This window comes from Xenopus tropicalis, chromosome 4, assembly GCF_000004195.4.
Source record: "Xenopus tropicalis strain Nigerian chromosome 4, UCB_Xtro_10.0, whole genome shotgun sequence".
NCBI lineage: Eukaryota > Metazoa > Chordata > Amphibia > Anura > Pipidae > Xenopus > Xenopus tropicalis.
Genome location: NC_030680.2, coordinates 34,649,072 through 34,793,250, shown reverse-complemented (window position 1 = coordinate 34,793,250; position 144,179 = coordinate 34,649,072). Strand labels below are relative to the sequence as shown.

The 144,179-nt window shown below is 41.8% G+C and overlaps 6 protein-coding genes and 1 pseudogene across 9 annotated transcripts; 3 read left to right on the top strand and 4 right to left on the bottom strand.

The window, feature by feature from the left end:
- Positions 1-47,484: 47,484 nt before the first annotated feature.
- Positions 47,485-54,169, top strand: prdx5 (peroxiredoxin 5). Its single transcript, NM_001113054.1, has 6 exons — positions 47,485-47,571; positions 50,117-50,251; positions 50,643-50,774; positions 52,219-52,257; positions 53,023-53,087; positions 53,950-54,169. Exons 1-6 carry the CDS (start codon positions 47,560-47,562, stop codon positions 54,053-54,055), a joined length of 489 nt encoding a protein of 162 aa, NP_001106525.1. The 5' UTR covers positions 47,485-47,559; the 3' UTR covers positions 54,056-54,169.
- Positions 54,170-59,683: 5,514 nt separating this feature from the next.
- Positions 59,684-96,526, top strand: ccdc88b (coiled-coil domain containing 88B). Its single transcript, XM_002938699.5, has 21 exons — positions 59,684-59,964; positions 67,657-67,778; positions 71,424-71,493; positions 71,579-71,648; positions 72,347-72,405; positions 73,200-73,283; positions 73,436-73,576; positions 74,179-74,345; positions 78,094-78,175; positions 80,376-80,525; positions 80,616-80,762; positions 83,777-83,984; positions 85,198-85,394; positions 86,286-90,064; positions 91,542-91,667; positions 91,781-91,967; positions 92,143-92,288; positions 92,764-92,859; positions 94,146-94,282; positions 94,840-95,046; positions 96,395-96,526. The coding sequence occupies exons 1-21, from the start codon at positions 59,905-59,907 to the stop codon at positions 96,409-96,411; spliced, it is 6,252 nt and encodes a 2,083-aa protein (XP_002938745.2). The 5' UTR covers positions 59,684-59,904; the 3' UTR covers positions 96,412-96,526.
- A 10,884-nt stretch (positions 96,527-107,410) lies between these two features.
- LOC100494823 (LRRN4 C-terminal-like protein) lies at positions 107,411-111,896 on the bottom strand. The gene is made up of 2 exons (XM_018093235.2): positions 110,757-111,896; positions 107,411-108,414 (listed from the first exon to the last, which is right to left on the bottom strand). The coding sequence occupies exon 2, from the start codon at positions 108,412-108,414 to the stop codon at positions 107,482-107,484; it is 933 nt and encodes a 310-aa protein (XP_017948724.2). The 5' UTR covers positions 110,757-111,896; the 3' UTR covers positions 107,411-107,481.
- A 2,128-nt stretch (positions 111,897-114,024) lies between these two features.
- lrrn4cl (LRRN4 C-terminal like) lies at positions 114,025-117,135 on the bottom strand. The gene is given in 2 exon segments (NM_001113133.1): positions 114,025-115,088; positions 117,018-117,135. A coding segment is annotated over 1 exon segment (897 nt). The 5' UTR covers positions 115,041-115,088; positions 117,018-117,135; the 3' UTR covers positions 114,025-114,143.
- A 3,969-nt stretch (positions 117,136-121,104) lies between these two features.
- Positions 121,105-134,321, bottom strand: bscl2 (Berardinelli-Seip congenital lipodystrophy 2 (seipin)). Of its 4 annotated transcripts, none has more exons than XM_031900640.1 (11): positions 134,184-134,321; positions 133,566-133,732; positions 131,114-131,873; positions 130,951-131,032; positions 130,154-130,297; positions 129,937-130,071; positions 129,406-129,503; positions 125,050-125,173; positions 124,642-124,708; positions 122,260-122,307; positions 121,105-121,507 (listed from the first exon to the last, which is right to left on the bottom strand). In XM_031900640.1, the coding sequence occupies exons 3-11, from the start codon at positions 131,323-131,325 to the stop codon at positions 121,383-121,385; spliced, it is 1,035 nt and encodes a 344-aa protein (XP_031756500.1). In that variant the 5' UTR covers positions 131,326-131,873; positions 133,566-133,732; positions 134,184-134,321; the 3' UTR covers positions 121,105-121,382. The 4 variants fall into 4 exon arrangements, with proteins under 4 accessions (XP_031756500.1, XP_031756501.1, XP_031756498.1 ...); XM_031900641.1 differs by having other exon boundaries at positions 134,188-134,321; XM_031900638.1 differs by lacking the exon at positions 133,566-133,732.
- A 2,527-nt stretch (positions 134,322-136,848) lies between these two features.
- LOC116410684 lies at positions 136,849-136,991 on the bottom strand (annotated as a pseudogene).
- A 1,461-nt stretch (positions 136,992-138,452) lies between these two features.
- On the top strand, positions 138,453-142,693 carry gng3 (guanine nucleotide binding protein (G protein), gamma 3). The gene is made up of 3 exons (NM_001171609.1): positions 138,453-138,506; positions 141,242-141,344; positions 142,259-142,693. The coding sequence occupies exons 2-3, from the start codon at positions 141,246-141,248 to the stop codon at positions 142,385-142,387; spliced, it is 228 nt and encodes a 75-aa protein (NP_001165080.1). The 5' UTR covers positions 138,453-138,506; positions 141,242-141,245; the 3' UTR covers positions 142,388-142,693.
- Positions 142,694-144,179: the final 1,486 nt, after the last annotated feature.

The window sequence follows — 144,179 nt, the reverse complement described above, 5'->3', positions numbered from 1 at the left end:
TGAGCTACACTCAATGAAACAGACACTAGTTAACTAACTGAACTCGAACACGTGAGCTACACTCAATGAACAAAGACCACTGAGATACACTCACTAACCAGAACACTGAGCTTACAATCACTGAACAAGAACACTGAGTCTACACTAAACTGAACCAAGAAACACTGAGCTACACTCACTGAACCAGAACTCTGAGCTACACTCTTGAACTAGAACAACTGAGCTACACTCACTGAACAAGACCAACTGAGTTACACTCATTGAACAAGTTACATAGTTATGTTACATAGTTACCATAGGGTTGAAACAAAAGACCAAGTGTCCCATCAAGTTCAAACCCATCCAAGTAAACCCAGCACACACAGTGAACCCACACCTACCAAATCTTATATACTCACATAACATAACTATATAGTACACCACTAATACTAACTGTAAGATATTAGTAATCAACAAATAGTGGAATTCTTTTTTTTTTTTTTACAAGACCCACTGAGTTACACTCATTGAACAAGAACAATGAGCTACACTCACTGAACAAGACCACTGAGTTACACTCACTGTAACTGAACACCTGAGGCTACACTCACTGAACCCAGAACAAGAGCTACACTCAACTGAACTTGACCACTGAGCTACACTCATTTGAACAAGACCACTGAGTCCACTCATTGACCAGAACACTGAGCTACACTCACTGAACAAGACCACAAGCTACACTCACTGAACGCAGATGCACTGAGTTTATACTCAATGAAACAAGACAACAGAGCATCACTCACTGAAACAGATCACAAGTTACACTCACTGAAAGAGATCACTGAGTTACACTCACTGAACAAGACCCACTGAAATTACACTCAATGAACAAGACCATGAGTTAACACTCACTGAGAACTCTCAACAACTGAGCTACACTGCACTGAACCAGAACAATAGCTACCACTCACTGAACTTGCCCACTGGCTACACTCATTGAACAAGACGCACAGAGTTACACTCATTGAACGAGAAACCTCGAGGCTACGACATCACCTGGAACAAGACCACCTAAGCTACACTCACTGAACCAGATCACTGAGTTATACTCAATGAACAAGACAACGAGCATCACTCACTGAAACAGATCACAAAGTTCACACTCACTGAAAGAGATCACTGAGTTACACTCACTGAACATGACCACTGAGCTACACTCAATGAACAGACCCATGAGTTTACACTCACTGAACTCAAACACTGAGCTAACACTCACTAAACCAGAACACTGGAGCTATCACTCACTGAACCAGAACAATGAGCTACACCTCACTGAACTTGACCACTGAATTACACTCCACTGAACTAGAACACTGAGTTACACTCACTGAACAAGAACACTGAGTTACACTACATGAACCCGAACACTGAGCTACACTCACTGAACCAGAACACTGAGCTAAACTCACTGAACCAGAAACTGAGCTAAACTCACAGAAAGAGAACACTGAGCTACACTCACTAAACAAGAACACTGAGCTACCACTCACTTAACTAGAACAATGAGCTATACTCACTGAACAAGACCACTGAGTTACACTCAGTGAACAAGAACACTGAGTTACACTCAATGAACAAGACCACTGAGATTACACTCATTGAACCAGAAACAATGAGCTACACTCACTGAACTTGAACCACTGAGTTACACTCACTGAACTCGAACACTGAGCTACACTCACTGAACCAGAACACTGAGCTACACTCACTGAACCAGAATAATGAGCTACACTCACTGAACTTGATAACCACTGAGATACACTCACTAAACAAGAACTCTGAGTTATACTCACTGAATTCGAACACTGAGCTACACTCACTGAACCAGAACACTGAGCTACACTCACTGAACAAACACTGAGCTACACTCACTGAACAAGAACAATGAGCAACACTCCACTGAACACGAACACTGAGCTAAACCATCATGACTAGAACAATGAGCTACACTCACTGAACAAGAAAACTGAGTTACACTCACTGAAAGACGATACCTCATGACAAGACCTGAGTTACACTCATTTAACAGAACATGAGCTACACTCACTGAACCCAGAACACTGAGCTAACACTCACTGGAACGCAGAACACTGAGCTACACTCACTGACACCGAGACAATGAGCTACACTCACTGAACAAGACCACTGAGCTTCACTCATTTGAACCAAAGCACACTGAGTTACACTCAATGACAAAGACCACTGAGTTACATCTCATTGAACCAGACAATGAGTAACACTCACTGAACAAGACCACTGAGCTTCACACATTGAACCAGAACAATGAGCTACACTCACTGAACAAGACCACTGAGTTACACTCATTGAACAAGACCACTGAGCTACACTCACTGAACCAGATCACTGAGTTACACTCACTGAAAGGAGATCACTGACGTTACACTCACTGAACAAGACCACTGAGCTACACTCAACTGAACCAGAACACTGACTCACTCACTGAATCAGAACACTGAGTTACACTCACTGAACTAGACCTGGCTACACTACTGAACAAGACCACTGAGTTACACTCACTGAACAAAGAACACCTGAGCTACATCAATGAACAGATCACTGAAGTTACACTCAATGAACCAGGTCACTGTGTTACACTCAATGAACAGGACAACGAGCATCACACACTGAACAAGACCACAGAGTTAAACTCACTGAACAAGACCACTGAGTACTACCTCAACACTGAACCAGATCACAAAGTTACACTCACTGAAAGAGATACAGTAGTTACACTCACTTGAACAAGACCACTGAGTTTACTCATTGAACCAGAATACTGAGCTACACTCATGAACTTAACCACTGAGTTAACTCACTGAACTCGAACACTGAGCTAAACTCAATGAACAAGACCACTGATTACACTCATTGAACCAGAACATCTGAGCTACTACTCATGAAAAAGACACTGAGTTACACTCATTGAACCAGAACAATGAGCTACACTCACTGAACAAGAACCACTGAGCTCACTAACTCATTGAACAAGATCACTGAGCTACACTCACTAACCCAGAAAATGAGCTACCTCACTGAACCAGAACATGAGCTAACACTCACTGAACTGACCACTGAGTTATACTCACTGAACTCGAACACCCTGAGCTACACTCACTGAACCAGAACACTGAGCTACACTCACTGACACAAGACCACTGAGTTACACTCACTGAACAAGACACTGAGCTACACTCATGAACCAGATCACTGAGTTACACTCAATGAACAAGTCAACGGAGCATCACACATTGAACAAGACCACTGAGTTATACTCACTGAACAAGATCACAAAGTTACACTCACTGAAAGAGACACTGAGCTTACACTCACTGAACAAGACCACTGAGCTACACTCAATGAAAAGACCACTGAGTTACACTCATTGACCAGAACAATGAGCTACACTCACTGAATTACCACTAAGTACACCTACTGAACTCGAACACTGAGCTACACTCAATGAACAAGACCACTGAGTTAACACTCATGAACAGAACAATGAAGCTACACTCACTGAACTAGATACACTGAGTCTACACTCACTGAACTAAAAGAACACTGAGCTACACTCACTGAACCAGAACACTGAGCTACACCTCACTGAACAAGACCACTGAGTTACACTCACTGAAAAGAAACTGAGCTACACTCAATGAACCAGATCACGAGTTACACTCAATGAACAAGTCAACGGAGCATCACACACTGAACAAGACCACTGAGTTATACTCACTGAACCAGATCACAAAGTTACACTCACTGAAAGAGATCACTGAGTTACACTCACTGAAAAAGACCTGAGCTACACTCAATGAACAAGACCACTGAGTTACACTCATTGAACCAGAACAATGAGCTACACTCACTGAACTTGACCACTGAGTTACACTCACTGAACTCGAACACTGAGCAACACTCAATGAACAAGACCACTGAGTTACACTCATTGAACCAGAACAATGAGCTACACTCACTGACAAGACCACTGAGCTTCACTCATGAACCAGACAATGAGCTAACCTCACTGAACAAGACCACACTGAGTTACACTCATTGAACAAGACCACTGAGTACAACTCAATGAAGCAAGACCATGAGTTACACTCATGAACTAGAACAATGAGCTACACTCACCATGAACAAGACCACTGAGCTTCACTCATGAACCAGAACAATGAGCTACACTCACTGAACAAGACCACTGAGCTTCAACTGCAATCAGAACACTGAGTTACACTCAATGAACAAGACCACTGAGTTACACTCACATTGAACAGAACAATGAGCTACACTCACTGAACAAGACACACTGAGCTCACACATTGAACCAGAAAATGAGCTACACCACTGAACAAACACTGAGCTTACACTCACTTGAACAGAGACACTGAGCTACACTCACTGAACCAGACACTGAGTTACACTCACTAAAAGAGATCACTGAGTTACACCCACTGAACAAGACCACTGAGCTACACTCACTGAACCAGAACACTGAGTACACTCACTGAATCAGAACACTGAGTTACACTCAACTGAACTAGAACACTGTGCTACACTCACTGAACAAGACCACTGAGTTACACTCACTGAACAAGAACACTGAGCTACACTCAATGAATCAGATCACTGAGTTACACTCAATGAACCAGGTCACTGTGTTACACTCAATGAACAGGACAACGGAGCATCACCACTGAAACAAGACCACAGAGTTAAACTCACTGAACAAGACCACTAGATATACTCACTGAACCAGATCACAAAGTTACCTCACTGAAAGAGATCACAGAGTTACACTCACTGAACAAGACCACTGAGTTACTCATTGAACCAGAACACTGAGCTACACTCACTGAACTTAACCACTGAGTTAAACTCACTGAACTCGAACACTGAGCTAAACTCCAATGAACAAGACCACTGAGTTACACTGCATTGAACCAAGAACACTGAGCTATACTCAATGAAAAAGACCACTGAGTTACACTCATTGACCAGAACAATGAGCTACCTCACTGAAAAGACACTGAGCTACACTCATTGAACAAGAACACTGAGCTACACTCACTAAACCAGAACAATGAGCTACACTCACTGAACCAGAACAATGAGCTACACTCACTGAACTTGACCACTGAGTTAAACTCACTGAACTCGAACACTGAGCTACACTCACTGAACCAGAACACTGAGCTACACTCACTGAACAAGACCACTGAGTTACACTCACTGAACAAGAACACTGAGCTACACTCAATGAACCAGATCACTGAGTTACACTCAATGAACAAGTCAACGGAGCATCACACACTGAACAAGACCACTGAGTTAACTCACTGAACAAGACACTGAGCTACACTCACTGAAAGATCACTGAGTTTACACTCACTGAACAGACCACTGAGGCTACACTCAATGAACAAGACCACTGAGTTCACTCATTGAACCAGAACAATGAGCTACACTCACTGAACTTGACCACTGAGTTACACTCACTGAACTCGAACACTGAGCTACACTCAATGAACAAGACCACTGAGTTACACTCATTGAACAAGAACAATGAGCTACACTCACTGAACCAGAACACTGAGCTTACACTCACTGAAAAAGAAACTGAGCTACACTCACTGAACCAGAACACTGAGCTACCCTCACTGAACAAGACCACTGAGTTACACTCACTGAACAAGAACACTGAGCTTACACTCAATGAACCAGATCACCGAGTTACACTCAATGAACAAGACAACGGAGCATCACACACTGAACAAGACAACTGAGTTATACTCACTGAACCAGATCACAAAGTTACACTCACTGAACAAGAGATCACTGAGTTACACTCACTGAACCAGACCTCTGAGCTAACAATCAATGAACAAGACCACTGAGTTACACTCACTGAACTCGAACATGAGCTACACTCACTGAACAAGACCACTGAGCTTCACTCATTGAACCAGAACAATGAGCTACACTCACTGACAAGACCACTGAGTTACACTCATTGAACAAGACCACTGAGCTACACTCACTGCACCAGATCACTGAGTTAACTACTCACTGAAAGAGATTCACTGAGTTACACTCACTGAACAAGACCACTGAGTTACACTCACTGAACCAGATAACAAAAGTTTACACTCACTGAAAGAGATCACTGAGTTACACTCACTGAACAACACACAGAGCTAACTCATTGAACAAGAACACTGAGCTACACTCACTAAACCATAACACTGAGCTACACTCACTGAACCAGAACAATAAGCTACACTCACTGAACTTGACCACTGAGATACACTCACTGAACTAGAACACTGAGCTACACTCACTGAACTCGAACATTGAGTTACACTCACTGAACTCGAACATTGAGTCACTCACTGAAACCCGAACCTGAGCTACACTCACTGAACAGAACACTGAGCTACACTCACTGAACAGAAACACTGAGCGTACACTCACTGAACCAGAACACTGAGCTACACTCACTGAACAGAACACTGACTACATGCACTGAACAGCTAGCACACCACTGAACCAGAAACTGAGCTACAACTCCTGAACCAGAACACTGAGCTACACTCACTGAACCAGAACACTGAGCTACACTCACTGAACCAGACACTGAGCTACACTCACTGAACTAGAACACTGAGTTACACACTGAACAAGACCACTGAGTTACACTCCACGAACCAGATCACAAAGTTACACTCACTGAAAGAGATCACTGAGTGACACTCACTGAACAAGACCACTGAGATACACTCAATGACACAAGACCACTGAGTTAAACTCACTGAACTCGAACACTGAGCTACACTCAATGAACAAGACCACTGAGTTACACTCATTGAAACAGAAAAATGTGCTACACTCACTGAACAAGACCACTGAGCTACACTCATTGAACAAGAACACTGAGCTACACTTACTGAACTCAAAACTGAGCTACACTCACTGAACCAGAACACTGAGCTACACTCACTGAACCAGAACAATGAGCCTACACTCACTGAACTTGACCACTGAGCTTACACTCATTGAACAGACCATTGAGTTACATCATTGAACCAGAACAATGAGCTATACTCAATGAACAGGAACACTGAGCGACACTCACTGAACCAGAACACTGAGCTACACTCACATGAACAAGACCACCAAGCTACACTCACTGAACCAGATCACTGAGTTATACTCAATGAACAAGACAACAGAGCATCACTCACTGAAAACAGATCACAAAGTTACACTCACTGAAAGAGATCACTGAGTTACACTCACTGAACAAAACCACTGAGCTACACTCAATGAACAAGACAACTGAGTTACACTCATTGAACAAGAACACTGAGCTACACTCACTAAACCAGAACACTGAGCTAAACTCACTGTACCAGAACAATGAGCTACACTCACTGAACTTGACCACTGAGATACACTCACTGAACTAGAACACTGAGTTACACTCATTGAACAAGACCACTGAGTTACACTCAGTGAACAGAAACACTGAGTTACACTCAATGAACAAGACCACTGAGATTACACTCATTGAGCCAGAACAATGAGCTACACTCACTGAACAAGACCACTGAGTTACACTCACTGAACTCGAAACTGAGCTACACTCACTGAACAGAACATGACACACTCACTGAACCAAACAATCAGCTACACTCACTGACTTGACCACTGAGATACACTCACTGAACTAGAACACTGAGCTACACTCACTGAACTCGAACATTGAGTTACACTCACTGACCAGAACACTGAGCTAACACTCACTGAACCAGAACACTGAGCTACACTCACTGTAACAACCTGAGCTACACTCACTGAACCAGAAACTGAGCTAACTCACTGAACCAAAACACTGAGCTACCACTCACTGAACCAGAACACTGAGCTACACTCACTGAACCAGACACATGAGCTACACTCACTGACAAGACCACTGAGTTACACTCATGAACAAAAACAGACCCACTGAAAGCTACACTCACTGAACCAGATCCTGGTTACACTAATGAACAAGACAACGAGCATCACTCACTGAACAAAGACACTGAGTTACACTCACTGAACAAGACCCCTGAGTTACACTCACTGAACCAGATAACAAAGTACACTCACAGAACCAGATCACACAGTTACACTCACTGAAGAGAGATCACTGAGTGACACTCACTGAACAAGACCACTGAGATACACTCAATGAACCAAGACCACTGAGTTAAACTCACTGAACTCGAACTGAGCTACACTCAATGAAACAGACCACTGAGGATACACTCACTAAACCAGAACACTGAGCTACACTCACTGAACAAGAACACTGAGCTAACACTAACTGAACAAGAACACTGAGCTAACACTCACTGAACCAGAACTCTGAGCTACACTCATTGAACTAGAACAATGAGCTACACTCACTGAACAAGACACTGAGTTACACTCATTGAACAATAGTTACATAGTTAGTTACATAGTTACATAGGGTTGAAAAAAGACCAGTGTCCTACAAGTTCAACCATCCAAGTAAACCCAGCAACACACAACCCACACCTACCAATCTATATACTCACATACATAAACTATATATACAACCACTAATACTAACTGTAGATATTAGTATCACAATAGCCTTGGATATTCTTTTTTTTTTTTTTTACAAGACCACTGAGTTTACACTCATTGAACAAGAACAATGAGCTACACTCACTGAACAACCACTGAGTTACACTCACTGAACTACACACTGAGCTACACCACTGAACCAGAACAATGAGCTACACTCACTGAACTTGACCACTGAGGCTACACTCATTGAACAAGACCACTGAGTTCCACTCATTGAACCAGAACACTGAGCTACACTCACTGAACAAAGACCACTAAGCTACACTCACTGATACCAGAATCACTGAGTAATACTCAATGAACAGACACAGAGCATCACTCACTTGAACAGATCACAAAGTTACACTCACTGAAAGAGATCACTGAGTTACACTCACTGAACAAGACCACTGAGCTACACTCAATGAACAAGACCACTGAGTTACACTCACTGAACTCAAAACACTGAGCTACACTCACTGAACCAGAACATGAGCTACACTCACTTGAACTTGACCACTGAGGCTATCACTCATTGAACAAGACCACAGAGTTACACTCATTGAACCAGAAACACTGAGCTACACTCCCTGAACAAGACCACTAAGCTACACCACTGAACCAGATCCTGAGTTATACTCAATGAACAAGACAACAGAGCATCACTCACTGAAACAGACACAAAGTTACACTCACTGAAGGAGATCACTGAGTTACACTCACTGAACAAGACCACTGAGCTACCACTCAATGAACAAGACCAGACTGAGTTAACTCACTGAAACTCGAACACTGAGCTACACTCACTATGAACAAGACCACTGAGATACACTCACTAAACCAGAACATACTTGAGCTTACACTCACTGAACAAGAACACTGAGCTACACTAACTGAACAGAACACTGAGCTAACATCACTGAACCAGAACTCTGAGCTACACTCATTGCTAGAACAATGAGCTACACTCACTGAAACAAGACCACTGAGTTTACACTCATTGAAAACAATAGTTACATGAGCATAGTTACATGTTGAACCAGTTCATCATCAACTCAAGAACCCACAACACGAACCACACCTAACCATCTATATACTCACATACATAAACTATATTACAACCACTAATAACCTAACTGAAGATATGTACACTAGCATGGATATCTTTTTACAGACACTGAGTTAACCTCACTGTGAACAAGAACAAATGAGACTAACCTCACTGAACAAGACCATCTGAGTTACACTACCACTGACTGAACACACTGAGCTACACTCACTGAACCAGAACAATGAGCTAACAACTCACTGACTTGACACTGAGCTACACTCATTGAAACCAAGACCACAGTAGTTACACTCATTGAACCAGAACACTGAGCTACATCACTGAACAAGACCAACTAAGCTACACTCACTGCACCAGATACACTTGGAGTTATACTCATGAACAAGACAACAGAGATCACTCACTGAAACAGATCACAAAGTTACACTCACTGAAAGAGATCACTGAGTTACACTCACTGAACATGACCACTGAGCTACACTCAATGAACAAGACCACTGAGTTACAACTCAACTGAACTCACAAACACACTGAGCTACACTCATTAAAACCAGAACACTGAGCTACACTCACTGAACCAGAACAATGAGCTACACTCACTGCAAACTTGACCACTGAGATACACTCACTGAACTAGAACACTGAGTTACACTCAACTGAACAAGAACACTGAGTTACACTCACTGAACACGAACACTGAGCTACACTCACTGAACCAGAACACTGAGCTAACTCACTGAACCAGAACACTGAGCAAACTCACAGAACAAAACTGAGCTACACTCACTAACAGAACACTGAGCTACACTCACTTAACTAGAACAATGAGCTATACTCACTGAACAAGACCACTGAGTTACACTCAGTGAACAAGAACACTGAGTTACACTCAGTGAACAAGACCACTGAGATTACACTCATTGAACCAGAACAATGAGCTACACTCACTGACTTGACCACTGAGTTACACTCACTGAACTCGAACATCATGAGCTACACTCACTGAACCAGAACACTGAGCTTACACTCACTGAACAGAATAATGAGCTACACTCACTGAACTTGACCACTGAGATACACTCACTAAACAAGAACTCTGAGTTATACTCACTGAATTCGAACACTGAGCTACACTCCACTGAACCAGAACACTGAGGCTACACTCACCTGAACAAAAACACTGACTACACTCACTGAACAAGACACTGAGCAACACTCACTGAACACGAACACTGAGCTACACTCACTGCAACTAGAACAATGAGCTTACACTGCACTGAGCAAGAAACTGAGTTACACTCATGAACAAGAACATCTGAGTTACACTCAATGAAACAAGACCACTGAGTTACACTCATTTAACCAGAACAATGAGCTACACTCACTGAACCAGAACACTGAGCTACACTCACTGAACCAGACACTGAGCTACACTCTCACTGAACCAGACAATGAGCTCACTCACTGAACAGACCACTGAGCTTCACTCATTGAACGCAGAACACTGAGTTAAACACTCAATGAACAAGACCACTGAAGTTACACTCATTGAACCAGAACAATGAGCTACACTCACTGAACAAGACCACTGAGCTTCACACATTGACAGAACAATGAGCTACACTCACTGAACAAGCCACTGAGTTACACTCATTTGAACAAGACCACTGAGCTACACTCACTGAACCAGATCACTGAGTTACACTCCTGAAAGAGATCACTGAGTTTACACTCATGAACAAAGACCACTGAGCTACACTCACTGAACCAGAACACTGAGCTACACTCACTGAATCAGAACACTGAGTTACACTCACTGAACTAGAACACTGTGCTACACTCACTGACAAGACCACTGAGTTACACTCACTGAACAAGACACTGGAGCTACACTCAATGAATCAGATCACTGAGTTACATCTCAATTGAACCAGGTCACTGTGTTCACACTCAATGAACAGGACAACGGAAGCATCACACACCTGAACAAGACCACAGAGTTAACTCACTGAACAAGACCACTGAGATATACTCACTGAACCAGATCCAAAGTTACACTCACTGAAAGAGATCCAGAGTTACACTCACTGAACACGACCACTGAGTTATCATTGAACCAGAATACTGAGCTACACTCACTGAACTTAACCACTGAGTTAAACTCACTGACCTCGACACTGAGTCTAAACTCAATGAACAAGACCCTGAGTTACACTCATTGAACCGAAACATGAAGCTATATCAATGAAAAAGACCACTGAGTTACACTCTTGAACAGAACCAATGAAGCTAAAACACTCACGTGAACAGACACTGAGCTAACACCATTGACAAGAACACTGAGCTACACTCACTAAACCAGACAATGAGCTACACTCACTGAACCAGAACAATGAGCTTACACTCAACTGACTTGACCACTGAGTTAAACCTCACTGAACTCGAACAAGCTGAGGCTAACACTCACTGATACCAGAACACTGAGCTACACCTCACTGACAAGACACCACGAGTTACACTTCACTGAACAAGAACACTGGAGCTACACTCAATGAAATCCGAGATACTGGTTACACTCATGACAAGTCAACGGAGCATCACAGCACTGAACAAGAACTGCACGAGTTATACTCACTGAACAAGATCACAAAGTTACAGCTCACTGAAAGAGATCACTGGGTTACACTCACTGAACAAGACCACTGAGCCTACACACTCAATGAACAAGACCACTGAGTTTACACTCATTGAACCAGAACAAATGAGCTACACTCACTGAACTTGAACCACTGAGTTACACTCATGAACTCGAACACGGAGCTACACTCAATGGACAGACCAGCTGAGTTACACTCATTGAACAAGAACAATGAGCTTAACACTCACTTGAAGCGCAGAACACTGAGCTACACTCACTGAAAAGAACACTGTAGCTACACTCACTGAACGCAGAACATGAGCTACCCTCACTGAACAAGACGCACTGAGTTTCACTACACTGAACAAGACACTGAGCTTACACTGCAATGAACCAGATCACTGAGTTACACTCAACTGACAAGACAACGGAGCATCACACACTGGAATCAAGACAACTGAGTTATACTCACTGAACCAGATCACAAAGTTCACACTCACTGAAAGAGATCACTGAGTTCACTCACTGAACAAGACCTCGGAGCTACACTCAATTGAACAAGACACTGAGTTACACTATTGAACAGAACAATGAGCTACACTCACTGAACTAGACCACTGAGTTACACCTCACTGAACTCGAAAGCACTGAGCAACACTCAATGAGACAAGACCATGAAGTTACACTCATTGAACCAGAACAATGAGCTACACTCACTGAACAAGACCACTGAGCTTCACTCATTGAACCAGAAATGGAGCTAAACTCACTGAACAGACCACTGGTTACACTCATTTGAAAAACCACTGAGCTAACACTCAATGAAGCAAGGACCACTGAGTTACACTCATTGCAAACAGAACATGAGCTACACTCACTGAACCAGAAAGCTGGAGCACACTCACTGAACCAGAACAATGAGCTACACTCACTTGAACAAGACACTGAGCTTATCATTGAACCAAGAACACTGAGTTACACTCAATGAACAAGACCAACTGAGGTTTACACTCATTGAAGCAGAAATGAGCTACAACTCACTGAACACGAACCACTGAGCTTCACAATTGAACCAAGAACATGAGCTACACATCACTGAACAAAGACACCTGGTTCACACTCATTGAACAAGACGCACTGAGCTACACTCACTGAACGCAGATCACTGAGTCACACTCACTAAAGAGAGATCGAGCTGAGTTTATCACTCATGAACAAGACCACTGAGGCTACACTCCTGAACCAGAACACTGAGCTACACTCACTGATCAGAACACTGAGTTTACACTCAACTGAAGCTGAACACTGTGGCTACAACCTCACTGAACTAAGACCACTGAGTTAACACTCCACTGACAAGAACACTGGAGCTACATCAATGAATCGAGATCACTGAGTTTACACTCAATGAACCAGGTCACTGTGTTTCAACTCAATGGAACAGGAAACGGAGCATCACACACTGAACAAGACCACAGAGGTTATAACTCACATGACAAGACCACTAAGCATATATGCCACTGAACCAGATCAACAAAGTTACGCCTGAAAGAGATCAGCAGAGTTTACACTCACTGACAGACACTGAGTTACTTTGAACAAGAAACACTGAGGCTACACTCACTGAACTTAAGCCAGACTGAGTTAAAACTCACTGAACTCGAACACTGAGCTAACTCAAATGAACAGACCACTCGAAGTTACACTCATATGAACAAACACTGAGCCTATACTCAATGAAAAAGCCACTGAGTTTACAGCTCATTGAAACCAGAACAATGAGCTACACTCACTGACAAGACCACTGAAGCTAGACACTCATTGAAGCAAGAACACTGAGCCTAGCACTCACTACAACCAGACAATGAGGCTACACCTCACTGAACAGAACACATGAGCTAACACTCACTGAAAACTTGAGCCACTGAGTTAAACTCCTGAACTCGAACACTGAGCTACACTCCACTGAACCAGAACACTGAGCTTAGATCACTCACTGACACTGAACAAGACACTGAGTTTACAACTCACTGAACAAGAACACTGAGCTACACTCAATGAACCGATCCTGAGTTACACTCAATGAACAGTAACGGAGCCATCACCACACTGAACAAAGAACGCACTGAGTTACACTACTGAACAAGACACTGAGCTTACACTCACTGAACAGATACTGAGTTTACACTCACTGAACAGACCACTGAGCTAACACTCAATGAACAAGAACCAACTGAGTTTAACACTCATTGAACCAGAACAATGAGCTACACTCACTGAACTTTTGACATGAGTACACTCACTGAACTCCGAAACTGAGCTAACTCAATGAACAATGACCAACTGAGTTACACTCATGACAAGAACAATTGAAGCTACACTATGAACCAGAACACCTGAGGCTACCTCACTGAAACAAGAACACTGAGCTACCACTCAATGAACCAGAAACTGAGCTACCTCCACTGAACAAGACCACTGAGTTCACTCACTGAAAAGAACAACTGAGTTCACTCAAATGAACCAGATCACCGAGTTACACTCAATGAAACAAGACATACCGTGAGCATCCACACACTGAACAAGACACACTGAGTTTATCTCACTGAAACCAGATCCAAAACAAAGTTACATCCTCACTGAAAGAGATCACTGGTTACACTCACTGAACAAGGACCTCTGACTAACCACTCAAGTGAACAAGACCACTGATTACCACTCCTGAACTCGAACATGAGCTAACTCTACTGACAAGACCGACTGAGCTTCACTCAATTGAACCACAGACAAATGAGCTACACTCACTGAACAAGACCCACTGAGTTACACTCATTGAAACAAGACCATGAGCTACACACTCACTGAACCAGATCACTGAGTTAAGCAACTCGCTGAGAAGCAGATCATGAGTTACAACTCCACTGACAAGACCACTGAGTTACACTCATGAACGCCAGATAACAAGTTTACACTCACTGAAGAGATCACTGAGTTACACTCATGAACAAGACCTACAGAGCTAAACTCATTGAACAAGACATTGAGCTACACTGCACTAAAACCATAGACACTGAGCTACAACTCAACTGAACCAGAAACAAAGCTAACTCACCTGAACTTGACCACTGAGATACCTCACACTGAACTAGAACCACTGGAGGTACACTCACTGAACTCTGAACATTTCGAGTTACACTCACTGAACATCGAACATTGAGTTACCCACTACACTGACTAACACCATGAACCAGAAACATGAGCTACACTCACTGAACAGAAGCACTGAGCTAACACTCACTGACCAGAACAGACCTGAGCCTACACCTCACTAACAGCACCTGAGTACACTATGACCAGAACCTGACTACTCACCTGAACTAGAACACTGAGTTACACTCACTGAACAAGACCACTGAGTTTACACTCAACTGAAACCAGATCACAAAGTTACACTCACTGAACAGAGATTCACTGGTGAACACTCACTGAACAAGACCACTGAGATTACACTCAATGAACAAGACCACTGAGCTTAAAACTCAGCTGAACTCGAACACTGAGCCTACACTCAATGAAGCAAGACCACTGAGTTACACTTCATTGAAAACCAGAACAAATGTGCTACAACTCACTGAAAGAAGCCCACTGAGCACACTCATTGAAGCAAGAACACGTGAGCTACACTTAACTGGAACTCAACACTGAGCTAGCACTCACTGAACCTAGGAACAACTGAGCTACACTCACTGAACGAGAACAATGAGCTACACTCACTGAACTTGAACCATGAGCTACACTCATTGAACATACTTGACCATTGAGTTAGCACAGTCATTGACCAGAACATATGAGCTATACTCATGACAGGAACACTGAGCCGACACTCACGAACCAGAACACTGAGCTACACTCACTGAACAAGACCTACCAAGTACACTCACATGAACCGAGATCACTGAGTTATACTCAATGAACAAGAACAACAGAGCATCAAACTGCACTGAAACAGATCACAAAGTTACACTCACTAAGAGTCACTGAGTTACACTAAACAACCACTGTAGCTACACTCCAATGAACAAGACCAACTGAGTTACACTCTTGAACTAAGAACACTGAGCTACCTCACTACAGAACACTAGCTAGACAACTCACTGTACCAGAACAATGAGCTACACTCACTGAACTTGACCAGCTGGAGATCCTCAGCTGACCTAGAACACTGAGTTACACTCATTGAACAAGACCACCTGAGTTACACCAGTGAACAAGAAACTGAGTTAGCACTCAACTCAATGAAAACAAGACCAACTGAGATTACACTCATTGAGCCAGAACATGAGTACAACTGTCACTGAACAATGACGCACACTGAGATTACACTCATGAACTGCGAACACTGAGCTTACACTCTCCATGAAAGCCAGAACTCTGATCTAACACTCACTGAACCAAAACAATCGCTTACATCACTGAACTTGGACCACTGGAGATACACTGCACATGAACTAGAACACTGAGCTAACACTCGACTGAACTCGAACAGTTGAGTTACACTCACTGACCAGAACACTGAAGCTAACACTCACTGAACCAGAACACTGAGCGCTACACTCACTGAACAAGAAGACATGAGCTTACAGCTCACTGAACAGAACACTGAGCTACACTCAGCTGAACCAAAACACTGGAGCTACACTCACTGAACCGGAACACGAGCTACAGCTCACTGAAACCGAACAATGAGCTACACTCCTGAAGCAAGACCAACTGAGTTACAACTCAATTGAACAAGACCACTGAGGCTACATCACTGACCAGATCACTCGGGTTAACACTCAATGTAACAAGACAACCGAGCATCAACTCAACTGAACAAGCACCACTGAAGTTTTACACTCACTGAACAAGACCCTGAGTTACACTCACTGAACCAGATACAAAGTTACACTCCAGAAACAGATCACGACCAGTTACACTCACTGAAAGATGATCACTGTAGTGACACCTCAACTGAACAAGACCACTGAGATACACTCAATGAACAAGAACCACTGAGTTCAAAACTCACTGAACTCGACACACTCGAGCTAACACTCAATGAACAAGACCACTGAGAGCTACACTCCGTTAAACCAGAACACTGAGCTACACTCACTGAACAAGAACAACTGAAGCTACACTAACTGGAACAAGAACACTGAGCTACACTCACTGAACCAGAACTCTGAGCTTACACTCATTGAACTAGAACAATGAGCTACACTCATCACTGAACAAGACGCATGAGTTACAGATCTCATGGAACAATAGTTACATAGTTGTTACATAGTTATACATAGGGTGAAAGAAAGACCAGTGTCCATCAAGTTCAACCATCCCAAGTAAACCCAGCACACACACCCAATACCTGCACATGCTATATACTCACATATCATAAACTTATATTACAACCACTAATACTAACTGTAGATATTAGTATCAATAAGCCGTTGGATATTCTTTTTTTTTTTTTTTACAAGACCACTGGTTACACTCATTGAACAAGACAATGAGCTACACTCACTGAACAGACCCAACTGAGTTACACTCCATGACTGAAACACTGAGCTAACTCAGCTGAACCAGAACAAATGAGCTACACTCACTGAACTTGACCACACCCCCTGAGTACACTCATTGAACAAGACACTTGAGTTTCCCTCATTGAACAGAACATACTGAGCTACACTGCACTGAAACAAGCCCACTAAGCTACACAACTGAACCAGATCACTGAGTTTATACTCAAATGAAGCAAGACAACGAGCCATCACTCACTGAAACAGATCACAAAAGTTACACTCACTGAAAGAGATCACTGAGGTTACACTCACGAACAAGACCCTTGAAGCTACACTCAATGACACAAGACCACCTGAGTTTACACTCACTGAAACTCCAAACACTGGCTACACTCCACTGAATCCAGAACAATGAGCTAACATCACTGAAACTTGACCACTGGCTACAGGCCATTGAAAAACCAACAAGAGTTACACTCATGAAACCAGAAACCACTGAGCTTAAGCACTCATGAACAAGAACACTAGTACACTCACTGAAACGCAGATCACTGAGTTATGACTCAATGAACAGACAACAGAGCTCACTCACTGAAACAGGATCACAAGTTTACACTCACACTGAAGAAGAGATCACTGGAGTTACACTCACTGAACAAGACCACTGAGCTAGTCAAACTCAATGAACAAGACCATGAGTTAAACTCACTGAACTCGAACACTGAGCTACAGACTCAATGAACAAGACGCACTGAGATACAACTCACTAAACCGAGAAAGACTGAGCTTACACTCACTGAACAAGAACACTGAGCCTACACTAACTGAACAAGACACTGAGCTACAACTGCACTGAACCAGAAACTCTGAGCTAAACATCATTGAACTAGAACAATGAGCTACACGCATCAGATGAACAGACTGAACAAGACCACTGAGTTCAACTCATTGAACAATAGTTACAATACGTTACGTTACAATAGTTACATAGGGTTGAAAAAAGACCAGTGTCCCCCTACTTCAAGTTATCAACCCATCCAAGTAAACCAAAGCCACGAGTTGCACAACACACACCTACCAATCTATATCTCCATACATAACTATAATTACACACTAATACTAACTGTAGATATTAGTATCACATAGCCTTGGATATTCTTTTTTTTTTTTTTAGCAAAGGACCATGAGTTACATACTCATTGAACAAGAACGAAATGAGCTAAAACTTCAATGAACAAGACCCACTAGATGTTACAGCTCACTGATGGAAACACCTCGAAGCTAAAGCTCACTGTAAGACCAGAAAACAATGAGCTCACACTCGACTGGAACTTGACCATAGCACAGCTAAATATTGAACAAGACGCACTGAGTTCCACTCTTAACCAGAACACTGAGCTACACTCACGTGAACAAGACATAAAGCTACAACCTCACTGAACCAAGATCACTGATGTTATAACTCCAATGAACAAGACAACAGAGCATCACTTCCACTGAAAATCAGATCACAAAGTTAACACTCAATGAGAAGAGACTCACGTGAGTTACACTCCACTGAACAAGACCACGAGCTACACACTCAATGAACAAGACAACTGAGTTTTGAACATCTCACTGAAACTCACAAAACCAACTGAGCTACACTGCACTGGCACGCAGAACAATGAGCTACATACACCTGAACTTTGACCACTGAGCTATCACTCATTGAACAAGACCACTAGAGGGTTACAACTCATGTGAATCCGAAGACACTGAGCTACACATCACTGAACAAGACGCACTATAAGCTACACCTCACTGAACCGATGCACTGAGTATATCATTGAACAAAGACAACAGAGCATCACTCACTGAAATCAGATCACAAAGTTCACTCACTGAAAGAGATCCTGAGTTACACCTCCCTGAACATTGACCCACTGAGCTGCACTCAATGAACAAGACCGACTGAGTTACACTCACTGAACTCAAACACGGACTACACTCTAGCTAAACCACCACGCTCACTCACTAACCAGAACAATGAGCTAGGCTCACTCACTGCCAGAACTATCCTGAACACCATGAGATACACTCACTGAACTAAAGAACACTGAGTTCAACTCACTGAAACAAGAACACTGTGTTACAATACATCATGAACACCGAACATGCGAGCTACATCTCACTGAGATCCAGAACAACTGAAGCTATAACTCACTGAATACCTCAGATCACTTGACATGGTCATCTCTGTATCATTCCTATATTAGCTTTCATTTACTAGATTAAGCTTTTACCCAGCAAGGAACATGGCGGATTCTTACGCATTAAAATAGAACCCAATAGGGCGTGTTCTGTGGCCCCAATAAGGGGTAATTACCCCTTATTTGGGGCAGAACAGCCCTAGGGATATGGTATTTAATGGTTTAGAAGATGATTCCGCTTTCTTCACATCTGTAACATAATAAAAAGCAGTACCTGTACTTATCCCCACTATAGATATAAATTACCCTAAGAACAGCCTTATTGGGCTGGAGGCACGAACACGATTCTTAACACTCACTTACTAGAACGTATGAGCTAATATCTCACTTAATGGACAATGACCACTGAAGGAGGACTACAAACTGCAGTGATCGCAAGAAACACCTGAGTTATACACTCGACACACACACACATACATCACATCAAACAGTAAAAAATATCACAAACAAATTACCCTCCACAAATCCAGACGAATCAACAACAATCCTTCTCTCGGAATCACTAACAAGCAACCACACGTCAAACCAATGAACAAGACCACTTGAGATTAACATACACCTCATTGACCAGAAACAATGACTACACTTCACTGACTGTGCCACTTGAGTTAACACTCACTGAACTCTGAACACTGAGCTACAAACTCACTGAAACCAGAACACAGTGAGCTAAACACTCACTGAACAACCTAGAATAATGAGCCCTTACACTACTGCTTTGACCATGATGATATCAACTCACTAACAGAACTCTGAGTTACACTCACTGATTTCGAACACATGAGCTAAACACTTCATGACCAGCACAACTGAGGCCTACACTCCACTGAACAACACTGAGCTATCAAACTTCACTGGAATGACAAGAAACTGAGCAAGCACTCACTGAACACGAACACTCGAGCTCACTCACTGACACTAGGAAACAATGAGCTAACAATAGACTCACTGAACAAGAAACCTCGGAGAGGTTACACTCACTGAACAAAGAAACACTGAGTTACACTCAATGACAAGAACCACTTGAGCTTCACTCATTGAACCAGAACCTACTGAGTTTACAACTCAATGAAACAAGACCTTTGAGGTTCCCATTGAAACCACAGAACAATGAGCTAATCACTCTTCACTGAACCAGAAAAACACTGAGGCTACACCTATCACTGAACAGAACACCTGAGCTACACCTCACTGAACCAGAACAATGGAGCTAGCACTCACTGAACAAGACCACTGAAGCCTTCACTTCATTGAAACCAGATACACTGAGTTACACTAATGAAAAAAACCACCTGAGTTCAATCTCATTGAACCAGAACATGAGTACAAACGTCACTGAACAGACCATCTGCTTCAGACACTTGAACCAGAACAACTGAGCTACACTCACTTGAACAGACCCACTGAGTTTACACTCATTGAACAAGAACATGACTACACTACTGAACAGATCACTGAGTTAACTCACTAAAGAGATCACTGAGTTACACTCACTGTGAAACAAGGACTGGAGCTACACTCACTGAACCAGAACACTGATGCTAGGCACTCACTGAATCAGAACGACACTGAGTTCAACTCACTGAAGTAGAACACTGTGCTAACTTCACTGAACAAGACACTGAGTTTACACACTCATGAACAAGAACACTGAGCTACACTTCAATGAATCAGATCACTGGAGTTACAACACTCAATGAACGAGGTCACTGTGTTTACAACTCAATGAAGCAGGACACGGGCAATCACATCACTGAAGCAAAAGACCACAAGTTAACTCCATGAACAAGAACCACTGAGATATACTCACCGAAGTCCAGAATCACAAAGTTACACTTCACTGAAAGAGATCAACAGAGTTACACTCATGAACAAGACCACTGAGTTATCTCATTGAACAGAATACTGAGACTACACTACTGAAACTTAACCACTTTGGAGTTAAACTCACTGAACTCGATAACACTGAGTCTAAACTCAATGGAACAAGACACTATGATTACACTCATTGAAACCCAAGAACACTGAGCTATACTCATGAAAAAGGACCACTGAGTTACACTCATTGAACGCGAGAAAATGGACTAGCACTCACTGAACAAGACCACTTGAGCTACAACTCATTGACAAGAAACTGAGTCTACACTCACTAACCAGAACAATGAGTCTAACACTTCACTGAACCATCAGAACAATGAGCTACACCTCACTGAACTTGACTCACTGAGTTAAACTCACGGAACTGCGAACACGTGATGCTATCACTCAACTAGAACCAGAACATGCACTGAGCTAACAAACTCCACTGAAAAGACCACTGAGTTACAAACTCAACTAAACAAGAACACTGAGCTACACTCATGAACCAGATCACTGAGAGTACAACAAACGCATACTCAATGGAAGACAGTCAACAAGCTACAACACTGAACATACGACCAACTGAGTTATACATCACTGAACAAGTCACAAAGATACAACTCACTGAAGAGATCACTGGTTACACTCACTGAAAAGACCACTAGGGACTGCACTCAATGAACAAGACCACTTGAGTTACACTCATTGAACCAGAACAATGAGCTACACTCACTGAAAACTTGACCTATGAGTTAACTCACTGCTGAACTCGAACACTGAGCTAACACTCAATGACATGACAACTGAGTTACACTCATTGAACAACAGAACAAATGGCTACACTCACTGACCAGAACATGAGCTACAACTCACTGAAAAGACAACTAGAGCTACACCTATCTGAACAGATACACTGGAGCCCTCACGTGGAACAAGAACCACTGAGTTACACTCACTGAACAAGAACACTGAGTCTACACTCAATGAACAGATCACCGAGTTACACAACTCAATGAACAATGACAACGGAGCACACACACTTGAACAAGATGACAATGAGTTATCTCTCACTGAACCAGATCACAAAGTTACACTCACTGAAAGAGAATCCACTGAGTTACAACCTCACTGAAGCAAGACCTCGGAGCTACCTCAATGAAGCAAGACCACTGAGTTACACTCATTGACCAGAACAATGAGCTACACTTCACTGAAAACTTGAGACCACTGAGTTAACACTCCTGAAACTCGAACACACATATCCTAATATGGTCGTAGAACCGGATCAGGAATGTGTTAGTCTACTTGGGTGCTAGTACAACTAGATTGAGCAACACTTCAATGAAACAGGACACTGAAGTTTCACTGCATATGAACACAGAAACAATGGAGCTACACACTGCCAGATCCGGCCAAGCAGACGCACACCACAACGTTACGCCCCAGCCCCCTCCGACTCACAAACTGAACAAGACCACTGAGCTTCACTCATTGGAACCATACAGAACAATGAGCTAACTCACTGAAGCAAGACCACTGAGTTACAACTCATTGAAAACAAACAAGAAGATAGACCACGTGAGCTTACAAACGCTCAATGAACAAGACCACTGCGATTTACAACTGCAATTGGGGGGGGTGGGGGGTGCGTGGGGTTTGGAGCCAGAACAAATGAGCTACACTCACTGAAAAACCAACAAGAAACACTGACTTATACACTCAACTGAACCAAAACAATGAAGGCTACAGCTGCACTGAACAAAGACCACTTGAGCTTCATCATACATTGAACCAGAAACACTGGAAAGGAAGTTACACTCCTCAAATGAACAAGACCACTGAGTTACACTCAAGAAATATATTCACGCAATATTGAACCAGAACATAATGAGCTACACTCACCTGAACAGAACCACTGAGCTTTCACACATGCGATCAGATGAATTGATACCAGAACATGAGCTTACCCCACTGAATCAAGACCACTGAGGTTAACAACTCCACTGAGTTATACTCACTGAACCAGATCACAAAGTTACACTCACTGAAAGAGATCACTGAGTTACACTCACTGAACAAGACCACTGAGCTACACTCAATGAACAAGACCACTGAGTTACACTCATTGAACCAGAACAATGAGCTACACTTACTGAACTTGACCACTGAGTTACACTCACTGAACTCGAACACTGAGTTACACTCATTGAACCAGAACAATGAGCTACACTCACTGAACAAGACCACTGAGCTTCACTCATTGAACCAGAACAATGAGCTACACTCACTGAACAAGACCACTGAGTTACACTCATTGAACAAGACCACTGAGCTACACTCACTGAACCAGATCACTGAGTTACACTCAATGAACAAGACAACCGAGCATCACTCACTGAACAAGACCACTGAGTTACACTCACTGAACAAGACCACTGAGTTACACTCACTGAACAAGACCACTGAGTTACACTCACTGAAAGAGATCACTGAGTTACACTCACTGAACAAGACCACTGAGCTAAACTCATTGAACAAGAACACTGAGCTACACTCACTAAACCATAACACTGAGCTACACTCACTGAACCAGAACAATAAGCTACACTCACTGAACTTGACCACTGAGATACACTCACTGAACTAGAACACTGAGCTACACTCACTGAACTCGAACATTGAGTTACACTCACTGAACTCGAACATTGAGTTACACTCACTGAACTCGAACATTGAGTTACACTCACTGAACCAGAACACTGAGCTACACTCACTGAACCAGAACACTGAGCTACACTCACTGAACCAGAACACTGAGCTACACTCACTGAACCAGAACACTGAGATACACTCACTGAAAGAGATCACTGAGTTACACTCACTGAACAAGACCACTGAGCTACACTCACTGAACCAGAACACTGAGTTACACTCACTGAACCAGAACACTGAGTTACACTCACTGAACTAGAACACTGTGCTACACTCACTGAACAAGACCACTGAGTTACACTCACTGAACAAGAACACTGAGCTACACTCAATGAATCAGATCACTGAGTTACACTCAATGAACCAGGTCACTGTGTTACACTCAATGAACAGGACAACGGAGCATCACGCACTGAACAAGACCACAGAGTTAAACTCACTGAACAAGACCACTGAGATATACTCACTGAACCAGATCACAAAGTTACACTCACTGAAAGAGATCACAGAGTTACACTCACTGAACAAGACCACTGAGTTACTCATTGAACCAGAACACTGAGCTACACTCACTGAACTTAACCACTGAGTTAAACTCACTGAACTCGAACACTGAGCTAAACTCAATGAACAAGACCACTGAGTTACACTGATTGAACCAGAACACTGAGCTATACTCAATGAAAAAGACCACTGAGTTACACTCATTGAACCAGAACAATGAGCTACACTCACTGAACAAGACCACTGAGCTACACTCATTGAACAAGAACACTGAGCTACACTCACTAAACCAGAACAATGAGCTACACTCACTGAACCAGAACAATGAGCTACACTCACTGAACTTGACCACTGAGTTAAACTCACTGAACTCGAACACTGAGCTACACTCACTGAACCAGAACACTGAGCTACACTCACTGAACAAGACCACTGAGTTACACTCACTGAACAAGAACACTGAGCTACACTCAATGAACCAGATCACTGAGTTACACTCAATGAACAAGTCAACGGAGCATCACACACTGAACAAGACCACTGAGTTATACTCACTGAACCAGATCACAAAGTTACACTCACTGAAAGAGATCACTGAGTTACACTCACTGAACAAGACCACTGAGCTACACTCAATGAACAAGACCACTGAGTTACACTCATTGAACCAGAACAATGAGCTACACTCACTGAACTTGACCACTGAGTTACACTCACTGAACTCGAACACTGAGCTACACTCAATGAACAAGACCACTGAGTTACACTCATTGAACAAGAACAATGAGCTACACTCACTGAACAAGACCACTGATCTTCACTCATTGAACAAGAACAATGAGCTACACTCACTGAACCAGAACACTGAGCTACACTCACTGAAAAAGAAAACTGAGCTACACTCACTGAACCAGAACACTGAGCTACCCTCACTGAACAAGACCACTGAGTTACACTCACTGAACAAGAACACTGAGCTACACTCAATGAACCAGATCACCGAGTTACACTCGATGAACAAGACAACGGAGCATCACACACTGAACAAAGCAACTGAGTTATACTCACTGAACCAGATCACAAAGTTACACTCACTGAACAAGACCACTGAGCTACACTCAATGAACAAGACCACTGAGTTACACTCATTGAACCAGAACAATGAGCTACACTCACTGAACTTGACCACTGAGTTACACTCACTAAACTCGAACACTGAGCTACACTCAATGAACAAGACCACTGAGTTACACTCATTGAACCAGAACAATGAGCTACACTCACTGAACAAGACCACTGAGCTTCACTCATTGAACCAGAACAATGAGCTACACTCACTGAACAAGACCACTGAGTTACACTCATTGAACAAGACCACTGAGCTACACTCACTGAACCAGATCACTGAGTTACACTCAATGAACAAGACAACCGAGCATCACTCACTGAACAAGACCACTGAGTTACACTCACTGAACAAGACCACTGAGTTACACTCACTGAACAAGACCACTGAGTTACACTCACTGAACCAGATAACAAAGTTACACTCACTGAAAGAGATCACTGAGTTACACTCACTGAACAAGACCACTGAGCTACACTCATTGAACAAGAACACTGAGCTACACTCACTAAACCATAACACTGAGCTACACTCACTGAACCAGAACAATAAGCTACACTCACTGAACTTGACCACTGAGATACACTCACTGAACTAGAACACTGAGCTACACTCACTGAACTCGAACATTGAGTTACACTCACTGAACTCGAACACTGAGCTACACTCACTGAACCAGAACACTGAGCTACACCCACTGAACCAGAACACTGAGCTACACTCACTGAACAAGAACACTGAGCTACACTCACTGAACCAGAACACTGAGCTACACTCACTGAACCAGAACACTGAGCTATGAACCAGAACACTGAGCTACACTCACTGAACCAGAACACTGAGCTACACTCACTGAACTAGAACACTGAGTTACACTCACTGAACAAGACCACTGAGTAACACTCACCGAACCAGATCACAAAGTTACACTCACTGAAAGAGATCACTGAGTGACACTCACTGAACAAGACCACTGAGATACACTCAATGAACAAGACCACTGAGTTAAACTCACTGAACTCGAACACTGAGCTACACTCAATGAACAAGACCACTGAGTTACACTCATTGAAACAGAAAAATGTGCTACACTCACTGAACAAGACCACTGAGCTACACTCATTGAACAAGAACACTGAGCTACACTTACTGAACTCAAACACTGAGCTACACTCACTGAACCAGAACACTGAGCTACACTCACTGAACCAGAACAATGAGCTACACTCACTGAACTTGACCACTGAGCTACACTCATTGAACAAGACCACTGAGTTACACTAATTGAACCAGAATAATGAGCTACACTCACTGAACTTGACAACTGAGTTACACTCACTGAAGTCGAACACTGAGCTATACTCAATGAACAGGAACACTGAGCGACACTCACTGAACCAGAACACTGAGCTACACTCACTGAACAAGACCACCAAGCTACACTCACTGAACCAGATCACTGAGTTATACTCAATGAACAAGACAACAGAGCATCACTCACTGAAACAGATCACAAAGTTACACTCACTGAAAGAGATCACTGAGTTACACTCACTGAACAAAACCACTGAGCTACACTCAATGAACAAGACCACTGTGTTACACTCATTGAACAAGAACACTGAGCTACACTCACTAAACCAGAACACTGAGCTAAACTCACTGTACCAGAACAATGAGCTACACTCACTGAACTTGACCACTGAGATACACTCACTGAACTAGAACACTGAGTTACACTCATTGAACAAGACCACTGAGTTACACTCAGTGAACAAGAACACTGAGTTACACTCAATGAACTAGACCACTGAGATTACACTCATTGAGCCAGAACAATGAGCTACACTCACTGAACAAGACCACTGAGTTACACTCACTGAACTCGAACACTGAGCTACACTCACTGAACCAGAACACTGAGCTACACTCACTGAACCAGAACAATCAGCTACACTCACTGAACTTGACCACTGAGATACACTCACTGAACTAGAACACTGAGCTACACTCACTGAACTCGAACATTGAGTTACACTCACTGAACCAGAACACTGAGCTACACTCACTGAACCAGAACACTGAGCTACACTCACTGAACAAGAACACTGAGCTACACTCACTGAACCAGAACACTGAGCTACACTCACTGAACCAGAACACTGAGCTACACTCACTGAACCAGAACAATGAGCTACACTCACTGAACCAGAACACTGAGCTACACTCACTGAACTAGAACACTGAGTTACACTCACAGAACCAGATCACAAAGTAACACTCACTGAAAGAGATCACTGAGTGACACTCACTGAACAAGACCACTGAGATACACTCAATGAACAAGACCACTGAGTTAAACTCACTGAACTCGAACACTGAGCTACACTCAATGAACAAGACCACTGAGATACACTCACTAAACTAGAACACTGAGCTACACTCACTGAACAAGAACACTGAGTTACACTCACTGAACAAGAACACTGAGCTACACTCACTGAACTCGAACACTGAGCTACACTCACTGAACCAGAACACTGAGCTACACTCACTGAACAAGAACACTGAGCTACACTAACTGAACAAGAACACTGAGCTACACTCACTGAACCAGAACTCTGAGCTACACTCACTGAACTAGAACAATGAGCTACACTCAATGAACAAGACCACTAAGTTAAACTCATTGAACAATAGTTACATAGTTACATAGGGTTGAAAAAAGACCAGTGTCCATCAAGTTAAACCCATCCAAGTAAACCCAGCACACACAACCCACACCTACCAATCTATATACTCACATACATAAACTATATATACAACCACTAATACTAACTGTAGATATTAGTATCACAATAGCCTTGGATATTCTATGTTTTTTTTTTTTTTTTTTTACAAGAACACTGAGCTACACTAACTGAACCAGAACACTGAGCTACACTAACTGAACTAGAACAATGAGCTACACTCACTGAACAAGACCACTGAGTTACACTCATTGAACAATAGTTACATAGTTAGTTACATAGTTACATAGGGTTGAAAAAAGACCAGTGTCCATCAAGTTCAACCCATCCAAGTAAACCCAAAACACACAACCCACACCTACCAACCAATCTATATACTCACATACATAAACTATATATACAACCACTAATACTAACTGTAGATATTAGTATCACAATAGCCTTGGATATTCTTTTTTTTTTTTTTTTTACAAGACCACTGAGTTACACTCATTGAACAAGAACAATGAGCTACACTCACTGAACAAGACCACTGAGTTACACTCACTGAACTCAAACACTGAGCTACACTCACTGAACCAGAACAATGAGCTACACTCACTGAACTTGACCACTGAGCTACACTCATTGAACAAGACCACTGAGTTACACTCATTGAACCAGAACACTGAGCTACACTCACTGAACAAGACCACTAAGCTACACTCACTGAACCAGATCACTGAGTTATACTCAATGAACAAGACAACAGAGCATCACTCACTGAAACAGATCACAAAGTTACACTCACTGAAAGAGATCACTGAGTTACACTCACTGAACAAGACCACTGAGCTACACTCAATGAACAAGACCACTGAGTTACACTTATTGAACAAGAACACTGAGCTACACTCACTAAACCAGAACACTGAGCTACACTCACTGAACCAGAACAATGAGCTACACTCACTGAACTTGACCAGTGAGATACACTCACTGAACTAGAACACTGAGTTACACTCACTGAACAAGAACACTGAGTTACACTCACTGAACCCGAACACTGAGCTACACTCACTGAACCAGAACACTGAGCTACACTCACTGAACCAGAACACTGAGCTAAACTCACTGAACAATAACACTGAGCTACACTCACTGAACAAGAACACTGAGCTACACTCACTTAACTAGAACAATGAGCTATACTCACTGAACTAGAACACTGTGCTACACTCACTGAACAAGACCACTGAGTTACACTCACTGAACAAGAACACTGAGCTACACTCACTGAATCAGATCGCTGAGTTACACTCAATGAACCAGATCACTGAGTTATACTCAATGAACAAGACCACTAAGCTACACTCACTGAACCAGATCACTGAGTTACACTCACTGAAAGAGATCACTGAGTTACACTCACTGAACAAGACCACTGAGCTACACTCACTGAACCAGAACACTGAGCTACACTCACTGAACCAGAATACTGAGTTACACTCACTGAACTAGAACACTGTGCTACACTCACTGAACAAGACCACTGAGTTACACTCACTGAACAAGAACACTGAGCTACACTCACTGAATCAGATCGCTGAGTTACACTCAATGAACCAGATCACTGAGTTACACTCAATGAACAGGACAACGGAGCATCACACACTGAACAAGACCACTGAGTTAAACTCACTGATCAAGACCACTGAGTTATACTCACTGAACCAGATCACAAAGTTACACTCACTGAAAGAGATCACTGAGTTACACTCACTGAACTCGAACACTGAGCTACACTCAATGAACAAGACCACTGAGTTACACTCATTGAACCGGAACAATGAGCTACACTCACTGAACAAGACCACTGAGCTACACTCATTGAACAAGAACACTGAGCTACACTCACTAAACCAGAACAATGAGCTACACTCACTGAACTTGACCACTGAGTTAAACTCACTGAACTCGAACACTGAGCTACACTCACTGAACAAGAACACTGAGCTACACTCACTGAACCAGAACACTGAGCTACACTCACTGAACCAGAACACTGAGCTACACTCACTGAACCAGAACACTGAGCTACACTCACTGAACTAGAACAATGAGCTACACTCACTGAACAAGACCACTGAGTTACACTCACTGAACAAGAACACTAAGTTACACTCATTGAACAAGACAACAGAGCATCACTCACTGAACAAGACCACTGAGTTACACTCACTGAATAAGATCACTGAGCTACACTCACTGAACCATAGTTACATAGTTACATAGTTACATAGGGTTGAAAAAAGACCTGTGTCCATCAAGTTCAACCCATCCAAGTAAACCCAGCACACCTAACCCACACCTACCAATCAATACACTCACATACATAAACTATAAATACAACCACTAGTACTAACTGTAGATATTAGTATCACAATAGCCTTGGATATTCTGATTGATCAAGAACTCATCCAGGCCCCTCTTAAAGGCATTAACAGAATCTGCCATTACCACATCACTAGGAAGGGCATTCCATAACCTCACTGCCCTCACCGTGAAAAACCACCTACGCTGCTTCAAATGGAAGCTCCGTTCCTCTAATCTAAAGGGGTGACCTCTGGTGCGTTGATTGTTTTTATGGGAAAAAAGAACATCCCCCAACTGCCTATAATCCCCTCTAATGTACTTGTACAGAGTAATCATGTCCCCTCGCAAGCGCCTCTTTTCCAGAGAAAACAACCCCAACCTCGACAGTCTAACCTCATAGTTTAAATCTTCCATCCCCTTAACCAGTTTAGTTGCACGTCTCTGCACTCTCTCCAGCTCATTAATATCCTTCTTAAGGACAGGAGCCCAAAACTGCACTGCATACTCAAGGTGAGGCCTTACCAGGGACCTATAAAGGGGCAAAATTATGTTCTCATCCCTTGAGTCAATGCCCTTTTTTATACAAGACAGCACTTTATTTGCTTTAGTAGCCACAGAATGACACTGCCTGGAATTAGACAACTTGTTATCAACAAAAACCCCTAGATCCTTCTCCATTAAGGATACCCCCAACACACTACCATTCAGTAGATAGTTTGCGTTTATATTATTTCTACCAAAGTGCATAACTTTGCACTTATCAACATTGAACCTCATTTTCCAGTTTGCTGCCCAGTTATCTAATTTTGTCAAATCGCTCTGCAAAGCGGCAGCATCCTGCATGGAACTTATAGTTTTGCACAATTTAGTGTCATCAGCAAAAATAGAAACAATACTGTCTATGCCCACCTCCAGGTCATTAATAAACAAGTTAAACAGCAAAGGCCCAAGGACTGACCCCTGCGGTACTCCACTAACCACACTGGTCCAATTAGAAAATGTTCCATTTACAACCACTCTTTGTACTCTATCCTTCAGCCAGTTCTCTATCCAATTACAAATATTATGTTCTAGGCCAATATTCCTTAATTTGATCATTAACCTTCTGTGAGGTACTGTATCAAACGCTTTAGCAAAGTCCAAGTAGATGACATCAACTGCCATTCCAGCATCAAGGTTCCTACTCACCTCCTCATAAAAGGCAACTAAATTAGTCTGGCAAGATCTGTTACGCATAAAACCATGCTGGCACAAACTAATAGTATTGTGAACTGCAATGTATTCAAGTACCCTATCCCTTATTACCCCTTCCAAAAGTTTTCCTACTACTGATGTCAGACTAACAGGCCTATAGTTTTCAGGCTGAGAACGGGATCCCTTTTTAAATAACGGCACCACATTAGCAATCCGCCAGTCTCTTGGCACCATGCCAGACCTCAATGAATCCTGAAAAATTAAGTGAAGAGGTTTGGCAATCACAGCGCTCAGCTCATTTAATACCCTGGGATGAATCCCATCCGGCCCTGGACCTTTGTTTACCTTTACATGTTCAAGTCTCTTTTGAATTTCCTCCCGAGTGACCCATGCGTCAGTAGCTAAATTACTAGAACTGGGCATATTACAAGGGAAGCCTTCATTATCTGGCTCCTCAGATGTATAGACAGATGAAAAATAAGAGTTCAAAATTTCAGCTTTTTCCCCGTTTTCATCAACCAACGTACCCCCCCGTGATAATAAAGTTCCCACCCCTTCTTGCTTCATTTTTTTACTATTCACATAATTAAAAAATAATTTTGGATTCTTTTTACTCCTAGCAGCAATATCCCTTTCCATCTCTATTTTAGCTTGCCTGATAGCTTTTTTGCATGCTTTATTTGCTTCCTTGTACCTGATGAAAGTTTCTGCTGTCCCAGCTAACTTGAATGCCCTAAAAGCACGTTTTTTCTTACCAACCTCGACAATAACACTTTTATTCAGCCATAAAGGTTTTGCTTTGCGATGCCTCTCCTTGCTTACTAGGGGGATATACTGTTGCGTATACCTACAAAGCAATGTTTTAAAGATGTTCCATTTTCCTTCTGTGTCTAACCCCATGAAAAGCCTTTCCCAGTTGACACATTGCAGAGATGCCCTTATACTGGCAAAGTCTGCACGTCTAAAATTGAGTGTTTTAGTTACTCCCTTATAGTGCTGTCTCTGCAGCATTATCTCAAAGGAGACCATGTTGTGATCACTGTTCCCCAAATGCTCACCCACACAAATGTTAGAGATAAGTTCATTATTATTAGAAATCACCAGGTCCAAAATAGCGTCATTCCTAGTGGGTTCTTGAACTGCCTGAAATAAAAAGTTGTCATTTAGCATATTTACAAACCTACTAGCTTTTTCTGACTTAGCCACCCCATTACTCCAGTCAATGTCCGGATAATTAAAGTCCCCCATAACAACAACTTGACCCAGTTTTGAAGCCTCCTCCATTTGCAACAATAGCTGGGCCTCATCCCCCTCATCTATACGGGGTGGTTTATAACATACACCAATGATCATTTTCTTTGTGACCTTCAGCCCTACTGAAATTTCTACCCAAAGAGATTCGACGTTTTCATTGGTAATGTCTTTATTACATGGCTTTAAGTCTGACTTTACGTAAAGACAAACCCCTCCACCCTTTTTAATCTCTCTGTCCCTCCTAAAAAGTGTATACCCATTTAAATTCACAGCCCAGTCGCATTTATCATCCCACCAGGTCTCAGTGATACCTATTAAATCATAATTTTCAATACATGCAATAGCTTGCAGCTCCCCTAATTTACCCGACAAGCTACGCGCATTAGCCAGCATGCAGCGGAGATTATTACTTCTCCCTCTGATGTTTACATTAGCTAAGGGAGAATTAGAGCTAAGGCAATTATGAGAATGCTTTCCTTGTAACGGAAGCTCCTTATCTGATAAACTATATGCCCCCCTCACTCCTCCCCCACAACCCTTTGCTAGTCCCCCTACCCCGTCTACACTAATTTTCCCATGGAATTCTAGCTCACCCACCCCCCCCTTGTCTAGTTTAAACACTCCTCCAACCTCTTAACCATTCTCTCCCCTAGCACAGCAGACCCCCTTCCATTGAGGTGCAATCCGTCAGGGCTGTATAGATTGTACCCCAAGGAAAAGTCAGCCCAGTGCTCTAGGAACCCAAACCCTTCCTTCCTACACCAAGACTTTAGCCACGCATTTAGCTCCCTAAGCTCCCGCTGTCTCCCTAAACTTGCACGCGGCACCGGCAAAATTTCCGAAAAAATGACATTGGAGGACCTTTGCCTAATCTTAGAGCCTAGATCCCTGAACTCACTCTTTAAAGTCCCCCACCTACCGTTCATTTTGTCGTTAGTACCGATATGTACCAAGACAGCTGGGTCATGCCCAGCCCCTCCCAATAATGTGTCAACCCGATCAACCACATGCCGAACCCTGGCACCAGGAAGACAGCAAACTGTCCGGTTGAAGCGATCCGCTTGACAGATTACCCTGTCCACTTTCCTAATGATCGAATCCCCTATAACCACCATCTGTTTAGGCCTAGCTCTGCTCTCCTCCCCACCACTACTAGTGAAACTGGTCTCCCGGCTGTTAGAGAGATTAGCCTCACCTAGAACCAGATCACAAAGTTACACTCACTGAAAGAGATCACTGAGTTACACTCACTGAACAAGACCACTGAGTTACACTCATTGAACAAGAACACTGAGCTACACTCACTAAACCAGAACACTGAGCTACACTCACTGAACCAGAACAATGAGCTACACTCACTGAACTTGACCACTGAGATACACTCACTGAACCAGAACACTGAGCTACACTCACTGAACCAGAACACTGAGCTACACTCACTAAACCAGAACACTGAGCTACACTCACTGAACACGATCACTGAGTTACAGTCAATGAACAAGACCACGGAGCATCACTCACTGAACAAGACCACTGAGTTACACTCACTGAACAAGACCACTGAGCTACACTCACTGAACCAGATCACTGAGTTACACTCAATGAAGAAGACCACGGAGCATCACTCACTGATCCAGACCACTGAGTTACACTAATTGAACCATCCATCTATCTATCTTAGTATCTATATCCATATCCAGGGTTGGACTGGGAGGTGTCGGGCTCACAGGGGCCGCTGCCTTAGGGACACCTAATTGAAACTTACCTTAAGCGCATCAGGGGAGGAGACCAGTGGCTCAGGGGATTGCCCAGAGATTACCGGGTCAGGGGAGGGTCCCTGCGCCCCAGTCCAACCCTGCCCATACCTATATATAGTGTGTATTTATTCTATCTATATACATTAGCATATACATGTAATAGGACAATTAAATTGCTAAAGACCAGAAGCACTCCTGTACCCTTTCTCAGTTGGGGGTTACATGTTCAACCGAAGAGGTGCAACATACCCATCCTCTACCTAACCTTCCATGAAGGACCTCTTTGGTTGAACATGAGATCCCTTGCAAAGGGACCTAACCCCTTAGAGAGCCAGCAAGGACATAGATAATAAAATAATAACATTGCATTTTACTTGTATCCCGTTTCTCTCTTCTCTTTACCAAACGTCCTTCTTCTTCACTTTCTCTTTATCTTTTCCTTCATCTTCTTTTGCCCAAAATGACCTAAAAAATATGAAGGAATTGTTTACACAGTGCACTCAACTTCTCAATACATTAGCCCTATGGCAGTTAAAATCCAGTTTCACCAGATCATAGTGCATGCAGCATCCCATGACAACATAGAAGGAAAATATTAACTTTAAAACCAAGAAATGTGCCTTTTTGTTGGATTTCCTAATTTCAAATGTCTCACCTAGGAAATAAAAAGGCTTTGCTTTGCCCATGTAACTCCGCTTAAATACAAACTTACTTATCTCACTGCTGCACATAGGTAGTTCAACAAACTATTTCTCCTATTTGTTGAAAAATGTTTATCCCAACTGCAAATTTAGTCAATAAAATTAAAATTAGCCCCAAAATGACAAAAGTTGTTATAAAGAGCAGTCATAAAATCAGTGTACAAAATCTTCGTAAATTTACAAGAAAGATGCAAAGATTTCACCCTATAAACATGACAATCGCCTTTTTAAATTTGCAACTTACTTGTTTCACTCTCTTTCTCTCCTTTGCTGGTTTTAAACTAATTTTGCTCTCTTCTCTACCAAATATTCTACCTCTTGGTAGAACTATATAACTCCTAGCTTCTCTTTCTCCACTTTCAGCTGCTGCTGAACAAATATACAACGGACATGTGTAAAATCCTAAAAACATATCAAATTAAAGTTAAACTCAAAAACGCCAAAAATTGCGCCCATCGGGAGTCCTTTTATAAACAGCATCGGATCCTTGCTTGCTTGTCAGTCTCCTTATGCGATCTGCAGTATTCGCTTTGGTCCTGGTTTGCAAGTCTCTCCGTTCGCGTTCCCCCTTTGGCGTCTCTCTACACCGCTTCGCCGACTGGCTTCCTCTGAGCAATCGCATAAGGAGACTGAAAAGCAAGCAAGGATCCGACGCTGTTAAAAAAGGACTCCCAATGGGCGCAATTTTTATGGCGTTTGTGAGTTTAACTTTTAATATGTTTTTGAATAAAGTTTTAGGATTTTACACATGTCCGCTGTATATTTGTTCAGCAGCAGCAGCAGCTGAGAAAGAGAAGCTGGGAGTTATAGTTCTACCAAGAGGGAATTAGTTACAAGCTCCAAGACCATAGTGCTGGTCTGTAAGTATATGCACAATTGGTTGGGGATAAAAGGAAGTCACAGAAGAGTGTGAAATATGGAAATTCACCTATTTAAATAGACACGAACTTTAAACACTTTGCAGTGGATTGTACTTTCCCAAAAAAGTGAAGTAAATTTGGTAGTGGTGTTCACAAGATTTGTTTTGGATATAAAAACGTTTGGAGGGGTGATTATCAATATTATATTACACTATTTTTTTTTATCCCATAAGACCTCATCTGGGAAGTCTGCACAGAGGAGGGCGCTCCAGAGTTAAGTATTATTGTTTAAACCGAAGCACGAGGTATCTGGAGTGGGTTATACATTTCATTCACACTAAAAAATCATTTTGTTTCACTCTAGAAACCATACCACTAAGCAATACTCTATAAACTAGATCATTGAGATATACTCCACAACTCATTACACTGAACTACACTCAATAAACCAGAAAATTAAGGTAAACTCCATAAACCATACACCTGAGAAATACTCTATAAACCAGATTGTGAAGATATACTCCACAAATCAGACCAATCAGCTACACTCCAAAAACCAGATCATTCAGATACACTCCATAAAATATAACACTGTCCTACACCTAATAAACCAGAAAATTAAGGTACACTCCATAAACCATACCACTCAGGTACACTCCACAAACCAGCTCATTGAGAAATACTCCATAAACTATGCCACTGACCTATACTCCATTTACCAGATCATTGAGATACACCCTATAAACCATATAACTGTAGTACACTCTATAAAACAAATAAAGTTGAGCAACACTCCAAAAACTATAGAACTGAGCAATACTCACACTGAACCAGACCACTGAGCTACTCCACAAACCATACTACTAAGCAAAGCTCTGTAAACCAGATAATTGAGCTACACTCCAAAAACTACACCACTGACCTACACTCCATTAACAAGACCATTAAACTACATTTCAAAATCCAGATCAATGAGCTACAGTAACTGAACAAGACCATTGAGCTACATTTACTGAACAAGACCCCTAAGCTGCACTCCATGATTCAGATCGTTCAGCTACACTCCATAAACCAGACCACATAGCAACACTTTGTAAACCAGGCCAATGAGCAACACTCCATAAGCTAGACCACTAATCTACACTCCTAAAACCAAACCACTGAGCAACACTCCATAAACAATACCACTGAGCAACACTACATAAACAATACCACTGAGCAACACTCTGTAAACCAGACGATTGAGCTATTCTACAAAAATCAGACCATATATATATATATACATACCTGTGTATATATATATATATATATATATATTTATATATATATATATATATATATATATATATATATATAGACAGAGCATAGAGTGGGAGCACACCAATAAGTTTCTAGCGATACCTGGGTCCCTGCGGCCCAGCGGCCCAGTCCAACCTTGCCCATATCTATATATATTGTGTATTTATTCTATCTATATACATTAGCATATACATGTAATAGGACAATTAAATTGCTAAAGACCAGAAGCACTCCTGTACCCTTTCTCAGTTGGGGGTTACATGTTCAACCAAAGAGGTGCAACATACCCATCCTCTACCTAACCTTCCATGAAGGACCTCTTTGGTTGAACATGAGATCCCTTGCAAAGGGACCTAACCCCTTAGAGACCTAGCAAGGACATAGATAATAAAATAATAACATTGCATTTTACTTGTATCCCGTTTCTCTCTTCTCTTTACCAAACGTCCTTCTTCTTCTTCACTTTCTCTTCATCTTTTCCTTCATCTTCTTTTGCCCAAAATGACCTAAAAAATAGGGTGACAAGCAAGCAAGGATCTGACGCTGTTAAAAAAAGGACTCCCAATGGGCGCAATTTTTATGGCATTTGTGAGTTTAACTTTTAATATGTTTTAGAATAAAGTTTTAGGATTTTACACATGTCCGCTGTATATTTGTTCAGCAGCAGCTGAAAGTGGAGAAAGAGAAGCTGGGAGTTATAGTTCTACCAAGAGGGAATTTGTTACAAGCTCCAAGACCACAGTGCTGGTCTGTAAGTATATGCACAATTGGTTGAGGATAAAAGGAAGTCACGGAAGAGTGTGAAATATGGAAATTCACCTATTTAAATAGACACTTTGCAGTGGATTGGACTTATGTGTTTTCCCAAAAAAGTGAAGTAAATTTGGTAGTGGTGTTCACAAGATTTGTTTTGGATATAAAAACGTTTGGAGGGGTGATTATCAATATTATATTACACTATATATATTTTTTTAAATTTTATCCCATAAGACCTCATCTGGGAAGTCTGCACAGAGGAGGGCGCTCCAGAGTTAAGTATTATTGTTTAAACCGAAGCACAAGGTATCTGGAGTGGGTTATACATTTCATTCACACTAAAAAATCATTTTGTTTCACTCTAGAAACCATACCACTAAGCAATACTCTATAAACTAGATCATTGAGATATACTCCACAACTCATTACACTGAACTACACTCAATAAACCAGAAAATTAAGGTAAACTCCATAAACCATACACCTGAGAAATACTCTATAAACCAGATTGTGAAGATATACTCCACAAATCAGACCAATCAGCTACACTCCAAAAACCAGATCATTCAGATACACTCCATAAAATATAACACTGTCCTACACCTAATAAACCAGAAAATTAAGGTACACTCCATAAACCATACCACTCAGGTACACTCCACAAACCAGCTCATTGAGAAATACTCCATAAACTATGCCACTGACCTATACTCCATTTACCAGATCATTGAGATACACCCTATAAACCATATAACTGCAGTACACTCTGTAAAACAAATAAAGTTGAGCAACACTCCAAAAACGATAGAACTGAGCAATACTCACACTGAACCAGACCACTGAGCTACTCCACAAACCATACTACTAAGCAAAGCTCTGTAAACCAGATAATTGAGCTACACTCCAAAAACTACACCACTGACCTACACTCCATTAACAAGACCATTAAACTACATTTCAAAATCCAGACCACTGAGCTACAGTAACTGAACAAGACCATTGAGCTACATTCACTGAACAAGACCCCTAAGCTGCACTCCATGATTCAGATCGTTCAGCTACACTCCATAAACCAGACCACATAGCAACGCTTTGTAAACCAGGCCAATGAGCAACACTCCATAAGCTAGACATCTAATCTACACTCCTAAAACCAAACCACTGAGCAACACTCCATAAACAATACCACTGAGCAACACTCTGTAAACCAGACAATTGAGCTATTCTACAAAAATCAGACCACTCCCATTTTTACTAATACCACGCTGCCCCACTGTGGTGTGCATGTAATGCATATTCACAGTGCTAGATCAACCATAACAAGTCCATAAAAATACAGTCCATGTTCATACCTGTCACATTTGGCGTCATGATTATTCCAAATTGGTCATATTAAAGTGACAGTTTAAATCAATATAGATCAGCCTACCACACACTGCAGGTATAGTGGTAGACGTGGAAGTGCTGGGTTATTTTATTAATAACATTATGCATACACACATATATATAATATATATATATATAGCCATTAAGCTTGCACTCACGATAATAAATCTTTATACACACCTGGGTGCAGTCCTAAAGTTCACCGGATCAACATTCTTCAAAGCAGGAACCACTTCACACGGGACTTATAATTCACAAATGATATTTCATTAAAGAATAACAGCCGAAATGTCAGCTTTGTTATTGTTTAATAAAATACTATTTGTGATTTAGAAGTCCAGTGTGAAGTGGTTCCTGCTTTGAAGAATATATATACACACACACACACACACACACATATATATATATATATAACATACGTAGATTCAGCACTCCTAAGCGTGGTCAAAAGACCCAGGTGCTACCAATTAAGCATTAAAAATAAAAAATCTAGTGAGTATTGGTGCACACCGGGAATCGTTTAAAAAATAGCTTTTAATGTAGTAAATACATTACAAGACAGGCCTGTCCTGTAATGTATTTACTACAATAAAAGCTATTTTTTAAACTATTCCCGGTGTGCACCAATACTCACTAGATTTTATATATATATATATATATATATATATATATATACATACATACATACAGGTATAGGACCCGTTATCCAGAATGCTCGGGACCGAGGGTATTCCGGATAAGGGGTCTTTCTGTACTTTGGATCTTCATACCTTAAGTCTACTAAAAAATCAATAAAACAGTAATTAAACCCAATAGGATTGTTTTGGCTCTAATAAGGATTATTTATATCTTAGTTGGGATCAAGTACAAGGTGCTGTTTTATTTCTACAGAGAAAAAGGAAATCAGTTTTAAAATTCTGAACTATTTGATTAAAATGGAGTCTATGGGAGACAGGCTCTCCGTAATTCGGAGCTTTCTGGATAACGGGTTTCCTGATAAGGGATCCTATACCTTTATATATATATATATATATATATATATAGACAGAGCATAGAGTGGGAGCACACCAATAAGTTTCTAGCGATACCTGGGTGCCAGAGCCGAAGTAATCAAATAGCAGAAAACAGTGTCGGCACTCACAGGATTTAACGATCGATTGCTTGAAATCGATCGTGAAATCGTGTGAGTGCCGACACTGTTTCCTGCTAGCTATATATATATATATATAATGACTGTGTAATATATTGATGTCATGATTATTCTAAATTGGTCATATTAAAGTGACAGTTTAAATCAATATACCATAGATCAGCCTACCACACACTGCAGGTGTAGTGGTAGATGTGGAAGTGCTGGGTTATTTTATTAATAACATTATATACACACACACACATATATATAGCCACTAACAATAAGTCTATATATAGTCCCAGCAAAGGTAGCAGCACTCACGGGACTTCAAAGCAGCATCAACAGAAAAAAAAAAAAAGTTTTACAAAACGTATTGTAGCATGGTTTTTTATTTATCCGATGTCTCATTTCCAAACAGGAACTTTCTTCAGGGAAAAAAAAAAACCATGCTACAATATGTTTTGTAAAACTTTTATTTTTTCTGTTGATGCTGCTTTGAAGTCCCGTGAGTGCTGGCATACTCACATCAAATAATTCATCTAAAGTAGCTTTTTGTACCATTGTAATTATAAGAATTATAAGAAAGCAGATCCAGCTCACCTATCAGTTTACATGCTGCCATTTGCTGCAACCAGAAACCCATCCTACAGATTGCTAAATAAAATGGAGATAACTGCCATTGCGATCTGCTAGCCACTACCAAGCTTATGAGAAGGAGGGGTATTTAGGCATGGGGTATATATATATATATATATATATATAATGTCAAAACAGTGTATACTCAAATAATACCAAAATAAGTGCTATTGCCATCTTCTAGCCAGTACCAATATTATGAAAAGGAATTATGAAAAGTTATTTCCGATGGCCATTACAGTGAATGGAAATAGTGCTTCCTAGAAATAATTGCACGCTGCAGAAATCTTGATTTTAAAACTATATAAATATCATGCTGAATCAATCATATATTGAACGTTTTTTTCAGCCCATACTACAATAAATAAAATGTCAATACAGCGTAAACTCACAATTTCTATTCTGCCGAGCTAATCTGTAGCGCTCCTGTGAGATGCCATGAACCTCCACCGATGGCTGACAGGTCCAGTTCGCTATCTCCGTCCGGAGATCCAACCTTAACCTGAAGTTAAATTTGATGGTTTTGCGTGTTTATTTCTATGCTGCTATGTGCCCATGATAAGAAAACATTTCCATGCCATTTCCATCAGAGCAGACGTTTCCCTCTCGCCAGAAGCAACTTGTGACAGAAAAAGCCGCCACCTGACGTAACGGTGACGTGACGTAACTCGTCTTACCAATCAATAGTAAGGCAGGGGGCGTGGCTTCTGTGACAGCGCGCTAACTACATTGACGCAGGTGGATCGTCACAATGTTTGAGTCCTGGGTTGCTATGGTAGCGGCTAGTTCCTACGCTTGGAAGGGACCTTCTTGACGTCACGGTCATGTGATAATACCAAATGACCGCTCATTGCGCATGCCCCATTATTGCGCGGGAAATTTAAACACCCAGACGTCCTAATTGCTGCTACTAGCAGAGTCAATGGGGGTATCCCTGTGCCTTTGATTTTCTGGGGGGGTATCCCTATGCCTCTGATTTTCTGGGGGGGTATCCCTGTGCCTCTGATTTTCTGGGAGAGGTATCCCTGTGCCTCTGATTTTCTGGGGGGTATCCCTGTGCCTCTGATTTTCTGGGGGGGTATCCCTGTGCCTCTGATTTTCTGGGGGGGTATCCCTGTGCCTTTGATTTTCTGGGGGGGTATCCCTATGCCTCTGATTTTCTGGGGGGGTATCCCTGTGCCTCTGATTTTCTGGGAGAGGTATCCCTGTGCCTCTGATTTTCTGGGGGGTATCCCTGTGCCTCTGATTTTCTGGGGGGGTATCCCTGTGCCTCTGATTTTCTGGGGGGGTATCCCTGTGCCTTTGATTTTCTGGGGGGTATCCCTATGCCTCTGATTTTCTGGGGGGGTATCCCTGTGCCTCTGATTTTCTGGGGGGTATCCCTGTGCCTTTGATTTTCTGGGGGGTATCACTGTGCCTCTGATTTTCTGGGGGGGTATCCCTGTGCCTTTGATTTTCTGGGGGTATCCCTGTGCCTTTGATTTTCTGGGGGGTATCCCTGTGCCTCTGATTTTCTGGGGGTATCCCTGTGCCTCTGATTTTCTGGGAGAGGTATCCCTGTGCCTCTGATTTTCTGGGGGTATCCCTGTGCCTCTGATTTTCTGGGGGGGTATCCCTTTGCCTCTGATTTTCTGGGGGGGTATCCCTGTGCCTTTGATTTTCTGGGGGGGTATCCCTGTGCCTCTGATTTTCTGGGGGGGGGTATCCCTGTGCCTCTGATTTTCTGGGGGTATTACTGTGCCTCTGATTTCTGGGGGGTATCCCTGTGCCTCTGATTTTCTGGGGGGTATCCCTGTGCCTCTGATTTTCTGGGGGGGTATCCCTGTGCCTCTGATTTTCTGGGGGGTATCCCTGTGCCTCTGATTTTCTGGGGGGTATCCCTGTGCCTCTGATTTTCTGGGGGGGGTATCCCTGTGCCTCTGATTTTCTGGGGGGTATCACTGTGCCTCTGATTTTCTGGGGGGTATCCCTGTGCCTCTGATTTTCTGGGGGGGGGTATCCCTGTGCCTCTGATTTTCTGGGGGGGTATCCCTGTGCCTTTGATTTCTGGGGGGTATCCCTGTGCCTTTGATTTTCTGGGGGGTATCCCTGTGCCTCTGATTTTCTGGGGGGTATTACTGTGCCTTTGATTTTCTGGGGGGTATCCCTGTGCCTTTGATTTTCTGGGGGGGTATCCCTGTGCCTTTGATTTTCTGGGGGGTATCCCTGTGCCTTTGATTTTCTGGGGGGTATCCCTGTGCCTTTGATTTTCTGGGGGTATCCCTGTGCCTCTGATTTTCTGGGGGGGTATCTCTGTGCCTCTGATTTTCTGGGGGGGTATCACTGTGCCTCTGATTTTCTGGGGGGGGTATCCCTGTGCCTCTGACTTTCTGGGGGGGTATCACTGTGCCTCTGATTTTCTGTGGGCCTTGGGGTGGGGGTATCACTCTGCCTCTGATTTTCTGGGGGGGTATCATTCTGCCTCTGATTTTCTGGGGGGGTATCACTGTGCCTCGGATTTTCTTTGGTCTATGGGGTGGGGGGAGTATCACTGTGCCTCGGATTTTTTTTGGTCTATGGGGTGGGGGGATCATTTAGCCTCGGATTTTCTGGGGGGGGGGGGGTTACACTGTGCCTTGGATTTTCTGGGTGGGGTATCACTGTGCCTCGGATTTTCTTTGGTCTATGGGGTGGGGGGATCACTGTGCCTGTGATAGGTTGGGGGGGGTATCACTGTGCCTCGGATTTTCTTTGGTCTATGGCAGTGCTGTCCAACTTCTGTTGTACCGAGGGCCGGAATTTTTCCAACCTACGTGGTGGAGGGCCGATAATGGAAGCCAGTTTTGACCACTCCCCTTTTTGAAACTGCACCCACTTGAAACCACGCCCATGTTATCACATGACCATACCCATATTAATGGTTGTAGTACAGCAAACACCTTCCATACTCTGCCTGCCCTACCCTGCCTTTGTGTGTGCCATACTCTGCCTTCCCTACCCTGCCTGTGTGTGCCATACTCTGCCTGCCCTACCCTGCCTGCGTGCCATACTTTCACTGTGTGTGCCATTCTTAGCTGGTTTGTGCCATACTTGGCCTGTGTGCCATACTCTGCCTGCCCTACCCTGCCTGTGTGTGCCATACTCTGCCTTCCCTACCCTACCTGTGTGTGCCATACTCTGCCTTCCCTACCCTGCCTGTGTGTGCCATACTCTGCCTTCCCTACCCTGCCTGTGTGTGCCATACTCTGCCTTCCCTACCCTGCCTGTGTGTGCCATACTCTGCCTTCCCTACCCTGCCTGTGTGTGCCATACTCTGCCTTCCCTACCCTGCATGTGTGTGCCATACTCTGCCTTCCCTACCCTGCCTGCGTGTGCCATATTTTCACTGTGTGTGCCAGTCTTGGCTGGTTTGTTCCAAACTTGGCCTGTGTGTGCCATACTCTGCCTGCCCTACTCTGCCTGTGTGTGCCATACTCTGCCTTCCCTACCCTGCCTGTGTGTGCCATACTCTGCCTTCCCTACTCTGCCTGTGTGTGCCATACTCTGCCTTCCCTATCCTGCCTGCGTGTGCCATACTTTCACTGTGTGTGCCATTCTTGGCTGGTTTGTGCCAAACTTGGCCTGTGTGTGCCATACTCTGCCTGCCCTACTCTTCCTGTGTGTGCCATACTCTGCCTTCCCTACCCTGCCTGTGTGTGCCATACTCTGCCTGCCCTACTCTTCCTGTGTGTGCCATACTCTGCCTTCCCTACCCTGCCTGTGTGTGCCATACTCTGCCTGCCCTACTCTTCCTGTGTGTGCCATACTCTGCCTTCCCTACCCTGCCTGTGTGCCATACTCTGCTTGCCCTATGCTGCCTGTGTGTATGGCACACACAGGCAGCATACAGTGACACAATGCTGGCAGTGCTCCTACAGTCTGCACAATAACTATATATTAAAAAACTTTTTAATTGCAGTACCACCTCAGTATATGTTCTTTTTGTAGTGTGCAGGGATTATTTGTGGGTTTCTACTCCTCCTGAGGTGTGAACAGGGGAACAATATGGGTGATTACAGCCTGAGCCTGAGGTGTGAACACTACAGGGGGTGAACAATGCAGAGATTAAAAGGTGTGAACAACACAGGGGATTACATATTTAAACAATACAGAGGGATTACAGCCTGAATCAGAGGTGAGAACCATGCAGGGGGGGCAGTTAATCTCAGTACTGATACCATTTAAAGCTTACACAAGAGTAAGCCATCAAAGCAGCCAGACAGGTGGGGGGCCGCACAGAGGGGGGTTGCGGGCCGCCAGTTGGACAGCACTGGTCTATGGGGTGGGGGGGATCATTTAGCCTCGGATTTTCTGGGGGGGGGGGGGGTATCACTGTGCCTTGGATTTTCTTTTGGCCTATGGGGTGGGGGGATCACTGTGCCTGTGATTGGCTGGGGGGGTATCACTGTGCTTCTCATTTTCTGTGGGTGTGTATTACTGTGCCTCTGTTTTTCTGTGGGTTATGGGGGGATATCAGTGTGCCTCTCGCTTCTCCTTCTTTTTCAGCACTGAGAACAAGGATCTACATGAAGCGGGTATTTCTGTGCCGATTAGTAGGATTATCTAGTAAAGTGCTGCTGGCTGCTGACACATTTGAAACACACGGAGGCAGAACGAGCAGCCAGAGAGCCGCAAGAGAAAGTCGGGCGGCAACAACAAAGCTCCCTATGCACAAACCTGCCATACTGCCTGGCGGAATGCAATTTGGGGGAAGAACAGAACAGGCGGGACGGCATTACACCCCAATTGCAGCACTACTAACATTAAAGAAATAGTGAATAGAAAAAGTGCTACGTTCTGCCGCGAAACAAACCCCCCGCGCATGCGTCGTCAAACCTTAAAGGTTAAGGGCTTTGTCCGTGCGCGCATGCGCGCTAGGAATTTTTAAAAAGTCCTTGCCTGCCCTATAGGGGCGGAATTGCCGTGTCCCATCGGCTCAGCCCACTTTGGTTGTCATGGCTCTTCGGCTCCCCGTCTCATTCCTCCTCCTGTCACCTCTGCGAGCGGTTGGAAGTTTCGTGAGCAGAACAAGAGCCATGTCTGTAAAGGTGCGTATGTAGCGAGTAGCGGCTTGTAGTGGGCAGGTATGTGCGCTGGCACAGTGTAACCGGCAGCAATGTCCTGTGTGCGGCAGAGATTTCTCTGTGTGGGTATTGGCTGGATTCCACATCTCATACTACTGGGCAGCCTGTCAAATACGAGTTAGATTATATAAACGTGTGTGCCCTCCTTCCCTGGCATGCTGTGGCTCCTGCTTTCACTCCTTACTGTTCTTGGGTATGTTATCTGCTTGCCCAGGTACAACTAATAGATAGTAAGCTCTGCAGTGCACTTGTTGTATAAAATAATGAAGGACTGGAGTTTAAGATATATATATATATATATATATATACACACACATACATACAACATGCTGAAAAGCCAAACTGCTGTCACCAGAATTCCCAGTGGGTTTCCACGTCTTTGTATATTGCAACAGGGGAATTACTCCTGGCAATGATTATTTTAGTCTGGTTACAGTATCGCAGCTCTGGGCTAAGATTCTAAATACTGCAGGCTCTGCCTTATCAAGTACACAGAGGCCCAGTAGCAAGTGAGTGTCTATGGCATTTTAAGCAGAGCCTACAGATTGCCAGTCCGGGCCTGCAATAAGATAATCCAAATTCCAAGCAAAATTAAGGGGAAACTCCACCCAAATGTTTATTCATTTTTTGCATAGTGAAAGGAAATGTGATTCCAAGCTGGGGGTCCCTGACCTTTTTCACCTGAGTTGGGGTGCAACACAAGCATGAAAAATTTACCTGGGGGTACCAAATAAGCACTATGATTGGCTATTCGGTAGCCACTATGTGGACTGGCAGAAAGCTTTGTTTTTATGCAACCAGAACTTGCCTCTAAAGGTGGCCATACACGTGGCGATCTGACGATGTTTCGTACGACCATCGGTCGCACGAAACATCGTAAGATCCGCCACACACCATTCAGGGCTGAATCGGCAGGTAAGGAGGTAGAAAAAATAGGATTTCTACCTCCTTATGCCGATTCAGATCTGAAGGGAGAATTTTGGTCAGGCGCCTTCTATGGCGCCCGATCAAAATTTTCCAACTGGTCCGATCAGCAGGTTCCTGCGATATCGGTCGACTCGCCGACATACCATACACGCACCGATTATCGTACGAAACGAGGTTTCGTACGATAATATCGGTGCGTGTATGGCCACCTTAAGCCAGAAATTCAAATATAAGCAGCTGCTATGAGGCCACTGGGAGCAACATCTAAGGGTTGGGGAGCAACATGTTTCTCCTGAGCCACGGGTTGGGGACCACGGTTATAAGCAATGTTCCAATATACATATAACAATGAATGCTTCAAAGTTATTGGTACCTTCTAAAGCAACAGAGCAGAGGCTGGATAATATACCCAGAGAACTGATTTCAAATATATTGTTTGCAGAGAATCAAAACAGAAAGGGATAAAAAAAAACTTTTAGTTTTTTCAGTAGCAGTGACATTTACACATAACTCTTAAACAACTGAAAATGTGTAATGACTGTGTATTGGAAAGTTGCCTAGAATGTTCTTTTATTGTTGGGTATGCGCTGAGGATTCACCCTTCCCCCAAAATCTGCTTTAGGTGGTTAATAAGTGAAACACCCTACTAATACACCCATGTCAGTTTGTGGGACTCTACCACACCAGATTTGTCCAAATACCGAACCAAAGCCAAACACTAATTTGCATATGTAATTAACAACATTTGGAAAAAAACACAGCATTCAAAAAATAATCATCAACCTTCATCTGTCACATTGTCTAAAGTCATGTGATGTTTAGGGTTTGGATTCAGTTCGGCCAGGAATAAGGAGTCTTCTAAATCTGAAAATGATCAGATCTGGTATTCAATACTTTCCTAATTTTTGTATTGCTTCATCAGTACATCAGCCCACCTTACACACAACACTCTGACCCTGCTGCAAATCCATTATTCTTATATCCACTATTCTTATGCTCACAGGCTTCCCTCTTTGCTCTCCCTGCATGGTGCCAGGTAACAGCACCCACCTGTCAGACTTCCCTGAACACCTGTTTGCTGCCGAGACATAGGCTAGTGTGATGTTGGTCTATATTCAATATATACTTTATTTGCAGGGGACATATATGTGCCCAAGGCTAGGAACATATAGTTGTTTCTTATAATTTTCAGATTAATATGTGTAGTATTATGATATTAGCATGAAATATCCATTACTCTGAATACATTCATTATTTAGGAGCAGTGATCCATCCTGTTAAAGCTGCTTGCCATTTGTATAAGTGTATTGTCACAGAAGGACTACTGTAATTGCATATACACTGAAAGAAAAATAAGCCGTGGCAACCTGATACTGCTAATTGTTACCCAAAGCTGGTAACTGTAATCTTATACATGTCGCAATGAGGAAGAGACACCTTAATAAATTCCAGTGTCGTGTAAAGGAAATTACTTACACAATGGATTTCGGTTGTGGGCAAATCCCTGAGACAACTTTGTACACTTCCTTGTTATAGACAATTAATATTTCATTGGGGTTTTTTTTTTATTCAATACTTGCAGGTTGGAGATCAACTTCCTAATGTGACGGTGTATGAGGGGGGGCCTGGGAACAAGGTCAGCATCAGAGATGTGTTTGCTAACAAGAAGGGGGTGCTGTTTGGTGTCCCGGGGGCGTTCACTCCTGGCTGCTCCAAGGTAAAGGAAGAGAAGCATGATCAGGGAAATGGCACTTATATTGTAGTGTCACCCACTGTGACCTACAGCACTTATATTTGCCTACTTGTGTCTGTAAGTTACCCTCCCATATAGATTGTAAGCTCTACGGGGCAGGGACCTCCATCCTCTTGTGTCTTTGACTCTTAACTTATTGCAACTGTATCTTGTATTTATTTGTATTTATTGTTATACTTTGTATTTATCTATTATCTTATTAACCCATTGTTTGTATTAATGTATTCTACTGTACAGCGCTGCGTACATAAGTAGCGCTTTATAAATAAAAATATACATACATACATACACGTGGATAAATATGCATGTCAACATCACAAACTAAGTCTCATTCATTGTCTTTCTGCATATATAGACTCATCTGCCGGGGTACGTGGCTCAAGCAGCCGAGCTGAAATCCCGCGGTGCAGCAGTTATTGCCTGCATCTCAGTCAATGACATCTTTGTGATGAGCGAGTGGGCAAAGGCATATGATGCAGAAGGGAAGGTAAGTGGCCGGCTGATAAGGCATAGTATCAGTGATTCATGGCAGAACTATAACAGGGCCTAAATGCCCTTTCAGAAAAGGAAATATTTTCATGTTTTTTGCTTTTAGGAATTTAGGAGTTAAATATACTTTGCCGGGCCTGGTTTGTTTCACAACTCCTCTTCTTGGCTCATTACCACCTTGTGTAAGTCATTGTGTAAGAAGCAATTGCATTCATGATGCCACATTAGATAAAATTCCATTATTGGGTGACTATATGTATATTTTGTGTTGTAGGCATGCTAACCTTAAAGGAACAGTAACAACAAAAAATTCAAGTGTATAAAAGAAATTCCAATATAATGTACTGCTGCCCTGCACTGGTACAAATGGTGTGTTTGCCTCAGAAACACTACTATGGTTTATATAACAAATGCAGCTGTGTAGCCATGGGGGCAGCCATTCAAAGGAGAAAAGGCACAGGCACTTAGCAGATAACAGATAAAACTCTATTGTATTCTACAGAGCTTATCTGTTATCTGCTATGTAACCTGTGCCCTTTCTCCTCTTTTCCAGCTTGAATGGCTGCCCCCGGGGCTACACAGCAGCTTATTTATATAAACTATAGTAGAGTTACTGTAGCAAACACACAACTTTTACCAGTGCAGGGCAATAGTACATTATATTTAATTTCCTTTAAAACCGTTTAATTTTTTGGTGTTACTGTTCCTTTAAGGGTAGTGGTACACGGACCTTTTTGTCACCTTCCGGAAAGCTGCGCAACCGCAGGAGACAAAACTTCCTCAGTTTCCTTCCACCAGCAGTAATGTAAACCTCTGATAGTAAAACATATGCGTCACTTCCATTTTCAGAAAGGAAACTTCCAGGTACTCCATGACACATATGTTTTCCTACCGGCGATTTCCATTATGGCTGGGGGGAATGAAACTAGGGACGTTTTATTGTGATATATCTGCACTACCGCAAGTGAAAAATCGCCACTTTCATTCCAGCCCCTATATTATTAGTATGATGTGGAGAGTGCCAATTAGCAATTCATATTCATTTTTTAATTTGTATGGATTTTCAGTTATTTAGCTTTTTGTTCAGCAGCTCTCCAGTTTGTAATTTTCTCAGCTATCTGGTTGCTAGGGTTATTATTTTTCTAGCAACCATGCAGTGCTTTGAGTGAGAGAATGGAATATGAATATACATGGGGGCTAAATAAACAGATAAGTAATAAAAAGTAACAATAAAATTGCAGCCTCACAATGCAATTGTTTATTGGCTGCTGGGGTCCGTGACCCCAATAAAAACTGGAAAGAGGCAAAAGACGAAGGCAAATAACTCAAAACTAGAAAGAATAAAAAATGAAGATCAATGGAAAAGTTTCTAGGAATAGGATATTCTATTGCTTGATGGACATTAATATCAGAAGCTGTAATGTTCCTGTCTTCTCTTTTAGGTTTGCATGCTGGCAGATCCCTGTGGAGATTTTGCCAAGGTAAATTAGATGCTATAATGAGCTGTAACCATGAGACTGCCATCCCTGGTGTATATATATGTGTGTGTACAGCTGTTTCCTCTATATTATCTTAGCATTCCTTATTCCCTTTTCATTTTCTTGCTCCTTACTTATCTCTCAATGGCCTATAGAAAAACTGCCAGAAAGGATAGAGTGTAAGAGGGGCTGGAGGATGACAGAAACTAAATAGGGAATATGCTCATATGCTTTCACACCTTTTCACCAACTTCATTACTTATCTCTTTCATTAGACATTACCTGTCTATCCCCTTTTGCCTATCATTCCTTATTACAGTGGTGTAACAATAAAGGAAGCAGACCCCGCAGTTGCAGAGGGGCCCAGACCATGGTTCCGTCTGCTTCCTCCAGTGTTGCATTGGGATTTCAATGAGAATGGGTCTGCGGGACGCATCAGGGTGGGGAGACACGTCAGTTCAAGAAAAGAAAGGAAGTAGAAGGGGGCCGGGTGGGTTTGTTACTCCGCGCCATGCCCTTCTGAAGATTTTTTTGCAGGGGGGCCCGACACAGAGTAGGTATGCCCTGCCTTATTAGTCCTTAACCCATTTACTTTCTTGTCCTTTCTATTCACATATACTCCCACTCCCTAATTTCTCTCCTTCCAAATGTTTTACCCTTGTTGCAGTACTGATTAACACTGTTACCTATAATATTACTGTATTACACAGACAATAGCTGTTTTATGGGTTGTTAGTTCCTTGATCCTCATTCGTGTTACTTTTGCAGGCATGTGGGCTTCTTCTGGACAAAAAGGAGTTATCAGAATTATTTGGAAACCAGCGTTGCAAAAGGTGAGTGATTAGTGTTGCTCCTAACTAATAGTGCCATGGCCCTGTATATAATCATTTTATCCATTTATCACTCTTTTCACTATGTTTTTGTATACATCCAATATCCTCTTTGCATGTCCTGCTTCCAAGAAAGGGAATGTGTGTGCGTGTATGTGTGTATATACTGTGTATATATGTGTGTGTGTGTGTGTGTGTAGATGCACATAGATACAGATAAGATGTAATGGGTAAACCTTATTGCTTGTTTTGTGCTAGCACAGGCATGTGGCAATCCGCTCTTTATGTCCGTTCTCTCACAAAGCAGCAGATCTGCCATCCTCTATGGCCCAAGGTCTAACTGTCTTGATAAAGGAGCGTTCAGCCTAGACTGGTCAGAGCCCTGAAGATTATGGTTTACATTACTGCAGAGCTTTGATCCCTTAAATAGCTGAGTAACCCGAATAAATAAGTTCAGCAAGACAGAGGAAACAACCTTTAAAACCTGCTTATAATTCATAAAATAAAGCACAAAAGACACCTATTCAATGAAGGGCAATTGTGGCATAATATCCCTTGTGGGGCATGGCTTTAGTAGTGTACAAATACCAATGTCCCACTCTCTATGCAGGGGGTATGTACCCTCCTCTTCTTAAATCTACACCCAATTAACCAGAGCCGTAAAATAGCATGGCTGAGGTTAGATGCAGAGCATATATAAAAACATAATTGTTGGTAAATCATGGTCTGACCTTAGCAAGAGCATTTCTCTGCTCTGGGATTCTACTGTTCCCTTAATCACCCCTTGTTTGTGCCTCACTTTAAAGCTAGTTCCTCACACTATGTCAGGACTTTCAATCACTTTATTTTTTATTTCACATTTTAGATTTTCTATGGTAGTTGAAGATGGAAAAGTTAAAGCCATTAATGTAGAGGAAGATGGGACTGGCCTGACCTGCAGCCTCGCAGGGAACATCATGTCTCAGCTTTAAGAGACAACTGCATTGTCATCAAATAAATGTGACTGCTCTCTGTTAGAGGAAAACACTATGAACACTCTTTGCCTATGTTACAGAAATATGAAATAAATAATAGATATATGAACATTGCTGTGTAAAGTAATTATTTCTACATAATTATGCAGAATAGTGGTAGTAGTTAAAAGAAGAGAGAACATCAATTATATGTGTAGGATAATTATCATAAACATATGTTATAGATGCCTTTTAGTGTCATTATTACTCCATGAAGGTTAGACATTTTTAATGGATTTTATTACCAGCTCTCTGGATCCCAATACCATACTTGTATGATCTTGTAAAATAGAGTTTCATGCCATGCTTGCTAAATAATGTTCAGCTGAGCTTTTTTTACCCAGTGTAGAGTAACGGAGGGAGAGTTTCCTATACATAAAATCGTTTCGTTAGTTAAACAGAACAGGAAAACATTGAAGTGTTTATAAAATGGCTCTTTAAAGTGGCCATAGATGACTCTGAACAGAAAAATGCTAAAATACAGAAACTGTGGCAGCATTGTGGGCCAATGGTTGTGTCCTTCTTGAGTCCATTAGATCTCATAGTGCAGGGGTCCCCAACCACCGGGCCGGGGACCAGTGCCAGGCTGTGGGCTGTGCTGATCTGGGCCACCTCTGGTCCCAATTACCTGTGATGCCAACTCCCTGATGTATTACACAGCCATGACAACAGCTATGCGAAGCCCAGGAAGCTTTCTACTGATTGTGACAGAGACCAAAGTACTTAAAGCTCCATACTAAGCAGCAGGGGATGTCACTACTTAGGTGGCAATAAGAAGAGCAAAAGGGCTGGGCATGTCTAGTTGCAGGAAAACAAGCTCAGGTATCCCACTGATTTTGTATTATAATGAGTTGTATCATATTTTATAATGTAAAAATAATGAAAATAAAATGCATAATATAAAATGTAATAATTACATTTACATTATATATGTAATAATTAAATTATATACTATGCACTATTTGTGCCACCCCTGGTCCTTGAAAAAATTGTCTTGCTTGAAACTGGTCCGTGGTGCAAAAAAGTTTGGGGACCTTTGTCATAGTGGAAGGGAAAGAAGGTACGCTATTCAGACAGGCACCTACCAGAACTGCCTCTATCTACCTCAAAAGAGTTACTGTTAGTCTTAAAACACAATGGCATAATATCACAATCAACATAATCTGTGTCAAACGATGGTCACATTTAAATCCAGCAAACTGTTTTTTTTTCAATTTATTTTATTTCATTTTGAATTTTAATTTGTGCTCTGAAAAACTTTTAGTCTTTCTTTACTGCTGCGTTGCAAGTTGGTGTGGTATCCCTCCCTCCATTCTCCACCTGCATTGCTAAAAATGATCCTATGCCCCACCTAATGGTAGATATGAGAATAGCACCTGAACACCCAAGTCCCACCATGACTCCTCCAGTTACACTGAGTAGGAGAAACAAAAGCTATCTGAAAGCAGTTCTAATGTGTAGATCTGGCTCCTTCTGAAAGCTCAGGCACAATGCACTGAGATGGCTGCCTGCACACCAATATTACAGCTAAAAATTACATTTATTAGTTCAAAAATACAATTTTAAATGGTAGAAAGAATTATTTGCAAATTATAATGTGAAATGAAATGTCAGGCGGTCTTAGAAGTCTTTGTTTTCCCTCCACTACACTGGAAAGAGCTGATTAGTTCTGCAAATATCACGCTCTATACAGTCATTACTGCTCTAGTCTCTAAGCACCTTCAGTTATACTGTGACCAATTTGTAGCACTAAATACACAAGGGAAAAACACATCCCTACAGGAGGCAAGACAATGACAGACCAACAGCATGCAGCCCAAGAAGATTCAGTGTGACAGCACTTCATTAAAAGAGATGGCAATTTTGTCATTCTGTTGACCACTGAATAAGAGATAGCTGTCGAAGCCACTTATCAGACACTTTGGGGCTCCAATATTTATTACAAAAAAGCTGGACTGTCTGACTAATTGCCCTTCAGCTATTGTACAATTCAAAACAACAACAGAAGGGAAACAAAGATATAGCATTTCTTGTCATATTGTAATCTTGTCTTGACTGCTGCTCCCTGCCCCTACCCTCGCTAAGTACCACAGTAGTCACACCTCTGAATCTCTTAAAGGGGTTATTTTAACATTTAGTATAATATAGTATGTCCTATTCCTTCCAACTTTGCAATTGGTCTTCCTTATTTATTTCTTATAGCAACAGCATTGCTCTGTGAGGCTTCAATGTTCTTGGTGGTGTTACTTTTTATTACTGATCTTACTGTTCAGTCTCCCTCCTATTAATTTTCCAGTCTCTCATTCAAGTTACTGTCTGGTGGCTAGGGTAAACAAGACTCTAGCAACCAGTTAGCTGCTGAAATAGGAAACTGAAGAGTTACTGAACCGTAATCTAAATAACTAAAAAAAATACAAAAAATGGGAACTAATTGTAAATTGTGTCAGACAATCACTGTTTACATCATACATAGGGGCTGATTTACTAATCCACGAATCCGAATCCCGAATGGGAAAAAATCGGATTGGAAACGAACATTTTGCAACTTTTTCGTATTTTTTGCAATTTTTTTGTAGCCGTTACGACTTTCGTGAATTGTCGCGACTTTTTCATAGCCATTACGACTTTCGCGAATTGTCGCAACTTTTTCGTATTGAGCTCAAAAAATTCGCAAAAAAGTCGCAGAATACCGATCATTACGAAAAAAAACGCATTTGGACGCTTTTCGGACGTTCGTGGATTAGTAAGTGTGCCCCTAAAAGTCAAAAGAGAATCACCTTTTTAAAAACAATTCTGCAATTATGTTCATTACACGGGGCACCCAAAATGAAATGGGGATGCACAACAATAATCCACTTTGGTAAAACTGCCTTGGACCTACAGTATAATAAATACCAGAGACGCTGTTTTATGCCAATGTGTTTCATGCCACCATACTTGAGGCATTTACTCAAACATACATTAACCACTGTGTCATGTTAAGACCTCAGATGGTTCCACATCCATTATAGTCTGCCCTCCCTTCCACCTCTATGTGGGATTATCCACTTCAGATTTGCCATCGGGGGAACAGGCATGCAGGGTCTGGCATAATAAAAACTCTAGTAATATATCAATGTTTACATAGAAACAGTTGGGCCCTGCTATTCAGGGTTTGAACTCTTTCTATGGGGATATTGAACCATTATTTATTAAGAAAAGCTTATAATCTATTCCAAAATCTGCCTTGGGCACCAATACTACTTGGCCTGGTTTATTCTCAAACTGTCCTTCAGGCTGGGCCCCTAAGCTACCTCTGTCTTGGTGCCACTGCATTAAAGGAGAAGGAAAGGCAAAGTTACTTGGGGGTGCCAAAATGTTAGGCACCCCCAAGTGACTTTAATCGCTTACGTTGTACCCCGGGCTGGTACCCCTGTTAGGAGAGAACAGCACCAGCCCAGGGTACCTGTAGCGCTTCCTCCTTCCGTCTTCACGAGTGCGCATGCGCAGTAGAGTCAATAGTGGAACTTTAACAGAGAAGTCGGCTTTTCACTCTACTGCGCATGTGCCTATTGTGTAGTCGCAGCAAAACGAAGCCGGAAGCGCATCGCTCCAGGTGCCCCGGGCTGGTGTGGTTTTCTCCTAACGGGCACTAGCCCGGGGTACAAGGTAAGCGATTCAAGTCACTTGGGGGTGCCTAACATTTTAGCACCCCCAAGTGACTTAGCCTTTCCTTTTCCTGCTTGTAGTTTTGTCAGTGGATAAAATAGGGCAAATGTTAATGCAAATACTTATCTACTCTTAACTCTACTTTAATTACTTTTATAACTATCCAATTAGAATGAAGAACATATTTGCACTGTAGGTTGGACCTAGTCACCCTTGCCTTGGCCTGTGGCCAACAGTTACTTACCCTCGTTGCTCCAAAGTTATTAGTGTGTATGCAGATATGCACGTCTGGGCATTCTCTTAATAGCTATAATAGTTCCCAAATCAGCTCTCTGAATTTGAAAATGATTTAAGAAAGTGCAGTTGTGAAATGATTTCTGTGGTTTTTGACAGTTATGCTTTTTACTGTATGTTCTTACCAGAGAGCTTCAATTTGCAACTATATTTGCTCTTTCCAAAAGTATGTCTTGATGTTGATGTTCACTTTTATATTGTACTTTGTAATATGAGACCTTGGTGAATATCGATATATCTGCCAGTGAACAAATCAAACAAATAAAAGTTTTCTTTAGGGGAAACAGAAAGACTGTCCATTTGATGTGCAGTGACTAAGCAACCAAATAAGGTTTGCACACAGGAAGATATATTTTTGATGGACCGAACAAGGCAGCTTAAAGGAGGAAGTACTTTGGCTCACTATATGTCACTTTGAAACCTCACGGGTTCAGCTCAGCTCTTGGGAGCACGTTCCTTAGCACATTCACTATCTTCTCTCAGGGCTTATTTAAAAGAAACCTATACCCCTCTGAATACAGATAGTTTAGAGATCATACTAAGTGGCCTATTAAATTTTTATATATATATATATATATAATATTACCAAACTGGAATATATATATCAGTAAATATTTACATCTTTTCCCTTGGCCACCATTTTGTGTAAAAGGAAGAAGTGTGGGAGCAAAAGACAGAACTTTGTCCATGGATTGGCTGATCTGACCGTACATGTATGAGTTCCTTGGCTTGTTTGTGTGCACCATGAATCCTATGATCTCAAAGAGCAGCCCTTGGTTTTTTAAAATGGAAATGATCTATTTAGGATTAGCCATTGGCACATACTACTAAAACAGTATATATTTATAATGGTTTATTAAGATACGGCAGTGTTTTACATGTAAGATGTTTTACGCAGTATATTTATATAGAGACCTACATTGTATGTGGGTATAGTTTACCTTTAAGAAGTTTTCTGTGAAATAGTCAAAGGAACATTTCCCCTTTCTCTCTTAATTAAGTTTATCCTTCAAAAATATAGATAAGTTGCTTGGTTCATTAAAAACATTTTTTTTCTGCATTTCAATAAATTATATTAGTGTTTGCCCTCTTTCTTGTTTATCTGGTTATGAGAGCAGCTTTTTGAAGGATACCAAATTAGAACTATAATCTTGGCTTCCTGTACAAACCTGCAAAATATAGCAAGGTTTGCAGCATCATTCATACACACAGGAATGCAACATGTTACTATACTTACAAATACACATAAACCAAGCGTTATCATTAAAATGTGACAACTTGATTGCGTTTCTCTACAGTTCCATCAATATAGATCAACATAGAAAGTGTAAATGAACTCAGGGCTTTTAAAACATCATTGGATCATTTTACTAACACAAATGGAGCTTAGCATAATAGTACAAGTGCAATAGCCCATTATTTCTTATGCTAACTGCACTAAATTGATCAATGCTAAATGCTGAATTATTCAATGTCAATTAAAAGGAACAACAAGAAGAACAATTAAACAGCAACAATGCTGCACAGCTTTGCACTGAGATGTAAGAGTTTCTCTAGAACACCTCATACTTTCCTATGGGGTTTCAGAGGCTGCGCAGTGAGTAACTTCCTACTGCAAGGGCTTACAAGAGGGAGTTTACGAGATATACAGAGAGGAACTGATGTATATGAAGAAACCACAGGAAAGAGACAGAAATTTGGAGTTCAGAGTGGAAGGGAGAGAAAGTTGTAAAGGAGATGCAAAGTGGAGGTTGGAGGAGGGCTAAGGCAGCACAACGGAGAACTATTTGGAAGGTGGATTCAGAAAGAAGAAGGAGAGGGGTACACTAATATAATAAAAGGGACATCCCCATCATTGGCTTATCATGGATAGCTCTGAGGGTCGGAGCCTTGAACAGCTGATGGACGGAGCATTAATAACATGGGTAAGGATTTGTATATATCTGTATATTTGCAATACATGATACCCTAAGCTACAAATCTGATTAGTATACATTAATTTATGTGCAAATGAGCTTAAAGTGAACTGAGCTGAGCTATCACAAGGGAAATAATCTGTCCTTGGTATATAGATAATCTAAATAACTGGGCAGCACTTACACCACCAAAAAAATGTGTGTCTGGGCTACTGCAATGTAATACGCAACTACAGTGTTAAGTACACTTAATAGCAATAACATGACTAATAATAACACAATTCAACAGAAAAAATGTTTCATGCTTCTTGGCCTTAACATATACTGTAATATTTTAGCTTAACATTTTTATTTTTCATACAAAACCAGGGGTTAGGGTCTTTTAAATTTAAGGTTACAAAGGCTAGACTGGATATGGCCATGCAGTAGACTGAGACACAGGTTTAATACTCATTATTGTGTAGTTTGTGTAATAGAACACAGGAAGGTGGTGGGATCCTGATCTAGCTCTTTGTGATTATTATAACAGCCAGTCATGTCTGACAATGGCACGGCAGACAGGGTAGCCTGTGACTAGGACGTTAGTTGAAGTCACATCCAAGCATCCCAGTTTAAACACCCTAAAGTGTCTGACCACATAAGGCACTAATGATATCAATAAGGGCAATGTTTGGTGGCAAGTAAACACCACAACACAGTTGCTCATCTGACACTAGCCTTAAGGGAAGGCACCTAGAGCACTCACCACTATAACTGAGTAACATGCTTTCAGTTGTGTCAGAGGTGGTGTCATATCTAATGTTTCACAAATGAACTGCAAGTAGCTAAGTGCTTGTCATATTGATATTTGTCAAGACACAAAATTTTATTAGGTACAAGGAGGCCAATAAAGACCATCAGTCGCACGAAAGATCTTTTCAACCCTCCACTGATGTTCAGGGCTGAATCGTCAGATATGGAGGTAGAAACAATAGAAATTCTACCTCCTGCCGATTCAGCCTTGAACATAGATTTTGCTTGGGCGCTTTCAATGGCGCCTGATCAGAATCTTTTAACCCACCGATCGGCGAGTCGACCGATATCTGCAGCCTCCTGCGATATTGGTCGCTTCGCTGAGTGGCCATACACGCACCGAATATCGTACGAAACGAGGTTTGACCTTGTGCATTTTAAATATATACACACATTATTGTAATTGAATAAGCACAAATGAAGGTACCAATGCAATTCTGGGTAAATTCATACAAAAAGATCTAGTTTTTGCTGCATGTGAAACTGTATGTGAAATGAACCGTGACAGATTACAATCGACAAGCCATTAGACAAATAACCACAAGGCAGATTAGAATGTTCTCATTACAGTTAGAAACCACAGGATCTTTTTTGAGCAGGCACCAGCACCCTAGGACATGACACAAGATAGGGTGCTTCCCAATTGTTACCAACTTCATACCTGCTCATAGTTTTTTGCAAGTCTCTCAGTTACAGGAAGTGATTTATTTCTGACCTGCAAATCCCATTTTAATGGTTACACAGCTGCAGATAACTGTAATTAAAGTCCTATTCTATGAACAATCAATGCACAGAATCCAAGGATTTGCTTGAGATGGGGCCCAATTTGTAAATCTTTTAAAGATACAGCAGAATACTTATATTGTGGCTTACAGAATTAGACTGTGCCAGTGATTGTGCGCCTTGTTACAATTCCTTGGCCAAAACATTGATGTGACCATGGCTTGCCTAGAATGTAACTATAATAGGAGGATAGCTAATGATAGGAAGGGGGCAATATACTACAGAGGGCCAGGAGGGTGCAGTTTATCAGCTCACTTTCACCAAGCTTTGCAGGATTTAAAAATATTTTGCTTTGGGGACCCCTTACTTTTCTATATCACAGACCCCAGGGGTTGACCAACTACATCTTTCTGAATCCAGTGTCTTCCAAATCCTTCCCCACCTAGAACTTCCATTCTTCTTTGGAAAGAATCCCTCTCCTTGTGCTTCTACAGCACCTCAAATAGTATGCTGGTCTCATTCTTCACCCCCCACCCAGGTTAACAACCAAAATCATCCCTTCTCTTGAGTAATTGTCTCTAGCTCCATACCAGTCTATTATACTAATGATGTTTGTCTCTGACTGCCACATTGCGCTACACCAAGTATTCCCTGCCCCAGGGGAGTTTGCAGTCTAAAATCCCTACCACAATCACACATACTGGGCCTGTTTTTTTATTGGGTGCAATCATCCTTTCCCTTTAATGTCTTTGTCAATGTCAAGAGTATTTCTTTCAAGTAAAACTAAACTTGATTAAACTTGATTTCAGGTCTAAGTATCAAGTAGCAGTAGCCTACAGATCATACTTCATTGTTCTCCTGCTGAAGCACATTTTTCCTGTTTGTTTTGTGTAACAACAGAAAATTGTGTAAGAGCTGTGAGCAAGCACACATCCAGCAATCAGGGAACGCAGAGCAAAAACATTTCCTTGTGTGTGGTTTTTCATTTTAGAGAAGAGGAGGAGGCAGTAAAGGGAAGGCATAAACTAGCCATATGTTGTTTTAAAAAAACAGTAACAACAAAAACTTGTTCAAATGCTGATACACATTTTAAAGGACAAGGAAAGGTTCAGTTGCACTACAATTTTCCATTTTGTATGTTGTCACATTCTGTGCCCCTAACCCTTGGCCTGAATAATCCTATTTTTAAGTTGTGATTTTCCAAAATAAATAGGAAGTGCACATTCAATGTGATGAATAAGGAAATGTTGGGAAAGCTCTTGGGCAAAATGAGGCTGAAAAAGTCTGAACTGTGAAAGATGTGTATTTCCAGTATATGTGCAGAATTTGTGGGTTTCTAGGGATATTCTCAAAAATGAAATGGCTTGGGATCAAGAAAATGACCAGCTTTTTGCTAAGGCTCTTCTATTTCATTTAAAGCACAGTAAACTGTTAGTACAATTCCAAGACCTTTAACACAAGAGCCTAAATGTTAACCTTTGGAAAGATAGTGAAAAATGCAAGCTGGACAGATAACAGGACGTAAATAACGATCAAGGAAGTAAGTCAGATTACTCATTGGTAGCCAGAAGCAGATTTAACCATTTAATGGCTTTGACTGAAAGGTTTTTAGAGGTTTGATACTAATAGGATCAGCAACACTATAGAATTCAAATAATTTCACTGAGTTGACATTAAAGTTATTTTAGCCCTGAAAGAGTTGAGTTATTTTAGGTGTCTACTATAAAAATGTTGTCTTTGAAACAGAAGTTCCAGTTTGAGTGCAATGAGCATGAGTCCCAGTGATTTCAGCCATGTTGCAACTGTTTATACAAACCCCACCAACTACATTTAATGTAATGGGTGGGTTCTTGTGTGCGCTGTGTGCAATGGAGCCTAAAGGTGGCCATACAGTGGCCTAAGATATCTCAGTGATCAGCTAATTGGCAGAACAGATGGATACTGTATAAGTGGCAGTGCTGGGCTAGGCCAGCCAGGCACCCTAGGCAACCGGACTGGCCCTGGCTGGCAACTTCGCTCACACATGTGTATACACAAGTAGCTTTAGTGGTCTGAGTGGGAGAGGTGAGCTACAGGGGAACACGGGCCTAAATTAGGGGTAGGTGTCAGAAAAGTTATGTGCCTAGTGTTCCCCACTATTGCACCCTAGGTACGTGCCTCTTCTGCCTACACCCAGTTCCAGCCCTGCCAAGTGGCCATACATGTGTACGATCATCGTCCCAGATGCAGCTGATGGACAACAAACTAACCAACAGTGTATCGGAAACATGTCATATGAGATCTGACAAGATCACAGGATGGTGTTGAATAGCCCCCGACCTATCATACATGTCCATATTGTTTGGCAGAATGGTTAAAGTTGAATAAACTGCCAGACCCAATCTGGCCATGTATGGTCAGCTTTAGATAATAAATATTTATGGCCAAAGTACCAATATCATGCTTTCTAGAAATTATGAATTTTCAAGTGAATATAATGTGTAAATTGTTTTCATTTTCTGTTGTAACTGGCGAAGTACTAATACTGTATACACTATATGAAAACAAATATGAGTTCAGAAGAATTGCAGCTCTGTAATGTGAATTAATGTTAACTTCAACAAAATAGAAATAAACTATATATTTTTCAGAGACATAGAAACCATATGTGAATGTTTATTTTAAAGGAATGCTGTCATCAGGAAAACATGTTTTTATCAAAATGCATCCATTTGTAGAGCTTCTCCAGGAGAATCCTGCATTGAAATCTGTTTTTCAAAAACACATAATATTCAATTTTGAAATTTCCCATTGGGCTAGCCATATTTTTCATTTCCCAGGGTGCCACAGCCATGTGACCTGTGCTCTAATAAACTTCAGTCACACTTTATTGCTGAACTGCAAGTTGGAGTGATACTCCCCCTCCCAGCAGCCGATCAGCAGAACTGTGGGAAGGGAGCAAGATAGCAGCTCCCAGTAGGTATCAGAATAGCACTCAATAGTAAGAAATCCAAGTCCGGCTTGGGACTCCTCCAGTTACATGGGAGTAGGATAAAAATTGGCTACCTGAAAGCAGTTCTAATGTGTAGTGCTGGCTCCTTCTGAAAGCTCAGACTCGAGCACAATGCACTGAGATGGCGCCTACACACCAATGTTACAGCTAAAAATACATTTGTTGCTTCAAGAATAAAATTTTAAATGGTAGAGTGAATTATTTGCTATGTAAACAGTGTAATTTAGAAATAAAAAGTATACCATAAAAATCATGACGGTATGCCTTTAAAGATAACTCCTGCACTCATACACATAAGAGTGTGGTTTTATACCCTAAAAAACATGCTAACACATGGGTTAAATTATCCCATTCTCCCCTGTCAATAAAAATTGAGGAAGACCTGTGTTTATTGCATTTAGTCTCTCTTCCCTCTGTACAGACCAACAGGGCAGCATGAGATAAGTGACTATATGCCTTGCAATGTGATACACACTGCATGACAAACCCTATGTGGGCTAAAGGTAGCCATGCACGGGAAGATTTGCTTGTTTGGTGAGGTTGTCAAGCAAGCGGATCTCCTCCCAATATGCCCACCTAAAGGTGTGCAATGTCAAGTTACGGGTGGGCATAGGCATTGTCGGATTAAGGAAAAGCATCAATGAGCCGATGCAGTCCCCAATCGGATGGAAAATCACACCTGCCCGATCGAGATCTGCCAAATTTTAAGGTAGGCCCATTGCGGGTGCCCACAAGGGCAGATAAGGTGCCGAATCAGTCTAAAGGACTTGAATCTGCAGTTAAAATCTGCCTGTGTAAGTCTTATGGCACAAAAATATCTGAAATCACTTCCCATTGAGTCTCTACTTAAAACACCCATATAGAGGGAAACATAAAGGTTAAAAACATTGCATGTGGCGCACCATGATGGGGTCAGCCAAAGATGACCAACCTGTAGTAAATGACAGCTAGGGAAGTAAACAAATTTGACGATTTATACTAATGGGAGAAGTCATTATGTGCAGACTCTCAAACATCCCCACTCTCCCATTCCGTTTATGATGGAACTCCATGTTCTCTATCAAGAATGAATATATGACCTTGTAAGAAATTATTCCAGAACACACCCTGTCACCTCATTTAATATAGCCTGGTGCTCAGTCAGGGGAGTTCCACACCCTCCCCATGTACAGCTGAACTAACAGATGACTGGCACAACAAGGCAGTGCGATGCCAGGATCCCCCCCTGCATTTACTGAGTCATATAAAAGTCCTTGAAATGTTATATGTGATGCAATTAGTGCAGGGGAGATTCCCACATTGCCTTGTTGTGTTTTCATCTGTTGCTACCAGTAACAGGTAACTTATTCTAGATAGAAATACTGTAGATAGTAAGTTAGATATTTGTAGCTTAACATTATGTAATAAGTATTAGAGGTATTTTTGTGTAGCCTCTCTTAGTATTTCCAGAAAAATGGGTGGGGGCTGGCACTGGAAAGTGCTTGTTAGCTGTGATACTGCAGCCAAAGAGCCCTTCTCAAATGCAAGCCATGCAATGACAGCTTTCTTAAAATACAATGTATTCACATGCCATATGCTATACACATAGCACAAAAACAACACAAAAAGAGCCTCTTTACCTGGAGTAGGCTAGGGATGAAGTAGATAATTTCCAGTTTCAGTGTAGTAGGTTATAATGGGTCCTAGGAAATGGCAATGGTTGGGCCAGTTCCTATAGTACTTGTGCCAAAATTGTCTGCATGTCTGTGCTGCTTTATTGCCACCAGAATCAATTTCCTCTACTTTGTCACAATCAGATATTCATAACCTTGTTAGAGTCACACAAGAAATACAGTTTAATGATAGACAGCTTTTGTAACTCTGCTCCTGGCTGCATATTGCTTGATGGCTTCATTGAACAACCACATGATCTAGAAACTAATTTCAAATTGTTCTTAAAGGGATACTATATTCAAGTAAATGTGTTTACAAGTAACAGAAAAAAATATGTTATTATGTAAAAATAACATCATTTTGCAAAAAATTGTTATCACTGTTTGTATTTGTCCAGGGAATAAATATGTATTTCATGGTACTAATGTGGCTATTAGTTTCCTTTCTGGGAAAACGCAGCATGTCCTGATATAGGTTAAACAGTTCCAAATAACAAAAGCCAGTAGGGGGGGAATCTCATGCAATGTGGACAGGGGTTGGGGCAGATCAGCGGTGTGTCTGGGGTTAAAGCTGGCCATACACGCACCGATGATATCGTACGAAACCTTGTTACGTATGATATTCGGTGCATGTATGGCGGCTGGACTTGTCGATCGGCCGGGTTAAAGGATTTTGATACTTTATCAATATATATTTGATCCCTATCAATATATATCATGGTAGAATAGGTCAAATGACCAATGTTTTGGGTCCCTAAATTGAATTTGCTGTGGGACCAAGTAACATCTAGTTACACCACTGTATCTAAGACAAAGAAACAATTACACTGTAGGTAATGAACATGCAATGCACTACCAATAATACTAGAGTTCCAATGTTATTAGTGGTAACCTCAGCAGTATCCAGTGGCACATCTCACAACCCCATATTAAGGAGATGAGTGATATAGGTTATTAGGTGTAGTTTTGAATATAGGTGCATGGGAGTGATACAGGGGCTCTAAACCAGATTTTGCACCAGGTCCTATGTCAAGAGGTCAAGAGCTTTGCCCCTGAGGATCTACCACTAGGGACAGCACCACAAGAGCACATCTTGTTCCTGGGCAGTTCTGATACTTCATGTAATTCCTAAATTGTAACTGCTGACACATCAGTACAGTTCTATAGAAGGAGGACTTTTACCTAAAGCTGGTTATGGAGCATAGATTCCTTATGTAAATATTGTCCTCTTGCCTGGTAATAATTAGCTCCATTCACATCCATACACTTGCACCTCATTTCCAATGAAATGCAACCTTCCCACATTAAACAGAACTGCTTGTGCTTACATGTAAAGGTGCCAGAATTTTGAGAAAAAAAAGAAAAAGAAATTAAACTAAGTCCCAAACTTTGCAACATTCATATTTATCAGCACTTTGCTGTTTGAGATTTTTTTTCCCCATTCTTATCCCAGAATGTTCTAATTGGTGCACTGGCGTGTTTAACCAAATAAAAGGAATGCCACATTATAATTACATAATAATCTTTATCCTTGATTCACAGATTCGTTCCTTTGAACAGACATATAATTTAGAATATGGGACACTTTATACTACCAGGGACCTGCGCAAAGAGTACATGCAACTTTCAGAAGGGGACATGCTGCACTTCATTATGAGTATGATGTGAGTATTGCCTGAGTGTTCTCTGGCACTGCAAGTATGATACAGGTATAGGATCCCTTATCCGGAAACCCGTTATCCAAAAAGTTCCAAATAACGAAAAGGCCATCTCCCATAGACTCCATTATAAGCAAATAATTTAAAAATGATTTCATTTTTCTCTCTAATGATAAAACAGTACCTTGTACTTAATCCAACTAAGATATCATTAATCCTATTGGAGGCAAAACAATCCTATTGGGTTTATTCAATATTTAAATGTTTTTTAACAGACTTAAGTTATAGAGATCCAAATTATGGAAAGACCCCTTATCCGGACAACCCCAGGTCCCAAGCATTCTGAATAACAGGTCCCATACCTGTACTTCTAAATACAGGTGTGAGATGCATTATCCAGAAATCTGTTATCCAAAAAGCTCTGAATTATGGGAAGACCATCTCCCACAGAGTTCATTTAAAGCAAATAATTCTAATTTTTAAAAATGATTTCCCTTTTTGCTGTAATAATAAAACAGCACCTTGTACTTGATGGTAACTAAGCTGCATGAATCCAAATTGGTGGCATAACAGTCCTATTGGGTTTATTTAATGTTTAAATTATTTAAGCAGACTTAATGGTGATCCAAATTACAAAAAGACCCCTTATCTAGAAAACTACTAAGTGTCAACATGAACCTCAAGTTGATGACTAGACTTAGGATCCTAGGGTCTATGATAATTTTCTTTTAGGCATTTACTGACTTAGGGCTCTGGCTCTCAGGGAGATTAGTCGCCCGTGACAAATCTCCCTGTTCGCGGGTGACTAATATCCCTGAAATGCCATCCCACTGGCGAAAATGTAAATCGTCGGTGGGATGGCATACGCTGTGGAAGAGGAAACTTCTGCGATTTCACTGAAATTGCGCTGCCGTGTTTGCCATCCCACCGGCGATTTACATTTACATGTAAATCGCCGGTGGGATGGCATTTCGGGGAGATAAGTCGCCCGCGAACAGGGAGATTTGTCTCGGGCAACTAATCTCCCCGTGTGCCAGAGCCCTTAGACTGCACCTTAGACTGCAATTCTGGAGACTGGCCTCTGCACAGTCAAGGGCAGGCTGAAGAAGCAGGAATTAAAACCTAACCCATCTTGTTATCTGTAGAATATTCATGTGTTCTGGAACACTGTGGACCCAAGGAGCAACGTGTTGAGAGATTTCTGTGTTGTGGGGGAAGTCTCTTGTGTCCATGCCCTCAAGAAATTCTTTCAATTCAGGAGAGTTTAAGCAGCAGGGGAAAGGGAGAACTTGGTATTAGGTGGCACTTCTACATGGAAGGAAAATAGTCAACCACAGAAATGATGTGCATTCCCTTATGTAGCAATAAACTTGCATTTATTTACTGGAGGTTTAATGAGAGGAGCGTCAATCCTAACTTCTTTTTAAAGTCTTTAAAGCTATCCTGGCTCCTTGCCAAACAGATGCCCTCCTAGGCAGAACTGAGGCTAGGGTGGGGAATTGAGGGCAGACAGCCGTTTAACACCTGTTTCAAAGCAGACATTTGAGGCGTTGGCCTAAACATAATCTCTCTTTCTGTAGGCACAAGGAAGCTCATGTACTATTTACTGGTGCATAAATAAGTACAAACTTGTGTTTTGACTTGTCTATATAACATCAACTATTACCAATATTTAGGATGAGTGTATTACCATAGTGTGTCCCACTGGGGCACCTGCCATTGTCCAGATAGAAAGTACGGGGGACTGTCCCTGCATATACTATTTTCTGTCTGCAAAGTTGTGCAAATAAGCAGCTTGTAAGGGAATGCCTATGTCCCACCACTGCCTATAATGACACTGATGCAACTTGCTGACCACTTACAAATGGGTGAAAGTTCTAAACCTGTGTATTGGTATCACTTGAGTCAGGCAATGAACACAAATATTTGTACCAACTATGTAAGGAAAGGCTACATTCCATGGGAAAATAGAGGTTTGCACCAATTTTTGGCATTTGGCCACACTGTCAATAAGTTGGTGATTCAAAATTGTGAACCTACATTGACTTCCACCAGGTGTCACCATCTGATCACTAGCATGACTTTATGAGACGCTTTCTGATCTGACCAATCAAAACCCTAGCCCTGTCGGTACAGTGCAGTAACTAAAATTCTACTGTTTGGCCAGAAGAGTATAAGATACTGGATGGGGTCTCATCTAGGCTTGTTTATATATATATATATCTGTTCCATTGTCGGCACTCACCACTCCAAAGCCACACACCGGTTGCTCACCAAAAAATTATCCACATAAGATCAGTTGAAAGAACTCACGGCTCAATATACTTTAAAGTATCAAAAATAGATTTTATTGCTCCACACTCACACCGACGCATTTCGATCCACAGGGGATCGTCGTCATGGATCCTGACGATGATCCCCTGTGGATCGAAACGCGCCAATGTGAGTGTGGAGCAATAAAATCTATTTTTGATACTTTAAAGTATATTGAGCCGTGAGTGCTTTCAACTGATCTTATGTATATATATATATATATATAATTTTTTTTTATAGTGTTACACTATACTCTTGTTTATATTGCATATAGTGTACCACTTACAATGATTTATATAGTTAATATAGTGTACTCAAAAGTTTAGAGATTAATACATAAAAACTCACCAATGTTCTATTTATTCCAATGGGATTTTTATAGAAGCATATTTATGTTGTGGTGAGTTCTTTCACCCATTGATAAATACACTTCTAAATATCCCATAGGAATAAATAGAAAGTAGGTAAGTTTTTATGTATTAAGCTCTTAACTCAATTTTTTATAAATCTGCCCCCTAGTGTAATTTATATTGTGAATTTTCTAAATGGACCCTTGAGTGCCTATTTAGAAAATACTGGCCTGCTGATGACGTCACTTAGCACTGTTTATAAGAATATATTTTGCAGGTTATTTGTGGCTTTTGTTTAGAGGGTAACAGCACTGTAATTTTTAAGGATGGTACAAGCAAGTAATATATTTCTGTGACCATATAAAGTCAGCTAAATGCTTTTACACAGAATTCCAAGGTGATACATTAGAGAAGTATCTGCATGGAAGTGGGAATGTCTAATATCTAGGTCACGGCCTAAAATAAGCTGATTTTCACTTTAAGACTGTTAGGAAGCACACATTGATCAAACTCAGTCTGTAGTTAGATATTTAATCTGACAGTTCTTACGGGTGCCACTGTGTAACTTTAAATGCTGCGCTCCCATATATGTTATACTACTGTATGATATCCGAAAGTACTGGAAATCTATAAATAAGTTGTAAGTTCTTTATTCAGGTACTGTGAATAATACATTTAACGGTATATATCGGCCCTATAGACTGGAATGGAATAAGCAGGCAGATCAGTATTTGAAAGCATCAGATTAGGACCATGCAGTTCAGTGTTGGCCCCCTATAATGGGGTGGGGGGAATTAATAAGGCCTGATTACTAATCCGTTCAGATGTATGCTATACAGAAACCTGTGCAGTGAGTGGTATGCCACTGGTATCATTAGTAACAAGCTGTTCTTGTGAAGAAAGTGCTCAGTACAATTATTTTTTGGGATTCAAATTAACTTTGTATGATTATGTTTTGGGATTAAACCCCTCTTTGTTTCTGGGGCAGTGACCCACGTCCATATCACGGAGAGCGAGACCTGCACAGCCTGAGAAAAAGACTCCGAGCCTATTACCAGGTAACAGATTTCTATATCGATTCCATTTAAAAGCTCTAAAGCGATCTACATTATTCAGACTTGTTATGATTCTAAACTATTACAGGATGGACTTCAACAACTGATCTTAATGCCACTGCCTGACTCAACCTTAATATCCCAGGATCAAATCACAGGTGAGAAACAGGACCTAAGGGATTCAGTGAGATGGAACAACATCCCTGTGCCAGATGCTTGTTATAAAAAGAATTCAGATTTGTCTTCCTTTTTGTCATGGACAAACATTTCAGTTTGGTATAAACATTTTTATGAATAACATACCTACACAGTTGTCTCTGTTTAGAAGGGACAGTCCCAGTTTATAGATCTGAAGAGGAAGAAGAAGAACGCAGTGCTTACCCAATAATAGAAAAGGTTAGGACATATCGAGGCTATGTCAGAAGTCAGGATGTAGCTGTGTGGATCAGTGGTATAGCTCAAAACAACCTGATTTTATAATGTAATGATTATATATATTGAATATTGTACCCCAGTTGTAAAATATAAGGATATTATAAGTCACTTTGGAGTTCCATAACCATATAAAAGCACAAGGTCAAGGCAGAGTACTTTTATACAGATCATGGAACTCCAAGGTGACTTCTAATATCCTCATTCTTGAAATTTTACAACAGAGGGTACATTGATCATTATAATACACAAGTTTCAAGAGTCATGTGACAGACATGACATCACTTAGCACCAATTATAACTTATGACATCATTAAGCACAGTTTATAAGGATATCATTTCCAGGATATTCATGGCCTTCAGGCTTTATATGGTCATGAAACACAAATGTGACTTAAAATATCCTTTTGTGCCTGTCATGCAGTGTGCTCTGTGCAAGAGATGGAAAAACTTTTATCACTGATGTTGGGAGCAGCGGTTCAGGTATGTCACATCATTTCTCTATTACTAGTACAAGCAGGTAGGGGTTGAGAAACACGTTTTTTAAGTAGACCCCCCCCCCGGACCTCCTCCAGTGCTTGGTGGGGGGGGGCAAGGGGGGCTGGCAGTGGAGTAGCCGCATCAGGTGGCTTTAAGGGCAATAAACGCCCCTACGGCTGCCAGCAGGGCCACTTTAAGGTACCAGCAGGCCCTGAACAAAATTTCACTGGTGAATCCCCACTGCCCCAAGAAATTTGTGATAGAATAGCCCTCAAACATGTAACATCAATACAGTAAGGCAAACAAAGAAGTAATGATCTGACAGCCCTAAGAGCAGAAACATGACAAAAAGGTGAAGCCACTAGAAAAAAGGCAAAGAAATTAAAACCATACTATTGAGTTCTTCCAGATGATTAAAATGAGGGGGTCTATCACCTTGGCAGGATGCTTCTGCCAAAAGTTATCCCAGCTAGTGCCCCCTATCTTGGTGGGTTCTGGGCAATTGCCACTTTTGCCCATTAATTAAGATGGCCCTGGGTACCAGTACTGTAAATAAGCAAGAATGTCTGGGCACTACTAAAAGAAATAATAAAAATGACTACCTATTAAAAGAAAAGTTACAGAATCAGAAATTAGAAATCATTAAGCCATATTGACAGAATGTTATATTAATTTCATATTTAATTTCTTTACGTTTGGGATTAATTCAAGAAAAGTCACCTTGCATCCCTGTCAGATAATATGTGCATACTGTATATAAAACTGGCCTATAGTAAGTATTGCCCTTATTCCCTTAGTGTGAAAGACGTGAACAAATTATCACAGGGATCCGGAACCTGACCCTTGACTCCCAGATCAATTTGGCAGAGAAAATACAAGAGGTTAGATGATCTTCTCTTCTCTTTCCTTTTCATTTGTTCTCATTACTCAGCTTCATCATTCATCCCATATTTCCTTCTTTCTCCAGTGTGTCTTTCGTTCTCAGTTCTTTCTTCCACTCACAGTGCAACTGTTTTTTTTTCTCCTTTTCTAGATGACTCAGGACACACAGAAGATAATAGCTATTCCTGGTCCTGAGCTTTGTCATCTTCCCCACTCTGACCTTCAGGAGGCTGTTCACATGCTAAGTACCCACCTGAGAGACACTCTAAGGCAAAGGGATGATGCCCAGGAGGTACTTGATCTCAACTACGCTATAATAAATGCTTTTTCAGGGGAAAAACTATCCTTTTGGGTTTAATTAATGTTCAAATGATTTTTTAGTATACAAAGTATGGAGATTCAGATTATAGAAAGATCCCTTATCGGGAAAACCCCCAAGTTCCTGAGCTTTCTGCATAACAGGTCCCATACCTGTAACAATTCCACAGATTATTACTCAGAACTCCTTGTAGGATACATGAATTGCCAGTTTTATATATAACACCTCTCAGAACACGACAGGATAAATACAGTTTCAACTCCATGTAATATTTTATTTCTGTGTATTGTAAGGAATTCATTGGTATTGGTTTAGTGAGGTGTAGCCAGCACAATTCTCCATTAAAGTCAGCTTTCGATGGCAACTGCTTGTTCCTGTACATATGGAGCAGGTTTCGGCTGGGATTGGATAGTCACAGATGTTTCCCCCCCAGTAGAGTATCTGAATACCCCATTTTATCAGGTTGTAGGATAAGCGAGTGTATTGTGTCAGCATCATGCCTTGCTAATATAGGCCGTTGTATATGCACATACATGACATGCAAAAGTCACACAGAATATTTTTTGCTTCTATAGCGACTGTCTCTCTTACGCTGTGAACAGCAGAGCAACACCACTGCACCTGGAGACCCGGTGATCAGAGGGATGCACCCCAGTAAGACATCTGATCCCCATAACTGGAAGAATCGCTCATTGCACGTTGCTGATTTACAGAGTAAATTACGCCGCGCACGCCAAGAACTGTGAGTGAAATAGGGGTTCAGAGAGAAGTAGAGGATAAATGGATGCAGGTTAAGATAAGAGCAGTGAGTGGTTGAGTGAGGTGGAGGTAAGCATAATAAAGAACAGGGCAAAAAGAGAAATCTTATAAAGGGTAAGAGAAACTGGTTAGCACCCCATTTATTGGAAATAACCAATGCTATCGAAAGTGCGAGCAAACACTGACAGCAGGGGTGGGGGGCCTGGCTGCTTACCCTGCACCTGGGCCCGGGGATGACTAGTAACGCCACTGGGTGGAAAAGATGTTCGTAGAGGTTTTTCCACCATAAAGGACACCTAGGAGCACATTTACTTACCCACGAACGGGCCGAATGCGTCTGATTGCGTTTTTTTCGTAATGATCGGTATTTGGCGATTTTTCGGAAAATTATCGCGACTTTTTCGTTGCCATTCCGAATGTTGCGCAAAATCTGGCGATTTTTTCGTAGCGTTAAAACTTGCACGAAAAGTCACGCCTTTTTCGTAGCCATTCCGAAAGTTGCGCAAAATGTTGCGATTTTTTCGTAGCGTTCGGATTCATTCAAGCTTCAGTATGGTGACTTTTCTTGGGCCAGGTTGGAGCTGCAGAGTGCCATTGAGCCCTATGGGAGACTTTCCTTGGGCCGGGTTGGAGCTGCAGAGTGCCATTGAGTCCTATGGGAGACTTTCCTTGGGCCAGGTTGGAGCTGCAGAGTGCCATTGAGCCCTATGGGAGACTTTCCTTGGGCCGGGTTGGAGCTGCAGAGTGCCATTGAGCCCTATGGGAGACTTTCCTTGGGCCGGGTTGGAGCTGCAGAGTGCCATTGAGCCCTATGGGAGACTTTCCTTGGGCCGGGTTGGAGCTGCAGAGTGCCATTGAGTCCTATGGGAGACTTTCCTTGGGCCAGGTTGGAGCTGCAGAGTGCCATTGAGCCCTATGGGAGACTTTCCTTGGGCCGGGTTGGAGCTGCAGAGTGCCATTGAGCCCTATGGGAGACTTTCCTTGGGCCGGGTTGGCGCTGCAGAGTGCCATTGAGGCCTATGGGAGACTTTCCATGGGCCGGGTTGGAGCTGCAGAGTGCCATTGAGTCCTATGGGAGACTTTCCTTGGGCCGGGTTGGAGCTGCAGGGTGCCATTGAGCCCTATGGGAGACTTTCCTTGGGCCAGGTTGGAGCTGCAGAGTGCCATTGAGCCCTATGGGAGACTTTCCTTGGGCCAGGTTGGAGCTGCAGAGTGCCATTGAGTCCTATGGGAGACTTTCCTTGGGCCGGGTTGGAGCTGCAGAGTGCCATTGAGCCCTATGGGAGACTTTCCTTGGGCCAGGTTGGAGCTGCAGAGTGCCATTGAGCCCTATGGGAGACTTTCCTTGGGCCGGGTTGGAGCTGCAGAGTGCCATTGAGCCTTATGGGAGACTTTCCTTGGGCCAGGTTGGAGCTGCAGAGTGCCATTGAGCCCTATGGGAGACTTTCCTTGGGCCAGGTTGGAGCTGCAGAGTGCCATTGAGCCCTATGGGAGACTTTCCTTGGGCCAGGTTGGAGCTGCAGAGTGCCATTGAGCCCTATGGGAGACTTTCCTTGGGCCAGGTTGGAGCTGCAGAGTGCCATTGAGTCCTATGGGAGACTTTCCTTGGGCCGGGTTGGAGCTGCAGGGTGCCATTGAGTCCTATGGGAGACTTCCAAAGTCATGCTAAGTCTGAAAGTTTCGCCCGCCGCTTACGAGTGCTCAATACGAAAAAGTCGCGACAAGATACGAGCGAATCGTAATGGCTACGAAAAACTCATGTTTTTTCGCGCAAATCGTATTGGTAACGAAAAAGTCGCGACATTTTCTGAAAAGTCGTAAAGACGCCCGAAAAAATCGCAAAAAATACGAAAAAGTCGCAAAATGTTCGTTTTCCAATCGGAATTTTTCCAATTCGGATTCAAATTCGTGTCTTAGTAAATCAGCCCCTTAGTTGTGGAATATTGTTTCTCCTACCGAAGAGCAGGCTAATAGAGACTGCACTCCAATTTGGGTAAACATTATATATTTTTTGCAACCAGTGCTGGTAGTGAACTCCCTCCTGGTGCAGGCAGCCATATTTGATTATGTGCATACCCATAATGAGCAAGTTGGGACACAGGGAGGCCCATTTATCAACATTTACATTTTCATGGTTTTAAAGGTTATTGAAACCACAAAAAAATACAAGGTACTGTTTTATTATAACAGAGAATAAGGAAACCAGTTTTAAAAATGTGAATTATTTGATTAAAATGGAGTCTATGGGAGATGACCTTAATTTGGAACTTTCTGGATAATGGGTTTCCAGATAAGGGGTCCGATACCTGTATTGATTTTCCCAGCCAGAGTGTGAGCTCTATTAGCCTGCACTCACAGCAGGGGAGAAACAATTTTCCCCTCTATAGGTGCCCTTTAAAATGACATTTTAGTATGAATTAGTAGAATTCCAAGGCAGTTTGCAGTTGGTCTTTTGCTATTCTTTGAAGTTTTTAAATTACTTACCACCTAGAATGTTTTTCTAGTTTTGAAATCAAAGTAGAACATAAAGATAGAGGGCAGTAAAGAATAACAGTAGAAGTGAAACCTAATTGTCGTTATTTTTTTGGTTTCTAAGTCTCTATAAGAAACTATGGGCTAAGGGCTTACACAAACAACAACAACACTTTGTTAAAGGCAGGAATTACCAGCGTCGGACTGGGCCGCCGGGGCACCGGGAAAAAACCCGGTTGGCCCCGTCGGCCCCGTCGGCCCATACCCAATGTCCGCAGGTCCTCCACTGATCCTCCATTCACCCTCCCCCGACGCGCTGCAGGTAAGTTTGATGTAGGCGCACTCGGGGGAGGGGGTTGGACAGGTGTTGGGGGCCCCTGCGAGTAGAGCCGGATTTCTTATCCGGGCGCCCCGAGGCTGCCCCCATTTGCCGCCCTCTCCCCGCACATGTATACATTTAAACTCATACGGAGAATGGGGAGAGGTCCTCATTGCTCCGTGCGGCTGGATGGCATGCCGCCCCTAAATTTGTGCTGCCCTGGCCTGCCAGCAGGGGAGGGGGGTATAAAGGCCCTGCACCCCCTAGTCTGACCCTGGGAACTACAGTTATAATTATACCTATACAATACATAAAATTTGAAGTGCACAAAATTCGTGATTTGGTTTCAGTCCACCTGCTGTTGGAGCAGGATATCTGAATTGCATTGCTATCTGTGTTCTTAAAGGAGACATATTGGATAAATGGGAAAACCCTAATTTTGTAGGCAATTATGAATTATATATGGTGCTGGTTTTACTTTGTGCTAAAAAATAATCCTATCTGTAAAAATGGCCCCTTTATTGGAGCTCCCTATAGATCCTCTCACTTCTCCATCCAGTGTGAAATGAAGAGTGGGCATGTCCTAACGGTCCCTGCCAGAAGCACAGTAGGAGGGGGAGAGCCAATCACAGCCCTGCACTCACACAAGCACAGACAGGCGTCAGTTCCCTATCAGGTCAGCCTAGCTGCTGATTGGTTCCTATCCTACAGTGGAATGTACGGAGGGCCGCCGGCTCCCCAGCTCATCCAGAGAATTCAGCCAGCAGGAAGTGGAACAGATGGGCGGGACTAGTGGGGTTTTTTTTTTTTTTTTTTATTTCTCAATAAATCAGTCAGAAACACAACTTTTTAAAGTATAATCCTTCTATATCTATAGGAGTATAATTCCCTGGTACATTCTTAATTTTTATAGGATATGTCTCCTTTAATGTTCCTACAGAGAAGAAAAGGGGGAGGAGTTACTTGATAACCAGCAGCATGTGGAGATGCTGGAGGCGGAGCTAAGAAAACTTCATCAACAGGTATTGACCATTACCAACATTATACAATCATTTCCTCACTCACTTCCTGTTTTTTTCTTTTCTAACCACAATCTACATTTTTATTTCCCCCATTTGCATTATTTTTAGTAGTTGGTTTTCTTTGATACTGTGAAAACTCACAGTTTTAATCTTATATCTTGCTTCTTAAAGTAATCCTATAGCTTGCTTCCCAAGATTATTTTATAGCTTGCTTCACAAGATAATCATACCTGTTTTCTATAGATGAAACATGGAAATGTTTTTTAAAGGAATACTGTCATATGAAAACATGCATTAGTTAATAGAGCTTCTCCAGCAGAATCCTGCATTAAAATCCATTTTTTCCAAAACACAAACAAATATTTTTATATTTAATTCTGAAATTTCACATGGGCCTAGCCATATTCTTTATTTCCCAGGGTGCCACAGCCATGTGACCTGTGCTCTGATAAACTTCAGTCACACTTTACTGCTGAGCTGCAAGTTGGAGTGATATCCCCCCTCCCCCCAGCAGCCGATCAGCAGAACAATGGGAAGGGAGCAAGGTAGCAGCTCTCAGTAGGTATCAGAATAGCACTCAATAGTAAGAAATCCAAGTCCGGCTTGGGACTCCTCCAGTTACATGGGAGTAGAAGAAGCAATAGGTTATCTGAAAGCAGTTCTGATGTGTAGCGCTGGCTCCTTTTGAAAGCTCAGACTCAGGCACAATGCACTGAGATGGCGCCTACACACCAATATTACAGCTAAAAAAATACATTAGCTGGTTCAAGAATAAAATTTTGTAAACAGTATAATTCAGAAATAAAAAGTACACCATAAAAATCATAACAGTATCCCTTTAAGAATACATAAGAATACCTATACCAGTGAGTTAGTGGTGGGGATAAAGTTTTCACTTCAGTAGAAGAGATAGAACTGGAATACAAAGGGACCATTGCACAATATCACACGCCGGGCATGATAGTAAATAAGGACATGGGGTAATAAGAGGGAAGAGCTGCATAATATTGTGCTGAGTCCTAACTTGTAAAGCAACTAAAAAAAGGCAAATCTGTTCAAGTTCTCTGCCCAAAAATTGACCGTAGCATTCATTAAAATGATAAATATCATATTTTATGACAAAATATATATATATATTGTATATCTCTTTTTGCTGCTTTTAATATGGAAATAAATACTATTTGCTGGATACAGGTAAGAAGTGGTACTGCAAATTCATGCAATTCTTTTAAACCTTTATTTAACCCACTTCAAGTACAGTAACAGAGGTGTAATTGGTTCTACAATACAGGTATCGGACCCCTTATCCGGAAACCCATTATCCAGAAAGCTCCTAATTACAGAAAGGCCATCTCACATAGACTCCATTTTAATCAAATCATTTACATTTTTAAAAATAATTTCCTTTTTCTCTGTAATAATAAAACAGTATCTTGTACTTGATCCCAACTAAGATATAATTACCCCTTATTGGGGGCAGAACAGTCCTATTGGGTTTATTTAATGGTTAAATGATTCCCTTTTCTCTTTAATAATAAAACAGTACCTGTACTTGATCCCAACTAAGATATAATTACCCCTTATTGGGGGCAGAACAGCCCTATTGGGTTTATTTAATGGTTAAATGATTCCCTTTTCTCTTTAATAATAAAACAGTACTTGTACTTGATCCCAACTAAGATATAATTAATCCTTATTGGAGGCAAAACAAGCCTATTGGCTTTAATTACTGTTTAAATAATGCTTTTAGCAGACTTTAGGTAGGAGATCCAAATTATGAAAAGACCCCTTATCCGGAAAACCCCAGGTCCCAAGCATTCTGGATAATGGGTCCCATACCTGTGTATCCATTGTGTGGAACAAGGTTCATAGTGGTTTGTATAGAACCTCTTCAGATATTTGTTATTTTTATCTTTGTTACCTGTACATGCTAAATTAAAAGTGTAGCTAATTCTGTATAAGTCGATAATTAGTTGTTTCCAACTGGCCAGAACCCCAGTGACACTGAACCATGGCTGGATTTTTACTAACTTGTGGGTAACTGTTAAATTCTAATTGCTGATTGGTTGCTATGGGCAATATCACTAGTAATGTTGGCTTTTACACTATAATAAATGTGCCCCTTAGTGTCTTTTATTACATAACCCCATAAATGTTGAAAAAGTTTCATATTGTGGCAAATACTTTTCTGCTTCTTTAGGTTAGAGAGCTGTCTGCAATGGCAGCACTTTCTCGAGGATACCGGGATGAACTGGATGCTCTACGAGAGCGGTCCCGGCGTGCAGAGGCCCAAGTGAATGCTCTCAATGAAAAATTACGCACCATGGAGATCTTCCAGCGTTCTCTGCAGGTTTGCTACTTTGAAGGTGTTGATACCTTGGCGATTACACAAAGTAGCAAGTGCTAATAATCATTGTTGGGTTGTACTTATTCTTTGCAGGAAGAGAAAGAGTTCTCAAGGGCATTGCTGGAGGATAAAGAGGTGTTAGAGCATCAACTTGCAGCAGAGAGAGAGAGGTCCGAGAAACTGCGTTTGTGTGAAAAAGAAAAACATTCTTTGGAGGAAAGAATACAGAGACTAGAAATGGTAAGGGAAATATCTTTAATATCTCTACTTACCATATAAAATAGAATAAAACCATAGTAACTGAGGTTGAAAAAGTATACAAGTAAACAAGCAGATTTATTATTGTATGGCAGTGCTGTCCAACTGGACCCCCCTCTGTGTGGCCCCCCACCTGTCTGGCTGCTTTGATGGCTTACTCTTGTGTAAGCTCTAAGTGGTATCAGTACTGTGATTAACTGCCCCCCTGCATGGTTCTCACCTCAGATTCAGGCTGTAATCAGGCTGTATTGTTTAAATATGTAATCCCCTGTGTTGTTCACACCTTTTAATCTCTGCATTGTTCACCCCCTGCAGTGTTCACACCTCAGGCTCAGGCTGTAATCACCCCCATTGTTCCCCTGTTCACACCTCAGGAGCAGTAGAAACCCACAAATAATCCCTGCACACTACAAAAAGAACATATACTGAGGTGGTACTGCAATTAAAAAGTTTTTTAATATATAGTTTTTGTACAGACTGTAGGAGCAGTGCCAGCATTGTGTCACTGTAGGATGCCTGTGTGTGCCATACACACAGGCATCATAGGGCAAGCAGAGTATGGCACACACAGGCAGGGAAGGCAGAGTATGGCACACACAGGCAGAGTATGGCACAAATCAGCCAAAAATGGCAAACACAGTGAAAGTATGGCACACGCAGGCAGGGTAGGGAAGGCAGAGTATGGCACACACAGGCAGGGTAGGGCAGGCAGAGTATGGCACACACAGGCAGAGTATGGCACACACAGGCCAAGTATGGCACAAACCAGCCAAGAATGGCACACACAGTGAAAGTATGGCACACACAGTGAAAGTATGGCACACAGGCAGGGTAGGGAAGGCAGAGTATGGCACACACAGACAGGGTAGGGCAGGCAGAGTATGGCAGGTTTTTGCTGTACTACAACCATTAATATGGGTATGGTCATGTGATAACACGGGTGTGGTTTCAAGTGGGTGCGGTTTCAAAAAGGGGAGGGGTCAAAACTGGCTTCCATTATCGGCCCTCCACCACGTACGTCGGAAAAATTCCGGCCCTCGGTACAACAGAAGTTGGACAGCACTGTTGTATGGCATTAGAGCTCACCACAGTAAAATTGCCCCAATCTCTGTTAATTCCTATAGGATTTATAGAGTATTTATCAAATGGCGAGCTCTAACTTTCACACATTGATAAATACACCTCTAAAATTTTACTGTGATGAACATTCATTTCAAAATGATGATAAATCTTCCTATAAGTAGCAACCCCTAATAAATAAAAGAAGCAATGTCATTAGTGGTTTATTAAAAACAAGACTCCCTCAGCAAGGCATTAAGCTTATACATGGGAATAACACAGGGTGGATTGTTAATCTAGTACAGGTATGGGACCTATTATCCAGAATGCTCGGGACCTGGGGTTTTCCAGATAAGAGATCTTTACGTAATTTGGATCTCCATACCTTAAGTCTGCTAAAAAAAATCATTTCAATTATGAATAAGCCCAATAGGAATGTTCTGCCTCCAATAAGGATTAATTATATCTTAGTTGGGATCAAGTACAAGGTACTGTTTTATTATTACAGAGAAAAGAGAATCATTTAACCATTAAATAAACCCAATAGGGCTGTTCTGCCCCCAATAAGGATTAATTATATCTTAGTTGGGATCAAGTACAGGTACTGTTTTATTATTACAGAGAAAAGGGAATCATTTAACCATTAAATAAACCCAATAGGACTGTTCTGCCCCCAATAAGGGGTAATTATATCTTAGTTGGGATCAAGGAAAAGGTACTGTTTATTATTACAGAGAAAAGGAAATTAGAATTATTTGCTTATAATGGAGTCTATGGGAGACATCTATTCCGTAATTCGGAACTTTCTGAATAACGGGTTTCTGGATAATGGATCCCATACTTGTACTGTATCAGGACAGCAACTACTGTTGAGTGTGCAGCAACTTTATCTTCTTTATTGAAAAAAGACACATCCAGCAAGTGCGCCTCTTCATATAATCCCTCCCTGCTTGCTTCTTAGCTTCTAGTTGCTCTAGATGAGGGATAAAAACAATACTTAGCCAGCCATATATAAAAGGAGATTATTTTTCAGTAATAAAAGCAATCAGACCAGTCCATGGCATTATATTAAATGTGTTAATGTTAATATTTTTGTATTTTTTCTCTTGCTCAGATATCATACAAACCTTTCTTAAAACTACATATTGAATATGCTGTTGCTCTCTACTTTATAATCACTATAAAATGCTTCATTATATAGCAATTTAATTAATCGCAGGGAAATAGTGAATTCCAAATGGCATTCATTAGACCTGCCCAAAAGACATTGTAGACGGCATTGAAGACCATTATTGTGGATGCATGCAATGATAAGGGGAATGTACCTGGTCCTGTCCTGCATCTACAACTTCTTTAGAAGTGCTCACCATAAAAAATGGAGATGAACCCTTTATAAATTAATGTACACATTTAGGAAAGAATATTTTAATTATTTGAACCAATGACTGCACTGGAGAGGTGACCATTCACATTGGTTTTGAACAATGTTGGCTACACACCATAGGTTTTTTATGATTAGGGTTACTGTTAGGATTTACTATCTATTACATAGGACACTTGTGACTTATATTGCTGCTTTAAAGTGCTGATGTCCTGAACAGAAATCTTACCAGGAGACCTTATTTATTGGCTTTGTATAGTATCCAAAATGGGGTTTCTCTCAAATACACAGGCAGGGTAAGTGATGCCTGCTGAGGTTGAGCTTTGAAAGAGCTGCTGTGAATGATGAGCAATCTGAGCAATATTGTTGGTATAATATAAATTAAAGGGGCAGTTTGCCTTTAGGTTAAAAGTATGTAATAGAGCAGCCAATTTCTTGATGTTGATCACTAATCTCATGAGACCTACAAAATAAACATCAGCTGTTTTTCCGATTCGTAATTGGCTTTTGGATTTTCTGTTGGTATCTTTGGTTGGCTTTATTACTTTTACTGCAGGAGAGGGATTCTGAGTGCCAAAGAGTCCAATTTCTTCTCCATGATAATCTCACTTTGGCCGAGGAGGTAAGGGTACTGAGGGAAGAGACACAACGGGGATGGGAGAGAGTGTATGAGAGCCATGGAGATACCGTGCCAGTCTGGGAAAGAGAACAGGACGGTGAGGCAGACCAAAGCTGGGAGAGAATGCAAGAAGCAGATCCTGACTGTAAGTATCTTTGTGAAAGAGATAAATCTGGGCTAATCCAGGATATTGGTTTGCTAACAGGAAATAGGCTATTTTAGTGATCCTTTAGTATAATACAGGAAAGCTTATAATTGTAAGTGGCATTTTAAATTGTATGAATGAACAAGTTTATAAATTTCCATTTAACCATTTTTTATAAGGGGGTTCATGTCTTGAGTCAACCTCCCTTACTTTATGAGTGGTAAACGAGGAAAAACAAGGCACTAAATAAAACAAGCATGGGTCTTATGACACATTTCTAAATGTTGGGGAGTCACAAAAACGGGGGATGTAGATAGATGCACTGCAACATTTCAAGGGGGGTTGTAGCCCCTCTTTATCAGGAAACAAGTTATATAGGAAACACCTATACTGGGGCCACTTACAATCTTAGTAATCTTGGATCTGGGATCTTCTATGTGTAGGCCCAGACTGGAAAACTGTGGATTCTGGTAAATGCCAGAGGGGCTGCTGTAAAATGCCATAGACAGTCACTATTTAATGGGCTGGTGGGGGGCTGTTAGGGCCTCCATATACTTGAAATGCCAGGGCCTATATTAAATCCCACTCCAGATGTGTCACTGTGCCATGGAAATCATTTGGTTTCACTTGGCTGAGGAAGTGAACCAAAAATAATTTTTTGATATTCCTGAACTCTTATTTTTTGTTTATTCTATCTAGACCATAAGCAATTTATAATTGGAAAGCAAAACCTATAATGAAAAATACAAGAGATTAGCAGGCTGTCTAATATGTGAGTGGGACACTGGAGACTCCCATCACTTGCACTACACAATAGAAACTGAGCATATTTGTAGCATATTTAAGAGCTTCCTTTCTAAGCGGCTGCAACTCAAACCATCTATACAACATGCTGTAACCAAAAGCATTTCCACCACTGAGCAGGACCAGACTGGTGTTTACTTGCTTCTCTTATCTGTACTCTCTACATGCCCACTAAGCACCACTGATCAGTCTTAACTGTCCTAGTGATCACAACCATCTGTACATTTTGGTAAAATATTTATAAATATATAAGAAAAAAGATTTCCAACCCACATTGTTTTTTAGCAAATCCTTTCCATCTTGGTGACATTAGCAAGTAAAAAAAAAAACTAAAGAGACCATATATAAAATTTCCGATAACCCCACTGTACAACTGTTTTGTGAGCCTCAGTCCCCCCTTCTTTTTTAGTTTTGGACCTCAATTCAGAGCTGTCACAGGCACTACTGCGTTTGGAGAAAGAAAATCAGAACTTGCGAGAAAGACTTCAGGGTCTGTCAGGAGAGACTCCGGATCCCAAGAACAAAGGGCAACATGTCCAGACAGAAGGAGAGCAAGGTGGGGAGACACAGCTGCAGATAAGGTCACCAGACTTCTGTGTCAGGGAGGTGAGATCATTATTATTTCTATTATATTGCAACTGCTGCACGCTTGTCATTCTGTCATGCATCGTGTATGGCAGCATTTTTGTGTCCATTTCAGCACATTTATTATAATATAAAATGTTTTAACCTTTTCTACTACCTTAGAAGTGATGAATATTTTCCTGTTAATATGCACTTGAGCAGTGATTCAAAATGGCATGCTTATCACAGCACCCAGGGCTCAGCCTTTTAAAAAATCACTATTGCAAAACAATCAGTGTTATTTGTATCTGTGATCGTCGTATGCATTTTTTCACTATCATTGGAATGCAAAAGATAATGTATGCCATCATTATTCTAGTATAGTCAGACTAATTTAATGCAGAATAAAAGATGATTGGCACTTGAAAAAAGCTCTGTAAGGAAGGAGCAGTAGTTGTGCTATGTTTATTCTGTATTTGTTACATGCATGCCTGTATTTAGATCTATTGCTGCCCTGGGCATGTGACATCTATCTCTATCTCAATATTGGAGACCATTTAGGCATTTCTTTTAAGAAATATGGCTGTGAGCTTCAGATTTTCAAGCATCCCATACATGTTAGCCTCTTCTTACCGTCCATGAATTGCTAAACTAAGGCACAGTATGCTCAAATGCAGTGCTTCCCAAACTGTGGGGTTGGGCTTCCTGGGGATAGAGTTTGGAGCAGTGGTGGGTGGGGGGCTCAGCCTCAAGACCAGTTAGGGTGAGATTGAAGGAAACTCTGTTTTTGCTCTCCTATGTACAGCTAAAGGCCTAAGCCTATGGTGAGAATCTTAAACAGGAGGAAGTAAAATACATTTATTATACATTTAATTAATATATTTCTCTTTTAATTTGTGGAAAATAATATTAATGCTTTGTTTACTTCCTCAGGAGCCAGATGGAGGCAGCTTGGGAGAAAGAGATCGTCAAGTAGAAGGGAATAGAAAGATACATGAGAAAGTTGAAAAAGAACAGTCACAAAGTACAGAATGTGAAGGAACTGATGAGAAGAATGGTTCACTTAGGAAACTAGAAGGAAGTGTTGAGGGCATGCAGCCCAGGCAGCTAGAAGAGATCCCTTCTGAGAAGCAGTCAGAGGAGGCTAAGCTCAAAGGCACTGATAAACAATCACTCAACAAAGTGTGCCAAGCTAGTGTTGACAAGGGGAAACCAGCCAGCGGAAATGTGGATAGAAATTCAAAAGTGCAAATCATGACAGTGCATTTGGAAGAAAGTCCTCTAGAACAGAAGTCATGTGACAGTTATTGGCAAGAAAAAGTCTCTTGTGAGACAGAAGCATTAAAGAGACAGCTGGAAGAGAGTGCTCTAGAGATTGACTCATTGAAAAGACAGCTGAAAGAGAAGCAAGACGAGGCTCAAAACCAGCAGAACCAACTTTCTGAAAGCACAACGGAGAAAAATGCCCTACAGAGAAAGCTGCAAGGTAATGCAGAAGAAATCCTGTCTCTCCAAAAACAGCTGGACAAGAGCATCAAAGAATGTCACCTCTTGAAAGAAGAACTTCAAGGTATGGTGAAGGAATCACTTAAAATGCAGCATCATGATGGTAATGAGGAAATGCAAACACAGAAGAGAAAGGTAGAGGAAAGTTCTGAAGAAATTCTGTCCCTTCAAAGACAACTGCAAGATATTGTTAAAAAAGAGGAGTTGTTGCAAAAACAACTTGAGATCAGTGATAAAATGGTAGAGACACAACATAGAAATTTGGCTGAGAGATCTGAAGAAATAAGGTTATTAAAGACAAAACTAGATGATACAGAGCAGTCATATCACCACCAGATGGCAGACAGTGCTAAAGAGTTAAAATCACTGAAGGATGAACTAAAGTCCTACCAAGAACAGGAACACATGCTCAACAGACAACTTCAAGAAATCACTGGAGAGGTACAGTCCCTGAAAAGACAACTTGAGGAGACTGAAAAAGAAAAACAGTGTCAACAAAGACACCTTCAAGAAAGTGTTCTGGAAGCAGAAGAACTACAGAAACAGTTGCTGAAGGCATTAGAGTCAAAAGAACTGGAGACTCAGCTGAAAGAAAGTGCTAAAGAAATACAGTCATTAGGAAAGCAGTTAAAAGAGAGCAGAGATGCCGAGGCACTGAGGAGACAGCTACAGGAGAGAGAGGAGCAGTCATTTAAGAAACAGCTTCAAGACAATGCAGAGAAGATACAGTCATTAAAAAATCAACTAAATGAAAGTACAGCAGAGAATATTTCACATGAGATGCAGTTGACAGAACGAGAATGCTTGGAGAAGTCACTTAAGGGACAGTTAGAAGAGAGAAATGTAGACATTAACTCACTTCAAAAGCAACTAGAGAAGAAAACTGAAGAAGAGAAGTCACTAAAGAGAAGGCTTGAAGAGAATGAAAGAGAGAAACAAGTACAGCAAATTCATCTAGAGTCAAACCTTAAGGAAGTTCAGTCATTGAAGAAACAGCTAAAGAAGTCTGATAATGACCAGATGAAATATTCTGCTGAACAACTAGACTCTCTTAAGAATCAGATAGAAGAAAGGGAAAAAATGGAGCAGTTGTTAAAGAGAGAGTGGCAAGTGAGTGCTGAAGAAGTGCAGGTGTTAAAGCAACAGTTGAATGACAAACAGGAGAATCTTGAGGAAAAAGAGTCATTACTGAGACAGCTGCTGCAAACAAATGATTCAATGAAGAGACAACTGGATGAAAAATCTAAACACGTAGAAGATCTCACTATACAATTTCAAGTGAATAGTGAAAAGGAAGGCACTTTACAAAAAAACCTTAAAGATTGCGAGGAAGAAATTCAGACACTAAAATGGAAGCTAACGGATTCCAATAATGAGCTACAATCACAGAAAATCATGCTGGAAAGAAACAAGGAAACAGAGGATTCATTAAAGAGAAAATTAGTGGAGCGTTCAGATGAAATACAATCATTGAAGAGGCACTTGGAGGAGGCAAAGGGACAGTACCAGAAGAAACAAGAGTACACAGATATGAAGGATTCGCCTCAGGGACAGGCTAATGACCTAGGAGAGCTGCATACATTAAAGAGACAGTTGCAAGAGAGCACTGAAGAAATGCAGTCCCTAATGAGGCAACTGGAAGAGAGTGCAGCAGAGATACAGACTGTAAAGAGGCAGTTTCAAGAAAGTGCAGAGAAAATACAGTTGCAGAAAAGACAATTGGAGGATAGTGTGGGTGAGAGCCTGTCCCTTAAGAGACAATTGGAAGAAAGAGTAGGAAGGGAGCAGTCGCTGAAGAGACAGCTGGATGAATGCACTGCCAAAGTGCAACTACTCAAAACTCAGCTACAAGAACATGTTGAAGAAAAAACTCTATGGAAGAATCAGTTGGAAGAGAAAGAAAAAAAGATGATATATCTAAAGCGGCAGCTGGATGAGAGAACAAAAGATTCACATGAAAGAGAGTCATGCAAGAGTGCGGAGATCCAGTTATTAAAGAAAGAATTGGAAGAAAGCAAAGAGACATTAAAAGCACAGTCTTTTAAAGGAGAACTTCAAGAAAGCAATAATAAAATAGAAACTTTACAGAGACAGTTACAAGAAAGAGAAGATGAAATTGAAACACTGGAAAGAAAGCTCCAAGAGAGTGCAGATGAGGTAGAACTACAGAAGAAGCAACTAGCTGAAAGTTTGTTGAAGGAACAGGCACTGACAAGACACCTGAAGGACAAAGAAGGCTATGAGCTTATACTTAAGAGACAGGTAGAAGGGGCTACTCAGTGGGCAGAAGACCTGCAGACACAACTGAATCATAATAGCACTGCAAAAGTCTCCTCTCGCAAGAGACAGCTGCCAGAGAGCACTGGAGAAGGAGCTTCACACAAGAAACAGATGGAAGGAGCCAAAGCAGAGTGTCTGTCCCCACTAACTCCACAGAGTGAAGGAGAAACACCATTACCAACTGAGAAGCTACAAATTAAGGTTCAAGAAATAACTTCCCAAACAAAAAAGCCAGATGGACATGAGCATGAGCAATCATTTCAGGGGCAAATAGAAAACAAAACAACTCCAATAATTCCCTCTAATTCAACCCCCATTACCAATGACTGTACTGAATCACAAAACAACTCACCAATGCTTTCTATAGCCAAAGCGGATGCCATTTCTTTATCTACATCTGTTCATACCTGTCCCATTTCCCAGTCTAGTTTGCTTTCCCTCCCTTCCGGTACTCCAACATCTACACCAGCTTCATCCCCACTTCGTGTTTTAACCCCAAACTCATTGCCCTTCCCTTTAGCTAAGCCCTTGCCATTACATGTCTCTCTCTCTACCTCTGTCCCTGAATCTTGCCCACCCCCCTTGAGCTCTCAACCTGCCCCACTGGCAGTCACAGCAGCTCACTCTGAACCTGCCACTGTATCTTCAATACCACCCACGCTTTCATCCCAAGCTGTACCACATCCCACACCTTCTTTTCCCTCTATATCATCGCTCCTTCCCAGTCCTGAAACCACACTGTCCTTGCTGGTACTGGAGCTGCAGGGTGTACGAAGAGAACGGGCAGAAATACAGGGACGGTATGATTCCTTACTTAAGGACCTGCAGAGACAAGAGGGAGATTTAGAGAGAGCCCAGAGAGAACTAAGGCGTAACAGGAGTGCACTGAGAATCCTTAGACAGGAACATCAAGAGCTTCAGGAGAGGTGAGTTACAGCTAAATTAATCAAGGAAGACTTTAATAAATGAAATACATATTGTAAGCAACAGGTGTATTTATGTGCTGCTAACCATTGTTTTTTGTCAAACTAGGCTGGTACATATATTGTTCTTGGGTGGCAATGCCTTCCCCCTCATTATATCACATAGTTACATAGTAATTGAGGTTCAAAAAGTAACATATCTATCAAGTTCAACCTTTTTCTCCTATAAAACCTGGCAGTGGAAGGGAAAAAATCCACAATACACAGCTACTTTAATTGGCACAACAGTGCCGGTTCCTGGAGCTCAGGTAAGAGCACAATAGGGACAACAAACCCTAGATCAGTGCTGTCCAACTTCTGTTGTACCGAGGGCCTGAATTTTTCCGACCTACGTGGTAGAGGGCCGATAATGGAAGCCAGTTTTGACCACTCCTCTTTTTGAAACTGCACCCACTTGAAACCACACCCATGTTATCACATGACCATACCCATATTAATGGTTGTAGTACAGCAAATACCTGCCATACTCTGCCTTCCCTACCCTGCCTCTGTGTGCCATACTCTGCCTTCCCTACCCTGCCTGTGTGTGCCATACTTTGCCTTCCCTACCCTGCCTGCGTGTGCCATACTCTGCCAGCCCTACCCTGCCTGTGTGTGCCATACTCTGCCAGCCCTACCCTGCCTGTGTGTGCCATACTCTGCTTTCCCTACCCTGCCTGTGTGTGCCATACTCTGCCTTCCCTACCCTGCCTGTGTGTGCCATACTCTGCCTTCCCTACCCTGCCTGTGTGTACCATACTCTGCCTTCCCTACCCTGCCCATGTGTGCCATACTCTCTCTGCCCTGTATGGCACACACAGGCAGCATACAGTGACACGATGTTGGCACTGCTCCTACAGTCTGCACAATAACTATTTAAAAAAAAACAAAAAACTTTTTAATTGCAATACCACCTCAGTATATGTTCTTTTTGTAGTGTGCATGGTTTATTTGTGGGTTTCTACTGCTGTCTGAGGTGTGAACAGGTAAACAATGTGGGTGATTACAACCTGAGCCTGAGGTGTGGACACTGCAGGGGGTGAACAATGTAGGTATTAAAAGGTGTGAACAACACAGGGGGGTTATATTTTTAAACAATACAGAGGGTTTACAGCCTGAATCTGAGGTGTGAGCCATGCAGGGGGCCAGTTAATCACAGTACTGATACCATTTAAAGCTTACACAAGAGTAAGCCATCAAAGCAGCCAGAGGGCCACACAGAGGGGGGTCGCCAGTTGGACAGCACTGCCCTAGGGCAACTACCCTAGCTCATCTACAGTATACTGTATAGCCCAAATATCATAAGAATGATCAGCAGAACAGTAAGACTAGGCACTAGAGTATGTAGGGACACTTACAAAATATGGCACTATTGGAGGAACAGAGTGATGGGGGTGGCAGCTGGCATGGTTCTTATATCTTATGTCTGATTTCTGTTCAGGTTTTCTCAGTTGTCTGTGCAGGGAGAGCAAACGCAACAAGAACTTAAAAGAAAAGTGCAGGAGCAAGAGGGGACAATACATGAATCGCAATTAGAAAACCAAAATCTGCAGGAAGAACAGCATAGGTAAGAGAATATATATATATATATATATATATGCAGTATATATAGGGGGGCATCTATGGAAATGAAAGCAAGAAGCTGTTGCAGGAAAATGGAATCTTGCTCTAACCCCACAGACTGAAAGAAGAGCTGTCTCACCTGGACAAGACCTTAGAGGAGAGATCTTTAGATCTCCGGGAGATGAAGAAGCAGCTAGGAACAGAGCATAGAGAGAAAGATCAGCTGGAGCGAGAGCGTGGCGAGTTGCGAGAGCAAGTACAGCGCTTGGAGATCAGCAACACGGCACTCACAGAACAATGTCAGGTAATGACATAAGTGAAACGTCCCTTGGGGCTAGTGCAATTTAGCCTTGGCCCTTTCCTAATTCTTAACACCTATACCCCCATTCAATATTAGTAATACCTTAAGGCAGAGAATATAGTAATCCATGTTATATGTGTATATATTAAAGCAGTTACTAGTTTTCACCTTCTCTCAGGTTTTATCCCAGGTAAAGCTTACCATTCAGGACCAAAACAATCTCCTGCTGTCACAGATACACAGTCTCAGCCGTGATAACAGAGAGCTGTTAGAGCGCAGCTTGCAGAGTGGGGAGCTGAGACAGGAGGAGGAGAGACGCTACAGGTAGGATAAAGCTGTGACTATTCTTTAGTCCCACATTGCTCATTTACCAGCCGACCGTTGGGTTTTCCCAATAAATTACATTTCTGTTGTTTACCTTCTACACTCTGAATCAACATGGTTTGGATCTAAAAAAAAAAAGCTATTGCACCATGCAAAGGGCCTGAAGGCTGTGGCACATCTAAAGGGGCTTCAGACATTATGCCGATAATATTACATAACAAAGAAATGTAATTTTCTCCAGCTGTACAATGTATGAAAATCCCTATTGGCATGCCTTTTGTAGATTAGGAGTAAACTGCTGCAGTGGGAAAGCCACATAGGTGTTAGCTTCATTGCAGAGAGAATTCTATCATTCTGATTTATGAGGTTAAATGGTTGGGTCTAGATGGCAAATTCTGACTTCTCTGTTCTAAGATCAAACTCAGTTTAATGATGTTCCTAACCTTAAGTTTACCCTTTTCTTTTCTATTGCCAGGGAGAAACTGACAGAACTGAAACATGAAAAACAGAAACTACTAGATAAAATCATGGATCAGTACAGAGTTTTGGAACCAGCACCAGTTCCACACAGGTAAGCTTTATAGGGAATGTTGCAAGCAAAGGTTAACCTCTAATTATAAACTGGCATATTGTTTGTAACAAGTGGAGAGAAGAGTTAAAGTGGCCATACAGGTTCAGATTTTAGTCTTCTTCTGACTAACGTTTGGATATCTATCGTATGTTTAAATGCAACGATCTAAAACTAACATTCAGGCTGAAATTGTAAGATGAAGCCCTAAAAATGACAAATCGAGGATGTTCTGAACATTAAATAGTTGGCAGAAATCAATCGTAAGAAAGTAACTTCCTGGAAATACATTGTAAGTCCCCCAAGGATATTGTCAGATACACAATAAATGCACAGATTTTATCTCCATCCGACTGAAGTTTTCTACCTGTCTAATCGGCTATATGACCGGTTGCCATGGTGCGAATATTATAAGGAACAGATAATTTGGAGCCCGCACATGGTCCGAAAATCATACCAAACTATGTTCCGTACGATTATATTGGTGCATGGATGGCCAGCTTTAGAGTTTACAACAACTTTAGAGTAACCAACTTTGGGTTGAGAGGGATGCTGAGTGTACTGAAAACAAGGCCTAACAGGAGTGGGAATAGGCTGCAGAATAGAATAGCATCTGTTGATTCTGGCCAATGCCAGTGGGGCTGCTGTAACATGTTTGGTTGAACCTAAACTGTATGGATTTGGTGCAAATCATGGCTTTGTCGTCATTTATTTATACAGCCCCACCAAGTCAAGCAGCAGCTGTTTTAATTTATAACAAACAGGGGAAACTGAATGTCATGGCTCTACAAATGAGACAAAGGGATCCCCTTATTCCCGAGCTCTATTGCAATTGGAATGGGGCAAACCAAGTTTGTGTGAGCCGTGGGAAGAGTCATGCCTGTAAAATACATGCTCTTATCAACCAGGCAGCTATAATGGTACAAGAGATGCAACTGTTCTGGATATCAATATATTGTACCAGCTTCAGATTTAACATTTTTAAGGGGTCCAACTGGACTAAGTTGATTTCTGATATACCTAACAAGGATCCTCTATGAAAACCAAAGTAAATGAATAATGGCAATAGAAAACCAGTTTAGTCATTTTATTTCATATTTTTACTTCATATTTTATTTTCCCTCAGTGTAGACTGAAAGTTCATTGGGTTGGACAGATGATAACAAAGACAACATAATACTGATTTGCAAAATATGCCTGAGATGTATTTGTAGTTTTCAGCTGTGGGATGAGCACATTTCCTTAGCACAAATATGAGGGTGTCTTGTCTTTTCTTCTCTCCACCAAAGCCGGAAAAGCAATTGGATAACAGATAAGATGAAGCGACTACTTAGAGCAAAAGACAGAGCCCCAAGAGGACCAGGGGATTCCCGCATCCTCACCCCCTCTGCTGAACCACCATTGGACCCAGAGAAAACCACTAAAAGTAAGAAAATAAATGAATGAACATACCTTTAGGGGTAAGTTGTTGTTATTATATCCATGCTTTAATTAGTGACTTAAGTCCTAAAAACGTGCAACGTTAAATTGAAAATTATTTACTAGACCTGACCTGTTATTATTATAATCTCGAGACACTTAAAATGTATAAAAGCTTCCTTTTACCCCACATATACTACAAAGGGATATGCTGTTAAGAATGTAAAAACAAAAATGCTCAAACTAATGTAAATTGCTAGAAATGTATGCTTTGAAGCTCTACTATTATTTTGACAAGTTTAAATACAAAAAAAAAAAATCTCGAGACACTTTTTTTTACAAAGTGGTTTATAGAGATTTTCTATCATTTACATCAGTCCTTGAGTAATGAAGCTTACAATCAACTGTTCCTACACATTCACTCACAAATTAGGGTGAAATTCATCATAAGCCTGTTAACCTGCTTGTGTGTATTTGGACATAGCTATTATTTTCTTGCCTTTATCTGTAAAATTTATATTTATAATTGACAAATAATATATCATTTGACTTTGGCTCTGCTAGGTACAGTTACGCTTCGTCGTAGCAGAAGCTCGGTCACACCTTCCAGTCCTATTCCCCTAGGCTCTCCTATTCGGGCACGTCATGCAAAATTGAGCTCGACTATTCGTAGCAGCGAATCATTTAACAGTCATGATACCACCCCCAGGGAGAAATTCCGATTGAGGCGCAGGGGGCAGGTCCATGAAAGTGATGGGGAGGAGCCTGTAGGTAAGACGGGAGGCTTGTGGCATAGGTGGACTAGTGGCGTAACTACCATACAGCAGACTCTGGGGTTGTGGGGAGATCCTGGGGTAAAAGGAGGCCCAGATCATGGGGTCTGCTGTTAAGTAGTTCTCTCCAGCTGCTTTAAACTTTTCCACCCACTCACTTGTTTAATGTGGGTGACAGCGTGGCAGCGGTGGGATAGGGGCATAGTGGGCCTGCATGTATGAGTCTGGCCTCCTCTGAAGATCTGTTCTGGGGGGGAGCTGAACACTTGAAGGCCTGCTGTGGGTTGGGTACCCAAGGGTTGTCACCTGTCTGGTTTTGACCTGAACAGACTGGATTTAGGAGGGATGTCTGGGTCAAAACTGTCTGCCTGGTTTTCCAAATTAGAAAATCTGGCCAGGGCTCTCTGAGAATGACGCAGTGATATGCCAATCACCGATCATCACTTGATGTTACTTGCAATTTCAGCAATAGCGCTTCCGCTTTAATGGTTGCCAGCGGGTCACAGATCAGGTTGCACAGATGGCAGTTTCGGGTCAGGTAGTGGGTCTAAGTGGGTAGAAAAATGGGTCCGGTTCATAGGGTGAAGGTTGGGTTGGGTTTGGGTTTTAAAAATTAGTTCATTACAGGACTCTACACGAAGGTACACCACTGGGCAGACTAGAGTCACAATGACTTATTTACCTAATTTCTCCAGATGGAAGTTTAAGCCTGCCCCATAATACCTCTGGTCTGCCCCCTAATATCTCTGGCCTGTGCCCTGATGTCACAGTTTCACCCCCAACATCACCAGTCTGCGTCAGATTAATTGCCCCACCCTCTTTGTCCGGATTTTGCTTCCCCAAAGGTGGAGCCCTATGTACAGTAATTGGCATTGATGCCAAGAGGCATTTATCCTGAAGAAAAGCTTTAGCAGTAGGGCAAGAGAAAAGAAGGGATCACTTACAATGTAGAAAGGCTCAGGCCCCTATAAACTGCATGTAGCTTAACAATAACTGGAGGGGCACAGGTTGAACATTACTCAAGCATATACTGAAGAAATAATTATTATACAATATATAGTGAATATTTATCTATGTGTTCCATAAGGGTGCCCTGTAAGCTAGGAGCTCAAGGCAGAGGCCTCCCCTGCTCTGCTCTAAACCAGACTGTGTGAGACAATTCATTAAGGACAAAATAGAGAACATTTCTTATATAAGGAGGTTTTATTCTGAAAGTTAAGCTGCTGCTAAAATGGTAGTAGAAAAGGGTGCAGGTTAGGCTAGAGAAAGGGTGAAGTCAGGAATCATGACTGTCTGCATTATTCTTGCTCACAACTTCTATCCCTTGTCATTTCCCTTTATTGCAGGTGGAGAGATAGAATGAACCAACTACAACACTTGAAGGGCGCTGGCCGCTGTAGAGATTACCCACTGTTTAATAGCTATATATATTCTGCTAACTTTGTTTACTGTAAATTAAATAAAAAAATAAACAATCAGATAAGTTATTTTATTCTTCTATTTTGCAGAAGCTGTGGGGAACTGTGTGGTTCTTTGCAGTCTTGATGCTTACATGTAATGATACAGGAGGCTGATATAGGATAATATAGGATGCTTAGACTGACTTAAGGGTATATTGTATGGTTTATAATGAGCAGTTGCCTCAATATAGGTACTGCACCTAAAGTAATTATGTGGTTAATTTCCCAGCATGCTTGAAAGTTCTCGGCAGAAAACCTATTGAGGTATTATATTCTCTGCTTCACAGCAATTCATTGTCTTTGCTTTTTCAGGCTGGGGAAAGAGAACTGACCACTTAAATAAAACGAAATCCAAAATTATCAGTATCTAATGGGAGACTATAATATTTCTATAATATTTAACTAAAGGTGGCCTTACATGGTAATATCCGTTCATTTGGCGAGCAGATCTTTGGCCGATATGCATTCCTAAGGTGGGTGATATTGGGCTAATTCGATCATTTGGCCCTCGGGTGTATGGGCTGTAGGACAGAGGACCACATTAACGAGTCGACCAATAGGAAAATCAAACCTGTAGGCCCCTTAGGGGTGCTGGTACACAAGTAGATATGCTGCCAAATCGGTCTAAAGGACCCAAATCAGCATCTGAAATCTGCCTAGTGTGGCCACCATAAGCCTTGGTAGGGTCCTAATTTGTGTTTTTCAATATGAAGGCATCAAATGGAAATAGAACTCCTCACCACGATTTAAAGGAGAAGAAAAGGCATTTTGGCATTTTATTGCCAATAGATTAATAACAATAGTGCAGGCTAGAACGCTATATTTATTCTGCAGAATGCTTGACCATAAACAGCCTTGGAAGCTCTCTCTCTGTTAAAGATAGCAGCTGCCATTTTAGCTGGGTCTGACTTTACTTCCAGGCAGCAGCTGGCAGGCACAGAACAGCTTTCAATTCAGATAACAAAGCAGAGATGGGAGAGGGAAGAGTGGAAGAGAGAGAGAGCAGAGAGGAAAGGGGGAGAGAGAAGAAGGGAGGAGGAGAGAGGCATAAACTGAGCACATTTGTGCCGTTCACTGAAGGATTTTTCTGAGAGCAGGAAGTCTGACACAGAAGATCATTATGCAGAATAAAAGGAATTAAAGTTGGTGTTTCTTTTCACTGAGGCGGTTTTATAAGTGTTTATGGCTTTATTTAAATAGACCTTTCTGATAAAGCTTACTTAGTTTTTACCTGGTTATATCTTAATTAAAACACTAGGCAAAATGTATAATCAGCATTAGTCCTATTCATTGAACTCATGTTGAACAATGAGGCATACTTCTCCCTTACTAGCATATTTGTCCTGATTTAAGCCCTCGAGCTGTACTTTAGCTACAACAGTATTCCCATACTTATATTTAGTACATATACATAACCACTACAATTTTCCAGACTTCCTGTTCAATGCATTGTACTGTACTGTTTTAAGTTTATATATATATATATATTCTGAATAACAAACCATTGCTATTTTAGGATCACAGTGTTCCCTGAATGGAATTTAATGTATAACACAAGCAGGATAAAAGGGCAAGCATTTAAACCTTCTTCAAAGTAACATTTCTAGGGAAAATTTAAAAAAATATGTGAATTCAGTGTTTTTTATAAGTGTTAATAATTCTGTAATTATTCTTTTTCCTTGAATGCTGGAGTATAAAATATATTATTGCAAAGCTGGGCCCTGTGGCCATGTAATTACCCTGGGGCAACAGTCCATTTACGGTAATCATATCCGATACCTTTTGTTTCAATGCTGATCCCTTTCCCATAGTGCAGATATATCAATAACTCTCGGGTGAGGCATGACTAACACAGGAAATTATTGCATTCTTTGGCAAACCACAGACTAAATATTCCTTTGTTTTCTAAACAGCAGGATACCAGGGGTGCACAGCTGGGTTATAAGCAGAATTAGAAAAAGCTCAACTGTTATCAGTCAGCTTGATTTGATACATTTAATTTGGTAAAATGCTAGTGTGCTGGTTTGTACATAATAACAGTAAGTATGGTGTGGATAATCAGTGTATTGTTTGTTACATATCAGTTACAAGCTACAAGGTGATCAGACAGGGTAACAATGTGACAGCAGACCCAGCAGCTGCTGGCAGTCCAGGAATATAGTTGGCCATTAGTAGGTACGAGCTGATGCTCAGTTACAATATATGGATTTAAAGAAAATCTACATACAGCAAAAGCATGCTGCCAGCCCCTCTCCTGCCAATATCATGAATCTTAGAAAGAAATTATATATATACTGTACTGTATATATATAATATAAAGAAACATCAATATAGAGAAGCATTTACTAGCTATACCCAGGGGCACTGCTGCCATTGGTGAGTTGAGAAACTCGCCTCAGATGGCAGCGCCCCTCAGGTTACCAGGGGTGTTAAAAAGCCATTCCTGGTAACTTCAAGAGCCAAAATTCAATTTTTAATTCAGAATGTCAGCCCTTCTAGTGTAAAGAATGCGACTGTGTGCTTTGCACTAGCAGTGAACCCCCCGTAGAACCACTTCCGACACAAAAACCAAGTGCAGAGGGGGCAGCATCCACTAGGGCGGCACTAGAGGCCACAATGCCCCTGGCTATGACTCATCAAGGTTTAATCAGTGCAGTGTAGTTAAATTTACAGGTTCACGCCAGAAGTAATGCAATTATATGTAATAATATTTATATTAGTGCTTCCAGATAATGTGGTGCTTTTTCCAGTTCTGAAGCACTTGTTCTAGACCAGGGCTGTCCAGCTGGAGGCCAACAGGCCGGATGTGGCCCTCCAAAGGATTTTTATGGCCCCCAGTCTACTCATGACTCCATAAGTTTGACTGTATGACATCATTTTCATTTAATTTGGCCCTTGAACATGTTGTATGAGAAATAATAGGGCCGCAACATGTAATATGTTGGACAGCATTACTCTATTTGTTTTGAGATTTCTATGAGGCCTGCACTTCTTTAACCAAGTCACCCAAAGGCAAAACTGATAATTTCTTACTTACATGGAGTGAATTGCTCCAATGTACAACTAAGGGGCAAATTTATGTGTGTAACCAACATCACTGGTGATGACGACCATATCAGATCTTTGCTTTTGTTTTCTATCTTGTAGGTGCCCGCTCAAATCAAATTGTTGATTGGTTGCTAAGGGCAACATCATTGGTATTGTTGGCTTACACACTGTAATAAATATGCTCCTATGTCCTCATACACACTGTATTTCTGGTGTCAGTATCTCTTTAAGGCTTTAATAAATACCCAGTCAATGTGCTTAAACATTTATACAAGTAAAAATCCACATAAGGATGGCACTAGACTCTCCATTTCAGTAAGGCAGGCTGATTCAAAGGAAGAAATATGATGGAAATGCTGAAGTGTGTTTGCCCAATATTTGGCATTTCTCCATATTAAACATGCAGTTCATGTTCAAATACTGTATTTTTTTGGGAAGCACTTAAAATACCTTGCTAATCTCAGTGCATTGCTGAAGACTGAATCAACTGTGTTGTAAGCCTGCAAATTTATTTGTAATTAATTGTAAATTCATCATATGTGACGTAACTACCTGAGCCCAAGCTGGAATGGGGCCCACTGCAGATTACTAGACCACAGAGACCTTATCCGCACACCCTCACTCTCCAAAAGTTATTTTGTCCGGTGCACACTGCTAGAGGGATCGGCACCCTCCAAATACACTATAGCAAGAAAAAAGCATATGGCACTCAGGACTACAAACAAGGGTAATACCCTTTTAAAAGTTTATTGCGGAGGTGCAACGTTTCGGGGCAATGTGACCCCTTTATCAAGCATAAAGGGGTCACATTGCCCCGAAACGTTGCACCTCCGCAATAAACTTTTAAAAGGGTATTACCCTTGTTTGTAGTCCTGAGTGCCATATGCTTTTTTCTTGCCCACTGCAGATTGCCAGTGCAAACTTGTAGACTATAGAGCTGAGTGGCTGAAACAGGGTCGCACTGGGCTGCTGGGGCACCAGGAAAAACTCAGTGGGACCCAGCCCTGGTGAGCCTCGGTGGCCCAGACCCCACAGGGCACTCCCCCGATTCGCCAGTCTCCCTCCCCCAACGTGCTGAAGGTAAGTTTCCTTTACACACAATTGCTCATTGGGGGGGTGCAGGGCCCACTGGGGCTTCGGGCCTACAACTTCACCCCCCCCCCCTCCAGTCCGACCCTGGGCTGAAATACAATGTGTGATAAAAGTGCTATAAATGGTCTCGTTTTAATGAAATCTTATACCAAACTCTCAAAGAACTCTTTGTTGCTCTTGAAGAAGTGTGAAGAATATAACGCAAAATGAGTTGAGCTGTTTTATGATATGACTACTTGTTCATCGTATATGTGAGTATTCTGCATTGAGCAGGATTTACCTTTAATAAACTTTATTACACTATTTTTGTATTCTCTCCTCTTTTCATATTGTGGCTTGTGAGGATTCGTCCAATAACCCATACGGATTTCAGTTCAAAGTCTTGAATGTTTTGATTTTTGCTTCCCTGGGTCTGGTGAGTGGGCACACTTACCAAGCCTTGCTAGTGGAGGAGTTTGCACTTTATATACTGTATGGTGAGAAGAGGCTGAGTGCAGTGAATACAAAATAAGCCCTATAAGGGCTGTGTGGGTAATAGGCCGGATGAAATCAGTCTGGGGGGGGTTATTAACGGATGCACATGGACTGATTTATATGCCTACATTGTTCTGTAGTGAATGGTTTGTTAGGCCACTGTAAATAAATTGGCAAATTATGTTTTGAGGAATATTTAAAATGTTTGCCATGGCATTTGCTATATCAGAATGGGTGTGGTTGGCTTACATGTTATTATACATTGCCATATAGTTAGGATGGTTCTATAACCTCCTCAGTTGTGTGTAGTAGAGGGCTGGTTAAGGCTGCGCATAGGAATCAGTCAGTTCTTTTAATTACACATATAAAAATGTGGGTCACTGTGGTTTTAATGTCTGAAAATGTGTGGCCAGGTTACGTTGGCTGTACAGTTAGGATTTTTTATAATTGCCTCCATTGTGTACAGTGCAGGACTAGTTAGGCCTATGTACAGCAGTTTGTGACTTCCGTTTATTAGACATCAAAAGTGTATGGCCACAGTGATTGTATGTTGGACTGGATGTGGCAAATTTATACAACAAACACACAGCAGTGGTTTTGTATTTATGTATTATGCATTTTGTTATAACAGTCTTGTAAGCCTCATGATCAAGCTAGTTAGCCCCCAAGTAGGAAAATGTGTTGCTCCAAATGTCAGGCTTCTTGTTATTTGCCAGCATGTTGGGCTGCTTGGGGTCCTTAAGGAACACAATGGCCTTAGATCACCACTGGGCATGGAACCCTTATACACAGTCAGTGAATGCAGTCAGGCTTTGAAGTCCTGGAGTGGTGCCTATTTTTCCCCTCCCTAACTCTCATTACAGGTCCAATCCATACAAACATATTGCTCAGAAACATTCAGAACAGCAGGTTGCAGCATTAACAGGGCAACAGTTGCAGCTACAAGCAAGTCCTCAGTCATCGGCAAACAGTAGGACAAGTGAGTGGTCCTGCCAAGGTGAGGGAATTAAGGCAGTGTAAAGGAGGGTTAAGGGCCAAAGGGCAAGACTCTTACATAGTGAGAGTAGATCCACTGCAACAGTCTAAAGAGCTGCTATAGTAGGGTACTCCCATGTTTTGTAATCATCTTTCTTCATGGTCACTTGGACCCTAAGTCCAAGAAGGCAGTTGTTTTGTGTCTTTGAGATTTCAAAGGCGGCCATTGGGTTATAAACAGGGGATGAGAGGAAGAAGGATATAAGCAAAAGAAGGAGATTCTCTGACTGAAAAGTTTTTTCAAATACTGATTAATGTCTAGCCTTCTGGGAACAGAAATGCCTAGTGTAAATGCTATCTGGCCCTAGCGTTTGGTAATAAGGATCTGGGAACAGAAATGCCTAGTGTAAATGCTATCTGGCCCTAGCGTTTGGTAATAAGGATCTGGGAACAGAAATGCCTAGTGTAAATGCTATCTGGCCCTAGCGTTTGGTAATAAGGATCTGGGAACAGAAATGCCTAGTGTAAATGCTATCTGGCCCTAGCGTTTGGTAATAAGGATCTGGGAACAGAAATGCCTAGTGTAAATGCTATCTGGCCCTAGCGTTTGGTAATAAGGATCTGGGAACAGAAATGCCTAGTGTAAATGCTATCTGGCCCTAGCGTTTGGTAATAAGGATCTGGGAACAGAAATGCCTAGTGTAAATGCTATCTGGCCCTAGCGTTTGGTAATAAGGATCTGGGAACAGAAATGCCTAGTGTAAATGCTATCTGGCCCTAGCGTTTGGTAATAAGGATCTGGGAACAGAAATGCCTAGTGTAAATGCTATCTGGCCCTAGCGTTTGGTAATAAGGATCTGGGAACAGAAATGCCTAGTGTAAATGCTATCTGGCCCCAGCGTTTGGTAATAAGGATCTGGGAACAGAAATGCCTAGTGTAAATGCTATCTGGCCCTAGCATTTGGTAATAAGCATTTCTCACCAGTAGCCATAAGGTGGCGTGCAGGTTATATAAAGGGATGCAGCCATGTGCTGGCAGACATTTTAGGCTGGGATAGCTTCTGGGTAGAGGAGCTCCCCCGGTCCAGTTATAGATAGTTTCTATGTCATAGGTCGCTCCAGGAGTGTCATGTAGGACAAAGGAGTTTAGAATGGGCAGACATTGCCCCTCCAGGAGTGGTAGTGAGGTTAAGACCTCCCAGCATTACATCTGCTGGAGTGCAGGGCCACAAGTGGCTAGGTAGGTGGACAAGGTCACCGCTAGTCCAGGAGCCCGGATTTGAGGGTGCTTAGGTGTGAGTACCGGTGTGGGTCCCTGTGGTGAGGCTTCTAGCGTGAGTACCGGGGAGGGCTCCAAGAGGGGGTGCCTCCTGGTGCGAGTACCGGGGAGATCACCTAGAAGGGAGCACTTGGCGTGAGTACCGTAAGTGATCCAACAGAAAAAGGGTCTCAATGAGTAGTAAGGAGATATGCCCTGCATGCTGTATCCATAATATGTGCCACTCCTGGAGAGGTCTCTGCCTAATAAACCGTTGCACATACAATACTGTGTCTGCTGTGAATATCTGCCAAGCCCAGAGGACCACTACCAAGCTGGTAAGGAATAACTCCAAGAGGGAGTACATTACACCAGGAGTACGTGGGTCCCAAGAGGGGCCTAGCAATCTATTAAGTTCCCAGGGGGTGGATTATAGTTCCACAACACCATCCCTGGGTGGAGGCACGCAATTTAAGGGAGAAATCCCTGTAAACCCCCGTAGTAAGCGGGGGCTCAGGACTCCTGTAGCGCCAAACTAAAGTGAAACAGCCGGTAGTGCCACAAGCGTTTAAAAAGTGGGCTACATAAATGTTATCTGGCCCTAGCGTTTGGTAATAAGGATCTGGGAACAGTGGCTTGGTTGGATTTTACCATTTAAATCACTAAAAGAAAAGAAAAAAGATTAGGGATCTTCAATAAACCCATCAGTTCTCCCAAGTACTTCAAAAGTAAAATCTACAATAGAGTTGCTCTTAGGTAGAATGCATCTTTCCCTAGCCTGCAAATGAAAAAACTTATAATTGCCTCTTGGTGTAGTTCCCAAAGAAAAGGTGGGAAAATATAACCCCAATCTTACATAGGAGGAATTGGGTAGCGTGTCATTTCAGTCGTTTGACATGGCAGCTGTACAATATTTAAAAAAAAACCAAAAAACTAAACAGGGAGTACTTATGGCACAACCGCACACAGAATCACTCTTTTGCCTTTTGCCCCCACATCCATGCATTTTTTCTACCGTATAGGTTGTAGATTCAATGGAGGTTGCTAGATTGACAAATGTTTACTGATGGGATGTTCTATCTCGTGTTCATATTTTGAGAAAATCAGGTCACCTATACATTAGTGTGTGGAGCAGAAAGCTAAAAGAGCATGCAGGGCCCATTATTTGGATTATTTCATGTTAGTTGGCCCTTAGCTACTCAGCAGCATTCTCTATGAGTTACTGCAGGAGTCACAGGAGTCAGGGTGGGCCCATGGCAGAGGATAAGTCAGTACAACTCACTCCCATGTTAGCATGTAGCAATAGAGATAGAGTTCCAAAGTAGGTCTGTGTAGGTTAACAGAGGGAAAAACTGTAAAGTTAATGGGATTTGAAACTTTACCTACAATGTGATAGAGGGGGCTTTTTATCGCAGGTTTGAGAAACTGTTGGCTGGGGGATTTGCTCCACACCATGGAATTAACCTTAATTACCAAGTGTTGGAGGATCTCAGAGTATGGGAGCTTTTTTCTGAGCTCAATTAATGGGGTTGGACCTTGGCAAGAGAGCTCACTCTTTAACCAAAAATCACCTGTTCACAGATATACCTGGAACAAATGGGTTTTGGGCCCATTTTAATGGTCAGTGGTGTTTTTTAAAACAGCAGAAAAACTAGCATTGAGCTTTTACTAGTAGTAGTGGTGGTATAGATATGGGTCACAGAGCTGGGACACAGGGGGTAGCATTTATTGTCAGATAAGTGTTAACAACTTGCCAGCCAGCTTCTAGCTGGGTATACTGATGTCAATGCATCTAGTCCTCAGGTGCTTCAAGACACAGCATTTAGTTTAGAGTGAAACTTGCCCCAGAGGTTAATAAAAAATAAATAAAATGTTGTGGCAGAGGCACTTTTTAGGAGGGACATGGTGATGTTTCATAGTGGGCCCAGCAGCTAATAAGTAAAGCAAAATATGGTCTAACCTCCTTTTGGCAGATTATCTCTCCCAGGTAAAGGATCTCATTAAGGATTCATTGATCACCAACACCTGGACCAGGTATATAAGCAGCTGGGAAGCTTGGCTATCCTTCACACAGGAACTGGGCAGTGGCGGTAAGAATGGTGACAGTAGTTATTTGCTGCACTATAAATAGTCTTTTTAAAAAGAAAAGAGAAGTCCGGGGCATCTGTCACTGCACATATGGCAGGCAGATATTTTTGGTTTTCTTCAAAAATGTTTGTGGTTAAACCTACTAGAGATGTCATAGCGGCTGCCAGATTTAAGGGATGGGCCAGGCAGCTAGGTGCAACCAGAGCAGTCAGGAAACCCTTAACCTGAGACAGGCTGGCCACTTTAGTTTTACAACAGTTTTGTAGCCACACTTTTAGGTAACGACTGTTTAAAGCTGTTTTTTAAGCAGTACAAGACCACTTAATGACCAGGCCAATGGTGCAAGGCCCCATTTTTGTTAGTACTTCAGGAGGAATCACCCCTAATAGTAGAATAACTACACAGTCATTTAGGATAGGAGCAGCAAAAAAAAAAAACTGCCAAGAATGGGGCATCTGAGTAGCAGATAAAAGGTTTAGGGCATTAGTGCTCAGGCAGTTTTTATATCCTACATCAAGCATTAGTTTTGTATTTTAAGAATTTTTATAGCATCCTTTTAAATTGTCTTAAGAAAAAGGAATTCTGACATGGGGTGGTGCTTTGACACCTGACAAGTAACTACAGAGAGCACAAGAAGGGAAAGGAACCAGTCAGTGAGTGGGTTCATTTGTTCTGGTTGGGGTTTCTCAAAAAGATGACATGGTGCCCACCTTTTTGAATTAGAATGATTTCTTTATCCTAACCATCATGGAGCATGTAATAAAAAACTTGGAGGTCATGTATAGGCGTTTGTTTTGGGGCTCAGAGATGGAGTTTTTTGGCAAACTCCTCTCTGTTGGTGACGGCAATGCGGGCCCCATATGGTGATTGGCAGGCCCTGGAACTGTGTGGGGGCAACCGCTGGGAATCCACCTGGCACGGATTCTGCTTTCTGGCCTTGGGGATAAACCAAGCAAAGCCCATTTTTAACGGAGGGGCAACCACTGGGGGGCTCACTGGCACTGGTTCTGCTTCCAGGCAGGAGCTATCCCTACAGGAGAAGCCCAAATGTGTTTTTGGAGGGGCAAACACTGAGGGGCTCACTGGCACTGGTTCTGCTTCCAGGCAGGAATCCCTACAGGAGAAGCCCATATATGTACTTTCCAAAAAGTAATTATGTTGTCTGAGTGATTATTGTCATATGATAGAAGTTGGTTGTTGGGGGTTTTGCTTTAGTGACAGGAGACCAATTACATGCTACAGACCTTATGTTGCACGTCACACTGAAAGTTTATTGCCTCTTTCAAGAAACATATTATACCATTTGTTTTTAGTTTTTTGTTTTTTTTCCGTTCACTATATCCACTTTATGAGTACAGAGCTTATTCGGTAGGAGTGTGCATGTGGGTGCCAATATGGAGGGGGGATCAGGAGGCCGAGGGGTGCCCTAGTGTAAAATTAACCAGTGATAATATGGCATCATAAGGCTGGTGTTGGCAATAAGTGGGCCAATCATTAGAGATCCTACACTCTGTATTGTTTTATAACACCATATTATCATGCAACCACTACAGTCTGTGTGGGGTCAGTGGAGGGAATCACTCAGGCTATCAGAGTTTGAGTATATTTATGTGAAACAGAAAAATGTTGCCATGTTTTCTGGGGCTTTTTATTTCAAAACTGTTTGTGTTCAGCAGCTACCTAAATTTATTTACTAATCCAGCAGCTATCAAGACATTAGAATTATTAGCAAGTGCAAGACAGGACCTACAGTGGCAGCACTGGAGCTGGCGAGTCCTCAGTTCATATTTCAGAGTTCAAGATACAATCTGTTGCAAATGTATATTTCTCACTACATTGTTACTGATGCTTTGAACCTAGAGGCCTCTGTATACATAAAAGAAAACTGTGTTTCACGCTGCTTCCGAAAATAGAACCTTCATATGTTTTAAATACATCTATTCATATAAGTAAAATGATGAATAATATTGTGTAAAAAAAATAGTTTTATTCCAATAAATAAATATATATTATAAAATATACAGTACATGCTGAGTAGTTATAATTGCTCCACACTCTCTGCTCTAAAGGATAGATTCGATATACCCATTTCCACCCCTCTTTCAATCTTCCGACGCTTACGCCTGCCTGTGATCCTCATCCAATATCCTAACAGAGCTATGCCCATTATCCCTGCCAGCACTGCAATTGTCACACCTGCCCATAATAATATCATGGATGCCTTAGTGCGAGATGTATGTATTATCCTGCAGGGGCCTGGCTTACCCCATTCCCAGTTTTCTTCCTCGTCTTTAGCCTCTCCAAAATCTACCTTGCTCTCTCCAGCCTCATTAAAGGCTACTACACACACCCTGTAGTCTGTATCTGGAAGAAGTTTTTCTATAGAGTAAAACCGATAAGTGGCATTAAGGACTGGTCCACTCTGCATTGGGCTCCCACTAATTCCATGTAGTACTCTATAGCCATGTACAGTGGACAGGGGGGAACACCATCTCAAATTGGCTCCACTTTCTTCAGAAACAGATTGTACTAGGCGTGGAGGATCAGGTGGGACTGAAGGTCCATCAATTCCAGGGCACAGACAATGGTATCCTGCAGCTCTTTGTGTCTCTTGACAGGGAATCTCCAAGTGTTTGCAGCGATCATAGGTGCAGGGTTCAAGAGAAGCATATGAGGGAGGTGTAATTTCCTTTACTTCACTGTCATTATCATCTTTATCCTCATAGTATTCCACTCCTATCCCACCATTTATAAACTGGATATGTTCATTGGCACTTCTTTCTCTCCATGTGTTATTTGGCTCTAGTAAGATAGCAGTCTGACCATTCCCCACAGATGGGGCAGAAATTATGCCAGTTCCTCTGTCCATTAGTTCTGTCTTCTGGTCTCCATGATTGGGAGGTTCTAAGGTACCTGAGGTGGAAACACGGAAGGGCAGAAGAAGCAGCAGTAGAATAGGGTAGTGGGGCATCTAGATAAGGATGAAAAGAAAAGCAGGGAGGAAAGAGTAGTCAGAAGAGTTGACAGAAACATACAACAATGAAAAAAAAGTATAATAATAATTATTATGATGAAAATGCTGATTCTATTACAGAGAAGATGAATAAAGAAAAATAATGATTTTAACTCTTCTATAACCTACTGTTACTCTTGGCAGTACATGGGATTCATACCAGACCCACTAAACTCCCCGCTTGTTATGCACTGCTACACAGAAGGCATATACACTCTATACTTCAGGGACATTAATCACTGTAATGCAGGTCAGAAAAGGTTAAATGAAACATTAATGAATTTTATTTATGTAGTGTATTGTTATGGTTTCTTTTTAACTACTTTCTAAACCGTTACCAGAGTGTAGGCCCAAAACAAGATAGAAAGCCTCAAGTTACTGATACAGTTGTACTGAACACCTCATGTCCTCTAGTCAGATCTCAGGTGAGCCCTGCCCTTTTTAATTCTCATATAACAGAACAGCTACCTGTATTCAGTGGCATCACTAATGTTCCTATCACTCTTAGTAAAGCTCAAGCTGCTCTAGCACCCACCCTCTATGCACTTGTACACCTGGAGTACCTCACATTGAACTGTCACCTTCCTGACTGATCCTTCATAACAAGGGCAACCCGGTCAGCCACCTTGCCCCTGCAAGAGAGAGGCTCCTGCCTGGTGCCCCCCCAATCATTGCGCCCTAGGCATCTGCCTCTTCTGCCTTCCCCTAGTTCCGGCCCTGCTTCATAATAGTTTTCCTGGTATGGCATTTAGGCTGGTTTTTTAATGTGTATTATTATGTTCCATTGAAAACAAGGCATTATTTAGACCAGTGATCCCCAACCAGTGGTTCATGTGCAACATGTTGCTCACCAACTCCTTGGATGTTTCTCCCAGTGGCCTCACAACAAGCGCCTATTTTTTCATTCTTGGCTTGGACTCAAGTTTTGGTTGCATAAAAATACAGGTTTATTGCCAAACAGGGCCTCATGTAGGCTGCCAGTCCACATAGGGGCTACCAAACAGCCAGTCACAGCCCGTATTTGGCACCCCTGGGAACTTTTTTCATGCTTTTGTTGCTCCCCAACTCTTTTTATATTTGACAGTGTCTCATGGCTAATAAAAGGTTGGGGACCCCTGATTTAGACAAAAAATGCTGAAAACATCTAGATTTGTTCATGGCCAGGAAATTAAGAGCATGTCACATCAAAATTAAATTCATAATTTCATTTTTGTAGTTCTGTTCTATGAGTGGTGAATATATTATAATGATAAGAGTTAGCCAGGAAAGAACTAGGGAGATGAACCCAAAGACCAGGTCTGGACTGACAAACTGTAAATTCAGGCAAATGCCAGAGGGGCTGCTGTAAGATGCCATAGACAGTCACTATGTATTGGGTGGTGGGGGCTGTTTGGGCCTCTGTGTACTTGATATGTCAGGGCCTATTTTGTATACCAGTTTAGACTTGCCAAAGGCCACAATGAAGTAAAAGAGATAACAATAACATGTTAAGCAATAAGGAATGCAATCAATTCCACAATAGCCCCTGTGCTACAAATGTGCTTATTTGCTTTGGTAAATTGATGTTGCTCTCCTCTCTGTTCTTTTTCTACTAGAATGTAAACAAAAAGACTGAGATTTCTTCTCTGCTGCAGTCACCAATTCAGCAGTAAATTAATTAGTATGCATTAAATTAGTTATCCATAATATATAAATAATATTACTAAAACAAAGGCATAATTTACATAATATAATTTATATATGTTATAATACTACTCATTCCTTAGACTTGAACTAAGACAGAATTAACAGTTATCTTACTCTTAATATCTGAGGCTTTCCAGTTATCTCCCTTTAGATCAGGTGCTATGAAGTACAGCACTATTTATTTTCAATATGAGTTTGATGTTTGACCATTTGTGACTATGAGCCAAATGTGACAGTTTAGATACAGAATTCCAGCCTTTGGACCTGCTGGCTGATGTTGCCCTCTGGGAAATGTAGTAGAACAACAGCAGGCTGAAGCTGGGCATTTCATTTAAAATGTTAGCTGAGAGTTTAATATATAACAGATGTAAGGCTAGATTTATATACTTCTGTGGCCAGGGCAGTAATGATAATATATTACTATACCACAGTAATTATATTTTAGATTTCCTTAAACCTTTATGGGGGGTAGTTGTTGTGCAACTATGTTAAAATTGTACATCAGTCAGGAGTCCATTGATCTCTCTGTATTCTGCGTACATTGTAGAACCCCTGGTAGTGGCATAACATCTTTAGGAAATAATTAAAACATTACTATACACACATTTTCTTACCGTGCTTTTGATCCCTTGGTTACTTTCCTTCTTCTCTGTCTGTCTTTTATTGTAATGTCTCTTTATTCGTATTCGAAGGTCCCTTCTTTCTTTATGCCTGTGCCTAAGGATTCTTGATTCAGTTCTGGTGGGGCCTTGTGGTCAGATCTGCTTTGAGCACTCTATGTCTAAGCCCCCTCTAATGCCTCTTATATCAGCTTGGCCTGTGATGTAACTCTGCATGAGATCCCACAAGGCTGCCCCAATGCGTAGGAGGGGAAAAAGTAATGGAGACTGGGATTTGGTACACAAGGCTGGGAGGAAAAACAAGACGAACATGAAAACTTGGAAACTTGTGAGGGGGTGAAAGTGGAAGGAATGTGCCTTCAACAAATATGAATCCCAGATGTGTATGAGGCTGTGGGAAAATCACTGAGGCACATAGATATGCATGCTTAGCAGATGTCTTTATACAATATGAATATTAATTTGAGATTTCTACTTACATAGTAAACCAAGTGTTAATTGTGATATGTTCCTCTGATTATGGCATATAAATGGGGAGTGTCGCATCCTATAATATACTACAGGTCAGCAGTACAGTTTGCAAATAATGTTAACTTTGGCAATAGCTAGAACTAGGTTTCTATGTTTTCTGCATTTTACCCAGAATACCAGCCCCCATATGTAATAACAGAAAGTTTCCCTAGGAACATTAACCCATAGCAACCAATGGTAAATCTAGACAGGCAATTTTTACCTGGACAGCTTTTCCGAAAACTGGGAAGTCAGGGTAAAAACCATACAGGTGGAAACCCTAGCCAGGGAACCTCATAAGATGTTTCACAGTAGAAGAAAGGGTAGTAACAGAGGCCAGTTCACAATGCCACATGGGAATGAGAAATATTAAGGAAATAGGTGTTGAGGATGTTCAGAATCAATTCTCTGTATACTCTGTATAGTAATTGTCTGTATAGTAATTGTATTATCTGCTGCTCAATGCATCTCACTGGCAGCTAGAAGGTTAATTCAGTATGAAAATATTGCAGTGTTCCTTTTGATGTTAAAACCTAAGAATTAATTAATAAGAAGTTTCATTTCAAAATATTTTCTTTATATTTTTTGGGGGGGCTACACTCAAGTGTCCTAAAAAAAACACTGACAGCATTTTTTCTATTTGCCTGGAATGTGGTACAAATATAGGGGTACAAGGTGATTGTGTGAATACAACATAACAGCTTGTGCAACCTTTACCATGGGTGCACATTTACAATTTCTGGGTGCAAGCAATATGTGCAGTAAAGGACAATATATATATAAATATATATACAGTATATATATATATATATATATATATATATATATATATATATATATATATATATATATATATATATATATATATATATATATATATATATATATATATAGAAAAAGGCTGAGGCACACACTTATAGGGATAACAACCTGGGTGCAAATCAGATAAACAATGTAAATATGTAAAAAATGCTGATGCACACCAGGAAAATGTAATCAAAAAAAGGTACTTATTTTATTTAGACCGATGTTTCGGTCCTCACCCGAGACCTTTATCAAGATCTTGATAAAGGTCCCGGGTGAGGACCGAAACATTGATCTAAATAAAATAAGTATCTTTTTTTGATTAAATTTTCCTGGTGTGCATCAGCATTTTTTACATATATATATATATTTATACATATATATTCACTTTGAAAAAGGCCCCTGTTTGGGCCAAAACATCAGCCTCCAAATAAAGAACATTATTTTGTCTTAAGTCCTGAGTAGTGTGGACCCTCTTAATTTTTTGATATCTTCATTTCTTGAACTGCACCCAGGCCACAACAATGGACCATTATGGGAGTGCCTGCTTTGTGTAACTTCTATCTATCTATCTATCTATCTATCTATCTATCTATCTATCTATCTATCGGGGTTCCCCACTGTGCCACTGACAGGTTTTGACCTTTGTCCCTTCAATTATCATAGGATCCAGGTACACTTTGGTGTTGTGAAAGCCAAATATACGGCCCTTTCTTTTTTTCATACTCTGTCCAAGATTTGTAAAGGAACCCTTAAAGGAACAGTAACACCAAAAAATGAAAGAGCTTTCAAGTAATAAAAATATAATGCACTGTTGCCCTGCACTGGTAAAACTGGTGTGTTTGCTACAGTAACACTACTATAATTTATATAATAAGCTGCTGTGTAGCCACAGGGGCAGCCATTCAAGCTGGAAAAAAGGAGAAAAGGCACAGGTTATATAGCAGATAACAGATAAGTTCTGTAGAATACAATAGTGTTTTATCTGGTATCTGCTATGTGCCTGCGACTTTTCTCCTTTGAATGGCTGCCTCCATGGCTACATAGCAGCTTATTTATATAAATTATAGTAGACTTTCTGAAGTAAACACACAACTTTTACCAGTGCAGGGCAGCAGCACATTATATTTTAGGTTCTTTTATACACTTTCATTTTTTGGTGTTACTGTTCCTTTAACTATATGCTAAACTTGCGCCATCTTGTGACATTTTATAGGTGATACAGTATAGCAGTGGTCTATCTATTTAGAACCTCTCCTATTCAAATTCCAGTCTCTCATTCATACTACTGACTAGTTGCTAGGGTAAATGGCTCGTTAGCAAGCAGGCAAATAAAGAGCAGAAAAGAAGAGAGGGTTTTGTCAGCAAGTAATAGTGTCCCTTTAAACATTAAAGGAAACCTTACCATGAGTTTGTTGGACAAATAAAAGGTGATGCAGGCAGTGGGAGAATCAATACAGGGTAGTATTTAGGCTTTAGGAGGGTGGCCCTTGGGTTCAGGTGGCAGAGCTGAAGGGCAGGGGTGGGGGGGGTGCCTAGTTATTCAGTGATCGACACATGCACATTTCAGCATTACCCCATGCATGTGTGCCCATAGGGAAAGGGCGGGCTGAGCACCAGTGCCTACGGAAGCACTAGACCTAAATACAGCCCTGAATCAACAGGCATTTTTGAGTGATTTATAATGTTATTTGGAGGTGCAGAGAGAAAGCACAACTATAAAAGGCTGGCAAACATGGCACCAAAAAATCACTGTACTATGAGAATGCACCAATAAATTGGTCTTATTGCAGCAGAACTATTTGGCATCCATAAGCTTTTGTCAAGTGTGGAAGGCCTGCCTTTTTAAGAATGCAATTTGAATTACTTGCATATTAACTATTAATATTTCGCATGCACAGATATTCTCTTACCCCAGGACGCCAACACACTCTAGAAAAGATAGAACTTGTAGAAAAATAGATGTTTATTCCAATAAATAAATAATAAATATATAAACATTCAATAGGCATAAGTGAAATATACATATTACATACAAATATCTTTCCATATTTCTCATTATGTAATTTACAGCTTATCCATGCTTTCAGCCCTATAGGATTGGTTTCTAATTCCCATTTCCTCCCCTCCGAATACCTTCATGTTGCCTTTTTTTCTTTTCCACAGAAAATAACCTAAAACAGCCAGTCCCAGTACAGCCAGAATCGCCAGTCCCACCCCTATTCCCAAGTAAATATGTGACTTAGATGAGCTGGAGGTATGGAGGACCCTGCAGGGACCCAGTGTACCTGTCTCCCATCCATCATCCTCCTCTACTTCCCCACCATTTACTGGACTTTCCCCTGCTCCATTAAATGCTACTACACACACTCTGTAAGAGGTACCTGGCAGGAGATTCTCAATGGCATACAATCTATATGTATTGTTAAGGATGGGTCCCCTTTCCAGCAAACTATCAGGGGCCCCATACAGCACCCTATAACCATGCACAGTGGACATGGGGGAGCACCAGGCAACACTAATCTCTTTGTCACCAGGAATGACTTCTGCTATGCGGGGAGAATCAGGTGCTATTGTAGGTCCATTCAACCCAGGGCAAAGGCAGTTGCCACCTGCCTTCCTTTGTATTTCTTCACATTCAGGTTCCAAGTGTTTGCAGCGGTCATAAGGGCAGGGGGTCTGAGGGGCAGGTGGAGGTTTGGTAGTAGACTTTTCGTCAAAATTGTCTGGACTATCCCAATAATAATCATCCCATCCATCGTCAGTGACGTACAACAGGCGCTCTCTTGTGCTTTGGCGGTTGCCTGTGACCTCAGGGATCAGGGATCTTGTAGACTGGTTGGTGGTCAAGACGGGGGCAGTTGTGGTGAGATTGACACTGTCGTTGCCCACAAAGATTCTGCTGCTTGTTTCCAGTGACTGTGTGCCATTCTCACTGGGTGAAGTTGGGCCACAAACTACCATTTGGCAGAGTGGTAGCAGTAGCAACAAAGCATGAGCAAGGAGTGGCATCTGAAGAGAATAAGATATTTGTTTAAAAAAACAAAAAGTATAAATCCATATGGCATGAGCAACAAAGAGCAAAGATTCAAAGAATGACAGAGAGCTGTGATTAATATAGAGATTATTAGTGGCTTTGTATCTTCATGCTGACCTGACTCATGCCTGCCACTAAGTCTGTATTCACCATGACTCTACAGCACCCACCTGATCCTTTTTGGAGCATGTGGTTAGTGTGGCCTATGTAGGAAGCACAGCATAAGGCAAGCAGGGGGTGAGCTGTAAGGCAAGCGTCACTCACTACACCCTGTGACTTGCATGCTTTCCTATCCCCTGTCCGCTTACAATTCTTTCTGGACTTGGCCACAGCACATTTGATAAGTTAAGAATTTATCCAGCAGCATTCACAAGCAAGACTACAAAAATCAAAGTTATATTTACTTAACTCTTGAAGATAGGGCAGATTATGTGCCCATTCACATTGCAACTCTTTCTATAATAGGATCATACATTTTGAAAGAGTAATTAAAACTGTACAGTAACAATAGAGCTGCTGTACATGTGTATCAGTCCTATGATAGTGTTAAGATATACCCCTGTAGCCATGAAACCACTTGAGACTTTGGCTGGATTTCTGCTGCCACCACTATCAGGAATGCAAAGTGTGTTGACTGGCCAATGTTGATTGGCCAGTGGAAAGGCCTACCCATCGCCATGGTTTTCTGAAGTCGTGCAAAGTTGCTGCAGGAGGACACTTTACATGACTTCAGAAAACCAAGCGATGCTTAGGCATTTCCACCGTCAATTACCTTTATTGCTGGTGGAAAGGCTTTTTGGGGTGATTAGTTGCCCGCGGTAGCGACTAATATCCCTGTGGGACCTTAACCTTACACGTGTTTGGCCAGCTTTAGCTGGCAGGATCACCATTATAATGGTAATTACGCATTCCGAAGGAAACAATAACACAAGCTGGCTATATTTCTTACTATGAAGTGCTATTCTGATACCTACTGGGAGCTGCTATCTTTCTCCTTTCCCATTGTTCTGCTGATCGGATGCTGGGGACAGTGATATCACTCCAACTTGTAGCGCAGCAGTAAAGCATGACTGAATATAAAAAATTCTGTTTGTGTTTTAAATGCAGGATTCTTCTGGACAAGCCCTCTTAACTGATGTATTTTGGAAAAAAAAAATGTTTTCCCATGACAGTATTCCTTTAAGGGGTATTGGAAGCATTGAATACAGATATATATCTGTATATAGGAGTTTGGTGCTAGAAAGAAAATTCAATGCCACCAGTGACAATTGACCAGATATACACTGAATTCTCACTGGGGGAGCCATTTGCAAGACACAGAATGCTGGCTTGAGAGAGTTCAGGGAAAAAAATGTTTTTTTTTTTTTCAGGTTTTGAAAAGTTTTTATTGTTCCACAGAAAGCATATACATTAATTTACATTGTGTACAGACCCATATTAAAGCTTACAGAGGTGCATATTCTGACAGCTGTAAATACGATGCATTTTGGAGAAGTAGGAAAACAAAAGTCCCTGAGTGTAAATATGCTCTTCTGTCAAGTGATAAGCAAGAATGTCTGTTTGTCTGATATTTCATGTTAGATTTTTTTTTTTAACTATTAAACTATAAACATACTTAATTAACTAAACAGTATGGTGTCCTATATTCTCTTTAGAAAGAGTGGACATTATTTTACTGGGGTAAGTTTAGGAATATGTCAATGCTGCCAGACTACAGCTTCCACTATGCTTTAACACTTGCTAATACGTTGGAGTATTATGCAAACTGTAGTCCAGCTACATTTGATTGGAGCACCTCTATTAGGTAAGGCTTATGCCCCCTTTGTATAAGTGTCAATAACAGGTGGAAAGCCCTGCAGAATCTCTGAAGATGTGCAATAAATGATATATAGACTGTTGCTCACCTTGAGGGAACTCCAGGTCCAGAGTCCTTATCCAGCAGCAGAACCTTCCTACCTCTGTCACTGCTATTTATCCTGTAATGCTTCTCCTGTGTGATTCTGCGTCTTTATCCTGGGTCCCTTGTGCCTACCTCTTTAACTTGCAACTCAACAGAACTGTTTGTTTCTTTACGCAGGAACACTCTGTTACTCTCCTCTGAGGCTCTGCTTATATTCGCCAGAGCTGTGATGCAACCCCCCTCTAGGACCCTGAATCACTGGCTAAGTATGTGGGAGTGGAGAGAGACAACAGAAACTGGGAAGGGGGGGGGGGGGGGGGGGGGGGAGGTAGAAGTATGAAACATTTTGGAAAGGGAAGTAGAGCAGATTCAGATGTGTGTGTGATTATGGAACCCTACAATGGGCCCCAAGCTCTCCAGCTGTGTACTCACTAGGGTCCATGTGTAACGAGGTGCGGTACCAGATACCTTCCCTTATAAGGAGGCCATAAATCAGAAGAGACAGTGCTGAGGTGTGTGTCTGGACACATGAACTAAGTGCAGCTAAGCACATGTTGCACCTGGATATTTACTGACTTTTGTACTTACCAGACACAGCGTAGAATGGATTAGGTCATTTAAGATGCGTAGCATTAGAACGCCATTGGCAGTGTGAATATTTTAGCAAGTCTGGTGCACCTATTAATGCAACCTGCAGTGGAAAGGGAACCCTAAACCTACATTCAGGGTGGTGGTAGCTCCAGGGCACTGCAATTCATTAATTGCAACTATACAAAATTGCAAAGATTGTATTTGGCTATAAGAACCTATATTGAATTACATCAATCTGCACATTAGTGTCTTTTTTTTAGCAAGATTACACTTGCGTCTGCATTTGTAAATGACCCTTACAGATACAGGATAATGAGAAATTCTGTGGTAAGTCTGCCCCTTGGGTAGGGAGAGCAACATCTAGCACAGGAATATGCAATTTGATTTTGTTTGTCTCCGATGTTAAAGGGGAAAGCCAGCTTCCAAACCAAAACCTGTTAAAGAGCGCCACACAACACAGAAACCCCTAATTTACCTTCCTTCAAAAGAGTTCTTTTCTTTCTGCACCATTTAAAATCCTGGCAGGGGAGGAGGGACTAAAACATTGATGTTACAAATCTGAAAAACTTCTCCACAGCTTACAGACAGTGTGCAGGAACTACATAACCCACAATGCATAGTACTTATTGACATCACATGTGCAGACAATTGTGGGATTTCAAGGATGCAGGCTGAGGACAGTCAACTACTGTTACATTTTATTTGAGTCTCAAAGTAGTCAGCCAGATCAGCAGGGGAACAGGGGGCCTGGTTTAGGTAACTGTTCCAAACCATATTATCACATTAGAAATCATGAAAAAGCTGCATATTTTTAACTGATGTATATTGTAAAATTACTTGAAGTTATGTTTACCTTTAAAAAACTTACATTGTGTTGGGTGAAGTTCCCCTTTAATAAATACACCCCTAAACAGGTAGTGCTAAGATACTCTGCCAATATCTTATTTGCAGTAGTAAGATTTGCTTTATGTGCCCATTTGGTCAAATAGGTCAACACAAAGGCAGTGCAACATTCCAGTACTATTTAGCAATTCACTAAAGCCACATTGGCTTGGCATTATATAGCATACACGGCAGTCGTGCCTGCAATATGCATGTTCCAGCTTTCTAACCCTCTACAATATGCTTGGTCCTTATGGAAAAAAAAGATACATTCAGTTATACAGAAACATTATGGATTTAGGCATCTGTTTACTAATGTGCAGTAGAGGACAATAATGACTTGCAATGTGCAATGAAGCAATGTGATCACCAGTGAACATTAGTGGGTCTAATTGGAGAAGAACAACCTCATTAGTGAATTAGTTGATAACATGTCAATACAAAATGGAAATCATTTGTTCATTCATTGGCTATAAACAATTTTGATAATATATGAATATATTACTAATCATTAACAGAATTTATAGACAATTGATATAAACTGTTCATTACCGTTATCTTTTGCAATGGCGTTAAAAAGTTCAACAAGATTATTAGAAGAGTAGAAAGCTTAAAGTAACAGTAACACCAAAAAATGAAAGAGCCTTAAAGTAATAAAAATATAATGCACTGTTGCCCTGCACTGGTAAAATTGGTGTGTTTGCTACAGTAACACTACTATAATTTATATGATAAGCTGCTGTGTAGCCACAGGGGCAGCCATTTAAGCTGGAAAAAAGGAGAAAAGGCACAGGTTACATAGCAGATAACGGATAAGTTCTGTAGAATACAATAGTGTTTTATCTGTTATCTGCTAAGTGCCTGTGCCTTTTCTCCTTTGAATGGCTGCCTCCATGGCTACATAGCAGCTTATTTATATAAATTATAGTAGACTTTCTGAAGTAAACACACAACTTTTACCAGTGCAGGGCAGCAGCACATTATATTTTAGTTACTTTTATACACTTTCATTTTTTGGTGTTACTGTTCCTTTAACTAAATGGGTGCCAGAAATAAAGCTGAAACTAGCTGCTTCACATGCAGAAATAACGCCACAATTGCAAGACAAATTCAGAGCCTCGTGCTTTAGTATAATGGGAGTAATGGGAGAGATAACGATTGCCCTTTCTGCACTAGCAATGCTGCCCTTTCTCCACCTGTGCCAAAGCTCTGAAAGGTAAGTGCGGAGGGGAAGCATCAGAAAGACCACCTCAGAGTTGCCAGGGGCTAACAAATGCCCCTGATATCTACCTCCTTACACTGGTAGATATAAAGCATGGGCATATAAAATTTTCCGACATAGCCATTCGCTATGGCTGTTGGTCGGTTTGGGGATTGATATCATTTTGTATCAGTGGGCCACCATACACGAACCAAAATTGTTTATCGGTGCATATACTGTCAGGTTTACAAACAAATTCCAAATAGAGTAAATGGACTAGAAAGCCCTATAGTCATGGGTTGTTTTTGGTTGGGAAAAAAATGTATTTCAAAAACTGTAAGAATTTTTTTTACAAAATATATGCTATAGTTTGGGTAAATTATATAGCCATGACAGTTCCTCTTTAAATAATTTACAAATTTAGAATTGATGATGAAATGTTCTGTTTTCAGGGTACTTTTGTGCAATACCAGTCTTTTACCTATACACATACCAATATGCTGCACAGACCTTCAGTTCAGTTATCCAGACTTTGGTCATGGCCCCCCCTAGGGTAAATAAGTTTTTGTCCCAGATCTCACCTTAATTGCCTAAGGAGGCATGTTCCCCAGATCTTACCATAACTGGCATTCAGGTTAAGCCTCCCATTATTACTCCTGGTTCCCCCAGGAGGGGCAGCCCCGTAGCATAAGCCCTAGGCCAATGGCATGCAGTGTTTTGCTGGCCAAGCAAACTCCAGCTCAGTAGGTGAGTAAAAAATGCTTGGAAAACCCCAGAATTTATAGTTGGATTGATAAAAATATGTGTACTCTAGCCTGTAGATATACTGTGTAATAGTTAGTTCTGTTTATGGATGTTTACAGTGTAACTAGCTGTACCTGTATACTCTAAAACAGAGATTATGAATTAGTAATGTGTGGAGCCTGAAGTCTTCAATTTTCGAACAACCCATGCCCTTGGGGAGCTCTGTTAGAACGTGTTCTGGGTGTGGGTTTTAGGATCTATATCCCAAGGCACTGATGGCAGCATGTCAACCGGAAGGTTGTGGTTCAGCATAACTGCAACTGTGAGGGGAGAATGTGGTATTAACGCTGGCGTGTGTGCATTACACTTGTCTGGTAGGAAATGTGATCAGAATTTCATAAAGCTGAACATTCCCAGTTATGAAGTGAGCGAGCTCAGGAAACTGAGGACAGGAAAGACTGCATGGGGAAAATGAGAGAGAAATGGAAGAATAGAAAATGACAGGGGTGTTCTCAGGAAATGAGAAGTATTATAGAGGAAATTGCTAGTGAGGGAAACAGTTACATTAGTAGAGACTGGCAGCAAATGATTAAGAAATAGATAGGGAGATAGAACAGAAGGCAGACAAAGCAAAAAGGATGCTCTGACAGAAATAATCAACACCAGAGGTGGATAACATCAAAGTGTTCTACTTTTATACCCAATCCCTGACAACAAGTCAGTCATTGTATTACATATTCACTTCAGGAGTCTATTTATCTCCATGATGATATCCTGACCAGTCTCACTGAACTGTCATTGATTAAGGTTCACAGAACCATGAACCCCTGTGGCCTATGACTGCTCCTCTTTTTAACATCTCTTGGCTCCTCTCCCCTCTCTTCCACTTATGGAACCCTTGTCGTGGGCCTACCAAAGGAATCAGGGCAACAATCCAATGTCACTTTCTCTTCAATTGCTGCTGCCTTGTGTGCTGCGATGGCGGAGCATTGAGAACTGAGAGCTGCTCTCTGTATCCATATCAGCACTGATATTTTGCACCTCGCGTGTGTCTGTTTGTTGAGCTCCCTGTGAATCTGTAAGAAGAAATATTAGCTATGCTTAGATCACATGCATTATAGTGTATGTTGTTATACTATCTGTACAATGACTGAACAAACTAGGACAGACCCAAGAATATTTGTTTTACTCTGCAAGTGCGGCCAAGGCATTTTCAGTGTCTGGACTAACACAGACACACTTACCACCTATGAGAAAATATAGTACAAATAACTGCGTTGTTTCTGGGTACAGCACATCTTTGGAAGAAGGCCTGTGCCAGAAATAATGATCACTTGCACTCCAGGAAAATCACACACAATGTACCTTTGTTATGCTTCTAACAATGAGGTCTTTTAATTGCTCATGATGGCGTTGCAGTGTGATGGGCAGCCATGTGAATGCTCTTACCTGAACAACCAGACATGGCACATAGAGAGGAGGACTGGGCTGAAAGTGTATAGGACAGGAATGTCCAACCTGCAGTAATCCAGCTCTTGCTTAGCTACTTGAAGCCTCTAACAGTCTCCCTATATAAGAATTTTAACCATGTGACTCCAGAAGTTGCCTTACAAATAGATTACTTATACAGTTTACCTATGTCGCTGCCATCAGCAGTTAGGCCTGATATAATCAATACAACAGGAACTTCATATTCAGAAAACAGCAGTAACATATTACTGGCAATGGAAATCATTCCTTTGTTTGAAACTCTGTGGAAAAAATTGCCAAGACCAAAAAGAGATTTGGACACAGGGAAATTATATATACAATATATTAGAATCCTTACCGGAGTCATTTTGTCCAATAGTCTCTGTATCTGGTTGGTCTTTGTCATCTGGAATAGAAAAGATTCAGTCAATACTTGCCTGCCAACATGTTTTGTATAGCAGCCATTACCTACCACTCTTTCACATACCAATTTTAAACCAACCAGCAATCTACAGCCACTTACAACATGCCCCTACTAGCATCCTCCATGGGAAATTTAATCACCTCACATTATATACATTCTATCAAATCTACATTCCTCACCTTCTTCCATCTGTTCTTATTTCTGCCAACCTCGATCAAGCACTCTATAAGCCGTTCCTCATCTCCATCCTCCCTATATGTTCTGCCTTTTTCCTCCACTTCTTCCTGAACCTCTTTTCCTATCAAAACCTATACTTGTTCATGTTGTCATAGGCACCCTGCAAAAATTTCAACCGATTGTCTTGCTCATTAAAGGAGAACTAAACCCTTAAAATGAATATGGCTAGAAATGCCATATTTTATACACTGAACTTATTGCACCAGCCTAAAGGTTTAGCATCTCTATAGTAGTAATGATCCAGACCTTTCAAAGTTGTCACAGGAGCTCTCCATTTTGTTTTTTGTTAGAAGTGTTGGTAACACTATTATGCTCAGTGTGCTCTGGGCAGCTGTTGAAAAACTAAGCTTGGGGGTCCTTGAAAATTATCAGGTAGAAAATGGGGATCATCTGACATAGAAGCTGATGCTACAGGGAAAATTAATAAGTTCTTGTGCTAATTGCACTGGTTTCAGAACTGCCACGTACAAAAGAGTTGGAAAAGACATGTCACATGTTCATATTTTTGTGACATTTACAACCAAAATATAATTGACATTTGTCCATAGGGGAGACCTGGCGAAGGGCAGACTGAGTAAACAAAAGCAGAAAGAAAATAAACTAATGGCAATAGTATCAAGCACAGAAGATACACTGGGTATCAAATACAGAAAAAGTTATAACGACATACATACAAATATATTTATTTTGGGAAGTTCACACTTAAGATAAATTATACTCCTTGGCAATAGTTTTAAAAAACAGATTAATACAGGACACAGTTTTTTTTGCAAAAGGATATGAACACAGCGGGGCTTATTTATAAACACTGGGCTTATTTGCACCTAGGCAGTAACCAATGGCAACCAATTAAATGTTTGCTTTCAATGTTTAACCTGCCAAAAAAAACAAAAAACAGCCACTGATTGGTTTCTATGGGTTACTGTCTATGTGCAAATTTGCCCAGTGTTTAAAAATGAGCCCCAGTGATATCAGACTAGAAAGCATCTGTCTGGTATAGGAATGATGCACTTTCATTGGGAAAGGGGTGGCCTTGTGTTCCTGTACACATCTGGAATCATAGTCAATATCTCTGAATTCACTCCCCCACAAAACCCACCGGCAACAGAAAAATAAGTTTATGCAGCCGTTCTCTGCAAAGGCTGATTTTTCAGAGCTGTCATTTATTGGGAAATGACCAGTAGGAAACATGAAGAGAAGCTACAGAAAACAGATTTCACAAACCACCTAATGAAAGATCCTGTCCTACACAAAGATGGTACAATGCACATCTCAAATCTGGGGGCTGCTAGAAAAGTTGACTATATTTTATGTAATAATTAAATCAGCATATTTAATATATAATAATTTAATCAGCATAATCAGACCAGGCAGGGTGAGCCCATATGAATAATGATCGGCCAGTATGCTACAGTGCATTTAAAATCTGGAACATCTGCTAGTCCCCTGCAGTTTGCTCTCTGTTTGAACATGCATTGCATACACCACCCAGGGCCTTTTGGACTTTGTTAGGATTACTAGGTAAATAAGAGTCATGCTGCAGGGTTTTTGTCTAGGATCATGAATATATGTATCACTCCTTTGGAAAACAGCAAGACCAAGGGTCAACAAGGGAAATATGTAACAGTAGGGGAAATTGCATTATTATAGCCAAGGAAAGCAGCCTGAAGAAATATTATAAAAAGTCATTCCATTATTACAAACATACAATATGCAGAAAACTTCACAAACAGGTTTTACATGTACTGCCCTGTTCTTTTTGCACTGGGTCATTCCAGCCTTTATGCCTTGAGCATAGTTAATGCCCCATGGTCCAATATCTAGTAATGTATGGCCACTATTTCACGTGGATTTATATCTGGGGGAGGTTAATGTCCCTGAAATACAATTCATAAGCTCCAACATACATCCATTTGAAACACTAAGATATAACATCTTATTGTTTCAAATGAATATATGTAGGAGACATTAACTTGTATATCAGCTAGCATGCTGCCTGATATTTTCACTTTAGTAAACAGTCATTATTACATACACAGAGGTGGAACAATGGAAAAAATGTATTCACTTATTTTTTACCTGTTTGAGAAACACTTTCTTGACGAGTATCTGCCCTTCTACTATCTCTTGTCCTGTCTTGCATATCCTGTAAAAAATAAAAGTACATAAAATGTTTTTCTCTGCCACTTTGTATCAACCAAGCACATACATACTCATATTTTATTGATCCTTGTGGTAAAATGACAGATTCATTGCCCTGTAGTACAACAAGAGCGGGAAGACTATAATGTGAACATCCTAAATTACAAGTCACTCTCAGAATGGAGGTTCCTCCAGCCCCGACAATACATTATATATTTTCTTTGTCAATCTGTATTGTCGCACTGTCAGGCTGGTTTGGGCCTCTGTGTACCTGAAATGCCAGGGCCTATTTTGAATCACAGTCATATCTGGTCTAATATATCTATAAATTCCTACTCTTCTTACCTGGAGACGGGTTCTGCCAAACCCCCACTGCAAGTAACTAAGAAAAACTAGGACACTCAAGAAGATGAAGTTGCTGGATATTCCAATCACAGCTGATGTAATGGGAAAATTATACAGAAGGTACCTGCAGAAAAGAAACATGAAAACTTTAATTAAACGGCTCATTTTTAAAAAAATATGTATTGTTGAATAATCCCGGTCTGGAATATTCAGGGAGATTAATCTAAGGATAGCACCACACATGGTGGATTCTCAATCTGCTGATAAACACAGTCCAAGAAACTGCCCCTATGCCAGCATCTGTCTTCTTTCTTGCCCGCACCTGGAATCACTGTGTGGGTCAGGGTGCAGGCACAAGCGGTGGATTTAGTGCTGAAATGAACTGCGCCGATATCCACAACATGCACCTGCACCCGGGCCAGTGCAATGGTGCCGGCTGTGGCAAGGAAGAAGGCTGGTGCCAGCATAAAGGCTGATTCTTGGCTTATGAAAAGGTAGGATGCAGGAATGGAAGTGATGTGATAAGATGTGGCCAAATGTTACACTAGAAGCCTGATAAGGGAATAGCTCACCCAGTCTATGGGTGCATGATAAAATAATGTGGGGTCTTGCGCAAATGTTATCTGTATTTCAGAAAACTAAAATATCATAGGTGTCATACAACTCATAATAATTTAATTATACTGCGGTGTGCGATGCCCACTGGGGCTGCCACCCCAGAGCCCCTCATCCCCCAGGGGACCACGTTGACTAACCCCCCCCCCCAATAATATCCCATGTACACTAACAGATCTGGTGTATTTATATAATGCACATAAATGAACCTTGTGGGATAAAGTACACATTCATAAATGATGAATAAACCAGGTTATCTAATAAGAAGAAAATAAGCTATGTGCTAACGACAACAACTTATTTGGGTCACATGAGTCTCGCCAATACCCATTCACTTTAACAAGGATTTAGCCAGACCCCAGGCTGTATTGTACTAGCACAAACAGTTTGTTAATTCACAGTTCTAAACAGTGTTGAAAGCTTCCTTCTGGGAAATGTTGCAATGGAGTTTAAGACCCCACCCCGCACTCTGACAAATGCATAACGACGGCTGTACAATTGCTTTGCCCCATCTGCTTTGTCTGCGGATCTGCTGATGGGATTAATTCTTGCCAACTCATTACAGCAATGTGCAGCCATGTGCAAAGAGTGTTACCGTCTCACTGACCGTTTATCTCAATCAACAGACCTAACAATCCAGATTTCTTTATAGAGTTCGCCCTTGCATGACACGGCCCTCGGAGGGTTAAAAATGAAATTAACATGACACAGTTATAGAAGGGGGTGGGAAACGAGGTTTTGTATGATATCGGTGGGTGTATGGCCAGTTTTAGGGGCAGATTTATCAAAATGTGAGTTTGGAGCTTAACACATAAATACTCACCCATTCATTCAGTTCTATGGGATTGTTAGCAACGTATTTATCAATGGGTGAAAGTTGGAAATGACTATTTGATAAATACACTTCTAAAAATCCCATAGGAAGGAGCAGAACATGGGTGCGTTTTAAATATATTAAGCTCTAAACTCACATTTTGATAAATCTGCTCACTGGCGATGAGCAAACAAAAAAAAAACAATTGTGTCCCTTAACTGTGGTGTGAGTTTTGGAACTGTATATATGCACCTTCCAATATTATTTTAAACTTGCTTAACCTTTAAAAAATACAGTAAAAACAAATTATTAGAAATGCTGTATTTTATATATACTGAACTATATAAAGTCCCAGCAAAGGTAGCACACCATGCGATGGGGGTTGAAACCTGGGTGCCAGCGCAGAAAAGTAATATACAAAAGCAAAAAATGACAGCACTCACAGGGCTTTACATGATCATAGCTCAAAAAGTCGATAATGACAAAAGGTTTCCATGCAAGGTTTTTTATGGATCCAAAAAAAAGGATCAATAAAAACCTTGTAAGGAAACCTTCTGTCATTATCGACTTTTTGAGCTATGATCATATAAAGCCCTGTGAGTGCCGTCATTTTTTGCATTTGTACTGAACTATATATTACTGTATTTTGTAAATTAGTCCTTGAGCTCAGGTAACTGACAGCAGCAAAGAGCATGTGCAGAGTGTCAGCAGAAGAAAAGATGGGGAGCTACGGGGGCACAGATTTTCGTTTCTAAAGGCCGTGGTCAACGGTGTAACCTGGTCACATCCAGTCCCTCCTCCCCTGTCCCCAACTGTACCGGTATATTTAAGGTACAGTGTGGGGAAAGGGAACTAGGGTACAGCAGACCCCGCGTTCTGGGCCCCCCTGCTGCCCGGACACCACCCCCAAGCGCGACCATGGTGTCTGCACCACTGGCTGTGGTGTTATTGGTCCCACAACAAATTCAATATGTGCCCCAAAACATTGATAAATTAATCAATTCTACCAAGAAATATTAAAATTGCTTATTAATTAAGGTCTTACTGGGCCCTCTACACACAGTGGCACAACTTCTGGGGGAGCAGTAGGTGCGACTGCATCCGGGCCCATCCCCCCTTTGCCAGTAGGGTCTGCAGGGTCTGCTTCCTCTGTGGTTACGTCCCTGCTAGCATGGTCCAAAACAGAAGACGCAGCATGTCTTCATTAATCCTTTGTTAAAATTTGCAGTTCCTTTACATAGTACATATTGCTCCCCACTATCCAGTAATTGTCATCTGTTAATAATAATTTCTAGGTGCTGACTGCCACTGGGGGAGCATTATATAAAAACTGCTCTAAAAAGTCAATATAAAAGTCGAAGCAATATCAAAGATGGTAGGTGTGTTTGAACATACTTTTAAGACATCTACTGGTTACAGACCTGTACTACATGCTATGCACACTCAGCTGATCCTGATCCTGAGCCTGAAACAGGCTGTCAAGTTTGGATATATGGCTCTGAACTATTAGGCTTTATCTGTGCTTTTAAACCAGCGGCTCTGGATGCATAGTTGGGCACAGTTGACATATTAAGGAGTCATTTGCATGTCTCCACCTATAATGCCATAAGTAAAGGTCAAAGCCTTTCATTTTTGGTTTTGAGGCAGTGCTATGTTTGCTCTTGGGCTCCTTTTAGCCCATCTCCATCTGTTTCACTTCCTGGGGCTTTGAAAGTAACATGCAGATTATAAATAATTGATGACCTGTTCTGGGACAGTGCTTGCCATGCACAATGTACAAAAGCACTTAAGGCCAATAACAATCTTGTGTATTAAGGGGTTAATTAGCTATAACATTACATTTTTGTATGACACAGACAATTTAAAGGACAGGGAAAGTCAAAGTCAGTGGGCGGAGCGAATATGTCAGGCACCAGTAAGTTAAAGGGGAATTCTGGTTTCTGAACCAAAATTTTTATATGCTGAAATCCAGGGCACCAATCATGGAAAAAAATTTGATCCAAACAAAAATATGTTTGCATGAAAATGACCCTCGCAAGCAGTATGTCCCTACAATGGGGGGGTGCCTTCAGGGCAGGCAACCATGCTGAGACACACGCATGCACATAATGAGTGAGCTTTGAGCTGCCTCCTGTTGTAGGCAGTATAGTGCCCAAGAGGGGCATTTTCTTGTCAAAATAGCAACAATTAGGAAACAATTTTTCTATGATAGGTGTCTGTAAAACACTGCATAAATGAATAATGACAATAAACACTAAGGTTTCAGATGCTCTAATACAATATGCATAAAGAAGAGTTCTTATAGAGTTCTTATAGAAGTGGTCAAAATGTTGTTTATGGCTATACACCTTTTCTTTACAATGCTGTCCATCTTCCTTAATGCAATGGGTCAATTATTTAATATAACATATATATGCGAGGTATATATAAAAATGATTCTGTCAGAGAAAGCATTTATGTTGCCCATAGGCAGGCTGAAGTTACGGATATGGCTTTAGGGGCCACATCCAGTACCCAGGCATGCAGTTAGAACACTCAGAAAATAGATATGGCATGACAGAAAAACACTTAAGCTGGTCATACACGCACAGATAATATCGTACTCCGTTTTGTACGATACTCGGTGCGTGTATGGCACATCGGAGTCGACCGATATCGCAGGAGGCTGCTGTTATCGGTCGACTCGCCGATCGGCCAGGTTAAAAGATTTTGATCGGGCGCCATAGAAGGCGCCTGATCAAAATCTGCCTTCAGGGCTGAATCGGCAGAAGGAGGTAGAAATCCTATTGTTTCTACCTCATCTGCCGTTTCAGCCCTGAACGGTTAGTGGCCGATTGTACGATCTTTCGTCGGAAATCTCCACGTGTGTGGCCACCTTTACAGAGTAAGTATGGAGTCTTTTTGATATTTACAGATGTAAGACTCACCTCAGTCCTGTAAAGTAGGCATGCACTCTGAGCTCAGCACTGTATATCTGTATCCTGACACTCTGTATCTGTATCACTGCACCCACAGTAGGGATGTACTGCGGAAAACAGAGATAATTTCAGAAGTAAGTAAGAATGGGTAAAAACAATGCGATTGACAGAAAGAGAAAAGAGTTGAAGTGATGGAAATGAATATTTGCATGAGCATGGAAATTAGATACAATAGGTGGGTAAGCCAGTCAGAGTCCCTATGGCAGAAGAGATGTAATAGTGCAATTTGTGTGGAAGGGGCAAAGCAGGTGTGTAACTATGGGTGCAGGAAATTTTTATCATTTGGGCCCATATTTTAGTTTGCACTGCCCACCACTCTGGGGCCCAGGTGAATGATGAGCTAATAATTGGGGGCCCATGTAGGGATGGCCATGTTAATATAGTAACACTGGGCCACATGATTGCTCTGTGATGAGTGGGGAATGTAATCAAACCCAAGTATGAATAAGGTAATTTGTAAATATGACAAGAGAGACTTACCGAATCCTCACGGTACTCAGAGTATAGCTCTACCTCTAGAGTTTGCTTTTGCTCAGAAAGGCCCAATAGCAGCATCGGGGAGGAGGCCAGGGTCTCCATTGTGCGCAGGAGTGGCGACTTGTAATGAAGCATAGCCTATACAAATAAATATACTATCAGAGTGGGATGCAGACAAATATATCAATAGTCATTGCTAGACTCACTGATAGTAACTTACTGATCGGGCAGTGAAGGAGATCTGCTTTCCACCGCGTGTATAACATGACATAGTCACCATGAACATCCCCATATCCTGATTGACTGTAGACTCAGGAAGCTGGAGCTCCAGGGAAATACGGTAAGGCTGCCCATGCATAAGCACCTGAAAAACGAACAGAGGAATCATATTAAACTAGCAGCCAAGTCACCAGGCACCAACCTGAACATGTATTTTATTAATTAGGTCACTTGCTAATTAAAATACTGTAAATGCATCACTTTTTACTCAGGGGATCACTGACTTCAGCTACCAAAGCACTGTGATTCTGTAACAAGTGGCATAACTAGTGGGAAGCAGACCCCATCAGGGATCCGTGCACCCCCACAGGCCACAATCCCCATTCCAATCCCACTAGTGCCCAAGATTCCTGTTTCACCACCCCCCTAAAGAGGGAGCTATTCTGATTGTTTTGTTGCCAACCCACCAAGCTGAAAAACACTTGGATGACAAAATATGCAGAATCAACGCATGTGCAAAAAACGTGACAGGCAAAAATTCAGAGATAGAAAAACAATGGGTAATAAGGTTGCCTATTTATGAAAAGGTCAAGGGCACTGAAATTAGTGGTGAACTAGACAGTTTAAACCAAATTGCTGTGCGTTGTCAATGGACTGGATTGGGTTACCTGCCTGACCATGTTATTATATAATGCAGAACTATGCACTGTACAATCATAGTTAACTATGTTTCAGATGGGTTGGAAGGAACGAATGGAGCCTCCAAAGAGTAAATACATAAAAGCAGGCAGTTCTCACCCGATCCCGATTATTCCTCAGGAGAGACACATTGGACATGGGGAATGAGCAGAGGATCCCAGGCGGGGGTTCACAGGTGGAGCTAGAAGAGAAGAGAACATTTGGAACACACAAACCAGGAATTAAAATTTTGTTCACTTTCACTGAACTAATATATACTCACCTGTATTGGTAGTGCACAGGGCTGGAGTACTTTACAGTGGGCATGTAGGAGTAGTAAAAGCTTCCGTACAAGAACACTGAGACCCAGAGTAGCAAAAGAAGGACACAGAGCAAAATTGCAGCTTGCAGAAATATTCGTCGTGCCCTCAAGAACATTAGAAGGCCCATCTCCTCCATCCATAGGAAGAGAGGGGGCGACACCGTGGGGGACATTTTGAAAAAAAAAAAAAAAGAAAAAAACTGGAATGGCACAAAAAAGGTAGACAATGGTGTGGCACTGCTGGGTGGCTACAGGGCTACATGGAGTCTCAGTGCTGTGTTGATTGTAAGAGTAGCGCAGAGTACACACTGCTGTGCATTTCTATCATTGTGAGAATAAAACAGAACCATGTATCCAGCCTACATTACATGTAAATACCCTTTTGGGGAGTTACATGGTACAGCACGTGTGAAACTATCTGTAAGTGCATATGGAGCAGTGGAGCATGTATTGTGGTTGGATTTGTAATGTGTGTTAAACCCTGGATTATAGGCAGGCAAACAAATCAGTTCAATATCAGACAGTGGGAGAAAAATCCGTTAGCTTGTGTGTATCTGTGAATGTGCGGAGAGAGAAACAGACATTCCCAAATGTGCACAGACAGAAAGAGGGCAGAACACAGCCCACCTCTACTACTGGGGGAAAAAGCACAGGAAGCTAGTGGATTGGCCAAGGGCCACAAGGGACAGCTGAGGGGGGAGACAATGATGCCAAGGGTTGCCTGCAAGGGAGAGAGACAAAAGAGAGCTCTCATTAATATAACGAGCAAACAATATAACTCCTATACATTATGTACTAATAAAGCTAAAACTGGGACATATAATCTGCTGTATTATTATTTTAGCATTACTAATTAATGTTAGCAAGTGGCAGAATGAAAGTGCACAACTCTATTAATTCTTATGCCCTAGCAAGTAGGGATGCCCAAAAACACAGTAAATTCATTTTGCGCTTCCACAGTTAGCACTCGCTTTTGAAGTAACTTTTAGTATCATGTAGACAGTGATATTTGCAATTGGTCTTCCTTTTTTGTATTTTTTTTTTTTTTTTAGCTTTTTGCTTGGGATTTCAACAGCTATTGTTAGGGTTCAACTGATATTGTGAGTCGGTCCCTAAGCTCAGGTAACTGACAGAAAGCAAAGAGCATGTGTTGTGAATTAGTAGACCATGGGGAGTTACTGGGGGCATCTTCACTGCTAATAGGAAAACCCTAATACACACCATGTCTAGCTGTATTATAGAAGACAGATACATACATTATTTGTTTTTCACAGTTTTTGAATTATTATTTTCTTCTTCTAACTCTTTGCAGCTTTCAAATGGCGGTCACTGACCCCTGAGCCAAACAACGATCGCTCTGTGATTCTACAGTTTAATTGTTATAGTTACATTACTTATTTTTTATTCAGGTTCTCTCCTATTCATATAACAGTCTTTCATTCAAACCGCACCCTGGTTGCTAAGGTAATTTGAATCCTAGCAACCAAATAGCTGCTGAAACTCCAAGCTGGAGAGCTGCTGAATAAAAAACTGAAATAACTAAAAAACTACAAATAATAAAGAAGACCAACTGCAAATTGTCTCAGAATATTACTCTTTACACATCATACTAAAAGTTAATTTAAAGGTGGACAACCCATTTAAAGGAACAGTTCAGAGTAAAAATTAAAAAGGGCAAAATAGACAGACTGTGCAAAATAAAAAATGTTTTCAATATAGTAAGGCAAAAATGTAATCTAATAAAGCAGATGTCTAACATAATTGCCAGAACTGTACTTCCTGCTTTCAACTCTCTAAGCTGTTAGCAGTCAGTAACCAATCAGTGACTTGAGGTGGGGCCATATCTGTCTAGTTTGGCAGCTAATCGGCCCGTGTATGGGGACTACCGACGGGCCTGCCCGACCGATATCTGGCCTGAAATCGGGCAGATCTCAATTGGGCAGATCTCAATTGGGCAGGTTAGAAAATCTAGTCAGATCGGGGACCGCATCGGCTCGTTGATGTGGTCCCCAGGCCGACTTTTCCTATACCCGCTGTTATAATTCGATCGTTTGGCCCCAGGGCCACGATCGAATTACCCTGGATTCTCCCAATATCGTCCACCGGTAGGTGGGGGGTATCGGGAGAAGATCCGCTTGCTTGGCGATATCGCCAAACGAGCGGATCTTACGGTGTATGGGGACCTTAAGAGGTTAGAGTGCTGAAAGCAGGAAGTAAAGTTCTGGCTATTATGTTAGACATCTGCCCACTCCAGTCTTAATAGATTACATTTCTGGCTAACTATATTGAAAACATTTTTTATTTTGCGCATCCTATCTATTTTACCAAGTTTAATTTTTACACTGAACTGTTCCTTTAAATGTAAATAGCACAGCTGTGTCTTTCTCTTCTCTGGAGCTAAAGGAGGCCATACTCCATAGTGCTGTGCAGGTCGGGCCGACACCCGGCGGAACTGCAGGTCGGGCAGGTTTGGTCCGGCACGCACATAAGTTCCTCAGGTCGCAGGTGGGTTCGGGCCGAGCTCTTCCTTCCGCTTGCGCCCCACTGTACCCATCCAGATGTTATGGGGCTAATGCCGTGCTGCTCAATGGAAACACACACACCCTAAAACTGGTTATATCTATACAGATATTTTATTCTAACTAGCATAGTATTGTCTGCAACTGTTTCTATGTAGCATGTATGTAAATATCGCAATAAAATGAACTTTCTTTGCATGGCCTTGTCCCACACTAAAAGAAATGTTCAGTCAACTTGTGTATGAGCTGGGCAACCTGCAGCCCTCCACATGGTGTAGAACTACATCTCTATCCAACATCAGTGACAGCACTCTCTGAAGCCCTAGGCCAGTCACTGTACCTGCAGGCCGGGATGTGCGGAGACACGCACAGAGAGTGCTCAGGCCATGGCAATATTGTGTGTATTGTATGTACTATGCCGCACAAAGTTGTTTCTCGCTTTTTGGCGTTGTCATGAAAATGCCAGGAAACAGCTCTGGGGGCTCAAGGTGCTGTACAAATAAAGGCATTACCTACTGTGCATACGGGCGAGCAGTTTTATAGCTTCCTGGTTTCCCCTCACTCTCTCCACCTCCTCCACGATTTCCCTCCCGGCCGCATCGGCAGAGACCTGCCCCAGTCAGATCCCCCTCCCAGCACTACAGCAAGTATCCGTCCCCCGGCCCCATTCCCCTCCCAGCACTACAGCAAGTATCCCTCCCCCGGCCCCATTCCCCTCCCAGCACTACAGCAAGTATCCCTCCCCCGGCCCCATTCCCCTCCCAGCACTACAGCAAGTATCCGTCCCCCGGCCCCATTCCCCTCCCAGAACTACAGCAAGTATCCCTCCCCCGGCCCCATTCCCCTCCCAGCACTACAGCAAGTATCCCTCCCCCGGCTCCATTCCCCCTCCCAGCACTACAGCAAGTATCCCTCCCCCGGCCCCATTCCCCTCCCAGCACTACAGCAAGTATCCCTCCCCCGGCCCCATTCCCCTCCCAGCACTACAGCAAGTATCCCTCCCCCGGCCCCATTCCCCTCCCAGCACTACAGCAAGTATCCCTCCCCGGCCCCATTCCCCTCCCAGCACTACAGCAAGTATCCCTCCCCCGGCCCCATTCCCCTCCCAGCACTACAGCAAGTATACCTCCCCCGGCCCCATTCCCCTCCCAGCACTACAGCAAGTATCCCTCCCCCGGCTCCATTCCCCTCCCAGCACTACAGCAAGTATCCCTCCCCCGGCCCCATTCCCCTCCCAGCACTACAGCAAGTATCCCTCCCCGGCCCCATTCCCCTCCCAGCACTACAGCAAGTATCCCTCCCCCGGCTCCATTCCCCTCCCAGCACTACAGCAAGTATCCCTCCCCCGGCCCCATTCCCCTCCCAGCACTACAGCAAGTATCCCTCCCCCGGCCCCATTCCCCTCCCAGCACTACAGCAAGTATCCCTCCCCCGGCCCCATTCCCCTCCCAGCACTACAGCAAGTATCCCTCCCCCGGCCCCATTCCCCTCCCAGCACTACAGCAAGTATCCCTCCCCGGCCCCATTCCCCTCCCAGCACTACAGCAAGTATCCCTCCCCGGCCCCATTCCCCTCCCAGCACTACAGCAAGTATCCCTCCCCGGCCCCATTCCCCTCCCAGCACTACAGCAAGTATCCCTCCCCCGGCCCCATTCCCCTCCCAGCACTACAGCAAGTATCCCTCCCCCGGCCCATTCCCCTCCCAGCACTACAGCAAGTATCCCTCCCCCGGCCCCATTCCCCTCCCAGCACTACAGCAAGTATCCCTCCCCGGCCCCATTCCCCTCCCAGCACTACAGCAAGTATCCCTCCCCCGGCTCCATTCCCCTCCCAGCACTACAGCAAGTATCCCTCCCCCGGGCCCCATTCCCCTCCCAGCACTACAGCAAGTATCCCTCCCCCGGCCCCATTCCCCTCCCAGCACTACAGCAAGTATCCCTCCCCCGGCCCCATTCCCCTCCCAGCACTACAGCAAGTATCCCTCCCCCGGCCCCATTCCCCTCCCAGCACTACAGCAAGTATCCCTCCCCGGCCCCATTCCCCTCCCAGCACTACAGCAAGTATCCCTCCCCCGGCCCCATTCCCCTCCCAGCACTACAGCAAGTATCCCTCCCCCGGCCCCATTCCCCTCCCAGCACTACAGCAAGTATCCCTCCCCGGCCCCATTCCCCTCCCAGCACTACAGCAAGTATCCCTCCCCCGGCCCCATTCCCCTCCAGCACTACAGCAAGTATCCCTCCCCCGGCCCCATTCCCCTCCCAGCACTACAGCAAGTATCCCTCCCCGGCCCCATTCCCCTCCCAGCACTACAGCAAGTATCCCTCCCCCGGCCCCATTCCCCTCCCAGCACAATGAATTAGCAGCAGCCCCAGCTGTAGTCTACCCCAGTCCAATGAGCTGCACCAGTGCATCCTGATTTCTCTCATCCTCAGCCTGATTTCCCCCTTCCTCCCAGCAGAATGAATTCTTCCCTCAGCAGCAGCGAAATCGTATGCAGGAATGGCTGCCCTATGCTATTGTAGCTGTGTTACTACTTACCACTAAATGCCAAGGCTAATGTCACAAATAGCACCCACCAATCCACATCTATTTGCCATGTGTTCCAGCAGCACTGACAGCCTGTCAGTGTTTTTTTTTTTTTTTTAAATGATGTTTGAGCAGTGTATCATCAACTAAAGTGCATTGACAACACACAGAGCCTAAAAAGGCTCCAGGTTACCCACCATAAGGGTGCAATGAATCAGAGTCTTCAGATCTACCTACATCCAAGGATTACACTAACTCCCCAACCTATAAGGCCTGCAAGGGGCAAAGTTCTTTAGACCTCCACTTCCTTTGCCAGTAGCGTAACTTGGGCTTGCTGCTCCCCCCCCAAAAAAAAAATCTTTTTGAGTTAACCCAGCGCAAACAGTCCCTCCTACCCTGCCCCCTTGGCCCGCTAAATACACCACTGCCCTTTGCTGTAAGGCTAGGGGTTCCTTTGCCCATGTCCCTCCAAAAGGCTTTTAAGTGGTTCTTAAAAACAAACAGACATCTAAAAAGGTTCCAAAACTTCAGCTGGGCCGTTTTTTTGTGGGGGAAGAAGTCTAATGGCCTCACATCCCCCCCATCTAAGCCCAGAAGAGTTTATTGCACTGATCCTGTGGAAAAAATAGAGGTCAGAGGTCTGGGGTAAAAAAAAAGTGCAGCATAAAGTGCTGTTGATTAAGTGTCCAAGTGTCACAGGATCAAGGTAGTCTGTCTTGTATAGAGGGGCAGCCAGATTCCCCTCCTATAAACAGATACTACACTTGATCTTAGCCAAGAGGCCAAGAAGCATTGACAGACTTAGCTTTGTATGATTTTCCGACACTGTGTGTGCGCCGAATCATATAGTTGATCGGAAAGGTTAGAAAATTTGTCTGGATGATTTCCTTGGGTGACCTGCAATGGAAGTCACTTACGATTGGTGTCTGCCAACTATTTTATGTTCAGAACATATTTTAAGGGCTTTATCCTACAATTTTAGTCTAAATGTTAGTTTCAGATCATTGAATTTAAACACATGATCAATATCCAAATGTTTGTCGGACTTAAATCTGAATGTGTATGGCCACCTTAATCCCCTGGTAACTTCGCGGGTGCTGCCGTCTGAGACTCACCTCATGGCAGCGCCCCTGGCACCATAGGCCATCAATTTTCTAAAATAAAACATTTCACTGATAAGTAATGATTTACTTTTTACAGCAGTGTGCTTGACATTTAATTTGGTGCTCTCTCATATTGCCATGACTTATCATATTAGAGTAGGGGGTTAGAAGATTAATATTAGGGATGCAACAAATCCACTATTTTCGGATTCGGCTGAACCCTGGATCCTTCGTAAAGGATTTGTCTGAATACTGAACTGAATTCTAATTTAGATATGTGCACGCATGGCGCACTTCCATGTTTATGTTACAAAAAGTCACGTGATTCAGTTCGACCAGGAGCGTCGGTTTGGCCGAATCCGAATCCTGCTGACGGTCGAATCTTGCCCAAATCCCAACCTGAATTCTGGATTCGGTGAATCCCTAATTACGATCTTGTAATATTGAAATGTAATATTAAAATAAATGTTCATTAGCACTCAGACAGGTAACACCTAGCTGGTATTTTACCATGGTGACCCTAGGTACAATTTTGTTTGGTTTTGTTACTCAGTATTGCTCAGTATAAAGGCTTTGCATAACCCAATATCGTGCATTTTCTAGCTGAAATTCTCTGCATGTGCCCAATTACAGGCTGATTTAATACACACCGGGTACTAGAGTGCCAACATGAACTTCCCCATGCTGTTACCTACTTTTATATTTTGTGGCTTGCTTTAGACTGTAAGCTCTTGCAGGAAGAGCCCTCTTTACCCAATGTTTTAGAGTGCCTTTAAATTAGTTGCAATGTACCCACATATACAGCACTGCAAAACATTGTAGTACTTTATTATTCAATTTAATAATAATAATAAAAAATAATATGCTCAGTTTGCAGATTTAAAGATGTTTTAGATAAATATAGATATTACATAAAGATGTAATAATTTTATTAAAATATATAAGGGCAGTCGCTCCTACCATCTCTCCTCCTTTTGTTTTTGTTTCTCCTTTTCATCCCCTCCCTCACCCCACTCTAAACCTTAGCACTGTGTTTTCATTTTAAATCGTTCAGTCCTCTATCTCCCTCCCTTTCCTTTCACCCTCCCATCCTCCTTCAGTTGGTTTCTCCTCCCCCTCTGCTTTGTTGTAGGGTGTGTGTATATGGTACAGCTGCAGTAAAGCGACTGATCAGCATCCTGTATCCCTCCACTACCAGACAGACAGGTGGGTACCACAAACTATGTTTTCTACCTCAGAGGAGAAGGAAGGCACCGAGTGTATTTTGTAATGGGATGCACTATGTCAAGTGATGCACTATTCATTAAATGTTAGCCTGCTGTCCATTGGGAGTAATGTGCCCCTCCCTGCAGCTTCCATCCTTGCAAATGGCCTAGAATTGTGTGGAGATAAATCTGTAGAAAGGGGAATATGCGGGAAACTGGGATGGGCAAATGCATCATGGGGGGATGATGATGAGGATAGATATCACAGGAGTAAATGAATGAAGAGCATGCATACTGTAATTCAGGCCAAAGGATCTCACAAGTCAGGGCTGAGCACAGAGATGGAGAAAATGAATTGTTGTAACAATACCGGAGGATGGATATGACAGAATGAATGGCTGAAGAGCATGCATATAGTAAATCAGGTTACAGGGCCCCTCCACAATAAGAATTTGTCTGCACTGGTTATGGTTACTTCTGGAAAATATGACAGCACTTGGTTAATATTCAGCAATGATGGAGGGCAGGGCTACGTTTCAGTCACAGATCTTTGCCAGCAAAGGAATCATGTGTATATGCTGGTGTATATTTATATTAACTTGCACAATGTTCTAACCCAGGATGAGGCGGTGTGGAGCTTGTGTCACTAGAGATGGAATCGTGCACAGAATATTTTTTATTACAGTCTACATGTACTGTAGGTGTAGGGCAGTTATTGGGGTTACATTAAGGGATACCACTATCAACTACAGAAATAATACATGGTACCCCTGCTCAAAAGGTGACCAAGAGATTTAGCCACTTTCTTATATCTGATTAAATAAATAAGCTATATGGCACAGGTATTGGGACACTTTATATGAGCAATATTATATGTATATAATCTCCTCAGTTTAACACTCAATGCTGAGTTCCAAACTCTTATAGCAACATCAGCACAAAATCTATTCATTTTTGTCATGGCTGAGCAATTGCACACTAGCCTAACTTCACAATGTGGGGGTGTGCTTCAGCCAGATGATTGCCTTACCTTTTGGCCTGGCACTGCATAAAGCCAACTGTGAAGTCTGGTAAAAGAAAAATAGCAGGGATGCACCGAATCGTGGCCTTTTCTAGCAGGATTTCAGCCGTATCCAATTGACTGGCCGAAACAAATCCTCGCGTGACTTTGGGTCACACAATTAAGGCTACTACTAGATATTTCCTTGTGCTAATTTGAATAAGCAAATTATGGTTTGGATACAGTCAAAACCTTGTGACAGATTCAGCATTTGGCTGAATTCCCCAAAGGTGGATTTGGTGCAACCCTAAAGAACAGCAATCTGTGGTTTTTATAGTTCCAAGATCATTGTTTCTGGTAAAAGCAAACCTTAATTCTACAGCATACAATTACTTTGTTGATAATTCCGTGCTTCTTATTTTGTGGCAACAGTGTGGGGAAGGCCTATTCAGGTTTAGGTATTATGATACCCTCATACACAAAGAGAGTGCCCTTAACCCAACTGAACGCTGACTGATCCCCAGCATCAGTGCCCTACTTCACTAATGTGTTTGAGGTCAAAATGCCAACAACTGTTTCAGCATCTAGTGAAAAGCTTTCCCATGCAAAGTAGAAATGATTTTAACAGCAAATGTCAGACCAAATTCATATTCTAACCCTGGGTTTTGGCACGAGATGTTGGACAGGCAAGTGTTTAGATACTTTTGGCCATACAGTGTATATAAATAAAAATGTTATATAGTGGTTACCTTTTTTTAATTTTGTGGTTGCAGAATAATAGTTACAGAAGCCGGTAGGACCTGCCGCTCTATTTGCTGATTCGTGTAGTCCTATTGGCTTCTGTAAATCCCATACAAGCAAACAGAACGCAACTTAAATGCCCACTGATGCCATCTCTATTTCATCTTTTAATAAATATGCATCAATATGTTTCTTATAACTAGAAATGTTTTTCCTTTTTTGGCACTACACTACCGTGCAGTGTGCTAAGTGCCACTGGCTTACCTGCTCAACCCGGGAAAGGAGGTAGCAGCAGGTGAAACAGATGGGCGGGACTAGTAGCGTTTTTGGAGACTTTTTTTTAATAAATCAGCAGCCTTAAACATCTTCTTTAAGCACATTCCTTCTATATTTAGGATGCACTGGCCCATTCTTGTTTTTTTTTTTTACACATCTCCTTTAAAGGCACCTTAGAAGTTTATCTTCTGGTTACTTGTAGTAGGTACAGTATATGCCTTCATATGTACAGCAGCCCATTTTGTAGCCTCCCCATGCACAACTGTCTATTTTAGTATGGTCAGAGAGCTTCTTCTATGCCAGGCCCAAAGAGGTGGGAGTGCATATAGCTGCTTATATACCAAATGATTTTTTTCTGTTCCAAAAAAATCTGGCTTTATTTACTCCAATATTACATTATATATCATTAGTCAAACCTGCCTAGTTTTCCAAACCATCCATCCAAACCTTTCTTAAAATGCTCTATTGCATCTGCTAGTAGAGCTGCAGTACAACTTCACAGCTCTCACTACAAAAATGCTTTTCACACCTTAAAATGAAACCTCCTGTCTTCCAGTACCAAGGGATGCCCTTATGTCCTCTGGGATATACATATATATCAATAGCTAATATAATGTGTGCATAAATAATAAAATAAATATCCTTAATATTTATTATTTCTATATTATATCTATGCACACACACAGTACATCCATGATTGTATGTATTTTCCTATGCAGCACAATGAAAGGCGACACACCAGTGAACAGCACTCTGAGTGTGGGACAAGCAAGAAAAATGGTGGAGCAGTTGAAGATCGAAGCATCCATGTGTCGCATAAAGGTGTGTACAAAAATATAAATACTCTGGTCTGATAGTTATCATTTATCTTGCACATAGTAAACCTATAGTCAGTATGTTTAAAAACATCAACACAAAATAATTGAGGTTATGTGACACATGCATACACACAGCATTTTCCATGTAGTGTGCTGGAGTTGTCTGTTAATTGTTAATGGAAGCTTATGGATCTCATGGCAGGTTCTAGAATGGAGAATACAGCAACAAAATGCATCTGGATAGACACTTAAGGGGTATATTTATCATGCTGTGTAAAAAGTGGAGTGAAGTATTACCGGTTATGTTGCCCAGGGAAACCAATCAGCAATTAGATTTCAACAATTAGAAAACCAAAGCAAAGCATCTGATTGGCTGCTATGAGCAATATCACCAGTGATGGTTTACTCCACTTTTTACACAGCATGATAAATATACCCCTTAGGGTGAAGACACTTGTCGTGGCTACTAAACTAGACAATGCTGATCATTTACTGATAATTGTCTCTACATGTGTTTTAGCAGAGTCAATTCTCAGTATTGTCTATGGCAGGGAATTTTCTGGCGTTTACTAGCCATGACAAGTAGCTGCTACTAAGTAGCTTAGTTTGGCTTCACCCTTACAAATAACTACCTTTGTGCTCCCCTTTACATGATTGCTATTTTAGTTAAAGAAAGGGTTTATTTAGGGTGGTATGTAGCATTACCACTCAAAGAGAAGGGGGCTGCTCCCAGAAGTCCAATTTAAAGAGTGTTAAAACAGCCATTTTTAAAATACACATAATATACTTGCATGGAAATTGCCACCTAGAAAAAAATATAAATCTACATTCTGAGAGTTTTGCTAATCACAAAATGAACCCTTGCGGCAGCATTTGTTTTTTACAATGCTTTGTTCCCTCTATTTCCACCCCATGCAGGTCTCTAAGGCAGCTTCAGATCTTATGACATTCTGCGATGCTCACGCTTGTGAAGATCCTCTTATAACTCCAGTGCCCACCTCGGAAAATCCTTTCAGAGAGAAAAAGTTCTTCTGTGCCCTCCTCTGACACCTCTGTTCACTGAGGCACACACCCTTTGACTGGGCTACTGGCACCATTCCCCAAATCCTTCTACTGAAATCCCCTGGTCCTACTGACTCTCCTCTCCACCGTTCGCGTGGTTTTAATGCTGTTTCCTTTCCTAATTAAGGACAGGGAGGTTGGTAAAAACATACCCCTTCCTATCAAAGACAAGGGGATTGTTGGAATCTTTCACCTGTTCTGTTCTTTTTCCTGCCCTGGGTTGTGGGAATGTTCACATCAGTATTTATTTGTAAACTGAAACAGTGATTAATAAATATTGCCAAAAAAACAGTCTGAATCAAACTGAAGCACAATTTTTAAGACATTAATAGCTATTTACATTATTAACACAATCAAGTCTGTGCCAAATCTTTCATCAAGTACAAGATGGAACTGAGAATTAAGTAGCTATCCCAATAAACAGGTGACATTCCAGTAGTTTAGCTTGTTCCTTAGTGTGCATCATTCCATTTAGGAACATTCTACAGTACAACAGGCTGTATAGCAGACTTAGGTCCATTGAGGTTACCGAGACATAAAGAACATCACTCCTTTTTCTGTGTTAGGAAATTCTGTAAATTAGAAAAAAAAAAAAAGGAATGCTATTGTAAGGTATTTATCCAATCAATATACCTAAAGGTGGCCATACACGGGCAGATCCGCTCGCTTGGCGATGTCGCCAAGCGAGCGGATCTTCACCCGATATCCCCACCTACGGGTGGCGATATCGGGGAGGCATGTCAGTGAATTCGATTGTTTGGCCCTGGGGCCAAACGATCTAATTCTGCAAGCGGCAATGGGGCAGTTGGTTCGGGGACCGCATCAACGAGCCGATGCGGTCCCCAATCCGACGGGATTTTCTAACCTGGCCGACCGACCCCAGGGCCAAACGATCGAATTCACCGACATGCCTCCCCGATATCGCCACCCGTAGGTGGGGATATCGGGTGAAGATCCGCTCGCTTGGCGACATCACCAAGCGAGCGGATCTGCCCGTGTATGGCCACCTTTAGTCCATGTTTCCTTGCAACTCATTCCGTTCAAGTGCAGACACAAGTTTTTATCATAACATCACTAAGCCACCATTACCCATGTCAAGGTAAACTCCATATGATAGTCCTATATTAACCTCTGGTCATATTTTTCCATAGATCAGAAAATCCCTATTTGGTTGTATTATATTGGGAAAGTGTCTCCTAAGCATATTGCAGGCTGATCCTCCCTCCTGTACTTTTTTTTAACTAAGATTTTTTTTTTAACTTAAAGGCACAAGACCCACAAATGGATGGGCTTTGGGGAGCTAAAACCACAAGGAAATTTGGCCTGCCTTTCTGCAGAGTGAAGCTAGTAATACATGTACCGATACTACTGTACAAAATAAAACTGTAAAAATTGTATAGTATTAGGTATGTGTGTGGCAGTCTGCTGATCCCTTGTAATATATGGATATGCTGGAAAATCTTATCTGCTAATGCATTATATCTGCCAGTGTATGGTGCATTGGCAGATGAAGAAATAAACACTGCTTGGGCTGGCTGCCAGAACAATCAGAAAACAGGAAGGCAGCCCATGAAATGTATGGACACTCTTACAGTTTGTTGGGCTGCAGGCCAATTAGTCAGATACCTATGTGTATCAGCTCATGTATGAACGCCTTTACCCTTTTAAAATCCAAATAAACCAGGAGGTTGTGGTTGTACTTAGAGGCTCATTAAATTATATGTACAATGGGAGTGCTACTGATCTGTGTCAAAGTTTGTTATAAATACACAAAAAC

Excerpts from the sequence above, each read along its gene's own strand:
- prdx5 (NM_001113054.1), top strand. Across the intron at positions 50,252-50,642 it reads TCACTCCTGGCTGCTCCAAG|ACTCATCTGCCGGGGTACGT; the intron begins GTAAAGGAAGAG and ends CTGCATATATAG. Across the intron at positions 53,088-53,949 it reads GGAAACCAGCGTTGCAAAAG|ATTTTCTATGGTAGTTGAAG; the intron begins GTGAGTGATTAG and ends TTCACATTTTAG.
- ccdc88b (XM_002938699.5), top strand. The coding sequence starts at position 59,905 with ATGGATAGCTCTGAGGGTCGGAGCCTTGAACAGCTGATGGACGGAGCA. Across the intron at positions 67,779-71,423 it reads CACTTCATTATGAGTATGAT|TGACCCACGTCCATATCACG; the intron begins GTGAGTATTGCC and ends TTTCTGGGGCAG. Across the intron at positions 80,526-80,615 it reads TCTTCCAGCGTTCTCTGCAG|GAAGAGAAAGAGTTCTCAAG; the intron begins GTTTGCTACTTT and ends TATTCTTTGCAG.
- LOC100494823 (XM_018093235.2), bottom strand. The coding sequence starts at position 108,414 with ATGCCCCACTACCCTATTCTACTGCTGCTTCTTCTGCCCTTCCGTGTT.
- bscl2 (XM_031900640.1), bottom strand. The coding sequence starts at position 131,325 with ATGTCCCCCACGGTGTCGCCCCCTCTCTTCCTATGGATGGAGGAGATG. Across the intron at positions 129,504-129,936 it reads CTGAGTACCGTGAGGATTCG|TACATCCCTACTGTGGGTGC; the intron begins GTAAGTCTCTCT and ends TGTTTTCCGCAG. Across the intron at positions 125,174-129,405 it reads GCCTACTTTACAGGACTGAG|GTACCTTCTGTATAATTTTC; the intron begins GTGAGTCTTACA and ends TCTTTTCTGCAG.
- gng3 (NM_001171609.1), top strand. The coding sequence starts at position 141,246 with ATGAAAGGCGACACACCAGTGAACAGCACTCTGAGTGTGGGACAAGCA. Across the intron at positions 141,345-142,258 it reads CATCCATGTGTCGCATAAAG|GTCTCTAAGGCAGCTTCAGA; the intron begins GTGTGTACAAAA and ends CACCCCATGCAG.